General features: G+C 44.5%; 1 protein-coding gene across 1 annotated transcript; it reads right to left on the reverse strand.

Annotated features, from left to right (window-relative positions):
• Positions 1-5437: 5437 nt before the first annotated feature.
• Positions 5438-55033, reverse strand: SLC35D2 (solute carrier family 35 member D2). Its single transcript, XM_075852408.1, has 12 exons — positions 54833-55033; positions 46942-46975; positions 44593-44679; positions 41911-41978; positions 38331-38402; positions 22589-22657; positions 20388-20490; positions 15008-15100; positions 12437-12504; positions 10400-10478; positions 9438-9520; positions 5438-5741 (listed from the first exon to the last, which is right to left on the reverse strand). Exons 1-12 carry the CDS (start codon positions 54949-54951, stop codon positions 5570-5572), a joined length of 1047 nt encoding a protein of 348 aa, XP_075708523.1. The 5' UTR covers positions 54952-55033; the 3' UTR covers positions 5438-5569.
• Between the last annotated feature and the right edge of the window lie 70075 nt (positions 55034-125108).

Consider the following 125108-nt stretch of genomic DNA (forward strand, 5'->3'; position numbering starts at 1 on the left):
ATTTATAGAACTTTTTCATGTTTTACAACTTTTTGCACAATAAAATTCCTTTTGTAAAAAGAATGTATTTTTTTTGTCGCCAAGACGAGCTATAGTTTTTATAGGTACCATTTTTGGATACATGCGACGTTTTGATCACGTTTTGAAATTCTGGTATAGTTTACGTTTTGTTTTTTTACGCTATTCACCGCGTGCAATAAATAATATCATATTTTTATATCTCAGGCCGTTACGGTCGCGGCGATACCAAATATGTATGGTTTATTATTATTTTTTCAATAATAAAGGACTTGATAAGGGAACAGGGTCATTGTGTTTTATTTTATTACTTGAAACTTTTATTATATTTTCAAACTTTTACTTTTTTCACCTTTTTTTTTTACACTTTTTTTCCAAGTCTCACTTGGGGACTTGAAGGTCCAACTGTCTGATATTTTTTTTTCTAATTCATTGCACTACCTACGTAGTGCAATGTATTAGATCTGTCAGTTATTCACAGACAGCAAGCCGGTTAGGCTTCGCCTCCCGGCGGGGCCTAATCGACTTCCGTAATGGCAGAGCAGGAGGCCATTGTGTCTCCTATTGCCATAGCAGCATCAGCAGCCCTGATTGAATGGCAGGACTGGCGATCTGCTAGCAACCGCTAAGATGCAGAGATCGCTTTTGATCGCTGCATCGAAGGGGTTAATGGCGGGATCAGAGCTAGCTCCAGTTCCTGCCATTACAGGTGGATGTCAGCTGTAACATACAGCTGACATCCACCGCTGATGAATCTGGCTCAGCCTCTGAGCCGGCGCCATCTTGCCAGCGGTTACGGAAGCCCAGTGGCGGATTATCATATGGGCGTTTCGGGCGGCCGCCCGGGGCCCGAGGCTCCCAGGGGGCCCATGGCAGCCCGAACCGCACATCATCTCCTAAATCTATTCAGCGCGCTAGCGCTGCTAACTGCCGAAGATGAGGAGGAGCAGGGAATTGGCCGGGAAAGGGGTAGGACACGCCTCCCTGACAAGTGCGGGCCGCCGCCATTGAGTAACAGAACAGCGACGGACGGCTGTTCTGTTACTCCAAAGCAGCAAGAGAAGAGCCGGGTGGGCGGTCACCGGCGCGGAGGTCAGTACAGGCTTATCCTCCTGCCCAACTGGTTCCCGACCGCTGGCTGTAGTTTTACGGCCAGCGGTCAGGGACGGGTCCTTAAAACCCGAGCCATAGACTTTCTACGGCTCGGGTTTTAACTTGCTGCCCGCGCGATCGGGCAGCTGAATGTCGGGTCTCCGGCTGTCAGTGACTGCCGGGGACCCTGAGGAGAAGATAGGAGCAGCTTTCGCTGCTTCTGTCTTCTCCGATGTCTTCTTACACAGCGTTCAATGAACGCTGTGTAAAGGAATAGAGACAGCAGCAGCGGCGCGGTCTCTATTCCTCCCGGTGATCATGTGACTGGTCACATGATCGCCGGGTGCCGTTAGTGACAGACTGTTGCTGGGTCTTACTAGACCCAGCACAGCCCTATTAGTGACAATCGTCACTGTGAGAGGGCTGATTTCCCCTGTAACTGGGGCTGCTGTGCAGCCCCAGTTACAGTGGAAAAACATGGTGTAAAACAAAGAAAAAAAATATATAAAGTTCCCCAAAGGTCTTTTTTGACCTTTGAGGAACAGACCATAGTAATAAAAAATAGTAAAGTGCAAAAAAAATTAAATAATGAATACACATAAAATACCCACCCCAAAAAAAAACGTCCCCCCCACCCGCCAATCATTGTTGTAACGCTAGCGCTGACCCAATTACCCTAATATAGACATGTAATATATTAAAATTTATGGTAGACAATGACAATTACAAATAAAAGGTCTATTTTAGGGTAAAACTAAGTTATTACCAAAAAAAAAATAGCTGAAATGTAAAAAAGCTTATTTTTTTACTATTATTTTCAAACTTTATGAATAAAAATTCTAAAATAGCAAAAAAGGTGTGTATAAAAATCGGTTTTATTTTTTTGTAATAAAAATGTGTGTTTGGGGCAACTTTGTAATTACGTTTTATTAAAAAATATTTTCACTTTTTGAGATAAAGCTGCTTTGTATCCTGTATCCGTCAGGTCAGCAGGACTGACGGGATCAGTGAAACGGGCCCTGCGCTAAATTATCATTTTAAATGTGATAGATTTGAGGTGGATCCTGCGTGTCACTGATCCTGTCAGTCCTGCTGACCTGACGGATACAGGATACAAAGCAGCTGTATCTCAAAAAGTGAAAATATTTTTTAATAAAATCAATCAATCACACTGATACACACACATACATATTATATATATATATATATATATATATATATATATAATTATAATATAAAGTTTTTAAATGTGTACATAACCTTGTGACACTATATACAAGGGGGAGCGCTGTGAGGCACTATATACAAGGGGGAGCGCTGTGAGGCACTATATACAAGAGTGAGCGCTGTAAGGTACTATATACAAGGGGGAGCGCTGTGAGGCACTATATACAAGGGGGAGCGCTGTGAGGCACTATATACAAGGGAGAGCGCTGTGAGGCACTATATACAAGGGGGAGCGCTGTGAGGCACTATATACAAGGGGGAGCGCTGTGAGGCACTATATACAAGGGAGAGCGCTGTGAGGCACTATATACAAGGGGGAGCGCTGTGTGGCACTATATACAAGGGGGAGCGCTGTGAGGCACTATATACAAGAGTGAGCGCTGTGTGGCACTATATACAAGGGGGGCTGTGTAGTGCTATCCACAGTGGTATGTGTGTGGCGCTCTTTATAGGGGGGCTTTTTGGTGCTATTTACAAGAGGGGGAGGGCTGAGTGGCACTCTCTACAGGGGGGCTGTATGGCACTATCTATAGGGGGCTGTGTGTAATGCTCTCTACGAGGGGGATGTGTGATATCTACAGGGGGCTGTGTATGGCGATATCTATGGGGGTGTGTAATATCTACAGGGGCTGTGTGTGGCGCTATGTACAGGGGGCTGTGTGTATGTGGTGTTTTACAGTGTGTGGTATTATTATATTCAGGCGCGCAGTGTTTGGTGCTATTATATTTAGGGGTACACTATGTGGCACCATGATAACTTTATTTTCGTTTATAGGTGTGGAAATGTTGGAAAAGTGAGGAGATGTCTGAGTGGCAAATTCTGCAGAAATGAGTCATGGCCGGGAGAAGTCGTCATGAGCGCTGGACCGGATGGAGAAGAAAAGAGGAAAAAAACTACTAGAATCTGAGACGTCGTCACCTGTCAGTCACTAGATTTATAGAGAATCTGTCACCTTTCCTGACATGTTTATTATAGGAAATCCTTGTATTTCACAAAAAGTCTTTCTGCAGTCCAGGACTGATAGACAATTCCCCTTGTCAGGAGGTTGTGTCCCTGCACAGTGTGATAGTCAGTATGTAGGGACACCGCGCTGTGACAAGGGAAATCGTAACACTGTTAATGCTTGCCCAAAAAGGTAGTGTTAAAAGTTACGGCGCGGCAGGGCGGCGGTGAGGAAGGGGGGCCCAAGTTTGGGTAACAGCCCAGGGCCCATGGTCTACTTAATCCGCCACTGCGGAAGCCCATAAGGTTCCGCCGCCGGGCAGGTCCTGAATGGCTTCCATGCTAGGCAGACCGGGAGGCCAGTATTAGGCCTCCGGTTGCCATTCCAGCCACCGGAACCCCAGCAATTTCATTGCTGGGGTTCCGATGAGCTGCAAACACCTTAAATGCAGCGATCGCGTTTGAGCGCTGCATTTAAGGGGTTAATGGCGGGGATCGAAGCTAATTTCGGTCCCCGCCATTACAGCCGGATTTCAGCGAAAAGATACCGCTGACATCCGGCGATGATGGCGCCGGCTCAGCTTCTGAGCCGGTGCCACGCATTTGGCATATGGATACGGCAAAATGCGGAAGCACTAGCTCTCCATGGCATACCCATAAGTCAAATGTCGGGAAGGGGTTAAAACTTACATCTTCCACAATGCAAATCAAAAGAGCATGCTCTCTACAGACATTGAATCACTGAAAAGATTTGAAGAGGGGAGGTCAAAGCTAAGAAGTAGTCAGTACAATTGCAGCGGTGAATGAAGATGGTCCTAAAATACCTAAAACATGCTGAGAGTAGTAGTTTCCCAACAGTTGGAGAGCTACAGGTTGCAGACCACTGCTCTATATTATAACTGTTAGGTTCATAGGTAAACTGTAAAAAAGATTTCCCATTTCCATTAAAAATCAGATTTAGCATCAAATATGTTTATATTAGAACGAGATGAAAAAATTGAACGTGAAGGTAAGGGACACACGTAAAATGTTATTTAGAACTAAAAAGCACATGTTGGAATGGCGGTTGAAGAATTTGAGTTTTTACGGTTATATTGTCATATGTTCATGGCACTATGCTTTACTCCGCTATTAGTGAAAAACGGATGAATTGCAGTTTGAAGCAGTTCCAGTCGTACTCAACACTACTGTTAATAAGTCACTATAGGGATTGGTATTGGAATTAACTTTTCTCTTTCAGTCCTGGAGGTTTTCCTCAAGCAGCTTACCTCTGCATCGTTCAATATCTTTCTTCTTCATTCCCACATATTTGTTCCATTTATCACGTTTCCACCAATCGCTTCTACATAGATTTACATTTCACTTTTGTCTGACCACTTTCTATATGTATATTATTGCGCACATATCACTATTATGAGGGGCACTGGAGTTCTTTCCAGTGCCCCTCACCCTTTAATTATGCACTAGTTATTTCACGATCTTTCTTTTACATGCCTTTACTGTGCGTTTGTTTCTCTAGTACTCCATTTTTTACAGCAATTCACACTGTTCTACAGTTACTGCCCAGTCATTTCCTTTGTGCAAATATGATGAGAAACCAACCCAATGGAGCTTTTTTCCACAGTTGTAATATTTAAATTTACATGGTTAGATTACTTTACTTTAAGTTTATGATTAGCTTTATAGATATTCTTTGCAAATATTCTACAGAACGACTACTTTAATCCGTGATCAGAGTTTACACGGACCATAAAATACTTACACATCCAATTTAATCCTAGGCTTCTCCGTTCAGCCACATACCCCCTTTTCAGAGGTGGACCCAGACTGTTGAGCCAACAGCTGTGACAGTAAGTTACATGCCAACTTTTGAAATGGGTAACGCATATGAATATATTACATCATTTATAAAAACATTTTTGAATACACAATGGAGTGGCACATTTTTTGGTCTCTGCGCTTTATAGAAGAATAAGCCTCTATAGATTGGATAACTTGGGCATTTTAAGTCTCTGAAATGTCTCCCTTATGATCATTCTTAAAAATAAAAATGAAATAGCATCCTAAATTATAGACATACGCACGATAGCGTTAGAATTGGAGTTGATACTTCACCATGGTGAAAAGGAATGCAGTAGGAAGTCTTCTTCACAACAGTTCAATTTGCCATACATTGTATTTCCTTTAATGAATCCTCACCAAAATCTCTCTCTATTTTAGAGATGTGTTGGATTTTCCATAGGTTTGAACCCTTGAACTTTGCAGACAAGTGTTTCAAATAATATTTTATTAAGCGTTCTGTAAAGTCTTTGTATTCAAAAAGTTTTTTTTTATTTCTGACTCTAAACCACGTGATAAAGCAGTCTTTTGTTCTTCCCAGCTATATGCGCTTGGATGCTTGTCTGCTAATGGTGGCACATCCCATAATGTTACAAAAGAATATGCTGCTCCACCAGCCATGCTGAAATGCAAGAAGAGAAATGAAACCCAAATTAATGATTATTCTTAGGGCTTATTCAGACGAACGTATAATACGTCCGTGCTATGCGCGTGATTTTTACGTGCGTCACACGGACCTATGTTAGTCAATGGGGCCGTTCAGACTGTCAGTGATTTTCACGCAGCGTGTGTCCGCTGCGTAAAACTCATGACATGTCCTATATTTGCCAGTTTTTCGCGCATCATGCACCCATTGAAGTCAATGCGCGCTACAGTAGTCAAAACTATGAATGAAAACAGAAAAGCACCACGTCATAATGATGGCGGCTGTGCGAAAATCACGCAGCCACGCATCATATGCTCATGACACACGGAGCTTTTATAGACCTTTTGCGCGGTGTTTTTTGTGCACGCAAAACGCACACGCTCGTGTGAATCCGGCCTTACATTGTATTTATGTTCAAAATAGACCAGAAGTTGTTGGTGTTATTCACTGTGGACATTATAATGGTTATTCACATTCTAAAGGTCTCCAGCAATGGATAATGTGATGTCACTTTTCTCCATTCTATTTACTCTTTCTAAACAAATGTGTCTTCACTGGAAACAGGAGCTGCAACTTTAAAACCTGAGATGAAAAGCACATATAGCAAATAGGTTTGCGGCAACATCATGGAAAGCAGACATGGGAAATTAGAACATTTATGGTGATAGAGAAGGGAAGCCATACATGACCATGTTATTGTACTTACTGTACTACCTTTATTGACAATTTTTTTCTTCCCTTACCCCTTCTACCCATCCTTTACCTGTTATTTAGCTGTATGTAAAACTCAACGTTTGTACCTTAACCCCTGTGAACTGAGGGTATTTTAACCTTTTGAATGCATTTCTGATGCGGCTGAAGACATCCCTGACCATTTAAGAAACGGAAAAAAAAAACTAAAAAAAAACCACAGCACTGTGCGAACCCATCCATGGTTTTCCATTCAAGAGCCCCCAATCTATATATGACATTTTAATGCAGGTTATAATACTGTGACCACAATTTAGGATGATTTAGTCCAGCCTTGGACAGTTTCCTTGTTGACAGAGATTTCATCAAACCCAATAGTTGCAGAGAGACGGTTGTACTTTAGGGTTCAGGGCCTATACTCAACTAAATATTAGGAAACGGTTGTTAATAGAAGCAGTATATTGGGATATTGTTATTACAAATCTGCTCCAATCCTGATAGGGCTTTTGATCGCGGCCGTCAGATTTTAAGGTTTCTCTGACCAGCCATCCCTTGCTGACTAGAGACTGCTAGGAGCAGTTAACAGACTTTGCAGACCGCCAACTACACGCAGCTTTAACATGGTCTGTCTTTGCTTTACGAGGGCAAGAAGTAATCTGAACTTTGTTTTCCTGTAGCTGCCCAGTGTATTAGAATTAAAACCTTAAAAAAGGAAGAATTTTTCGTAATGCAAACATTTTTGATGGTTGTTAGAAAGCAGTTCCCTAAGATTATATGGTGGCTTTACTTTATAGGAACCCACCACTAAATATTAAGGCATATTTTCAGTAATTTCATATTTAGATTAACCAACCAATACAATGCTCTGAAAGTTACGGTGTTCTAGGACCCTTTTTTTCTCTCTTCTACAAGAGATGTTTCAGCTTCTCCATATACTCATGTTTTCATGATTGCTATTAACCCGGTTGGACAACGTATTTAACCTTGAGGCTCAATGCACATTACATGCGGTTTTGCCATGCGTATTTGCGTGAGGCAAAACCGCAGCATAACACAGTACCAGCATAGTCAATGAGATTGTCGGAAATCTCATGTACACGCTGCAGTGTTTTCCGGGACGGAAATTGACCTGCGGTACATATTTTAAAATCCGCAGGATGTCAATTTATCTTGTATTTCCGGTTGCAAATTGTATCTGCCTAGTTCGAAGGAGAAATCACATCAAAACCCGCAGCATGAGACGTGAGACGAGCATAAAAACTGCACCGAAAGACGCACGATGTGGTCCGGTTTTTACATGCAAATTTCCTGCTTATTGCTGCGGTTTTGGTGCGTATTTTCCTTAGCAAAATACGCAACGTGTGCATGTAGCCTAAAACTCTTTCAGCTTTTTCAGTAATTTGCCACATTCTCTTTGTTTCCTATAATTTTATATTGCCACATTGAATGGTGGGAAAACACCTCTAAGGAAATACCTAATTTTTGCTTAGCATGGGATTTTGGATCACCAAAACACATTTATCACCAATCCACAGGATCTGTGATTGGTGGGGTCCCCAGTAATCAAACAATTACTATGTTTGGTGAGAAAACCACTTTAACAGAATAACCATAGCCATTAGCTGCAATTGCAACCATATATCTTCTTTACACTGAGATCAGTGCTTCACATGGCTATTGAGGAATTATCCCCTTTATTTCTTTGCAGAGTGGCATTCATGTAAGGGAAAATAACCGATATCCAAGACCATCATCAATGCTAACCTCATATTCTCCTGAATATTCCCAAAACCATTAGGAATAAGGTTCTATGGATAAATGCATTAACCAACAACCAGTTATTAAGTTCACAGGGGGTGTTGCTTTTTACATTGGTGATGTAAGTGCACAAATATATTTATGCATCTAAAAAATTGTTTGCAACGGTGGATCAAGCCTTTAATGTTGTAATAAATTAAAAGGGGTATGTATTTAGGTTTTCTTTTTGCAATATTACACTTTGTTTAAAGGTCAGAAAATATTCAGTGTCACATATAAAACAGTAGACATCCGTGCTACATGCACTTGGGGAATATTTAGTCTGGTTCCAAATCAGACAAAACATTTTCCCTACCATTGACACTTGTGGTCAGAAGTGTTGATAGAACAAGAAGAAATTGAGAAGTTCATAAACACTGAAGCCAAAAATTTTGGCCCGGTTGGTGAAGAAAGGCTTTCTGCCCAATGGAATGTGATATTGAACAGCTTACATCTAGGTTCTGCCCTCATTTGGTCCTTTACTAGAGTAAAATCATCGTACAAGCTAATGAGTGAGCTTAAACGGTCAATTCTTTACATATGTTCTTCAGCATCTAGAGCGGCTTATATAGGTTGATCGTAAGCTTCGAGTCTTCTTTATTACATGACATTCTCACCTTATTATGCAATATATACCGGTATTTTCAAGATTTAATGTAAAAACAGAGATATAAGGCATATATTCAATTATGTCATACAAAATTGTGAGATTTTACCATCTGTGCACCTCAAAGAAATAATAACACTACATTTGTATCTCAACACACCAATAGTTAAGGAAAATGTTATTACTGACCTGCCAAGACTTGTGAAGAGTTCCATGTTAGATTTATTTATTTTTTTAAACCAAGATCCAACCATATTGATAAATGTTAAACCCATAGAAGGTTAAAAAATGTAGGAATTGGATTCTTTAAATGCAATCTAGTTTGTTTCTCAGGCCAGGAATGCAGACACCAAATTAAAAGCTCACACTTAAAACTTTGTGCTAGAAATTTTCTGGGTTTTCCTTGAAGAAAAATCTACCCATCACAGTCCACTATTGAAGTTATACTTTACTGAATCTACTATTCATATACTGTACTGATTCTTTAAAAATCAAAGAAAGTGTAGTAATTATAACAATTGTAATTCAGTGCATTATGTACAAAGATTTAGTAATAATAAAACATGCATGGTACTTACCAAATATTTAAGCCTATAAAGTTGAGCCAAGAAAACATATAATCTCCTCCAATAAAAATTCCAATGTAGGCGATAGATACATTCTATAGAAAACAATAACATAAATGTAATAAACTGTGTCAAATAGTCCTTAAAGGGTTTTCCCATTTTAGACATTTTTAGCATATCCCACGTGGTTGCAAGAAAAGGCTGCCGCATCCAGAAGCAGACTATATGTAGAGGGTGGCCGCACGTGTGTTCCGTTCCCTCCATTAAAGTCTAGGGGAGTTACAGAAACAGCTATGTCTAAGAAAATTCCTTTAAAATTGGTTATCTATGACACATTAGAAAGGCTTTACTTATTAACTATTTAACAATGTTAAAGGACAATTCCATCAACTATGGATGTACCAGTGACACAGCGCTATATAAGTGGTGTATATGCCACCAAGCCCTACGCTGTATATCACATGTCTCGCACTCTGATTCTTCCTACTTTAGGGGTCAATATTGTTGTTTATCTAAACTAATTAAAGTAAAAATTTATTATGATGACATCATCAAGGCAGATATTCAGGTCTTATTAACTGGATATGTCCTAAATTTCTGATACAGGGGAGTAGCTATAGGTAGTGAAAATGTAAGAGTCAAACCAGTGCCCAGATGCCTAAAGGGAGCCAAAGGCACATCTGCCATTTAAAAAGACACCAATATTATAAATTACATATTATATTGTGGGGAAGGGTTTTAACTAATTTTGCATTGGGGCCCAGGAGCTTCAAGCTGTGCCTCTAGACTGATCCGTGGGAGTCATACTGTTGGGACCTCCACTAATCCTGAAAACTTTCCAAAAAGAGAAGGCAGATCATGTGTGAACATTCCCTATTATAGAGAGTAAGAGTTACGGAAACAGCTCACTTTAATACAATGTAATAGTTTTCCTTACATCAGGAAATTATAACAAGTACACTATTTAGATTTACCTTGAGGGCGCCAATGACTGTAGTGGTAAGTGCTGAATTATAGTAACTGCAGAGTACTATTGCATAAAGTAGCATAAATCTGCCATGGAGAAAAGGAGTAGAATATGTAAATATTTGGTGGTAGAGAGATGAGCAGCCAATTGATCACACTTACTTACTAAACAAAAACAACATTGCAGTACACAGACATTAGGAGCTACAATCTAACTTAAACAGTTAATATCCAATTCCTAGGGCAGTAAAGATGTAGTCTACCACCTTTAGGAGTGAATCCGGACCTGGTAATTACGGCAACGTAACCACTTGTTGGCCACCCAAAATCTTTAAATGTTAGGACAGTCTTTTTGATTCCGTGGTTGGTTTACATATTGAACACCATTTATTTGTGCAAAAGACTTAGCACATTTATTGCTATCACGTGTATGTGATCTTTCAGCTTCATTTCATTATAAAAATGTAACCAATAACGAAAATTAATTATTTGATTAAGGTCCAAAACATGCAAGTTAATTTTATATAATATTATATAATAGCAACTTTATAAAAAAAAAATTACACTATATAAAATTTGAAGTAGGCGATCAATGGTTGTTACCCACCTGGATGCCATTTGCTATTTAACTGCTGACAAAATGTGGGCCTGTTTATTTAAAGCCATAAAAGGGAATTATTTTTAGCAATGATGACCACGGAGTTACGTTAATAATCATGGCAGTAAGTAAATTTGGCATCAATAGATTGGAAGGACAATTCACAGGGGCGCAAATAGGTGGTCGGGAAAGGGGGGCGCCGCAGAGCAGCCGATTGCTGCGGATAGGCACCCTGTATGTCGGACACCTGCAGCAGCGATCAGCGTTTGGAAGAGCCAGGAGTTCATGCGGCGGCGTTCTGACTGGTGTCTGTGACGGCCTGGGATTGGTCCAGTCACCTGACCTCACTTTAGTGACAGGAGGTCAGACGACTCAGGTCAGGTGACTGGACTAGTCCACTCCCGGACGGTCACCAACCCTAGTCAGAAGGAACTCCGCCGCTGCCTGTGCCGCTTGACCTCCTCGGCTCCTCCGGTGAGCCACGTCAGGCAGAGCGGAGAGTGGTAGCGGTAGGCTACCACTCTCCGCTGTGTTTACAGTGTGTCGCTAAGTACAAGAGGGGGAGTGTGCCGCTATCTACAAGGGGCTGTCTGGTGCGGTTTACAAGGGGGGCTGTGTGGTGAGGTTTACAAGGGGGGCTGTGTGTGGCGCTATCTACAAGGGGGGCTGTGTGTGGCGCTATCTACAAGGGGCGCTGTGTGTGGCGCTATCTACAAGGGGGGGCTGTGTGTGGCGCTATCTACAAGGGGGGGCTGTGTGTGGCGCTATCTACAAGGGGGGGCTGTGTGTGGCGCTATCTACAAGGGGGGGCTGTGTGTGGCACTATCTACAAGGGGGGGGCTGTGTGTGGCGCTATCTACAGGGGGCTGTGTGTGGCGCTATCTACAGGGGGCTGTGTGTGGCGCTATCTACAGGGGGCTGTGTGTGGCGCTATCTACAGGGGGCTGTGTGTGGCGCTATCTACAGGGGGCTGTGTGTGGCGCTATCTACAGGGGGCTGTGTGTGGCGCTATCTACTGGGGGCTGTGTGTGGCGCCATCTACTGGGGGCTGTGTGTGGCACCATCTACTGGGGGCTGTGTGTGGTGCCATCTACAGGGGGCTGTGTGTGGTGCCATCTACAGGGGGCTGTGTGTGTCCTTTTTAATTTATTTTCTTTCAATTTATTTTTATGTTAACTCCCTTATATAACAATTGCTTGCAAAACGTAGAAATGCTTTTATGCTCGAGTTACATTAAAAAAAATTGTGAAAAAAAAATGACACCTCATTGATTGGTAGAGAAAGCAAACGTGGCGAGGGGGAAGGAGATGTCGGGAAATAAGTTGGGGGGGGCGCCCATCTGAATCTTTGCCCCGGGTGCAGGATAACCTAGCTACGCCTCTGACAATAAATACACCTGCACATCAAGTATATTTCTCAATTATTTCAACAAGTTCTGCCTACTTACCCCATCATGCAGGCAAGAAGAAATTGTAAAGCAAAATAAAAATTTGTCCATTTGCTAAAACGTATAGCCTAAAAGGAGATAAAGTTTATGCATATATTATGTCCATATACTTCATTTAATAACAGCAGCATATGTCTAGAATTTGGTATTTTCACCATCAAATAAACCTAAAAGAGCAAGGGTCAATTAACATAGCACTAAACTGCTTTAAAGGCTGTGTGCTTTTTTTTTAATCCTTTTTTAATGCCGGTCCTATTGCTATAGGAACTCTCCATAGGAATTTTACAGAAACCTTGTTTAGAATTAAACACAGCATTAGACTGGGGTTGCTTGGTCCTAACCGTCATCTATAGAGAGCATGTGCATGAACGCTTTGTATTTCATCATAGCCTTTGCTGTGATCATTGCAGAACATGTCAGTAAGGCCGGATTCACACGAGCGTGTGCGTATTGCGCGCGCAAAAACCGCGGCATTTTGCGCGCGCAAAAGGTACATAACAGCTCCGTGTGTCAGCAGCATATGATGCGTGGCTGCGTGATTTTCGCTCAGCCGCCATCATTATGTCACTCTGTTTGTATGTTTGTAAACAGAAAAGCACGTGGTGCTTTTCTGTTTTCATTCATAGTTTTTACTGCTCTTGCGCGAATCACGCGCGTCACACGGAAGTGCTTCCGTGTGCTGCGCGTGATTTTCACGCACCCATTGACTTCAATGGGTGCGTGATGCATGAGAAATGCAGAAATATAGTACATGTCGTGAGTTTTACGCAGCGGACAACCGCTGCGTGAAACTCACGGACAGTCTGCACGGCACCATAGACTAACATAGGTCCGTGTGACACGCGTGAAAATCACGCGCGTTGCACGGACGTATTACACGTTCATCTAAATAGGCCCTAAGGGTCTAAGGCTATGTTCACACATCACGTAATTGTTGTGGCATTCTGGTTGCAGAATCCGTACCGATATTCCGCAAAAGAGTACAGTAGAATGTAACCACACCCCCAACAACAAAAAAAAATACATGGTTTTCATATCCAGTATTTTACAGCGATTTATTGCAATTAAAAAATGAACACTTTGGGCGGGGCTGTACGACATCTCTGTTGCTGTGGTGCGGTTTGAGGCTCAGAGCCAAGGGGGCTTGGCCTTTGAGGAGGGGTGCTGTTGGGCTTCTGGGTTACACCCCCTGCAGGTGATGCCCTGCGGCGGAGGTGATTTCCATATGGACCTGCACTAAGGTAAAGCATATGGAAGCACTTCAAAGAGATGGTCGTGAAGTGGTAAGTGGACTTAAAGCTTTAAAAAAATGTGTACTATGAAATTTTTTACAATTATGCTTGTGAATACAGAACCAGCAAGTTAAGAGTTTTAACATACCCTATACACTTACAGCGTAAAAAATCTGTAGCGGAATCTAGGCATGCTGTAACATCCGCAGCATGCCGATCTGTGGTGGAAATGATGCAGATTTTAATTGTGGAATTCATTGCTATGTAAAGAGTGAAATGCGTGGCTATATACGCTATGAAGTCTGCATGTAACACATGCAGATTTCATTGAGGATTTTGGTGCGGATTTTTAGGCCGTTGCCACGGTGTAATTTTTAATCATGTGTGTGAACCTAGCCTTAATATCGGATTTGCGAATTAACCCAAAATAAATACTCAAGTGATCCGTTCTAAATGGGGTTGCCTTCTGCTGGACCTTTGGGGCATTGTTGTATAAGGGTCCCATTATTGTGTTAGAGCCTGGGTCTCTGGTACTTTGGTGTGACAGTCCAAGTTGAAATACACATATGTTGTTACAGGCTTGAATAGGATGATATTAATATTCAGTGGTGGTTGTCACCATCTAACAAGTTCTACACATTTTTTTCATGAACTTAGATGTGACCGATAATAGCTGGATAGCAGAGACATGCAGGACCAGCATTCACCTAAGCCGTCAGTCCTGCAGACCTGACGGATTCGACTTTGACCGCAAGATATCGTTTCTATGTATACAAATATTAGAAAAACAATAAAAAGTTGTTCAAAAGAAAATAAGTCATTGATTTATTTTTAAAAAATTGCCTTTAAAAGTGTACATACCCTATAACTGTGTGATGTTATCAATAAATAGCTGTTTAACATTAAAGCACATAATTTATAAATAAGCAGAACTGGCCGAATGAGGTCGGTGCCTTTAAGAAGCTCTGTGGAAAAGAGTTCCCTGTCCTCAGATTAGGGCTGCAATCACACGTGGTAGATTTTGTTGCTGAAATTTCTTCGACTGAAAGTCCGTTCTATTCATATGAATGAGGTTATTTCTACAACAGGTGCATGGTTTTCTGAAACTTCCATTCAGATAAACTGCAACAAAATCTGCCGCTTGTGACTGAACCCTTCTAGTTCATGCAGTAGAAGTTGGTAAAATACCATGCTAAAAATACGCTTTTCCATACGGTCAAGAAATGGTATTAAGTAAATCATGCGGCTTGCCATTCTGCATAAGTTTGCTTATCTATGCATTTACATATTTACTATACATGAAAATATTTGTATCCATAATAAAAAAAAATAGACTTACCTTTTCAAATTCCCCAGTCCAGATGGTGAAAAGCAATGTAGGTAAAATCATGAAAGCAGCATTATAAAAAAGGACACCATATTTACCCAATTCCTGGAAAATGAAACAAGAAAATGCAAATTTTAGCAGCAGAAGAAAAAAAGGTTTCTGTATTTTCAAAATGAAGACATATACAGTGAACAGCTCTTTGTTCTGTCCACCTCATCCCAAATGCAGTAAATGTATCTGAATATGCTGATAATTTAGACCTGTTTTCCAAACTAATTGCTCATGATCCACATATTACTATCTAGCCAAACATGTGGCTCACTTTATGCGGGTAGTGGAATATTACATTGCATACCAATAATACAAGAGAAGTGAGACCAATACAGAAACTTGGCAACAGGGCTACTGAAAGATACAATACAAAGTATAACTGAATTTAGCACCACCACATTATCACGGTTTTCTTTCTTTCCTTTTTTTTCCTGCTCCCTTATCTCTTATCACATATCGAAGCAACAGCAACATGGAGAACATTACACCGCAGTAATGAGCAGTGTAGCTGTGAATCCAGCCCTGGGGTGAGACATAATACTTACCAGAGGCTGAAGCATCTGTGTGTCTCTCTGCCTCTATCTAAGGCCTCATTCACACGACAGGGTCCGAGTGTTGGCCGATAAAATCGGCCGTTTTGGGCCGTTTTTCCCGGCCGGTTTGCATCCGTTTTGCATCCGTTCCGATTTCGTTCCGGGCCGTTTTTAACAGCCGATTTTGACCCGTTTTGCATCCGTTTTTTTCCCTGTCCGTTTTAAAATCTGATGAATTTCATTTAACTTTATTGACACACAGCCCCCTGTTGGTAATGCCACCCAGCCCCCTATAGGTAATGCCACCCTGCCCCCTGTAGGTAATGCCACCCTGCCCCTTGTAGGTAATGCCACCCTGCCCCTTGTAGGTAATGCCACCGAGCTCCCTGTTGGTAATGCCACCCTGCCCCTTGTAGGTAATGCCACCCTGCCCCTTGTAGGTAATGCCACCGATCTCCCTGTTGGTAATGCCACCCTGCCCCTTGTGGGTAATGCCACCCTGCCCCTTGTGGGTAATGCCATGCCACCCAGCCCCCTGTAGGTGATGCCACCAAGTCCCCTGTAGGTGATGCCACACAGCCCCCTGTTGGTTGCACCCATCCCCCCCTCCCTACATTCCAGGAGAAGTCACTGACTTCAATGTCCATATATGGACAGTGTAGTCACTGACTTCTCCTGGAGAGGAATTCCCTGCCACAGGTCGGGAATTCCGCTTCAGAAGTGAGTGACGTCACTGTGTCCATATATGGACAGTGTAGTCACTCACTTCTCCTGTAGCGGAATCCCCGGCCATAGAGTCGGAGATTCCACCTCAGAAGTGAGTGACAACGCTGTGTCCATATATGGACAGTGTAGTCACTCACTTCTGTAGCGGAATCCCCAATCCCCGGCCGGAAAACCGGAAACCAGCCGGAATGTTGACGAACGGAAAGCATTAGCAATGTTTCCATCACCATTGAGATCAATGGTGACTGAAACGGAAGCTGTGCTGTCACTTTCACTTTCCGTTGCGGGGTTCACCCGACGGAACCCTCTGACGGAACCCCGGAACGGAAATGAACGGTGATGTGAACAGGCCCTAAGCTGTAATTTCTGAGTGAGTGATCCGTTAAGCGGGAGACGGGTAAGAAGCTTGATAAGTTAAGAAAGGCATTTTTCGCTGATCAGATATATTACAAATTTGCTTGTACTATTGACAAAGTTTGTTGAAAATTTTGTGACCATTTGCATTTCTTGTGGGAGATGCATCTAAAAGCTATACTGGGAGGTATAATTACCACTTCTACATCACAGCTCCGTCTTTTCACGTCCTAATAGAAAGTGCCACTTTCCATTAGGACGTGAATAAGGGTCCGCTAGTTACCCCAGGGACAGCCGTTCCGGGTTTCCCACGCACTCTCACAAGCTCACTCCACACTGCAAGTACAGACACAGTGGCGGGGAGTGAGAGTACCTGAGTGACTTGGTTAACTCTTTAGATGCAGCAGGCAAAAGTGACCGTGGCATCTAAAGAGTTTGACAGAGGAAGGGGGCTTCCTCTGTCAGCATATCAGCACAACTCGATCAGAGTTCCGATGGGCTTCGATGGCAGGTCTGCCTAAGGCATCTGCCGAATAGGCCATGCTATGCATAATGGTTTGGATTACTATGTATAAGGGTATGTTCACACGCAAACGCAAAATACGTCTGAAAATACGGAGCCGTTTTCAGGCGAAAACAGCCCCAGATCTTCAGACGTTTTTTTAACAACTCACGTTTTTTACGGCCATTTTTGGAGCTGTTTTTCCATGGAGTCAATGAAAAACGCCTCCAAAAATGTCCCAAGAAGTGTCCTGCACTTCTTTTGACGAGCCGTCATTTTACGCACCGTATTTTGACAGCGACGCGTAAAATAAAGGCTCATGGGAACAGAACATCGTAATTCCCATTGAAAGCAATGGGCAGATGTTTGTAGGCGTATTACGGGCGTTTTTTTCAGGCGTAATTCGAGGCGTAAAACGCCCAAATTACGTCTGAAAACACTGCGTGTGAACATACCCTAACAAAGCATTATGTAAGTGATCAAAAGATCGCAGCTTCTAGTCTGCTAGGGGGAAGAAACAAACAAAAAAAATTATTTCGTTCAATAAAATTTTAAAATGAATAAGCCCATAGAAAAAAGGTGAATAAAAAAAACAAATAGACATATGGTACCGTTGCAATTGTAACAACCCGCAGAAAAAAAAGATTACATTATTTAAACTTCATTGTGAAAAAAATAAAATGGAATTGCTTAAAACATTGGTGGAAAAAAGCTACAACTTGCAAAAAACATGTCCTTATATGGTTACGTCGACTGAAGAAGAATAGGAAAAAAAAAAAAAAAAAAAAAGGTATTGGTGTCGTGAAGTGGTGCCCCAAAAAAACATGATTTTATTCAGCAAAAGTACTAAAACAAAAAAATACAAATACCAAAAAATAAAGACTATAAAAAAAATCGCTGTAATCGTACCGACTCATAGAATGAAGCAAACATGTTCTTTAAACAGAAAGCGTAAAAATAAATAAATAATAATAATTTAAAAAAAACACCCAAAAAAAACTATGGTGAAATTGCAATTTTTTACCCCCAGAACAAGTTAATAAACATCAATTACATTTTTTTTAAAAAGAAGGAAAAGATGCGCAATTCAGACACAGTGATATGTGGGGTCGGCTATAGGATTGCCCATGGGGTGCTCATCGACAAGTACAGCCCGTTGAATATTGGGATTAAAAAGAAAAAAAAATAGAAGAGGCACTCACCGGTGATGACAAAAACATCTTTATTTCATGATAACGGTCTGTTTGATGTGGAGCAAGCCTACAGCAGTTTCGCGCTGCCGTCCGCAAAACCACATGTAATACGCATCGCGTGCATTGACCCTAAATGGGTTTTCCAGTTAAAAGAAATTTATGGCTTATCCACAAGACAGGCCATCAACATCTGATCGGTGCGGGTCCGACTCTCGGCACCTCCGCCGATCAGCAGTGTTGAAGGGGCTGCAGTGCTCATGAGGATAGGCCATCAATTTCATATAGCTGTAAAACCTCTTTAAGGGGTTAAAGGGCTGATCAGCATATATGTTTTAGAGTGTGTAAATAAATGATTACATCTGTTTGCATAAAAATTAAAAGCAGAAATTGGATTTTAAACACTTATGTCCTTGGCTGGCAGCTATATTAATTTCTATTAAAACCCTAGCTGGTTACTTCCTCCTCACCGATGTCACCATTAAAAGTTACAGTTCCCAGTATTCCTTGTTTTTTTTTTTTTTATTTAAAAAAAAAAACAAAAAAACGTAGAGACTATAAAAAAAAAAAAAAGTGTTTGCGATAATCTGTCTGATCACTCCATCATTCTACAGGCATAGATTCAATCAAACATGTCTCTGGGAGGTAGATTCCTTATAGGGATTTTCCCACTAAGCACATTTATCACCTATTCTAGGGGTAGTGATCGTGGGGGTCCTAGTGTCAAGGATCATTACCATGTATATTGTTTGCAAAAATATTATCCTCACATATATGTATGTATATATCAGTATATTACACAAAGAACTGGAATCTAATAAAATGGAGAATGTATCAGGGGCACGCCTATGGAGACACCACCCCTGGAATCCAAGAGGAGTGTACAGAAGAACTTACAGCTGAGGAGTCAATGGGGCTTAAGCACGTCCCACCTTCCTACAGAGAAGATTTTTGTGTTTCTTTGTTCAAATAAAGTTAGTTCACTTCCTACTTGACTGAGGGAAAGATGTCTACCAACATGTCTGTGTGGGGTACTTTTTTCCATACATGCATTCAGTTTTCAATTTACAGAGGTGGCTATTCGATGTGAAATAACAGGGAAAAAAGGAAGTTTTACCCTGTCACTAGTAGCCTTTCCCCAGTGATCATACTTTTATCACCTATCCTGTAGATAGGTGATAATTGTACTTAGTGGGAAAAACCCTTTAACGGATTGACTGCCAGGGTGAACTGAGAGATTGAGGGGAGGATACTCTCGGTGACCTATAAAAGCTAGTAAGATTTTAAATTTGTAGCGGTCAGACAGCTACTTTCTGTCTCATACAATGAAGGCAGGAAAAGTGGAGCACAAACAGCGGAGGATTTAGACGTTTTCATTCTTGTCTGGAAGTACTCCTTTGATTTGGTATGGCTAAAATGTGGTTCTTGAGTTTTAAAGTTGGGGAATTCTGTATTAAAAACACACACATGAAATTCAGTAACATAATAAAATATTAGAAAATACTTATTTGGTTAAGTGTGTGAATGTTCTATGAAGTTTTAAGGCCTTTTCACATCAGCGGAGGAGTCCGTTCATCGGTTCCGTTCCACCTGTCGGAGGAACCGATGAAAGGAAAGCCAAACGGAAGCCACAGCTTTCATTTGCATTACCATTGATTTCAATGGTAATGTTTCTGTTGCAATTGGTTTCCGTTTGTTTCTGTTCCGTAATGTTTCCATTTTTTTTTCGTGGAAACAATAGCGTAGTCGACTGTTCTAGTCTTTTCTTTATACCTTTTCCTTCCTTTTGGCTCCACTTCTGGCTTTGGCTTAAAAAACTGAACCAAAAACTGCATGTGTGATCCTGGCCTCAGACAAGTCTATGGTCTTTTAAAAATAGGAACTTAGACAATCTCCGACAGTCATTCAAAATATAGAGGTGAGTATTGTAAACGCCTGCACATTATCATGTAGAACTGAATCAATTTGAAAAAAGTTAAAATATAGGATGGATGCGGTCTTAGACAAATTAGTTAACTTTCATTAGTAAGAATTACCTTGGGATTAAGTTTTTCTTTAGTATAAACCCCAAAGGCAGCAGTGAATACGTCATTCAACAACACAATGGTGTATCCTTCCAAATTAAAAGAAAGATCGAAACTGAAATACAAATACCCATATTAAACAGTGGATTGATAATTCTACAATCAGTTTGTATTAGATACAGCATTAAAATACTACAAGAGGAAATCTGGGGACTATGTAGCGCACTACTGACCAACTAACAATACTTTCATAAATCCGTCACAATTGGTGTGACTTGAAAACCATGTCGCCTTCTACAGACACACGAGAAATGCCATTTGTGCCTGTGGTAAATTATGAAGGGGCACCTCTCCTATTATAAACATTTTTACCACATTTATGCCATGAAATCAAGTAGGTAAACCCCAACTGCTTTATAGTGAAGTCCAATAGTAAGAAAGCACTTCAGATAAATTCTAATGTCAATTTTTAGTAAATAAAAATAAATTTAAAAATGTTGCTAGATACAAGTCCATAGTTTACCGTTCAGGTCACATTCAGACATGACGGAACTGCTGCAGTTTTTTGGTGAGGATTCTGCACCAAAAATCTGTGGCAGTTTACATTACAAGATATGTGGATGGGGTTATTTTTGTGTACAGGCCATTTATATACTTATACAAGTTAATAATGAAACACTAAGGGTATGTTCACACAGAGTTTTTTGCAGGCAGAACATTTTTTTATTTTGATCTGCCTGCACGCTGTTTGCCGCATTTTTCCCGGCATTTTTCACCCGAGCGCCAATGGGCAAAAACACCGCGAGATACGCTTTATCTGCCTCCCATTGATGTCAATGGGAGGTCAGAGACGTAAACGCCCGAAGATAGGGCATGTCGCTTCTTTTTCCCGCGAGACGGTTTTTCCGCTCGCAGAAAAAAACGCCTCCGCCTCTCATTGAAATCAATGGGAGGCATTTTTGGCAGTCTTTTGGCTCATTTTCCGACGTGGTTTCCGTGTCAAAAAACTCTGTGTAAACTGACTCTTAGTCGCCTCTTTTCAAGAGTAATGTAATTCTTTTAATCTTTCCTCATAACTTAAATTCTCCATGCCCCTTATTAGCTTCGTTGCTCTTCTTTGTATTTTTTCCAACTCCAGGGCATCCTTTCTATGAACTGGAGCCCAAAACTGAACTGCATATTCTAGATGACTCTCCCAGTGTATCTCCCCCTAGGACATATGATGCATGCAGATTATTAGTACCAAGATGCAAAACTTTACATTTATCCTCATTAAATTTAATTTGCCAAGTGGATGCCCAAACACTTAGTTTGTTCAAATCAGCTTGGGATTTATGAATATCCACCATAGACGGAACATTACTACATAGCTTGGGGTCACCTGCAAAAATAGAAACCGTGCTATTAATCCAATAACAAACGATACTTTCTAAACCTATAGTTCTTAATTTACCCATTAGATGTCTATGAGGGACAGTGTCAGATGCCTTTGCAAAGTCCAAAAACTATATGTCCACAGTGGATCTGCTATCCAGGCTTCTACTCACCTCTTCTTTATGTGAAAATGCCATGGATTTCTACTGTGGATTTAACCCATTGGAATCCACAGGGTGAAATCCATGGCAAATTCGCAGCAAACCTGCATATATCTCGTGGCAGTTTTGCTGTGGATTCGCTGTTGATTTGCGTTGAAATCTGCAGCAGAAAAGATCCACTATATACAGACTTTGTTGCAGATCGGGCAGGGATTACTGGAGAGAATAGCGCAGCATGCTGCACTATTGTGTCCGGTAAAGTCACGGACACCACGTCAGAAAGCCGACTGAACCCATTGAAGTCAATGGGTTCCGTCGGCGGTGTCCGTTGTACAACGGAACCATTGCCGCCCGTTATTCCCTTGTTCTGCTTCTCTGATGAAGCAGAATGGAATGTCACATTGCAGGTGTGAACATAGCCTTACAGTTTATTTTGAATATTTTTCGCATGCAGTCAAATTTGGTTGATTTAAATGAGGGAATTTCACAGAAGTTTCAAGACTATGGTAAAAAAAACAACAAGAATGTTAAATAAATCAATTACATGAAAACTGAACAACAAAAACCATTACAGTGAAAGAACTATGAAAGAGCCATGAGTAATTGTACAAATAAAACAAATACTTAGCAGCTGTTTAGAAGACAGAAATCTTTAAAATTAGAATGACTAAATATTACCTGGCTGCTATAAAAGCCCCAATTACAATCGCTAATATGCTCAGTGCAACAGGTAATGAATATCGTTTCCTGTGAAGAAAAAAATGTACATAAGAATTTGCAAGCAGCCTAACATTAATATGTACAGTATACTAAATGGGGATAGATAGATAGATAGATGATTTTTTTGCACTAGATTTCCCCTGCAGCTGCTGTAAACTGTTAGTTATAAAACTACAACCAGGCAGAACAATAATTCTACTCTATGAACAGCAGATGTCACTGTTGTCCTGTATAGCAATTTACCAGTGGTCAGTAAATTTTTCTCAGAGATTATCAGTAGATGGAAAGAATGAGAAGCTGCTTCAAAGAGACTGTATTATAGAATATTTTGCAATGAACCATAGTATTGCGAAGGGTTTTCCAAATTGCAACCTGCTCTATGGACCTTTGGTGTTTCTCCGCTTATCTAGGGGGTTTAGTATGAACAGGTCAAAGACTTTACCATTCCCCCAAAAACTGGTTTGTCCAGCCAGTGTCCTTACAGCTGTGCGGTAGTGGAGCAAGTAAACCGGTGACGTCACTCGGTGGTTGCTTTGGTTGCACACCAACATGTATCAGAGTGCACCTGCTCCTTCTTCTAGACAAACTTAACCCCTTCAGGACGCAGCTTGTTTTTGCCTTGTGGCACAGCCGTTTTTTTTTAAATCGGACATGTGTCAATTTATGTGGTAATAACTTGGGAATGCTTTTACCTATCCAAGCGATTCTGAGATTGTTTTCTCGTGACATATTGTACTTTATGATAGTGGAAAAATTTGGACGATAAATTCTATATTTATTCGTGAAAAACAGCAAAATGTAGAGAGAATTTGCAAAAATTATGATTTTTCTAAATTTAAATGTATCTGCTTGTAAAACAGATAGTAATACCACACACAATATTTACTAGTTAACATTTCCCATATGTCTACTTTATGTTTGCATCGTTTTTTGAACATCCTTTTATTTTTCTAGGACGTTACAACGCTTAGAACTTTAGCAGCAATTTCTCACATTTTCAAGAAAATGTCAAAAGGCTATTTTTACAGGGACCAGTTCAGTTCTGAAGTGGTTTTGAGGGCCTTATATATTAGAAACCCCCAATCACCCAATTTTAAAAACTGCACCCCTCAAAGTATACAAAACAGCATTCAGAAAGTTTCTTAACCCTTTTGGCGTTTCACAGGAAATAAAAGCAAAGTAGAGGTGAAATGTACAATTTTTTTATTTTTTTTTGCCGAAATTCATTTTTAATAAAAGAAATTCTGTAACACGAAAAGTTTAACCAGAGAAACGCAACTCAATATTTATTGCCCAGGTCCTGCAGTTTTTAGGAATATCCCACATGTGAACCTAGTGTGCTAATGGACCGAAACACCGGCCCCAGAAGCAAAGGAGCACCTAGAGGATTTTGGAGCCTGCTTATTTTTAGATTATATTTTAGGCACCATGTCGAGTTTGAAGAGGTCTTGTGGTGCCAAAACAGTGGAAACTCGCCAAAAGTGACCCCATTTTGGAAACTAGACCCCTCTAAGAATTTATCTAGGGGTATAGTTAGCACTTTGACACCACAGGTATTTTGCTATATTTATTGAAGTTAGGCCTCATGCACACGACCGTATTTTTTCCCACCCGTAAATACTGGCGTAAATACGGGTCCGGTGTCACACGTATTCGACCCGTTTTGCACCAGTATTTACGAACCCGTGCCCGTAAATATGGGTCCGGTGTCACCCGTATTCCACCCGTATTTACGGGCACGTTTTTGGCGGCAAAATAGCACTGCACTAATCGGCAGCCCCTTCTCTCTATCAGTGCAGGATAGAGCGAAGGGACAGCCCTTTCTGTAATAAAAGTTAAAGAAATTCATACTTACCGGCCGTTGTCTTGGTGACGCGTCCCTCTCTTCACATCTAGCCCGACATCCCTGGATGACGCGGCTGTACATGTGACCGCTGCAGCCTGTGATTGACCTGTGATTGGCTGCAGCGGTCACATGGCCTTAAACGTCATCCAGGACGTCGGGCCGGATGTCGAGAGGGATGCGTCACCAAGGCAACGGCCGGGAGACCGGACTGGAGGAAGCAGGAAGTTCTCGGTAAGTATGAACGTCTTTTATTTTTATTTTTTACAGGTTTATTCTGATCGGTAGTCACTGTCCAGGGTGCTGAAAGAGTTACTGCCGATCAGTTAACTCTTTCAGCTCCCTGGACAGTGACTATTTACTGACGTCGCTTAGCAACACTGCCGTAATGACGGGTGCACACATGTAGCCACCCGTCATTACGAGAGCTCCATAGACTTCTATGGACTGTCCGTGCCGTTATTACGGCCTGAAATAGGACATGTTCTATCTTTTTCAACGGCACGGGCACCTTCCCGTGAGAAAACGGGAAGGCACCCGTCGCCAATAGAAGTCTATGAGCCCGTTATTACGGATCGTAATTACGACCCGTAATAACGGGAGTTTTTACGGTCGTGTGCATGAGGCCTTAGTCTGTGAAAATTAAAATCTACTTTTTTTCTGAAAAAACATAGAAATTTGTAATATTTACAAGGAATAAAGAAGAAAATGCACCCCAACATTTGTAAAGCATCTTCTTCCGATTACGGAAATACCCCATATGTGGTAATAAACTGCTGTTTGGCCTCACAGCAGTGCTCAGAAGGGAGGGAGCGCCATTTGGATTTTGGAGCGCAGATTTTTGCTGGAATGGTTTTCAGTCCCTGGAGGGAACAAAACAGTGGAAACACCCCAAAAGTTACCCAATTTGGAAACTACACCCCTCAAGGAATTTTTTTCTAGGGGTATAGTGAGCATTTATACCACACAGGTTTTTTGCCGAATTTAGTAGAATTAGGCCGTGAAAATTAATATAAACATTTTTGTCCATTAAAATGTTACATTTTTTCATTTTCACAAGGGATAAAGGAGAAAGTCACCCTAAATTTGTAACTCAATCTCTCCCGAGTACGACAATACCCCACATGTGGTAATAATTTATTTTTTTAATAGAAATTAATTAACCTTTGCAGGACTAATCTTTTTGCTTTTCCATTTTAGTTTTTCACTCCACGCCTTCCAAACGCCATAACTTTTTTATTTTTCCGTCAATAGAGCGGTGTGAGGGCTTATTTTTTTTTGCGGGAAGAGTTGTAGTTTCTCTTGACACCATTTAAAGTACCATAAAATGTACTGGGAAACTGAAAATAAAATTCTTTGTGGGGTGAAATTGGGAAAAAACTGATTCCTCCATTGCTTTTTGGGTTTCATTTTTACCACTTTCACTGTGCGGTAAAAACAACAACTTAACTTTATTCTGCGGGTCAATACAATTACAGTGATACCAAATGTACACTACCGTTCAAAAGTTTGGGGTCACCCAGACAATTTTGTGTTTTCCATGAAAACTCACACTTATATTTATCAAATGAGTTGCAAAATGACTAGAAAATATAGTCAAGACATTGACAATGTTAGAAATAATGATTTTTATTTGAAATAAGAATTTTCTCCTTCAAACTTTGCTTTAGTCAAAGAATGCTCCATTTGCAGCAATTACAGCATTGCAGATCTTTGGCATTCTAGCTGTTAATTTGCTGAGGTAATCGGGAGAAATTTCACCCCATGCTTCCAGAAGCCCCTCCCACAAGTTGGATTGGCTTGATGGGCACTTCTTGCGTACCATACGGTCAAGCTGCTCCCACAACAGCTCTATGGGGTTGAGATCTGGTGACTGTGCTGGCCACTCCATTGCAGATAGAATACCAGCTGCCTGCTTCTTCCCTAAATAGTTCTTGCATAATTTGGAGGTGTGCTTTGGGTCATTGTCCTGTTGTAGGATGAAATTGGCTCTAATCAAGCGCTGTCCACAGGGTATGGCATGGCGTTGCAAAATGGAGTGATAGCCTTCCTTATTCAAAATCCCTTTTACCTTGTACAAATCTCCCACTTTACCAGCACCAAAGCAACCCCAGACCATCACATTACCTCCACCATGCTTGACAGATGGCGTCAGGCACTCTTCCAGCATCTTTTCAGTTGTTCTGCGTCTCACAAATGTTCTTCTCTGTGATCCAAACACCTCAAACTTCGATTCGTCTGTCCATAACACTTTTTTCCAATCTTCCTCTGTCCAATGTCAGTGTGCTTTTGCCCATATTAATCTTTTCCTTTTATTAGCCAGTCTCAGATATGGCTTTTTCTTTGCCACTCTGCCCTGAAGGCCAGCATCTCGGAGTCACCTCTTCACGGTAGATGTTGACACTGGCATTTTGCGTGTACTATTTAATGAAGCTGCCAGTTTAGGACCTGTGAAGCGTCTATTTCTCAAACTGGAGACTCTAATGTACTTGTCTTGTTGCTCAGTTGTGCAGCGGGGCCTCCCACTTCTCTTTCTTCTCTGGTTAGAGCCTGTTGGTGCTGTCCTCTGATGGGAGTAGTACACACCGTTGTAGGAAATCTTCAGTTTCTTGGCAATTTCTCGCATGGAATAGCCTTCATTTCTAAGAACAAGAATAGACTGTCGAGTTTCACATGAAAGCTTTCTTTTTCTAGCCATTTTGAGAGTTTAATCGAACCCACAAATGTAATGCTCCAGATTCTCAACTAGCTCAAAGGAAGGTCAGTTTTATAGCTCCTCTAAACAGCAAAACTGTTTACAGTGGTGCTAACATAATTGCACAAGGGTTTTCAAGTGTTTTCTAATCATCCATTAGCCTTCTAACACAGTTAGCAAACACAATGTTCCATTAGAACACTGGAGTGATGGTTGCTGGATATGGGCCTCTATACACCTATGTAGATATTGCATTAAAAAACAGATATTTGCAGCTAGAATAGTCATTTAGCACATTAACAATGTATAGAGTGTATTTTTGATTCATTTAATGTTATCTTCATTGAAAAAAAACTGTGCTTTTCTTTCAAAAATAAGGAAATTTCTAAGTGACCCTAAACTTTTGAACGGTAGTGTATATATTTTTTTTATATATTTTACTACTTTTACAAAGAAAAAACTATTTAAAAAAAAAATTGTTTTGTATCAACACATTCTGAGAGCCCTAACATTTTTATTTTTTGGTAGATTGTGCGGTGGGAGGGCTTATTTTTGATGGGACGAGTTGTAGTTTTTATTGGTACCATTTTTTGGTACATACAACTTTTTGATCACTTTTTATTACATTTTATTTAGAGCTTTGGTGACCAAAAAACTGTGATTTTGGCGTTTTAAATTCTTTATTTCTTACGGCGTTCATAAGGCGCTATAAATGACAATTTTACTTTATTCTGCGGGTCGGTACGATTACGGCGATACCATATGTATATAGATTTTTTATGTTTTTCAGCGTTTGCACAATATTTTTCTGTCACCATATTCTGAGAGCCGTAATTTTTTTTTTTTCAGTCAAAAAAGCGGTGCAAGGGCTTGTTTTTTGCGGGACAGGTTGTCGTTTTTATTGGTACTATTTTGGGGTACATGCGACTTTTTGATCACTTTTTATTCTATATTTTGGGAGGGGTGGTGACCAAAAAAAGTGATTCTGGCATAGTTTTTAGTTCGTTTTTTTTGCGGCGTTCCCCGTGCGGTAAAAATAACATTATAGTTTTATAGATTGGGTCGTTACGAACGCGGTGATACCAAATATGTGTACTGTTTTTTAACGGTTTCATTTTTTTCCTATAATAAGAGACTGATTATAGGAAAAAAAAAAAATTTTTTTTAACTTTTTACACTTTTTTTTTACCTGTAGCTCTGATCGCTGCTAGAATGCATTACACCAGCTAGGTAGTGTAATGTATTCCAACGGTCAGTATGATGTCACAGTTACTCTGACAGTTAGTCTATGAGAACCAGCTAGAGGCTCGTCCTCATAGGCTTCCATACATGGTAGACCCGGAGCCCATTGTCTGGCCCTCGGGTGCCAACACAAGCATCAGCAGCCCCCACAATTGCATGGGGGCTGCTGATGTGCTACAAACCCCCTAAATGCGGATATCGCAATTGAGCTCCGCATTTAACGGGTTAATTGCCAATATCAGTGACAATGAGCGCCGCTGATCGGCAACAGTGGAGTGTCAGCTGTCAGGGACAGATGGCGTCCCGGTTCCCGAATCACACTGTCACAGACACTGTCGCCGACAGTGTGCATCGCGAACAGCAGTGTCGTCCTGTGACTCTGACAGGAAGTCTATCAGGAGGCTGGTCCCGATAGGCTTCCGTACATGGCAGACACAGAGGCCATTACTTGGCCTCCGGTCACCATGCTAGCCATCTGCAAACCTCACGATTTCATTTTGAGGTCTGCCGATGTGCTAGAAACCCCTAAAATGCGGCGATTGCAATCGATCACCGCATTTAAGGGGTTAATTGCCTAAATAAGCCGCTGATCGGCAACAGTGGCGTGTCAGCTGTCAGGGACAGCTGGCCTCCCGGTTCCCGGTGCACACTATCGCCGATAATGTGCACTGGGAACTGCGCATTAACTGTACGTGCCCGTGCGCTAAGACACTGGCCACCCGGACGTACAGTTGCGTCGTGGTGCGCCTAGGGGTTAAGCACCCACTGCTTGTTATTTATACACACTGTTATAGGAGTTTCATATACAATGTCATCTTCTAAATATATCTGGGCAGGAAGGTCAAGGTTTGACCGAACCGTCGCACTGAGACTGGAATAATAAAAAACCACCATGGCAAATTACTCCTTGGGGTGCATAGTACGTCTTTTTTTTACCCCCTAAGTCATCACCCCTATAAGCTCAGTTTTATTGCCCCGGCTCATCTTAATGATGTATCACCTCATGTACTAATTGTCTTTGTGTAACATCTTATATGTTGTGCTTTTTTTTAAGTCATTCATTTGTAAACTTGCCTGAAGAAAGAGCCTGTGTGCTCTGAAAGCCGCATATAGAACTTTTATGGTTAGCCAATAAAAGGTAGCAGAACTACTATACTTTTGCCTTTTTTGATACAAAAGTATTTAACATTGCATATAATTTCTGATGTAAAATTATTCTTATTTAAATGTATTCATTTAATTTCTTTTGCAGCACTGTACAGAAGTTGTCATCACTCACGGTCTCACAATCTAAATTCCCAATCTTGATATTTTTGGAGTGTGGGAGAACATGAAAACTCCACCATGCTGACCATACAAATGTATATCTGGAATATAAATAAATTATAATCCAAGTTTATCTCATACAAGAAATAAATAGTTTTGGATACAATAGCTGTAACTTTTTGATTATTATTTTTCAGACTTATAGAATATATACTTATGTAACGACAGATGACCTTTGACCTGCTCACGTTCAGTCTTTTTCCCCAGTTTTTTGCCGAGTATAAAAGCTTGCATCTTTTCCACACTTCATTATCCTTGTGATACTGCCTGAGGAAGGAGCCGGTACGGCTCAGAAACGCGTCGCCTGCAATTTGAATCATCTGGCGTTCGTTTTTGGCTATGCAAACTCCATAATTTAACCAAAGACTCTGCCAAAAGGGGAACAGTGCTGAAAAAACGACTGCTTTTCTGATTGGTGCACCTTTCTATAGGTACTCCGTCACCATACCAGTGCCGAACTACACCGGACAAGCATTTATATCCGGAGAGACCTGCGGCTGAAGTTAATCCTTTTAACTACTTAGTCTTCAGGGATATCGTGCTCCTAGCACGACATCACCAGGTGAGCAAAACCATAACGGATTTATTTTTAAAAACATCCAACGTGGGATAATGCACTATGTTTTGCGCCATTGTGTACCGCTTTTCCCTCTCTAGCTAAACCATACAAGTAATAAGGCAATCTTCTCCATACGCAGTCCTTTTAGTAATTTTTTTCAACACCATTGATTCTTAATCTCTTCATATTAAAGATCAAATACATATTAATCCTAACCAAAGGGATCCCAGATATAATATTAGATAATCAAAGGAAAAAAAGGATGTCACGGTCAAAATGTGTTTTTTTTTACCGCAACTGCAGCAAAAAACAAAAACAAAAAAAATCTTCTCACGACATGTGAACCCAGCCTTAAAGTATCTAATGCAGTGACGCAAGACGTTTCCTCTCTAGATTCTCAATTATATTATCTCCACACTAGACCACCATTTCCAGTCCACATAACCAGGTTGTGAAAGGTCTAGACCAGGGGTCTCAAGAACGTGGCCCGCGGACTGGGGCTGTCATCTGCGGCCCGCGGGACACAGAGCCGCTAGACTCTGGAATTCCCTGACATCGCTGTCCACATATGAACAGCGATGTCTTGGGCTTCCCCAGAACCGGAGTCCCGTGCAGAGTGCTAGTATCGGCTCTGCTCCGGGACTCTGTGGAATTCCCTGACATCGCTGTCCATATATGGACAGTGTGTCAGGGTCTTCCCCAGAGCGGAGTCCCGGGCAGAGCGCTAGTACAGGCTCTGCTCCAGGACTCTGTTGAATTCCCTGACATAGCTGTCCATATACGGACAGTGTGTCAGGGTCTTCCCTAGAGCGGAGTCCCGTGCAGAGTGCTAGTAACGGCTCTGCTCCGGGACTCTGTGGAATTCCCTGACATCGCTGTCCACATATGAACAGCGATGTCTGGGGCTTCCCCAGAGCCGGAGTCCCGTGCAGAGTGCTAGTATCGGCTCTGCTCCGGGACTCTGTGGAATTCCCTGACATAGCTGTCCATATACGGACAGTGTGTCAGGGTCTTCCCTAGAGCGGAGTCGCGAGCAGAGCGCTAGTACAGGCTCTGCTCCGGGACTCTGTGGAATTCCCCAGAGCAGGAGTCCCAGTGATGTCAGGACCACAGCTGGAGTCCCAGGAAGAGCCTACTAGCGCTCTGCCCGGGACTCCAGCTCTGGGGTTGCCCCTAACATCTCTGTCCATATATGGACAGTGATGTCAAGAGCAGAGCTGGAATCCCAGGAAGAGTGCTAGAAGTGGCTCTGCTCTGGGACTCCAGCTCTGGGCAAGCCCCTGACATCACTGTGGCAGCCTCCACAGAAGACTCCGCGGCAGCCTCCACAGAAGACTCCGCGGCAGCCTCCACAGAAGACTCCGCGGCAGCCTCCACAGAAGACTCCGCGGCAGCCTCCACAGAAGACTCCGCGGCAGCCTCCACAGAAGACTCCGCGGCAGCCTCCACAGAGGGCACTGCGGCAGCATCCACAGAGGGCACTGCGGCAGCATCTAAAAAGGGGCTGCCCAATCTTGACATGTGTGTCTGCCAAACGCTGCCAACTGAGCCGCCGGATTGCATTTAGCGACACTTAAACTGGAAAACTGGATTGTTGAAATAAGCACGTGGAGAAATATCTCAAATTTTGTTGTTTTTGGATTTCAGATATCCTATTTCTTTATCCTGCTGTAGAACATACTAATATTGGCCTATTATTTTCTTAAAGGAACACGAAGAAATTAATAATAAAAGTAAGCATGAGATGAACTTGCCCGCAGTGTTTGTCATTCTGCAGGATTTTCTGCAGCACAAGTATTCATTTCCTTCTGATTCCTTCTTAACTAGGTGGCAGACAGCTGAATGGGGAGGGGTGCTTCATTAAGTGGGGCTTGTCATGTATGGTCTCCTGTAGCAGACAGAGCAGTTGGGGGAGGCTCCTTCAGTAGCCAGTTTATTGGAAGGAGGGGAAGGAATGGGTGATCTCATGGGATACATAAGGAAGAATTCTTGATAGTTTTTTCCAAGTTTTCAATGCAATATGAGAAAGAATAGGTTTTAAGGATATAAAGAGGGACAAATTTCAGCTACAGGTAAGGAATGACAAAGAGAATATCAAAGAATCTGCAGTAAACCTTCAAGCAAAGGCTCCATACCCATATTATATGTCTCTTAACAGCTTGTCGGACCAGTTGAACATCATATCCTTTTTCAAAATAGGAACTGTTGAACATTACATAATCTTGAATTAGAAGAATAGACTTAGGGTATTTTCACACGACCTATTTTCAGACGTAATGGAGGCGTTTTACGCCTCGAATTACGCCTGAAAAGACGGCTCTATTACACTTGCAAACATCTGCCCATTGCCTGCAATGGGTTTTACGATGTTCTGTTCCCATGAGCCTTTATTTTACGTGTCGCTGTCAAAATACGGCGCGTAAAATGACAGCTCGTCAAAAGAAGTGCAGGACACTTCTTGGGACGTTTTTGGAGCCGTTTTCTCATAGACTATTGAAAACCGCTCCAAAAACGGCCATAAAAAATGCTGCGAAAACGCAGCGAAAAACGCGAGTTGCTCAAACAACGTCTGAAAATCAGGAGCTGTTTTCCCTTGACAACAGCTCCGTAATTTCAGACGTATTTGTGAACATACCCTTAGAGGAAAAATATTTCAAAATAGTATACGATGATCAATGAGGTGCTAAAGAGGTACAAGATAAAGGCTTCAGCAGGTATGAATAATCTCTTTGATATCCCCTATGTCATTCCTTACAACTGCGAGGTTAAAGGGGTTTTCCACCTTCTGACAACTGATGACCTATCCACCGGATAGGTCATCAGTACATGATCTGTGTGGGTCTGACACCCAAACCCCGCACAGATCTGCTGGTCTGGTGCCTCCGTGCACCAGAAGTACATGCCGGAAGCACTTCGCTCCGGCCACGGAATAGCGGCCGAGCTGCTGTACTGCCCTTATTCAAGTGAATAGGGGTCGGCCTGCAGTTCTGCAGCCCAGCCACTATGCTATGTACGGAGCCACCGGAGCGGCTTATCGGTGCGGGGTCGAGTGGATAGGTCATCACTTGTCAGAAGGTGGACAACCACTATAAAGCTTTTAAGAAAATAACAGAACAACATTGGAATGTTTTATGATGGGTAAAGAAACAAGACATGATACCTGTGGATCTCGGATTTTCTTTTAAAAGTGTAGACTTTTCGCTGTGAAAATGGCACCAACCAAATGGAACCCTAATCAAATGTTGAGACATAGCTTTACTAGGCAGGAGCAAATAAAGGATTTTTAAGGGGGGGGGGTTTCAGGCACCTTGGTGGAAGCAAGTGTCCCTCCCCATCATAATAGGGACTTTCCAGGATTTTATGGTTTACCAAAAACTCTTGGTCGTTTGGGATGGTGAATGGGCTTATTGGAGAAGGTTTGGGGTAGAAAAATGTACCTATAATGTAATTCTATTTAATCTAACCAAACTTCTGCATAGGGGTCATAGCTCTGTTTTGCTGATATAGAATGCCAAATCTCATTAACATACTCACATAGCCATAGTGTCACAGGATAAAATTATCTTTGCCTACAGCCACCACTTGGGGGAGCTCACGGCATAGGGAATTATACAGCCCCATTTAACTCTAAAAAAAAATCTATACAGTGAGCTCTTTCTAGTGGCCACAGAAAGATTTAATTTATCTTGGCTTCTCATGACTGTCTTAAAGCGAAAGGGGGGCAGGGGTGGCACTAGGACACCCACCCTAAGTGCACCCCTGCTATGTGTGGTAATTGTAAATCATGTAATGCAACAGAAGGTCCCAAAAGGATTGAGTAGTTTGCTCACAAAATTAAATTAAATTACAACCCAATTACCTGTAGTACAAATCCGGTCATTTATAAGATAGTGTCCGGTTGGAATAACATTGGAACAATATTTAAAAAAAAAGGGATATCACAAACACCCGTTATCTGGAATATAGGAAACATTATCAGTCTAGAACTGGCACAGCCTGGTTTGTGGACATAGGGCGATAGAGACAGGCGTAGAATTAATATAATTGAGAAGGCTGAGTAATAGAAGGGAAACCCTGTGCATCTAATATTATAGACGTTGATAACAAATGGTTTGTACTCAGAGGTCAACCTGCAATTTTTATCGATCAATCCTAATAAAGGCATCCCCTAGATGATTAGACAAAAAAAAAAAGCTATTTTTTTTAATATACTGAATTTTTAGAGGTTAAGAAAAACTTGGTTTTTAAACAACTTCTAATAGGTATTCAGCTTTGTGGAGATTATTGCTGGATTTCATATATTAGATATATACTAAAAACCGCTGAGTAAATAGTTGAGGAAACACCAAGACAAGCAAACAGGAAGATGAAGCTAAATGTGAACAGTGCTTAGCTTTCGGTTACAGGGACAACGTTAGAGCCTGGAGAGGCAAGAAAACCACTGGACGACAGGTATTGAACATTAACCCCTTCTCTGATGTAGACCCATAGAGATGTTGAAAGTAACCCCTCACCCTAGACCATCAAGCATGTTAGTATTTACCCCTTTAATACCCTAGGGCATTTCCCATCACCCCTCCACCCTAACCAGTGATGCAAAATGATGTCTTGTCAGGAGGCACGGCAATCCTGTGGGCTGCCCTGCTTTATCTGGATGCTGTATGCAATATGACTGTGTGCATGCCAACATTGTATGATCGGGCTAGGGTGGATTATGACACCATTAACGTAAATAACATGACCGACAACCAATTCTAATTTTAAACGTGGGTTGACACGAAGGGTCGGCCACAGCTTTATTAATATTTATTTATTTGCATATCTTATATATATTTTAAAAATTTAGTTTGAAGCCCGATTTTTCATTGTTTTAAAATCAGGGGATTGCACTGACAGGCTCCGCCCCCTATTGATGACGTGGTATAATTGGCTGCAACGTACATCATTCCTTGCCGATTTGCCTAACACAGCAGCACTGCGATGTTGGACACAGCGGGTTTACACAGAGGCAGGACAGTTGTCCTGTCTCGTATAATTGAGGGACTAAAATGCATGGAGAAGCAATGAGCGATTGAGGGACTAATGGCAAAGATGAGGAGCGAGGAAAAATGATGCCAAATGGGCATGAATCAGAAGTCCCCGCCCCTCATCCACCACTTCGTAGTTTAGTCTAGGAGCACTCGCTTAGGACTTTTATTTCCTAAAGGGAATACATTTTTTTTGATCATGTGATCATAGAGTTAAGGATATTTAATGGTGCTTCCAATAACATTGGGTCCGGTGTCACCAGTATTCCACCAGTACTTATGGACCCGTTTTCTCTGCACTAAATCGGCAGCCCCTTCTCTCTATCAGTGCTGGAAAGAGAGAAGGGGCAGCCCTTTCGGGCAGAGTTTCCGCAGCAATTGAAAGTAAAAGTAGTTCATACGTACCGTTGTCTTGGTGACGCGTCCCTCTTGACATCCAATCCGACCTCCCTGGATGACGCGGCAGTCCATGTGACCGCTGCAGCCTGTGATTGGCTGCAGCGGTCACATGGGAAGAAACGTCATCCCGGGAGGCCGGACTGGAGGAAGAAGCAGGTAAGTTAACTTTTAATACACTCTAATTATTATGCGGGTCGTGCTCCCATATAAAGTATGGGAGCACAGTCCGTAAAAAGCAAACACAGAACATGTCCTATCTTTTGCGGAGCCTTTCTACGGCACGGACACCTTCCTGTAAATATACAGGAAGGTGTCCATGGGCAATAGAAGTGAATGGGTCCGTAATTACGGACGAACTCTACGGTCATTTGCATGGGGCCTTACAACACATAATTGGGTATTTAAATAGTGAGCTTTTACCCGATCTATACCATAAGTCAACCTCCTGAGCAACGCCGGGTAGAACAGCTAGTTTACCAATAAACCAATTAACCATAACTATTTGCTTTCCAATATTACCCGTATGCCAGCCCGCCTAAGGAAGGGCATGTGGGTCATACCTTTTACCATTTACCAGACAGTACCGCCAGCTGTGACATAAATGTCTTAAAAAATTTTTTTCATTCCAAACAAACAGATAGTAGGGAGGGTGGGACAAGCAACGGCCAAAAGAGGAAGGTGTCTTCCCGCCCTCCCCTTATAATACCAGAACAGGGAGGATGGGTACGACCGCCCCGGATCACCCCAAAAAACGCTCTGTAGGCGGGTACCCTATAGGCCTTTTCTTATAAACAAGAACATTGAACAGTCCCCCTAGCAAAACGTGGCTCTGTTAATCCCTCAAATGCCCCCCCCCCAGTCATGGGCACAGCGGCTAATAAGCCTGAGTGCCTTCAATTGTCTTGACACACTATAAACCTAGTTTGCAGCTATATGGCAATATGTATCTGGTATCTTCAGCTTCATCACTAGATCGGGCTGTGCCTGCAGAATGTCGGTGATCCAGTGAGATGCATCTCCTGGGTGATAGCCTGGCACATGCGTGGCACTGTGTGGTGGGTGAAAGATTTCTCTCGGGGCTACTATCTGCACATGTGACAAAGGCTGGAAATGCCTCCTTTCCTTTTACATAACAATTTCACTCTTACATGACCAGATATAGCCATGATAATAGAATTTAGGTCCCTATATAAAGCTAGTAAAACCTAATCTTCTTTATGCTTCCTGATGAAGCTGTGATGAAACGCGCGTTGGGGCGCTACAAACTCCTAACTCAGCATTCCCTGGGTAAGAGGTTATTGGTTACTATTCCCATGGTAGGCTCTAGGTATTTTACCTAATAAATGTGTCGAGCTAATTTAGTCAACTCTATTAAGTCGTATTGAGAATACAGATATCCCATGCTATGGGTGCATTACTATTGCCAATAGGGTGCTGCTTTATTTATTATGAATTGCTATATTGTCGGGTGTGAACCGTGACCCTTCATTAGTAGTTTGTCGTATTTTGCTAGATGGATATAATAAAATATAGTATTTTTTATGAGACAATATGCTCTGAGTTTTCTTGAGGTTAATTAGATTATTGGGAGCGGTTTCAGCGATAGTTAATGATAGGCGTCACTGCTGTTGAATCTTAAATGGTTTGTTCATTTTTATCTGGTACTGCGCTGGATCTTAAAGCTTACAGGAAACAGTGCACCACTCTAGCTACACAGCTTAGGGTGAATTCACACGCAGCAGATTGTGTTGTAGAAATTTCTGAAATGTAGTAGAATTCCATCATCACACCCAACCGGATTCGCCCATTCCAGCTCGCTCAGGGGTATAATCCTGGTGTCTTCTTTTACTACATCATGTGAGATGACATGCTTTCTGTCAAGATTGTAATTTTAACTATGAAAGTGCAGAAATAACCTGTTACACAGATTCCACACAGTCGTCTCTTTGTCTGACCCCCCCCCCCTTACAATTCCTCCTGCGCTGCAAAGACCAGGTCTGATGACGTCTTTTGCTGATGTGCGTCCACTTCCCAGAAGCCTACTACGGTCAGTTGAGGAAATTTGGCCCGAATGGGGATTCATACTTCGGCTAGCTGAGAGGAGAGCGAGTGTTTGCTAGTGAACGCCAAACCAGGAGGCTATACAAGTGTGGAAGGACTCGACTTAAACATCAAGCGGTGGCGCGGTGAGCTACAAACTCTCACATTCCGCTATCTGTGTATTGTTCGATTCAAAAGCGCTTCTAGCTCAAAGACTGCCAGTGTATATATAGAAACTGGTACGCCATTCATATGAAGTACTGGTATTAATTATTTTCATCCATCGCGTTTGTGTCCCTACAAGGGACTATACTGTTAACATTTGAGCCATGCCTCCTCCAACTTACGTGATGATTTTATTTGTATTGTTCTTGGTCACATAAAACAAGCTGCATGTATGAATTTGTTTCAGATTTAACAGATTTGTGTTCGTCCTACAATTGTACTGCATTACTAGTATCGGCTTCTGCTATTTCTCCTAACAAACCTCCAATGTATGCTTGTATCCCCAGCTTCATATAACCCCATTACTGGAGAGAATGTTTCTAACAAACAAAAAACATACTTACTTTAAAATGACCATTTCAAGGATGAGTGTAAACAAAATTGAAAATTTACGAAGAACGGTAAACATCGGCAAACTGCAAAGACAATAAAAATATAGAAAGAAGTTTGTTAATTTTCTGTGCAAATTATATATTCACAGCTACTGATGAAGTTCCTTATACCCCAAATAATATATCTCGGTGTTCCCCATGCTCAAATATCTTAAAGGCTATGTAAACCTTTGATAGGGATTTTTTTTTTTTAATAAACCGGTCAGTCAGTGTATTTGGTGTAACTTTATAATTAGTTTTTATTAAAAATCCCTTTTACTTTTTGAGATACAGCTGCTCTTTATTCTATATACAGAGCAGCTGTATCGTGCGCTAAATCCTGTTCCCGTCAGGTCCCCGGGACGTACTGGTTCAGTGAAAGCGGCCCCTGTGTGTTCATAACTTAGATGTAATAGATTAAAGGTGGGTCCTGCGTGTCAGAGACACATGCAGGACCCGATGGCACTGAACCTGTTAGGGCCGCGGGACTGATGGATTCAAGCCACAGCGAAAGACACTGCTGCTCTGTATACAGAATACAGAGAAGCTGTATCTGGCCCTGTTCACATCTGTAATTTTGAGGCATATTTTGATCTGCCTGCACGCCGTTTGTTGCGTTTTGTGGCGTTTTTTCGCCAGCGGCCACTGAACGCCACAAGCAAAAACACTTTCTCTGCCTCCCATTGATGTCAAGGAGGTCAGAGACATAAATGGCCAAAGATAGGGCATGTCGCTTGTTTTTCCCGTGAGACGGTTTTTCCGCTCGCGGGAAAAAACGCCTCCGCCTCCCATTGATATCAATTGGAGGCATTTTCGGACGTTTTTTGGCGCTTTTTTTCCGATGCGGTGTGAACAGGGCCTAAAAGCAAAATAAAATTTTAATAAAAAGTTTTTACAAAAGTTACACAAAAACACACTGACTGACCTGTTATATATATATATATATATATATATATATATAGATATAAATGGACTTTCAAAGATTTACATAGCCTTTAAACATATTTTCAGTAGACTTTCAAACCTGGACAAATGTGGAGTGTTTACCCAACTTCAAAGTAAATGTTTAGTCAGTACTTCATTTGTTAACACCCTCTTTAAGTGGCATTTATTAATAAACCTGGTTTTTCATTCAAATACCTATTTCTGTGAATCTAATGCATGAAGCTTGTCAGCAAAAGGGAATAATACACCTATATTCCGGGGCAGTGCCAAGGAACGTATATTTTCCAACCACTAGAATTCTCTGACCCAACATATAAAAGGCAGCAGTTCTGGTTATATAATAATTTTAGGTATAAGCTTGTAATATCAGTGGTATATCTTAAGATCACTTACACTTTTAGCCATTTTCTGCAGGTGTTGGTTAAATGGCTATGACGTCTTATCTTTTATGCTGTTAAAGTTGTTTTGTGTCTTTTTCACAACTTTTCAAAAAGGGTCAGAAAGAAAAGATGTAACACTGTCAGGGTATGTTCGCACGCTTAAGAAAAAACGTCTGAAAATACGGAGCTTTCAGAAGTTTTTTGAGCAACTCGCGTTTTTCGCTGCGTTTTTTCCGGCCGTTTTTAGAGCGGTTTTCAATAGAGTCTATGAAAAACAGCTCCAAAAACGTCACAGGAAGTGTCCTTCACTTCTTTTGACGAGCCGTCATTTTACGCGCCGTCTTTTAACAGTGACACGTAAAATTACACCTCGTGGGAACAGAACATCATAAAACCCATTGAAAGCAATGGGCAGATTTTTGTAGGCGTATTAGGGACTTTTTTCAGGCGTAATTCGAGGCGTAAAATGCCCGAATTACGTCTGAAAACACTGCGTGTGAACATACCCTTAACAGCTGTCATAGCAGAGCCAGATAGGCGGGGTTTACACGTCGCCATCAAAATGCATTTTTTGCCAAAAACTGCAGCAAAACTGCACTTGTTTTGCAGGGGAAACAAACACATTTTGCCCATGACGTGTGAACCCACCCTTCTAGGGTAAGATGGGCTGAGAAGTGATAATTGTCACAATCAGAACTGTGTGGTGTGGGTCACATGACAGCTGTTGCAGTGATCTGATCGCTAGGACCAATAGAGATATTGACATACAACATATGTTTTTAAAGGGGTATTGCAAGATTTTCAATTGATGACCTATGCTTAAGAAAGCCAAAGTATGATCGGTGGGCGCTGCAGTCCCTCCACCACAGTACTCCGCACAGCGACATCCATACAAGTGTGGCTGTGCCTGGCACTGCAGCTCAGCCCATTCAACTTAACAAGGTTTCGCGGGGCGGAGCTGTAATACCAAGCACAAACACACTCGTATGGACATCGCTGTGTAAAGGTACTGCGGCGATAAAGAAATCAGACTCTCACCAATCATACATTGATGGCATAGCCCAAGAACGGGCCTTCAATTGAAAATCCCAGGAAACCCCTTTAGTGCTGCCTTCTTTACTGCCAGCTAGGCACACAAACTGTAGTTGTACAATTCTCAGAGCAGTCGCTATTTTGGAGCTCTGTAAATGTACGCCCTCCAGAATAAATCCTCTTAACAACCACCCATACCTGCGGCAGTTAAGGGGCTTCATATGGCACCCTACAGGTGTTATAGCATTTTCTCTCCTCTCCATACAAACACTGTTACATGTGTTGCAGCAGTCACTTTACTAGAATACAGATGGAGGAGAGAACTAAAACCAAATCACACACATAGGAAAAAAGGCTAAGCTCACATCACGTTTTCACTGTACGTCTGGTGTGCACACTTTGACATGAAAAAACAGTGTGAAAACGTCTACCACAGCGCGTACATTGGTTTCTATGGTCAGGACGGACGCCCTAATGGTGTAGTTTGTGCATACGTTTTGTGTACTTACATTCTATTCTTTTTTTACCCCCATGTCCTGAAAAGCGTAGTCTACTACGCTTTTTAGTACTTTTCCAAAACGTATACCCCACGTATAAGTTTTCTTTGTATTGAAGTCAATGGCGACATATGGCCGACCTATGCAATCTTAAACCCTACTTTTGCATACATAAAACGTATACGTTTTTGTCACCATCTATGGGAAATCTTGACTTTTCCTTTTTGTTCTTGAGCTAAATCAAACTTTGTAAAGTATACGTTTTTAGACGTAAGAACGGACACAAATCTATAAAAACGTATACAACATATACTACGAAAAAAGTGTATGTTATAAACGCATACGTTTTTGTAACTTTAAAAACATATATGTGTGGTCGAATACCACAAACGTGTGCACAAAACGGGATGTGAGCTTAGCCTAAGCCCACAGGACTGGATTTCAGGCTTTATATTTTCTTTTATATATTTTTTTTTTTTACAGTCAGCTATATTCCCTAGGCATTGTAATCATGTCCATTGGGAGGGGCAGATTTCTGAGGCCCCCAAAAGGCCTGGCAAACATCACTGAATGTAGTTGAGATATCTATTGTGTGTGCATTGTTCCGGTTATGACGTGTTCCTATTTCACACGTACATGACTTTACACAGATGGAATCTCAATTCAGCTAGGTGAAAAGATCAAAAACTGTTTCCTTACCTTAGCTTCTGTGTACTTGATAATCCTGTTAAATGATTACCAATGTATAATAAGGGTAAAGGAAATAACTGCAAACAGAAAGAAGTGAGATTAAGTTTAAAAATTGCTTCTGGTTTCCTTGTACGTTTGTGCCCAGTCAGCACTGTATCCAATGAAACGGAGGTTGGCTATATACTGTGCAATATTTCACAGACTATTTTCTATTAGTGTTACATGAAATTTGCTGTATTTTTCTATAGTTTGTGAAAAGAAAAGATTTCGGCTACATAATCATTGATGGAAAATGTCTCCCACGAGAGAGCAGACGGATCCTACAGCAGTCAATACATTGTGCGATATTTTGCCCATTTGCATGGATGAGGCAATGAGCTTTTTTATTTATCAACCAGTTTTTCCCCTTTTCACATAGTAAGGGTAAGGCCACACGGAGCTGCCCTGACACTGTCGCAACGCGGCCAACAACTGCGCCGGCACCATGTAGTGGCCTCACGTTAATGCGGGTAAACCGTCCCATTATCTGCAAAATCGTGCGGCCATGAATTAATACACCCTTTATGGCCGCAAGATTTTCCAGGTTACAACAAGTTACCCCTATTCATTCTCTATGGCAGCGCCGGAAAAAGCCAAACACTGCACTCGGAATTCTCCGGCACTCCCATAGAGAATGAATGGAGAGGCAGTGCGCATGAGCATGTAACCAGAATACCCCTTAACAAGGTAATTGACATCCGTGCCTACATCGTGCCAGCGCAGTTGTTGGGTGCGTTGCGACCGTTTTCAGGGACACTCCGTGTGGCCTTACCCTGAGGGCATGACCACACGTAGCGGAATTGCTCTGGAATTCCGCTGTGGACAGTCCGCAGCGGAAATCCGCAGCGTACATGTTTCTCCATTGCCTTCCACAGCTTTTTAGTTGTGTTCGTTTACACGTTGCGGACAATTCCGCTGCGTAGCATAGGCTGCGGCGCGGAATTTGGTGTCCGCAGCATACAATGGTTGTTGCGGACGTGTAGTGGACTTGTTGCGGACTGATTGCGGAATTTCTCCATTGAGTTCAATGGAGAGTCAAAATTCCGCAATGAAGTCCGCAGATGTTATGTGTGCTGCGGAGCGTATTGGTTTTACTAACATGACATTTCTTCATTCTGGCTGGACCTATGTATTTCTAGGTCTACAGCCAAACTGAGGAAGTCAATGGGGCTCCCGTAATTACGGGTGACTACGTGTATGCACCCATAATTACGGGTGACTACGTGTGTGCACCCATAATTACGGGTGACTACGTGTGTGCACCCATAATTACGGGAGCGTTGCTAGGCGACGTCAGTAAATAGTCACTGTCCAGGGTGCTGAAAGAGTTAAGCGATCGACAGTAACTGTTTCTGCACCCTGGACAGTGACCTCCGATCACAATATACATCAACCTGTAAAAAAAAAATAGAAGTTCCTACTTACCGAGAACTCCCTGCTTCTTCCTCCAGTGCGGCCTCCCAGGATGACGTTTCAGTCCAAGTGACGGTTGCAGCCAATCACAGGCGAATCACAGGCTGCAGCGGTCACATGGACTGCCGCGTCATCCAGGGAGGTTGGGCTGGATGGCGAAAGAGGGACGCGTCACCAAGACAACGGCCGGGTAAGTATGAATTTCTTTTTTCTTTTACTAGGGAAAGGGCTGTCCCTTCTCTCTATCCTGCACTGATAGAGAGAAGGGAAGCCCTCTTCCCCCTCATTACGCAACAGCTAGTCCGCATCAATTTAAGGCCCATTTTAGGCAGAGCCGCAACAGAATCTGCAACGCAGATTCTGTGCGGCATTGATGCGGACAGTGGCGGAAGAAATCCGCCACGTCTGGGCATGCCCTAAGTGCTACACCTCAGCTGCGGCAGCAGTTCTGTCAGTACAACAGCGTTTGTGAATGAGGAGAGGTCATCCAGAGTATGACAGTAGAAAGAAAGGAGTTAAAATTCCAATATTGAGTTTGTCAGACATTGATTTTGGGTGAGGGGGCCTTTTTGTTCACATTCTCTCAGACACGATTGAGCTATAGTAGATATCGCTAGCTTAACTGCAGTAAAATACCACCTAAAGCCTTGTGCACATAGCAAAGCCAGGTGGCACCAAGAGGCCATATGCTGTTTTCCACCATTTTTTTTCATTTATATACGTAACAATTGAGAGAAAAAAACAGAGGTACAGTACATAGACTATGGGCGGCGTATTACGGATACATAAAATAGATCTGTAATATGTGTATACGGCTTTAGGAGTGTTTATTTGTCCTTATTCCAGAACCACACTATGGCAACTATGGTGCTGTAAATTTGGTTCAGTAGAACTGTAGGGGGGGGGGGGTCTGGTGTTATTTCATGGACACTTCTTCGATTCTTGTCCTTTGTAAATATACCATAGTGATGTCACCTGAAAGGTTTTAGAAATGCAGAATATTTCACAATTCTTTAAAAAACATTTATAATATTAGTTCGCACACAAAACCAGTGGATTAATTCCCACACCAAACCAGTCGTTCAGAGAATAAGTAAGATGTGAAGTCTTGTGACGTGTATGCATGTAAGTCCCTTTAAGACTGAGGTTCAAAAGTCACCAGATGCCTAGTAGCAAATTGTCAATTCTATCATACTATATTTGATATATTTTCCTGTATCAGAAATAGTAAATACTCACCTTTCTTGGGATCTCTCTGTCAAAATCTGGGAATGTGATTATTCCTTTCACCTTTCCGATGTACAACACAAGAATGGTGAATCCCATCTAATAAAGCAGAGACATCATTTTAGTAACTAGTAAACAGATAATGCTCAACATGTAGAAAAATAGACTGCACGGCACTCACCACTTGCACAAGGATTTTTGAGTGCCAAGCAGTCTATTTTTCTACATGTTGAATATTTGCTTATACCTGTCTTTCATATGCACTGAGCATCGCCATACAAAGGCTATCGAACCAAAAGTCCCTGCAAGCATATGAGCCTGTGGCGCCGCAATTAAAAGGTAGTGCCAACCATTCTTTTCCCCTACATGTTGCACATAAACAGATAATGCGTCTGCTACAAACTGAAAGATTTTTGAATTAATGAAACAAAAAAAATACTTAGGGCTAGTTTACACAACTGCACCGGAGATACCTTTTGTCTTATTTTACCAAAACAGTAACTGCTGATACTAGTAGGAGGAAATTAGAAACCCTTTCCTTTGGGATTTCCAAAAATATGGACCTGAAATACTCATGTGGATGTTCATCAAATTTACTCTTAAGGCTACGGTATAGAATTTACAATTTTGTAGTATCACTACTCTAGCTACTACCAAGAGATGCCATGTTTTTAGTATAAAGAGATCTGTTCATTTGTTAAACTGGCCAAACACATTAGATGTATGTCAGCCGAACCTGCCGTTTTCAGCGGGATCGGCCGATCATCTATTGTGTACGGTGGTGTCCAGATGTCGGGGTAGAGAAGGGCCAGGAATGTTGAATTTCAACATGCCCGATCCTTTTGTTCATTATTAGATAAGTCGCTGCCATAAGGAGTCTAGCAGCGGCTTTCTCTCTGATCCAAGTCAAGCGCGCACGTGTATGGGGGAGTCGGGAGGAATAGTTGTCGGCTGAGCAAGCGTTCAGCCGACAGCTATCTAAAATGTATGCCTAGCCTTATGGTAACTCCAGCAGATCTCAAAGCAAGCACTTCACACTATTATAAAGTAAAATAGAGAGTGCTTCTTTGAATATTGAAGCAACAAGGAGTTAATTCATAACATTTTGTAAGGCCGCATTCTGAAGGTCATAATATTGGCACATTTTGGTGTCTGTGTAACAGCCGCAATACCCACACTACATTTTACAAAGAACACGGACGGGATAAAAAACGCCAAAGAAGCGTTTCTATAATAAAACTCAATTTGTGTTGAGAATATTTTCCTATATACGAACAGCAAACATTTGGTGTAGAAACGTAGCTAAAAATGCAGTGAAATGGGGACACAGGTCGGATATGCTGTGTAAAAATTGACATGCTGCGGATTTAAATTCTGCACCGCAGGTCAATTTGGTAATGTTTTGCGGTTTGTTTTTTTCGCAACGTGGCCATTCAATTTTCAAAATCTCATCCACTTTGCCGCTACTGTAAATGCTGCGGAATATTCGCACAGATTTCAGTTGCAGAAATTCTGCAGCGTTTATGCTACGTGGAAACCCGGCCTAAGGAAAAGCAGTTTCTCATACAGGGTCATGGTAGCCAGAGCTTGTGGATTTGCAGTGTGGAATCTGCACGGCAAATCTGCAGCGTGTGAATTTACCCTTAAAAAAGCTGATGTTCTTACATGCACTTTTAAACACCAGACAAAAACCCTGTGTGAATGAGATCTAAGGTATGTTTTTGATATGGTTTTTTGAGCCAAAGCCAGGAGTGGATATAGAAGAGGTGTAAATAAAAAACTAAAACATCTCCTCTTTTTTGTAGCCACTGCTGGCTTTGGCTCAGCATCAAAACTGAATGTGGGAATCTAGCATAAACCAACCAAGCCCCCCTCAATTGCACCTGCCATGGATCACTGACAATATAACTGAAAAATGCAGCAAACAGATGTATGTGTATCCAGCCAGTACCGACACACGTAGCGCATTTGTTGCAGATTTTCTCACATTTTCACAGCATTTACACAGTAAAATCCAAACATGTTGTGTGGATTTTGCTGCAGATTTTAACCCTTCTACATTGAAAAGGGTGAAATCTGCATTAAAAATACAAAACAAAATGAGCATGCTGCGGATTTGAAAATCTGCAGCATGCGTAGATTTCCATGTGGAGAATGCTCAGCAGCACGTGGGTGAGATTTTTAAAATCTTATCCACTTGCCTGCAACAGTCTTCTCGCAGCAAATGTTCTGCCCGCAAATCCGGATGGAAAATTTTCAATTAATTTTGCTACATGTCCACACATTTGTGATCCTGACACCACTGGGTTTTGTTTTTTGCACTCTTTGTACGGTCAGATTTAGTTTCATTTGTAGACCTACCTGGCCAACTCCAAGAAATGCTGAAGACGGAAACCTTAAAAAAAGAAAAAAATTTAAAGTTTTTAATGGAGAATACACTATTGAATGTCAATTTTATTGTAGTAGTTATGTCAAACTGTTCCAGAAATATTTTCTAGAACTGTAATAAATGCAAAAAAAAATTTGGCAGAACATCTACCAAAACCTCAAGTATTTGCATGCTGCTGCATTACCACGCTTGTGTGCATGCATTACAATTGACTTTAGCAGATATTCTTAAAGGGATTTACCCTCTAAACACATATCACCTACCCACGTACTATTTCATAAAAAGTGGTCTGTGGCACCCCCACCAACTAGTAAAATCAAACGCATCCTCACCCAGGTCGTTTGTGTGAGGAGGATTGAAGAGGAGTGCTGTCACTCCATACAAAATGTATGGGAGTAAGGCCCCATGCAATTACGGACCCGCCCGTTTCTATTGGCCGCGGACACCTTTCCGTATCGCTACGGATAGGTGTCCGTAGAACTGTGCCGGGAATTATGGAGCATATCCTACTTTTTGTTTTTTACGGGCCGTGCTCCCATGATTTGTATGGGAGAACAGCCCCGACAATGTGGCCCGCGGCCGGCCGTGCCTGGAATCGCGGGCCGTGTTTACGCCATGGCCGTGTGCATGAGGCCTAAGGCCACTTTCACATGGCAGTATTGTGATCAGTATTTTACTTCAGGATTTGTAAACCAAAACCAGTAGTGGAACCTACACAGAGAAAACTTTAATTAGATAAAACTATAAACTATAAAAGACACCTGACATTTTGTCTTGAAATTCTGAAGCAAAACAAACAAGTGTGAATGAGACCTTACCGAAACATAACAGCACTGCACTTGGGTGTTTCCGTAACTCCGATAAATATCGTATATCACGGACCGAACACGCTTAAGGAAAAAAAAAAACTATCTTGTAGCTAGGTAAAAGATGTGTTTGGTGGGAAAACCCCTTTAACCCCTTCCAGTGAATGGCGTAAAAAAATAAAAATAAAGTGCTTTTACTGTGCAAAAGTAGTAAAGCATAAAGAAATATTCTATATGATCTAAATCTGCTATTGCCGCAATTGTATAGACCCATAAATAAAAGTTATGTTATTTATACCGCATGCTGAATACCATAAAAGCAAAACAATGGCAGAATTGCTGTTTTTCTCCATCCCTCCCAAAAAGGTTAATAAGGGTATGTTCACATGGCTTATTTTAGAACGCCTCCAAACATCTGCCCATTGATTTCAATGAGAAATACGGAGTTCTGTTCCAATGGGCTGTTTTTTTATGCAGCCGTTTTGAAAAACAGGCGTGTAAAAAACGGCCACAAAAAAGAAGCGCATGTCACTTCTTGAGACGTTTTTGGAGCCGTTTTTCATTAACCGCTCCAAAAAAAGCCGTAAAAAACGCAGCGAAAAATGCGAGTGGCTTAAAAGAAGTTTTTGAGTTTGCGTGCACATACCCTAAAAGTTATTCAATGCATTATATCTACCAAAAATTGTGCCATTTAGAAATACAACTAGGCCTGCAAACAAAAGCCCTCATACAACTATGTTGACAGAAAAATGTAAAAAAGTTATAACTTTCCAAAAGCGGAAATGAAAAAAAAAAAAAACTTTGCGTCCTTAAGGCCCAAACTAGGCTGCGTTTATTATGGATTAATGTGGCACAAAGGCACACAGGTTATTACCGCTTTTTTAGGCCTTGTGGATCCCAAAAAAAGGAACTTTATAAAGAAAAAACTTTTTGGGGATCCAAACCATTTTTGTCTTAAAAAGTCCACACAAAGTTTCAGGCCGTGTACATATGGCTTATTTTCAGGCATATTTCGGAGAGCAAAACGGTCATATTAAACTCCGAAATACACCTGCAAACAGCTTCCCATTGATTTAAATGGGGAATATGCTGTGTAATTCACAAATGTTTACACTGTGGAGTTAAAAACGTGACATTTAACTTGAAGTGTTGTGCAAGCTGATTTTTCCTATTGTCACCTCAAAAAAATGCCTCAAAATACACTTCGAAAACACATGCAAAAATTAAAAAAAGCTTTGAAAATCAGCTCCAAAATTGCCTGGGTTTCAGCCTGTACTTATGCCATGTGCACTTAGCCTCATTGTGTGTACTGTATTGTAGAATTTACTGAAAGGTCAATCGGTGTTCACAAGCAACCAGATCTAGATTACTTGAAACTTGGTATACTTGCTAAACAAGTGAGCGGTAGATAGCGTGATTATTGTCCAATGCTCATCACAAACACGACTTAATGTTTTCCAAAAACAGCTGCAAATTGAACTGCCTTGGCAGTCATCTTTTAAAGGCACTATGAGGGTACGAACACACACCGCGTAAGCACTGCGGATTTTCCACAACGGATTAATTGCGGAAAATATTTCGCGTAATACCGTAGCACCACTGTGGGTGAGATTTCAACAAATCTCAACCCCACACAGCGGAAAAATGGCGATGAAAAAAACCGCACATAAATTGACCTGCAGTGCTGTTTCCTCAACCGCAGCATGTCAATTAACGCTGCGGAATCGCAGATCTTCTGTTGCGCCGCAAAAATCGCAAGTAAGAAAAAAATAAATAAAGTTATACTTACCCAGAGTTCCCTGCTTCTTCTCCAGTCTGGCCTCCTGGGATGACGTTTCTTCCCATGTGACTGCTGCAGCAGACACATGGCCTTCAACATCATCCCAGGAGGCCGGACTACGCGCAGAAAAGAGGGAGGGTGTGAGTATGAATGTTTTTTGTTGTTTTTTTCCTGGCGCTGCATTACGCAGAGGAAATTCAGCCGGAAAAGCGCACCACAATGTGGTGCGTTTTTTTGGATGGCATTCTCTGCTGTGTTCAGGGCGGAAACGCTGCGAAGCTTGATGCAGCGTACCCGCCCAGAACACGCCGTGTGTGTTCCTACCCTAAGGGTGCATTTAGGTCGCCTTCACACAGGGTTTTTGTCCGGTTTTTATGGATCAGTTGCTAAACAAGTGTAGAAAGCAAAAAGTAAAAGAAATAAGTGCTTGCAGAAGAGAAAAAACGGATGACACATGGAAATCACAGACACAAGACGGACATTTATATGCATGAAAATTTGTCAATTTTTGTGTGGACAGAAATCGGACAATAATTCACTGTATTAAACGATACATATAATTGTGCTCCCACAATATAAGAAAGTTAGTAGATTCACTGAAGTGATATATGAGTAAAATATATCTTTATTTTATAACTCTCTAAAAACAGGGGTACACTCACCACTGTGAAAAGCCCCACCGTGTGTATTAAAAATGTATTAAACAATAACTACCAAGTCCTGATTCAGTTGTGAACACTCTATGACTCAGTATATTGTAAAGATATCAATCCGGAATCAGCATTTAAACATGGGCATAACAGTAGTTTTGACCCTAAAACACACTAGAGTCCGCGATAACCGCACCGGAAACACCTAATGCTAAGGTATACAACAATGCCACTGTTCCCTATGCTAAAATTCCTTATTACACCCGACAGAAATCGGACACCCTCATGTCAATAAGGCCTTAAAGCGTACTTAACTTTTCAGATGACTTTCCAGAATTACCTGCAAATGTGTGTACATGAGGAATAACACTATTTCTGACCATTATATGACTTGCACGTGACATTATTTAGCAGTTTTCCCTCTGCAGGCTGTATTTCTAATTCTCAGTTGTCACTGGGCTACTGGGGGGAGCCTAACGGCTATCATGTCTTCTATACACTGCACACATAGAAGAGGAGAATTCCGCTCTCCTATTACTATCTATCGCATATATAGAAGCTGCAGCAGTATGCAGAACATTATACAGCAGTAACGAGCAGTGGAGCTGAGAATCCAGCACTGGGGTGACATAGAAAGCTTACCATTACATCTATGTGTTTCTCTCTGCGCCTGCTCCCCCCCTGCTCACTCCTTCATAGACTTACATGCAGCATGTCTTTTTGAGTCACACTCTTTGCACCCCCTTCCCTCTCCATAGACATATAGTAGGCAGTGAAGGGACTGACAAACACCCACCTTCTACAGCCGTCAATTCTGCTCTGTAACCAGAGACAAACAATGCTTGACAGCAGATTACAGGAAGAGAGACCCCTAGTGGCAGTAACTTCACAACTGCACACGATGCGTATTACGTGTGGTTTTTCCGCACGTATTTGCGTGCGGCAAATCTGCGGGGTAATACAGTACCAGAAAAGTAAATGAGATTTCAGGAAATCTCATGTACATGCTGCGGTTATTTTCGGCACGTAAATTTGACCTGCGGTGCGTATTTTAGAATATGCAGCATGTCAATTTATCTTGCGTTTCCACTTGCGAATTGTATCTGCCCCGTTGTAAGAAAAAACGCACCAAAACCCGCAGCACGAAAACGCACTGATTTATGCATCAAACTGTAAAAGCCCGCGACAAAAAAAACGCACAATTAGGTGGGGTTTTTACCTGAAAAACCTGCGACAAATAGCAAATGATCTTTGCGGCAAAAAAAGCTGTGATTCTGTCGCAAAAATCAAAAACAAAAAAAATACTTTTAGGAGTTCAAAATTAGTAAAAAGGTTTATACTTGCCAACCAGGCGTTGCCATAGCAACGCTTCCTCCTGTTCTCCGTCCAGGTCAGCCTGCTGGGATGACGTTTCATCCTATGTGACCGCTGCAGCCAATCACAGGTCACAGGCCGCAGCATCATCTCAGGAGGCCGGACTGCACGGACAACAAAGGGACGCTTCGCTATGACAACGGAGAACAGTATAAATACTTTTTCAACGGAACGACAATTTGGTGCGTTTTTTCGGACGGAATTCCCTGCAAGTTCCGGGGCGGATACGCTGTGTACTTTTACGCGGCATATCCGGCCTGTATGAACATGGCCTAACAGTGAGTAAATTACAGAGTTGTTTAATGTCAGGTATGCTATTAGATCAGAATAAGTTGTTTGCTTAAATGGACACTTATTTTTCGGAGTTTGCACGCAAAGACAACTTGTCCACATGCACTGTTAGGCCTCATGCACACGACCGTAAAAACTCCCGTTATTACGGGTCGTAAATACGACCCGTAATAACGGGCTCATAGACTTTTATTGGCCACGGGTACCTTCCAGTTGTCTTACGGGAAGGTGCCCGTGCCGTTGAAAAAGATAGAACATGTCCTATTTCAGGCCGTAATAATAGCACGGGCAGCCCATAGAAGTCTATGGAGCTCCCGTAATGACGGGTGGCTACATGTGTGCACCCGTCATTACGGCAGCGTTGCTAGGCGACGTCAGGGGATAGTCAGTGTCCAGGGTGCTGAAAGAGTTAACTGATCGGCAGTAACTCTTTCAGCACCCTGGACAGTGAATTCCGATCACAATATAGAGCAACCTGTAAAAAAAAAAAAGAAGACGTTCATACTTACCGAGAACTTCCTGCTTCTTCCTCCAGTCCGGTCTCCCGGCCATTGCCTTGGTGACGCGTCCCTCTCGACATCCGGCCCGACATCCCTGGATGACGTTTCAGCCCATGTGACCGCTGCAGCCAATCACAGGCCAATCACATGCTGCAGCGGTCACATGGATTGCCGCGTCATCCAGGGATGTCGGGCCGGATGTCAAGAGAGGGACGCGTCACAAAGGCAAAGGCCGGGTAAGTATGAATTTCTTTTACCTCGGAAAGGCTGCCCCTTCTCTCTATCCTGCACTGATAGAGAGAAGGGGCTGCCGATTAGTGCAGTGCAATTTTGCATCGAAAACGTGCCCGTAAATACGGGTGGAATACTGGTGACACCGGAACCGTATTTGCGGTCTTTTTTTTCGCGACCGTTTTGAAAAATGATTGCGTAAAAAAACGCTTGCGAAAAAGTGCATGTCACTTCTTGAGAAGTTTTTGTAGCCGTTTTTCATAGACTCTATAGAGAAATAGCTCTAAAAACGGCCGTTAAAAACGCTGCGAAAAACGCGACTTTGAATAAAAAACGTCTGGAAATCAGGAGCTGTTTTCCCTTCAAAACCGCTCCGTATTTTGAGACTTTTTAATTTTGTGTGTGAGCATACCCTAAGGGCTTATGTCATAGAGGGGAGTCCTGAGCTCAGGACCTTCCCATTATTAGCCAGTGTGAAGAGTAGCTTGTGCTCTGGTGAACTGGACCCGGCCATGTATTACACAATCGCTGGTTTATTTGAATGGGCACCATGTAATACTACAGTCCCCCTGCAGGTGAAATGTGTGGCTGGACTCACAACAATTAGGGCTTGTTCACATCAGCATTGGGCCATTGAGCCAAACAGAATCCATAGTAATGCATCCGTTGCAGTTGCTTTCTGTTTGTTTCCATTCCATAAAGTTTCAGGGTTTTTTCACGGAAACAATAACATAGTGGACTGCCGATGAACGGAAGCCCAACGCTGATGTGAACAGCCCCTTAGCAGATTGTCCGTCTGGCTTCATTTGAAAATAATCGGAACATTTGTCTTAGGCCTCATGCACACGAGCGTAGCCAAGTGCATGGCCGTGATTTTCAGGCCGGACGGCCGCGGAGTGTCACCCGCGAGCCACCCGCAAATCGTGTGCCGTACACATGGCCGCGTCCATTATTTTCTATGAGCCTGGACTGCAGAACACGACCGTAATAAGACATGTCCGTTCTTTCTGCGGTCCTGGCTCCTGGGCCATGCACGGGCCGTGAAAACCACGGTCGTGTGCTTGGGCCCATAGAAATAGAATCTCACGCAGATTTTCGGAGGAATTGCGGCCGCAAAAGCACGTTCGTGTGTATGGGGCCTTAGATAAACATTTACACACAGATTTATTTTGACAAGATGGGACAATTTTACAGGAATTTTTTAATTGTAGCGAAATAAAGCCCTGCTATTCTTTACAGTGTGGTTTTCTGACCCAACTACTGGTCACATAATACAGTTAGGGTATGTTCACACGACAACGCAAAATACGTCTGAAATTACTGAGCGGTTTTCAGGCGAAAACAGTTCCTGAATTTCAGAAGTTTTTGCATGTACTCGCGTTTTTCGCGGCGTCTTTTACAGACGTAATTGGAGCTGTTCTTCATTGGAGTCAATGAAAAACGGCTCCAAAAACGTCCCAAGAAGTGTCCTGCAGTTCTTTGACACGGGCGTAATTTTACGTGACATCTTTTGACAGCGACGCGTAAAATGACACCTCGTCTGAACAGAACATCGTAAGACCCATTGCAAACAATGGGCAGATGTTTGCAGACGTATTGGAGCCGTCTTTTCAGGCGTAATTCGAGGCATACCTTAGGGTATGTTTACACGGCTTATTTTCGGCCATTTTCCGGGCCGTAAAATCGGAAGCAGAACGCCTACAAACATCTGCCCATTGATTTCAATGGGTAAAACAGCGTTCTGTTACGACGGGGCATTTTTTTGCAAAACGCCCGCGTTAAAAAACGGCCGCGAAAAAGAAGTGAATGTCACTTCTTGAGCCGTTTTTCATTGACTCCATAGAAAAACAGCTCCAAAAACGGCCGTAAGAAACACAGCGAAAAATGCTAGTTAATTTTAAAAAAAAGTCTGAAAATCAGGAGCTGTTCCCCCTTGAAAACAGCTCCGTATTTTCAGACGTTTTTTGCTAAGCGTGTGAACATAGCCTCATAGAAACAACAGTGATCAGATCCTTTTCAGAGGAGTTGGAGCTGGCTATTTTGCCCATTGATACTCAAAAATATTATTACATTAGAAATTTTCATTCTGTGTGTAAGCTCAGCCTAACTTAAGCCACTTTAACAGATTGATAATACAACCACTTATTGCTCTCCGATTAATGGTGTACTCGCAGCCCCCCACAATTACACCATGTTATTACCTCCATGACCCTGTAATATTCTCTTCCTACCTGTAGCTGGTGAGCACAGTCTTGTTAACCAGGACTATCAGGAATGAGCTCACTCCATAGAAGACAGCTGAGAAAATCCGTGCTCTACGGGAGGACACAGCTTCTGTTTTGGGATACATGTTGTTCTGGGTGAAGGTCCAGCTGGCCTAGGACTCTGCCTGCCTTATAGTTCTGGCAAAGCCATCACGGCTATGTAGAGTGTCAGAGAGAGTACACACTAGTCACCTGGCCCCACCTTCAAAGGACAGGTTGTAGGTATTCTACAGGGCGGGGGGAGTGAGTCACAAGCTGGGAGGAAGAAGAGTGATATATGTTCTCACACAGCATTGTAGTACATATCGCGACACACAACGTAGTAATGTGCAGTTTGCTACCTTGGAATGTTATAGTGCGATTATTGGGCTGGAACAGATTAGGTGGGGATAGATCCCAGAAAGGAGAATAAAGGTTTATTTACATGAGTCGTTTTGCAGTGGTTTTCAATGTGATTTCGTAATTGCAGCAAAACTGTGTTGTTTTTTTACAAAAATTTACTGTGATTACAAAAATTGCTGCAAAAAAAGGACTTGTGTAAATACACCCTTAGGTCAAATGAACATGATGCGTATTACATGCGGATTATCGTGCGGCAAAAACGCAGCATAATACAGTACCTCCAAAGTAAATGAGATTTCAAGAAATCTCATCTACACGTTGCTGATTTTTTTCTGTACGTAAATTGACGTTGGGTGGGATTTTAAAATTTGCAGAATGTCAATTTATCTTGCATTTCCACTTGCGAATTGTATCTGACTAGTTTTAAAAAATATGCTAAATCCACAGCATAAAAACGCACCTATTTCCGCATCAAAATGCAAAAACTTTTAGGTGCGGATTACCTCCATTTACCTGCGGTTTTGATGCAGATTTTCTGCATCCAACTTTACGTGTGCATGTAGCCATAGGCTGCTTTCACATTGCAGTGTTTTTGTCAGTATTTGAACAGTATTTTGAATCACTATTTGGAAGCCAAAATTAGAAGTGGGTCCAATACATGGAAGAGGTGCAAATCTTTCCAAATACTGATGCAAAATACTGATCAAATACTGACCAAAATACTGCAAATTCCTGCCATTTTAGGCTATGTTCACACGGGGTCTTTTGCCGAGTTTTTTGACGCGGAAACCGCGTCGCAAAACTCGGCAGAAACAGCCCGAGAACGCCTCCCATTGATTTCAATGGGAGGCGTCGGCGTCTTTTTCCCGCGAGCAGTAAAACTGCCTCGCGGGAAAAAGAAGCGACATGCCCTATCTTCGGGCGCTTCCGCCTCCGACCTCCCATTGACTTCAATGGGAGGCAGGAGAAAGCGTGTTTTATGCCCGCGGCGCTCAATGGCCGCGGGCGAAAAACAGCGCGATAATTGCTGTTCACACGGAGTATTTTGGGGGAGGAATATCTGCCTCAAAATTCCGTTTGGAACTTTGAGGCAGATATTCCTCCCCCAAAATACTCCGTGTGAACATAGCCTTAAACTGCTTCAAAAATTGTTTCTAAAAGCACTAGCATTAAATGTAACATGCATTTCTATGGCGCTTTTTGTGGCGTTTTTCATTTTGTGTTATTTTGTACATGCGTTTTCATGGTGTTTTTGAAGTCCTGTAGAGAAGCCTATGGTAAAAACAGCATACCCAGAACATGCTGCGTTTGGAAAACAATGCCACTGACTACAAAATTGCCTCAAAAGCGCCACAAACCAAAACGCAGTTGTGTGTAGTGCATTTGATATTTTACTATAGACTTTGAGATCTGATTCCACTCCAGGAGAAGCTCCTGTCGTTTGTGTCCATTTATGGACAGTGACAGCATTGGCTTCTCCTGGAGTGGAATCCCCCCGGTCACAACGTCTGCAATGCTATGGACGGGGATTCCGCTTCAGGAGTTTCCCCTGATGTCACTGTCCATATATGGACAGAGAAATCAAGTGGAGCGCTCCATGACCTGCCTAAGTAGAGTCGTGTGTTAATGAACCTTCCCTTACCCATCCTATCCCTCCACTCCCACCTTTAGGAAAGACACGTGACACCGAGGTTGGATGTGAAATGGCCACAGCAGCCGTTTATTAATTTCACAGTTTTATAAAAACAATTTAAATCCGAAACATTCGGATAACTAGTTAGGAATCCACCAGAGAATTCCTCCTAATAATTCACATGACCCAACATGGGTCAGAATCGTAAATAACAATTTTAACGTTAACATTAACCCGAGCAGAGGAAGTCCTTGAAGCCCTTTCAGATATTCCTTTTTTAAGAACACACCGAGTTAGCCATCTGCAACCACCAATTACCTCCAGCCGTAAACCAGCTCGGAAGCACCGTTCACCTCTGCAGATGGCTCCAACCACTAGAAGTCCACTTCAAAGGGATAACACCCGATGAACCCCTCAAGTGATATACCGACCACTAGAAGTCCACTTCAAAGGGATAACACCCGATGAAGCCTTCAAGTGATATACCTTCCACCAGAAGACCACTTCAAAGGGATAACACCCGATGAAGTCTTCAACCATGTACCTTTTTTGGGGGACGCATACCCCCGATGCGACCCCCCCACCATTTTGTACTGACTGGCCTCAAGGACTCCCCCCGCCAGCTGCCATGACAACAGAACCTACTCCGGAAAAAAGAAAAAACATGTTAAATAAGCACACAAATAAAACACAACACTCATAGACGGACGTACATAAAGACCCACAGGGGTAACAAATCAAGGGCGGGAGGGTGGGAGCTTGTCTTTTCCTGTGTTACTCCTCCCGCTGCTTCCGGCTCAATGCCGAAAACAGCGGGAAGCTCAGCAACGGCCCCCTGACTCCTCCTTGTCCCTCCTCCAACTCCCTCCAACTCTCCCTCCAACTCTCCCTCACCTATTAACCCTTTCCCTACCAGGGCGGTCATGGAGGCTTCCCCTTAAGCCCTGCAGGCTGCGTCCAGCCTCTTCTTGACCTGCCTAAGTAGAGTCGTGTGTTAATGAACCTTCCCTTACCCATCCTATCCCTCCACCCCCACCTTTAGGAAAGACACGTGACACCGAGGTTGGATGTGAAATGGCCACAGCAGCCGTTTATTAATTTCACAGTTTTATAAAAACAATTTAAATCCGAAACATTCGGATAACTAGTTAGGAATCCACCAGAGAATTCCTCCTAATAATTCACATGACCCAACATGGGTCAGAATCGTAAATAACAATTTTAACGTTAACATTAACCCGAGCAGAGGAAGTCCTTGAAGCCCTTTCAGATATTCCTTTTTTAAGAACACACCGAGTTAGCCATCTGCAACCACCAATTACCTCCAGCCGTAAACCAGCTCGGAAGCACCGTTCACCTCTGCAGATGGCTCCAACCACTAGAAGTCCACTTCAAAGGGATAACACCCGATGAAGCCCTCAAGTGATATACCGACCACTAGAAGTCCACTTCAAAGGGATAACACCCGATGAAGCCTTCAAGTGATATACCTTCCACCAGAAGACCACTTCAAAGGGATAACACCCGATGAAGTCTTCAACCATGTACCTTTTTTGGGGGACGCATACCCCCGATGCGACCCCCCCACCATTTTGTACTGACTGGCCTCAAGGACTCCCCCCGCCACAGCGAAACAGGCCTTGACCACCTTAAGCCTGTGAGTTCCGCCACACCACCACCGCCCTTTCTATTCCTTCTGCTATCGCCAAGCTCCAAAGATCAATGCCAACCTCGGTCAGATGAACCCCATCACTCCTCCAGAAGTTCCCCACTCCTGACTCCAAATCCCTGTGCCGCACGCAAATGCCCCCGTTTTTTGCTACAAAACGGGACACCGCCCGATTAACTTTAATGCGAGCCTTATTGACTCTCTCCACTGACCTAGCCAACCGCCAATGTTTCCTTGGGACTATGTCCGACCACACTATCAGCAACTTGGGATAAGAAACCCACAAACACAACATATCATGTTTGATATCCCGCACCAACTCACGAAAGGGGCGGACTCCTAAGTCATTCCCACCCACGTGCAACACTAAGACCTCCGGAACCCTATCAAGCCGGGCATATGTCTGGAATTCTGCCAACACCCTGCTCCATGACATACCTCTAAATCCCAGCCAATGCACAACCGCATCCTGTCGCGGAATGCGCAACTGGCGACCGTCCGGGCGGACGTCCGCCCTCAAAGCCCCCCAGTGCACGTAAGAATGACCCAGCAACCACACCAAACACGGAGGCGAATCTGAAACGGAAAAAACAATTAGCCACCACCATATAAAACATTTCTTAAGCGTTAACAACAAACCTCATAACAAATGGGGGCGGACATAGGACTTAAATCTGTTGGACTCCCAACGACCGATGCGCCGCACCCCTTCATCATCCAACCCCCAGCGCCCCGCTTCTGTTGCTGCGCCAATCCTGAAGGAATGAGATGAATATGAGCCCGCCGCGACACCAACCGCCGTCAGACATTTTTTAAATACAGCTCCAAACTGAAACCTGGACAAAAACGACCCGTCCACATGACGTAACAAAGGCAAATCTGGAGACCCCGCTTGTGGCTTAAAACCCTGCATGCACTCTACTGGGCACATAACCGACCCCGGGAGGGCGAACAAAACTATCAGCTTACCCTTCCCTAATTGGTCAGTTTTTGACCGACGCAACCATACCTCCAGCCGATCTGCGAATAGGCTCACCTCCCCCGATCTCAGCCCCCCTGCCTGTTTGGTACTTGGCGACACCAACTCACCTATTCTAAATGCCCCAAAGAACGCTAACGAAAAAGCTAACCGAAACAAATCCATTTAGTCTGAAGAACGACAGACCGATGCTAATGAACCGCCCAACGAGCTAAGCAAAGCAAACGACACCGGCCTTCTACTATCCGCCTCCACTCTACCTCGGCGCAACCCCTTCAAAGCCTGTAACACCAGAAATTCCTTAGATACATCCTGAAAGCCTCGCAACTTAAAACCAAACGCCACCGCAGACATGAACCGGTTCACCTTTGCCAATGAAAACCCCGCCTCCCAGGCGTCCCCTAACCAGTACAAAAGTGCCACCAACCTGTCTCTATCCGTATTGACGTCACCCACCTCTCTTACCCACTCCTCCCACTGCCTCCAACAAGCAGAATAAGCACTCCACGTCGTGCGTGTCAAAGACCTTTGTACCAGTTGTTCTACGGGACCGAGACCAGATCCCAAAGATGTTCCGGACAAGCCAAACCGAGACGTTCCGCTCCCGGTGCCAATTGCCGAAACCGGTCCCACTGCGAACGAGAAAGAGCATCAGCGATACAATTCCGTACTCCCGGCACATGCACCGCCACCACCCACGCGTTCAACGACAAACACACCAACACTAAATGTCGCAACAATTGAACTACCGGAGGAGAGGACGCCGTGATGTTATTAATGGCCAGCACCACCCCCATGTTGTCGCAGTAAAAACGAACCTTCTTATCCCTGAGCCTGTCCCCCCAAATGGTCGCCGCCACCACGATGGGGAACAGCTCGAGCAGGGCCAGATTCCGCGTGAGTCCACTGGACACCCAACTAGCCGGCCATTGACCTGCGCACCACGGACCTCCCCCGTAAGCTCCAAAACCGCCCGCCCCAGCCGCATCCGTAAAAATATTCAAATCACTCGTATCCTGCGCTGGGGCCATCCATAGCGAGCGACCATTGTACTGGCCCAAGAAGTCATCCCAAACCTGAAGATCAGCTCGATGCTCCTCCTTGAGCCGCACAAAATGATGCGGCGCACGCACTCCCGCCGTTGCCGCCGCCAACCGTCTACCAAACACCCTCCCCATTGGCATAATCCGGCAGGCGAAATTCAACTTCCCCAGCAGCGACTGAAGCTCCCGCAGCGTCATTTTCCTCAGTCTACAAGCCCGCCGTACCTCCAGCCTCAAAGTACCCAGCTTATCCGCAGGGAGACGACACTCCATTGCCACCGAATCTATTTCAATTCCCAAAAAACAAATCGTCGCTACCGGGCCCTCCGTTTTTTCTGGCGCCAAAGGGATCCCAAAATCCCTCGCCACCTTCTGTAGTGCATAAAGCAAATTACCGCAAACCGGCGAACCCCCCGGGCCAACGCACAAGAAATCATCTAAGTAATGGATCAACGAGTCGACCCCGGCTACTCCCCTCGTTACCCACTCCACGAAGCTACTAAACGCCTCGAAGTATGCACAAGAAAGGGAACACCCCATCGGAAGGCACCGATCCACGTAAAAAGCCCCATCCCAAAAACAACCCAACAGCCGTTGGCTTTCTGGATAAACTGCAAACAACCTGAACGCCGCCTCGATGTCGGTTTTTGATAGCAGCGCGCCTGGACCCGCAGCCCGCACTAAACCCACCGCCTTATCGAATGAGGTATAGACTACGGAGCACAACTCGTGATCAATCCCGTCATTTACCGACGAACCCTTGGGATACGATAAGTGTTGAATCAAACGAAATTTTCCGGGCTCGCGCTTAGGAACAATACCCAACGGGGACACAACTAAATCTTTTACTGGCGAATCAACAAAAGGCCCCGACATGCGACCCAACGAAACTTCTTTTAACAATTTTTCCAACACGACCTTGGCATGCAAGTAAGCCGATTTTAAATTCCTCCGCGTAACCGGAACCTCATAAGGAGGAATAACAAAACCAACACAAAACCCCTCGTAAAGCAACTTAGCCGCCGCCCTATCCGGATACTCATTTAGATAAGGGGCCATCTTTTCCACCCTCACCGGTGACACCCCCTTGACCAGCCGCGGAGGACTGGTTCCCTGACCTCTTTTTTCGCAGACATTTTGCCGCCCCGTGCGATGCACCATTACACTCGGAACACACGTGCTTGAACTTGCACTTGGCCCCGAACTTACACTGGCCTTCATTAAATTGCCAGCAAAAACCCGCCTTTCCCCCGCCGCCTTGTCCAACCTGACTAGACTGGCCTCCTTGGCCGGCGCTCCCGGGAAAGGACTGCCTAACCGGAGCCGTAACCCGTAACCAGAGAGCAATATCCTTCTGGTCCCACCGAATCGCCGGCCGAACCGCTTTCCGCTGACGGAATTGCTCATCGTATCGCAGCCACGCCTGACCCCCATATGCCCTATGAGCCTCCCCAATGGCATCAAAATAACAAAACAACGCCGAACAATTTTCCGGCGCCTTTTCCCCTATCACACTGGCTAATATGGCGAACGCCTGCGACCAATTAACGAACGTCTGCGGGATAAGCCTATACCGCCGCCGTTCCTCCTCGTCCTTTTTACTCTCGTCCCGCTTGCTCTTATCCAAATTAAATTTAGCGAGCGGCAAGAGAGAAAAAATCTCAACATATTCGTCCTTCCAGATCCGCTCACGCACCTCCTGCTTTAAATGCGCCCCCAACGGACCTTCGAAACAAACATACACCTCCCCACGAGCACGATCATCAATACGCACCCGATCGCCATCTTTTTGTGCCTCGGTCTGTATCGACACCGCGACCGCCTCTCTAACCGCCATCACGGGCCGCGCCTGTAACAATCCCACGTCCCTGGGGCCTTCCCAAACTACCGCCGGGGACACTTCCGTGACTACCGGCGCCGCCGCCCTAACTAGGCGCCCGACCAGCTCTCTCAAGCAACCCACTAAGTCTGCCAGACCCGCGCCATCGCGCCCGCCCGCGCCACTACCGGCCACCGATGCGACGCTAGCAGCCCCCCCGCCGACACCCGACATAAAAATCGCTGGATATGACAATGATGGAGTTATACACTCACCGGGCTGCACAGGCGCTGTGTTCCCGTCAGCCGGACCATCCTGACCTCGACGATACGCGTCCAGTTCACCTTCCTCCAGCTCTTCTCTCGCAGACGACTGGCCATCCCACCGACATCTTCGGAACGGAGATGATGAAGCGCTGACCGATGGGCCGGCAACCTGCCGCCCGACCGCTGGAACCCAGACTTCCGACCGGACCTGTTGCCTCGACGTCGCTGCAGATCTAGGCGTCCGTCTTGATGATCCTGAAGAAGCCTGCCCCCTGGCCGGAACATCACCAGGCGGGGCGGCCGTACCTTGTCCTCCAAATCTTCCATCCGATGGGGGAGGGGTGACAGGGAGCCCGGCCTGCGACTCCCTGCTTACCGCCGGACCCCGTCGCGGCTTGGGATTCCTGCCAGGACGCAGGGCCTGGGAAGGGGCGGTCCTCCCAGCTGCCTGGCCTGCAGCGTCCCCGTGATCGGGCTCCCTCTGCGACGCCGTGTCCGCGGGACTGCCTCAGGACTGAGGCGCTCTGGAGGTCGGGACCGCCGGGAGGGACGGGTCGACCCGGCCTGAGTCGCCGTCACCCCCGGCAACGCTCTCTGCCTGCTCCGAGCAGGAGCGGTTGTTGCCGACTCCCTCCCCGCCGCCATAGTAATGCTAGGAAGGGGGCCGGGGGAGGAGAGCCTGTCCCCTGCAACAGACCCCGAACGCCGGGCCTGACGTGGCGAAACGGTCTCTTCCAGCCATCCGGGACCGTGGTGCACAGCAGCGGCACGCAGCCGCTCTAATAATACTGCCTCCGACATGGTGAGTAGCGCGGGCAACGGGGAGCTTGTCTTTTCCTGTGTTACTCCTCCCGCTGCTTCCGGCTCAATGCCGAAAACAGCGGGAAGCTCAGCAACGGCCCCCTGACTCCTCCTTGTCCCTCCTCCAACTCCCTCCAACTCTCCCTCACCTATTAACCCTTTCCCTACCAGGGCGGTCATGGGGGCTTCCCCTTAAGCCCTGCAGGCTGTGTCCAGCCTCTTCTGGAGCGGAATCCCCGGCCACACGGAGGTTCCGCTCCTTCAGGGAGCTACAGTGGTGTTGGTAGATAGCAGAGCAGGGAGATACTTCCCTGCTCTGCTATAGTGCCGTCGCTACTGCTGTAGCAGCTGCAGCTAGCGGCGCCACTGCCCTCATGCCGGGTGTCGCCGCTAGCAGCCGCAATGGCTGCTACAGGGGTAGTGACCGCACTGAGTGAAGAAGCGCCCGAGCGGAAAAGCGACTGCTGCATCAAAGGTCAATTTACGCACATATTCTGAGCGGATTTCCACAGCATATGGATGAAATTTGTTCAAATCTCATACACATAAAAGACAAGCTCTCATATTTGTATGTAAAATCAAAAAACCTCTTTCTACTTCCTTAAAGAGGTTATCCAAGTTTATAACAAAAAATAAAGAAGAGTACCTGTATGTGTCTGATTGCACACCAAGTGATGCCACCATAGCTCAAATGTAGTTATTGTTCATTATCTTACCCAGCTCTGTACAGCATCTCTGTTTTTATTCTGTCAGGGCTCTCTGTGGGCGGGATTACTATGTAAGGGACTACAGTTCCCATGGTTCCTCTCACCTCTCACAGACATTAAAGGCACGCTCCGGCCAAAACGGTACTTTTCCATGTGTACCATTACAGTATTCCATGTGTCAGTCTCTCACCTGTTATTTTTCTTGCTGATTCTATCTCTATAGATCAGACTGGGATGGTTGCTTAGCAGCAGTGTGAATCAGGCTCGGTGACATTCTTTCTCTACTTGAGTCTATGGAGAGCTATGTATCACCTATCACAGGCTTCAGCAGTTCCTGTGCCACACTAGTATTATTACAGGGGATGACAGAAACTTCTATCATCAGATACCACTGATACATAGACAGGTTCCTGTCACGCAGGTATAATGTTTAAGAATATACAGCAGCCTCCCTGTCTGTATACAAATGGTTTCTCAGCTTATTTAGGAGAATATAGAGAGAATGATATAATCAGTGTCCCCCAGCATGCAGAAATGGTATGGTCTTTAGCTGGTCATGTGATGCTGTGCTGAAGCCTCATGGCAAAGCAGAGAGGAAGAGAAAGCTGGGGAAATCTAAGAATCAAGATGGAGGCTTTTTTTAAAGCACAGACAAGGCAGCAGTTCAAAAAGTAAGTACAGTATACATTAAAGAGGTGTAAAGTATGGTATACAGTCAGGTGGGGAATGCAGACATGGAAAGTTGTGTTTTTACTCAAGGTCTTCTTTATTAATATTTACGGCTGCCTGCATGCCTGTTAGGGATCTGCCAGGTACTTCATCTAGCTATACTCCTGGGATTAATCAATCCACACCTGAGGCCAGACCTGTTCGACTGACACCATCTCCCACCAACCAGGGTGGCAGGCTCAGGAGTGGGAGAGCCTATCGCGGCCTGGTCTCTCGGAGTTAGCTCCGCCCCCTGCCCTTTATTACCTGCCCTGTGCTCTCCCTCAGTGCTTGTAATTCTTTTGGATTCCTGGCCCCACTGCTGCTTGCTCCAGCCTGCTTCTTCCGTGCTTCTGCCTTGTTGCAGTTCTGCTTGACCTGCTTTGCTTGCCCTGGCTTGCTTCTGTCTCCGTGCCCGCTCGGGTGTACTCACTTCGTCCTGGTCCTGACTGTTCGTTCGCCGCCCCGTTTCCTCGTGGCGTTCCGTGGCTACTGCCCCTTCCCTTGCGTGTTCCCTGTTTGTCTTCCTGTGCACTTAGCCAGCATAGGGACCGCCGCCCAGTTGTACCTCGTCGCCTAGGGCGGGTCGTTGCAAGTAGGCAGGGACAGGGCGGTGGGTAGATTAGGGCTCACTTTCCCTTCACCTCCTTCCTGCCATTACATAATTACAAGCCCTTACCTAGTCTACCATTTCTCCTACGCTGACGCTATCATGGACCCCCTTGAGACCCTGACCCAGCAGATGCAGGGCCTCTCCCTACAGGTCCAGGCCCTGGCCCAAAGGGTCAATCAGGGTGACGCTGCTTTAGTAGTACCCCTCACCTCACCTCTAGAACCCGACCTCAAGTTACCTGACCGGTTTTCAGGGGACCGTAAGACGTTTCTCTCCTTCCGGGAGAGTTGCAGACTGTATTTCCGCCTAAAGCCCCACTCCTCAGGTTCCGAGAACCAGCGGGTGGGTATCATCATATCCCGACTCCAGGAAGGGCCCCAAGAGTGGGCCTTCTCCTTGGCTCCTGACGCCCCTGAACTTTCCTCTGTTGATCGTTTTTTCTCTGCCCTCGGACTCATTTACGACGAGACTGACAGGACTGCTTTAGCCGAGAGTCAGCTGGTGACCTTACGTCAGGGTAGGAGACCGGTTGAGGAATACTGTTCTGATTTTAGGAAGTGGTGCGTAGCTTCTCAGTGGAACGATCCGGCCCTAAGGTGCCAGTTTAGGTTAGGATTATCTGACGCCCTGAAGGATTTGCTGGTTAGCTACCCCTCGCCTGACTCCCTTGACCAGGTTATGGCCCTAGCAGTACGACTTGACCGACGTCTCAGGGAACGTCAGCTAGAACGCTTCAGTGTGCTCCCCTCTGACTTTTCTGCGATTCCCCCCGAGGTCCCGTCTCCTCGCCCCTCCACGGAGGACTCGGAGGTACCTATGCAACTCGGGGCCTCCATGTCCCCTCGACAACGTAGGGAGTTTCGCAGAATGAATGGTCTCTGCTTCTACGGTGGGGACGACAAGCATCTACTGAACACCTGTCCCAGGCGCAAGAAGCAAGAAGCCGGAAAACTTCCGCGCCTAAGTGATCATCGGGGAGGTCACTTGGGCGCACAGGTATTTCCCGTTAATGTGAAACGCAATAAGATTTTGCTTCCCTTTCAGGTCTCGTTTGCTGGCCGGTCTGCCACGGGCAGTGCTTTCGTGGATTCTGGCTCATCTGCTAATATCATGTCTGTGGAATTTGCTATGTCTCTAAAGATGCCTTGTATTGATTTACCTTATCCTATCCCTGTAGTAGGAATCGACTCAACCCCCCTTGCTAATGGTTATTTTACTCAGCATACTCCTGTTTTTGAACTCCTGGTTGGCTCCATGCATTTGGAGCAGTGCTCTGTACTGGTAATGCAGGGATTATCGTCTGATCTGGTTTTAGGCCTTCCCTGGTTGCAGTTGCATAATCCCACATTTGATTGGAATACTGGGGATCTCACCAAATGGGGTAATGAATGTCTTATGTCATGTCTTTCTGTTAACTCTATTTCTCCCCGGGAGGAGGTAAACACGCTTCCTGAGTTTGTTCAGGACTTCGCCGATGTGTTTTCTAAGGAGGCCTCCGAGGTGTTGCCCCCCCATAGAGATTACGATTGCGCTATCGATTTGGTGCCTGGTGCCAAGCTTCCTAAGGGTAGGATATTTAATCTTTCATGTCCTGAACGTGAAGCGATGAGGGTGTATATCCAAGAATGCCTGGCCAAGGGTTTCATTCGCCCCTCGACTTCTCCTGTAGGTGCTGGCTTCTTCTTCGTGGGGAAGAAGGATGGTGGTCTTAGGCCGTGCATTGATTATCGTAACCTGAATAAGGTCACCGTAAGGAACCAGTACCCACTTCCTTTGATTCCGGATCTTTTTAATCAGGTTCAGGGAGCCCAATGGTTTTCTAAGTTCGATCTACGGGGGGCATATAACCTTATCCGCATCAAAGAGGGGGATGAGTGGAAAACTGCGTTCAACACACCCGAGGGTCATTTCGAATACCTGGTCATGCACTTTGGGTTGTGTAATGCCCCTGCTGTCTTCCAGAATTTTATTAATGAAATCCTGAGAGAGTACCTGGGTAATTTTCTTGTTGTGTACCTTGATGACATACTGGTGTTTTCCAAGGACTGGTCCTCCCACGTGGAGCATGTCAGGAAGGTGCTCCAGGTCCTTCGGGAGAATAATCTGTTTGCTAAGACTGAAAAATGTGTCTTTGGGGTACAGGAGATACCATTTTTAGGGCAAATCCTCACTCCTCATGAATTCCGCATGGACCCTGCCAAGGTTCAAGCTGTGGCGGAATGGGTCCAACCTGCCTCCCTTAAGGCGTTACAGTGTTTTTTAGGGTTCGCCAACTATTACAGGAGATTTATTGCCAACTTCTCGGTCGTCGCTAAGCCTCTTACGGACCTTACCCGCAAGGGTGCCGATGTCCTCCATTGGCCCCCTGAGGCCGTCCAGGCCTTTGAGACTCTCAAGAAGTGCTTTATCTCGGCCCCCGTGCTGATTCAGCCCAACCAAGAGGAGCCATTTATTGTGGAGGTTGACGCTTCCGAGGTGGGAGTGGGGGCCGTCTTGTCCCAGGGTACCAGCTCCCTCACCCATCTCCGCCCCTGTGCTTACTTCTCTAGGAAGTTTTCGCCCACGGAGAGTAACTATGATATTGGCAACCGCGAACTTCTAGCCATTAAATGGGCTTTTGAGGAGTGGCGGCACTTCCTGGAGGGGGCCAGACACCAGGTAACGGTCCTTACGGATCACAAGAATCTGGTTTTCCTAGAATCGGCCCGGAGGCTTAATCCTAGACAAGCTCGGTGGGCACTATTCTTTACCAGATTTAATTTCTTGGTTACCTATAGGGCTGGGTCCAAGAATATTAAGACTGACGCTCTGTCACGTAGTTTCATGGCCAATCCTCCTTCCGAGAAGGATCCCGCTTGTATTTTACCCCCTGGTATAATCGTCTCTGCCACGGATTCTGATTTAGCTTCTGATATCGCGGCTGATCAGGGTGCAGCTCCCGGGAACGTCCCTGGGGACAAACTGTTTGTTCCCCTGCAATACCGGCTGAGGGTACTCAGGGAAAACCATGACTCCGCTCTATCTGGTCATCCTGGCATCTTGGGCACCAAACACCTCATTACCAGAAACTATTGGTGGCCTGGGTTGCCTAAAGATGTTAGGGCTTACGTCGCCGCTTGTGAGGTTTGCGCTAGGTCCAAAACCCCTAGGTCCCGACCTGCGGGCCTACTACGTTCCTTGCCCATTCCCCAGAGACCTTGGACCCATATCTCCATGGATTTTATCACCGATTTGCCTCCATCTCAGGGCAAGTCGGTGGTGTGGGTGGTAGTCGACCGCTTCAGCAAGATGTGCCACTTTGTGCCCCTTAAGAAGCTACCTAACGCCAAGACGTTAGCTTCTTTGTTTGTGAAACACATCCTGCGTCTCCATGGGGCCCCAGTCAATATCGTTTCTGACAGAGGGGTACAATTTGTTTCCTTATTTTGGAGAGCTTTTTGTAAAAAGTTGGAGATTGATCTGTCCTTCTCCTCCGCCTTCCATCCCGAAACTAATGGCCAAACGGAAAGGACCAACCAATCCCTGGAACAATATTTAAGGTGTTTCATCTCTGACTGTCAATTCGATTGGGTCTCATTCCTTCCCCTTGCTGAATTTTCCCTGAATAACCGGGTCAGTAACTCGTCAGGGGTCTCCCCGTTTTTCTGTAATTTCGGGTTTAACCCAAGGTTCTCCTCCGTCTCCCCTGGTTGTTCCAATAATCCTGAGGTAGAGGAGGTTCATCGGGAACTGTGCACTGTCTGGGCCCAGGTTCAGAAGAACCTAGAGGCGTCCCAGAGCGCACAAAAGATTCAGGCGGATAGTAGACGTTCTGCTAACCCCCGGTTTGTCGTCGGGGATTTGGTCTGGTTGTCGTCCAGGAACTTGCGCCTTAAGGTCCCGTCCAGGAAGTTTGCTCCCCGATTTATTGGACCTTATAAGATCATTGAAGTCCTCAACCCTGTATCCTTCCGTCTGGAGCTCCCCCCATCCTTTCGCATACATGACGTCTTCCATGCCTCCCTCCTTAAACGCTGCTCCCCGTCCTGGTCCCCCTCGAGGAAACCTCCTGTTCCCGTTCTCACCCCTGAGGGGGTGGAATTCGAGGTGGCCAAGATTATGGACAGTAGGATGGTCCAGGGCTCCCTCCAGTACCTGGTCCATTGGAGAGGGTACGGGCCGGTGGAGAGGACTTGGGTACCTGCCCGTGATGTTCACGCTGGGGCATTGATCAGGAGGTTCCACCTTCTCTTCCCTACTAAACCGGGTCCCCTTAGTAAGGGTCCGGTGGCCCCTCATAAAAGGGGGAGTACTGTTAGGGATCTGCCAGGTACTTCATCTAGCTATACTCCTGGGATTAATCAATCCACACCTGAGGCCAGACCTGTTCGACTGACACCATCTCCCACCAACCAGGGTGGCAGGCTCAGGAGTGGGAGAGCCTATCGCGGCCTGGTCTCTCGGAGTTAGCTCCGCCCCCTGCCCTTTATTACCTGCCCTGTGCTCTCCCTCAGTGCTTGTAATTCTTTTGGATTCCTGGCCCCACTGCTGCTTGCTCCAGCCTGCTTCTTCCGTGCTTCTGCCTTGCTGCAGTTCTGCTTGACCTGCTTTGCTTGCCCTGGCTTGCTTCTGTCTCCGTGCCCGCTCGGGTGTACTCACTTCGTCCTGGTCCTGACTGTTCGTTCGCCGCCCCGTTTCCTCGTGGCGTTCCGTGGCTACTGCCCCTTCCCTTGCGTGTTCCCTGTTTGTCTTCCTGTGCACTTAGCCAGCGTAGGGACCGCCGCCCAGTTGTACCTCGTCGCCTAGGGCGGGTCGTTGCAAGTAGGCAGGGACAGGGCGGTGGGTAGATTAGGGCTCACTTTCCCTTCACCTCCTTCCTGCCATTACAATGCCATTCTAATACAAAATGTAAGGTAATTGCTTAAGCTGGACATCCATTTTAGATAGCTGTCGGCCAAATGCTTATTCGGCCTACAGCTATTCCTCTCGACACATGAACACTCGGCCGAGCATGCATGCATTTTGAATAGGGAGAAAGAGTAAAACCGCTGCCAGACTTTGGCAGTGGCTCATCTCCTTGCAAACAAAAGGATTGGGTAAGTAGGAATCCATCATGCCAACCCTTCTCACGCTCAACCTCTGCCATCAGGGGAGAAATGGGACATCACCACATACAATCAAAGGTTGGTTGGTACCACCAAAATCGGCTGGTTCGGCCGACATGCAGAGATAAGAGTTATGTGATGTGTGACATCTGGTACACAACAGGGATGGGGAGAGGAGGGAGCAGTGGCGATAAGAGGCATATGATGTGTGACGTCCCATACAACACGGAGGGAGGGGAGATAACCACATATTCAGTGCACTGGAGTTCACACAAGCAGGAAAAACACCAGAAGCATGGTCATGTGACTGCATGTGAAACTGGCTTACAGAGGCATTTCAGCTACAGACAGCACATTAGTAAGTGACTCATCTTACTGCAGTTACACTAATTGCACACATTATTTAAAGATAGGGAAACCCCTTTAAGCTGGAATCACCGTTTTGGTATTCCCATATTACCGGCAAAATCGTGCCGCCATTCACCACCGCATGTAGACATTGTACTACGCGTGTGCTGCAGCTGCCTCATGTGTTCTCACCGTCACATTGTTGTTAATATAACAGCATTCAGCATTAAGACAGCAGCAGAGATCTCCCCTGTGAAAATATGCAGGACATAAGGGGGAATTCAGTCTTAATCCAGAAAATGCTGAAGTAAGAGGGGCCAAATTTATTAAGAGGCAAAACGTCTTAAATTAGGTGCATCTCTGGCCGTCCATGCACCAGAAAGTGAAGTCTACGCCAGCTATGATTTTCTGGCGGAAATTGTAGTAAATTTATCAGGCAGTGATGGCAACACCCCCTCCCGCTAAGCCCTGCTCACTTTTGTTAAAAATTGGTGTAAAAATGAAAAAGTTGCAAAAAACAAGTTTTCACAAAACAGTCGTGGAGTGTTTTCATACTGGAAAACAAGTCTCACACTGGGACTTCTCACTGCTGCCTGAGGAGAGATGATTTCAACTAAAGTCATCTAGTGTTATGGCAGGAAGGAGGTGAAGGGAACAAGTGAGCCCTAATCTACCCACCGCCCTGTCCCTGCCTACTTGCAACGACCCGCCCTAGGCGACGGGGTACAACTTGGCGGCGGTCCCTACGCTGACTAAGTGCAAGGGGATACAAACAGGGAACAAGCAAGGGAAGGGGCAGTAGCCCACGGAACACCGTGAGGAAACGGAGTGGTGAACGAGCCAGTCAGGATCAGGATGTAGTGGAGTATACAAACGCAGAGCACGGAGCAGGAAGCAAGCCAGGGGCAGAGCGAAGCAGGATAAGCGGGAACTGAAGCAAGGCAGAAGCACGGCAGAAGCAGGCTGGAGCAAGGCAGCAGTGGGGCCAGGAATCCAAGAAGAATAACAAGCAATGAGGAAGATAAAACGGCAGGTATAAATGGACAGGGGGCGGAGCTAACTCTGACTGACCAGGCCGCGATAGGCTCTCCCACTCCTGAGCCTGCCACCCTGATTGGTGGGAGCCGGTGTCAGTCTAAGAGGTCTGGCCTCAGGTGTCGACTGATTAATCCTGGGAGTATCCACAGACGTAGTGCCTGGCAGATCCTTTACATCTAGTTTTAAAGCCATGTTCAAACAAAGTGTGTTTTATGTGGAAAAACCCAATGTGGATTTGGCCGAGAATCCGCATCAGATATCCTAGGTTGACACTTTCGCTGTACTTTTGCAGTTTAAACTGCTGTGGATTGTTTAACTGATTCATCTGTATTCGCCCTTTACATTCAGGGCAGACCATCAGAATTTATGGCTTTGCGACCACCCTAGATCTAATATATTCTTATGTTATGCATGGGACTATTGCCGCATAGGTCAATCAGCCCCGGCCAGGATTCAAAGCTGTTTCATTCTTCTGCGTTGCACACATGCAGATAAGGACTGTGTTAAAAAAAATATTTATTATTAATTGAATAAATAAATAAATAAAATCCATAAATTATGTGGCTACGCGTTTCAACACCGGTCTGGTGTCTTCATCAGCTGGCCTGATTAAGACACCAGATCGATGCTGAAATGTGTAGCCATTTAATTTTTGGAATTTATTTATTTATTTATTCAATTAATGATAAATAACTTTGATCTTAACCCCTTAATGACCAGCCTATTTTAGACGTTAATGACCAAGCCGTTTTTCTATAGTCTCATTCAAAGAGCTATAACCTTTTTATTTTTGGGTCGACATAGCTGTATAAGGTCTTGTTTTTTGCGGGACAAGTTGTAATTTTTAATAGCACCATTTTGGGGTACATAGAATTTATTTATTAACTTTTATTAACTTTTTTTTGGGGGGAATAGAAAAACAACAGCAATTTCGCCACACTTTTTTGCGTCCTAAATTTACGCAGTTTACCTTGTGGTATAAATAACACAATAACTTTATTCAGCGGGTTGTTGCGATTGCAACAATACCAAATTTGTATAGTTTTTGTATGTTTTACTACTTTTACACAGTGAAAACACTTTTTTTTCAAAATTATTTGTTTTTGTGTCTCCATATTTGAAGAGCCGTAATTTTTCAAATTTTTCGCCGATGCAATTGTAGGAGGGCTTTTTTTTTGCGGGGCAACTTGTAGTTTTTATCGGTACCATTTTGGAGTAGATGCGACTTTTTGATCACTTTTTATCACATATTTTTTAAGGCTGGATTCAAAGAAAACAGCAATTTTTGCATGTTTTTATATTTAATTTTTTATGACGTTCACCGTGCGGGTTAAATGATGTAATAAGTTTATAGTTGGGGTCGTTACAGACGCGGCGATACCAAATATGTGTAACTTTTTTACATTATTTTGTTTGTTAATAATAGAGCAGTTTGTAAGGGGGAAAAGTCGGTTTTTCATTTTTTTTTACTTTTTTTTTTTTCCACTTCTATTAAACTTTTTTTTTAACTTTTCTACTAGTCCCACTAGGGGACTTCACTATGCGATAATCCAATCGCATTTATAATACACTGCAATACTTTTGTATTGCAGTGTAATATGCCTATCCGTGTAAAACGGTCAGGCATCTGCTAGGTCATGCCTCCGGCATGACCTAGCAGGCATTCACACAGGCAGACCTGGGGGCCTTTATTAGGCCCCCGGCTGCCATCGTAAACACAGATTCTCGGCGATCTTATCGCCGGGTGTCAGTTGGATGAGAGGGAGCTCCCTCCCTCTCTCCAAAACCACTCAGATGTGGTGCACGCTATTGTGCACCGCATCTGCTGGTTTAAACAGGTGAGATCGATACTAATATCGATCTCACCCGGTTGAGCAGGGACGCTCGCAGCCCTCAGCTACCTCTAGTAGCTGAGAGCAGGGAGATTTGACAGTTCCCTGCTCTGTTTACTTATTCCGATGCAGCGACGTAAAAAGTCTATTGCATCGGAATAAGGCCCGTTAGTGACCGACGTAAAAACACTATGGGCCGGTCGCTAACGGGTTCCGCTTTTCTGGAAATCCCCATTTTTCTTTGCTTCCTTGTTGGAGTGTATTCTTGAAATTAAGTGGGTGTGATCAATCACCCACCAGTCGGGGATAGCAGCAGCTGACAACTTACGCACACACTATTGTTGTACCTAGCATGTACAACCAGTCAAGGTGAGCGATTATATTTCTTAAACGCTCACGTATAAACCTGTTGGATTTATGGTACGATGTAGCGCCCTATGTCCCTAATTTTTCTCCTTTAGATATTACTTTATAAAGGTCCGGACCTTGCCGTTATTTTCTTTTAAAAGCCATTATCACAGGCACACAATCCAATAATATAAAAGCGAATACAGACATTTGCTTTTATAGTATAGATTTTTTTTATCTGGAAGTAGCAGGTAGTACACTTTACTACAGCGCGTTCCAAATTATTATGCAAATTTTATTTTTCGCTGATTTTCCTAAATAGTCGATGCAAATGACAGTCAGTATAATCTTCAAGCCATCAACCATTGGAGTATAATGCAAATTTTATTGAACAAATCTCCTAATGAGAACAGATTTTTTTTTAGAAGTAAAAAACTCAAAATGCACTGTTTCAAATTATTATGCACAACAGAGATCAAAACATTTTAAAGTTTGTAAAGAGCACTAAAATGGTAATTTGTTAAATTTGCAGCATCAGGAGGTCATATTTACAGAAATCAAAAGCTCTTTCAATCAAAAAAAACTTAGCAGGCCAAGTTACATGTTAACATAGGACCCCTTTGTCACGAAGCGTGTTAGTGGACGCACTAGGCCGTACCGCCAAAGCGGGGAGGCAGCTGGCCAAACCACAGGAAACCCCAGAGATACAATGTCCCGCGGGTACCTAGATAGTCCAGACGGTGGCCGCAGCTCTGGCACAGATGGAGATGGTTGCAGCAGACAGCACCAAATGTGGCGGATGACACAGGAGCCGCAAGTTGTGCCAGACGTGGCGGATTCCTCCGGACATGGCGGATTCCTCTGGACGTGGCGGATTCCTCTGGACGTGGCAGATTCCTCCGGACATGGTAGATGACAAAGGACGTGGCAGATGACAAAGGACGTGGCAGATTCCTCTGGACGTGGCAGATGACACAGGACGTGGTTGATTCCTCCGGACGTGGCAGAAGACACCGGACGTGGCACGACTTGATACTAAGGCACAGCACGAGAAACAGGAACGGGGAACAAGGCACGGGTAACAACAGGAACGGGAAACACTAAGGGACCATTTGCAAGACAGACTGGGAAAACTAACAACGCTCAGGCAAGGATTAGAAGGCCAGGGGCCGTCTTATAGACCAGGAAATCGTGGCAGTTGATGATGATGACTTCCTCCAAATTGCGCGACACAGCCGAACGGAGCGGAAGTGAGCGCTGGCGTCTCCTAGGAAGGAGATGGGGACCAGCGCTCACAGATCCATGGCTGCGGGCGTCGGGAGGTGAGTAAACCCGACGGCCCGCGGCCATTGACGCTACAGTATCCCCCCTCTTACGCCCCCTCTTCTTGGGGTCAGAGTGAGAGAGGAACTTTTTAATAAGAGCAGGAGCGCTAAGGTTCTCTTCTGGCTCCCAGGACCTCTCCTCAGGACCAAACCCTCTCCAGTCCACCAAATAGAAAGTCCTTCCTCCTACCCTTTTGCAGTCCAGGATCTGCTTTACCTCGAATACATCAGAAGGACCGCTGGGAGCAACTCTGGAACTAGAAGTCTTGCTGTAGCGGTTCAGGACCACTGGTTTCAGGAGGGACACATGGAAGGAGTTAGGGATTCTGAGGGTAGGAGGTAGCCACAGCTTATAGGAGACAGGGTTGATTTGTTGCAGGATCTCGAAAGGACCAAGGAACCTGGGAGCAAACTTGTATGAAGGCACCCTCAAGCGAATGTTCCGAGAGGACAGCCAGATTTTAGTCCCCGGAAGATACTGAGGCGGCTCTCTTCTCCTAGTATCTGCCTTTCGCTTCATGCGATCTACCGCCAGCAAAATAGGGGACCGGGTCTCGGGTCTGTTGCCAGAAATGCAGGAAGTCCCCATATGCAGAGTCAGCAGCGGGTACCTGAGATGAAGTCGACACAGGAAGAGGGACTCTGGGATGTTGACTGTACACGATGTGAAACAGAGTGGAAGTGGTGGACTCACTTGTGTGGTTGTTGTATGAAAACTCGGCCCATGGAAGAAGCTGTACCCAGTTATCGTGCTGAGAAGAGATAATTTTCCATGATCTGGTTGATCCTCTCAACTTGCCCATTGGACTGGGGGTGATAGGCTGAGGAAAATTCCAAACTCACATCCAGGAGTTTACAGAGGGCTCTCCAGAACTTAGAGGTAAACTGAACACCCCGATCTGACACGATGTGTAGAGGCAAGCCACGCAAGCGAAAGATGTGCTGAATGAACAGACTCGCCAGTCGGGGAGCAGAAGGTAGGCCGGTCAGCGGGATAAAATGAGCCATCTTAGAGAACCGGTCCACCACCACCCAGACAGTGTTACATCCTGCTGAGAGGGGAAAGTCTGTGACGAAGTCCATCGCAATGTGCTGCCAGGGGGCATTGGGTACAGGCAGAGGTTGAAGCAGGCCGGCAGGCTTGGGGTGAGTCACTTTGTTAGAGGCACACACCGTGCAAGAAGAGACAAAGTCCAAAACATCTTTAGGTAGCGTGGGCCACCAAAAATGACGAGCAATCAGGTCTCGGGTTTTACGGACACCAGCATGCCCAGCAAGTTGAGAACTATGTCCCCAGCGGAGAATTCTTCTCCTGTCTGCCAACCGAACAAAAGTCCTCCCAGGAGGGATGTCTCTAACCTGCAGAGGATTAGCAGTGACAATGCAGGATGGGTCTATGATGGTCTGAAGGGACTCCAACGTGTCTTCCGTCTCAAACGATCTGGACAGGGCATCGGCCCTCACATTCTTGTCCGCGGGACGGTAGTGGAGCACAAACTGAAGAACAGCGACCACCTGGCTTGACGGGGAATCAGTCGTTGTGCAGACTGAAGGTAAGTAAGGTTCTTGTGGTCGGTGAAGATCAGGATGGGGTGAGCAGCGCCCTCCAGAAGATGTCTCCACTCCTCCAGAGCCAATTTGATGGCCAGCAGCTCCCGATCTCCAATGGAGTAATTGCGCTCAGCAGAAGAAAACAGTCTAGAGTAGTAGCTACATACTACTGCCTTTCCTTTGGAGTTCCTCTGGAACAGAAGTGCACCTGCACCAACAGAGGAAGCGTCCACTTCCAGTGAGAACTGCCGAGATACGTCAGGGTGATGGAGGATCGAGGCTGAAGTGCAGGCTCTCTTGAGGCTAATAAATGCGGACTCTGCCTCTGGAGTCCACACTTTGGCATTCACACCCTTCTTGGTAAGGGTCGAGATGGGAGCCGTCAGAGAAGAGCAGTTAGGAATAAACTGCCGGTAGAAATTGGCGAATCCCAGGAACCACTGTATGGCCCTTAAGCCTTGAGGACGTGGCCACTCTGGGACAGCCTTCACTTTCTCAGGATCCATCCTGAGGCCTTGATCCGAGATGATGTAGCCCAGGAAGGGCATAGAACTCTGCTCAAAGACGCACTTCTCCAACTTGGCGTATAAATGATTCTCCCTCAATCGTAGTAGAACCTGACGGACATGCCTCCGATGAGTCGTCGGATCTGGGGAAAAAATCAAAATATCATCGAGATAAACAACAACACAGACATAGAGTAGATCCCGGAAGATATCGTTAACGAACTCCTGAAACACTGCGGGACCGTTACACAGTCCGAAGGGCATCACTAGGTATTCATAGTGCCCGTCACGGGTGTTAAATGCCGTCTTCCATTTATCACCCCGGCGAATCCGGACTAGATTGAGGATGCTCCAAAGGTTCTTAATAGGGTTGAGGTCAGGGGAACATGGGGGCCACACCATGAGATTCTCTCCTTTTATGCCCATAGCAGCCAATGACACAGAGGTATTCTTTGCAGCATGAGATGGTGCATTGTCATGCATGAAGATAATTTTGCTACAGAAGACACGTGTAAAGGATCTGCCAGGCACAACTTCTGTGTATACGCCCATAGGTAATCAGTCTGCACCTGAGTCTATGTCTCTGAGACTGACTCCATCTTCCACCACTCAGGATGGCAGGCTTAGGAGTGGGAGAGCCTATCGCAGCCTGGCCAGACGGAGCTAGCTCCCGCCCTTTGTCTATTTATAGCTGCCTTTCCTGTTCCTCCTTTGCTTGTGATTCTTCTCGTGTGGTTTCCTGGCCCAGCTACAGCTTCTAACTATTTGATCCTGCTCCATACTGACCCTGGCTTACTGACTACTCTCCTGCTCTGCGTTTGGTACCTCGTACACTCCTGGTTTGACTCGGCTCGTTCACCACTCTTGTTGCTCACGGTGTTGCCGTGGGCAACTGCCCCATTTCCCTTAGCTTTGTGTGCCCTTGTCTGTTTGTCTCGTGCACTTACTGAGCGTAGGGACCGCCGCCTAGTTGTACCCCGTCGCCTAGGGCGGGTCGTTGCAAGTAGGCAGGGACAGAGTGGCGGGTAGATTAGGGCTCACTTGTCCGTTTCCCTACCCCCATCATTACTTAATCACAAGCCCATATACCTAGTCTACCCTGGTCCCTGACACTACTATGGACCCCCTTGAGACCCTGGCCCAGCAAATGCAGGGTCTCTCCCTACAGGTCCAGGCCCTGGCTCAGAGGGTCAACCAGCCTGACGCTACCATGGTAGTGCCCCTCACCTCACCTCTTGAACCCCACCTCAAGTTGCCTGACCGGTTCTCCGGGGACCGGAGGACTTTTCTCTCCTTTCGGGAGAGTTGTAGGCTCTACTTTCGCTTAAAGCCTCACTCCTCAGGTTCTGAGAGCCAGCGGGTGGGTATAATTATGTCCCGGCTCCAGGAAGGGCCCCAAGAGTGGGCCTTCTCCTTGGCTCCTGACGCCCCTGAGCTTTCCTCCGTTGATCGTTTCTTTTCTGCTCTCTGACTCATTTATGACGAGACTGACAGGACTGCCTTTGCCGAGAGTCAGCTGGTGACCTTACGTCAGGGTAAGAGACCTGTTGAGGAGTATTGTTCTGACTTTAGGAAGTGGTGCGTAGCTTCTCGGTGGAATGACCCTGCCTTAAGGTGCCAGTTTAGGTTGGGTCTGTCGAACGCCCTGAAAGACCTGCTAGTTAGCTATCCCTCTTCTGACTCCCTAGACCAGGTTATGGCTTTAGCGGTACGACTTGACCGACGTCTCAGGGAACGACAACTTGAACGTTTTTGTGTTTTCCCCTCTGACTCCCCCATGATGCCTCCCGAGGTCCCGTTGCTTCGCTCTTCCACGGAAGACTCGGAGGTACCTATGCAACTCGGGGCCTCCGTGTCCCCCCGACAACGTAGATAGTTCCGCAGGAAGAATGGTCTCTGCTTCTATTGTGGGGATGACAAGCATCAAGTGAACACCTGTCCTAGGCATAAGAATAAGCAGCCGGAAAAACTTCCGCGCCTAAGTGATCATCGGGGAGGTCACTTGGGCGCACAGGTATTTCCCGTAAATATGAAACGTAATAAAATCTTGCTTCCCTTTCAGGTCTCTTTTGGTGGTAGGTCTGCTACCGGCAGTGCCTTCGTGGATTCAGGGTCTTCTGCTAATATCATGTCTGTGGAATTTGCTATGTCTCTAGCTATGCCTTTGATTGATTTGCCTAAACCTGTCCCGGTAGTGGGTATCGACTCCACTCCTCTTGCTAATGGTTATATTACCTTGTTGGCTCCATGCATTTGGAGCAGTGCTCTGTACTGTTGATGCAGGGATTATCGTCCAATTTGGTTTTAGGCCTTCCCTGGTTGCAGTTGCATAATCCCACGTTTGACTGGAATACTGGGGAGCTTACCAAATGGGGTAATGAATGCTTGACGTCATGTTTTTCTGTTAATTCTATTTCTCCCCCTGAGGAGGTGAACACGCTACCTGAGTTTGTTCAGGACTTCGCTGATGTTTTCTCTAAGGAGGCCTCCGAAGTGTTACCTCCTCATAGAGAATACGATTGCGCTATCGAATTGGTACCAGGAGCTAAGCTCCCTAAGGGTAGGATATTTAATCTTTCTTGTCCCGAACGTGAAGCCATGAGAGAGTATATCCAGGAATGCCTGGCCAAGGGTTACATTCGCCCCTCTACTTCTCCGGTAAGTGCTGGCTTCTTCTTCGTAGGGAAGAAGGATGGTGGCCTTAGGCCATGCATTGACTACAATAACTTGAATAAGGTCATTGTAAGGAACCAGTATCCCCTTCCTTTGATTCCTGATCTCTTTAATCAGGTTCAGGTGGCCCAATGGTTCTCTAAGTTTGATCTACGGGGGCGTATAACCTTATCCGCATCAAAGAGGGGGATGAGTGGAAGACTGCGTTTAACACGCCCGAAGGTCATTTCGAATACCTCGTCATGCCCTTTGGGTTGTGTAATGCTCCTGCGGTCTTCCAAAATTTCATAAATGAGATTTTAAGAGATTACCTGGGGGTATTTCTTGTAGTGTACCTTGATGACATACTGGTGTTTTCCAAGGACTTGTCCTCCCACATTGAGCATGTCAGGAAGGTGCTCCAGGTCCTTAGGGAAAACAAACTGTTTGCGAAAACCGAAAAATGTGTGTTTGGGGTACAGGAGATACCATTTTTGGGTCAAATTCTCACTCCTCATGAATTCCGCATGGACCCCGCCCAGGTCCAGGCTGTGGCGGAATGGGTCCAACCTGCCTCCCTGAAGGCATTACAGTGTTTCTTGGGGTTTGCTAATTATTACAGGAGATTTATTGCTAACTTCTCGGTCATCGCTAAGCCTCTTACGGACCTCACTCGCAAAGGAGCTGATCTCCTCCACTGGCCTCCTGAGGCTGTCCAGGCTTTTGAGGTCCTTAAGAAGTGCTTTATCTCGGCCCCGGTGCTGGTTCAGCCCAACCAAATGGAGCCATTTATTGTGGAAGTTGACGCATCCGAGGTGGGAGTGGGGGCTGTCTTGTCCCAAGGTACCAGGTCCCTCACCCATCTCTGTCCCTGTGCCTACTTCTCCAGGAAGTTTTCGCCCACTGAGAGTAACTATGATATTGGCAACCGCAAACTCTTAGCCATTAAATGGGCATATGAAGAGTGGCGCCACTTCCTGGAGGGGGCTAGGCACCAGGTAACGGTCCTTACCGACCACAAGAATCTGGTTTTCCTAGAATCTGCCCGGAGGCTAAACCCGAGACAAGCTCGATGGGCGCTATTTTTTACCAGATTCAACTTTTTGGTTACCTATAGGGCTGGGTCTAAAAATAATAAGGCCGATGCACTGTCGCGTAGCTTCATGGCCAGCCCTCCTTCGGAGGAAGATCCTGCTTGTATTTTGCCTCCTGGTATAATCATTTCTTCTATTGATTCTGATTTAGTCTCTGAAATTGCGGCTGATCAAGGTTCAGCTCCCGGGAACCTTCCTGAGGACAAGCTGTTTGTTCCCCTGCAATTCCGGTTAAGGGTACTTAGGGAAAATCATGACTCCGCACTATCTGGTCATCCAGGCGTCCTGGGTACCAAACACCTCATTGCCAGAAACTATTGGTGGCCTGGGTTGCCTAAAGACGTTAAGGCCTACGTCGCCACTTGTGAGGTTTGTGCTAGGTCCAAGACTCCCAGGTCCCGACCAGCGGGCTTACTACGTTCTTTGCCAATTCCCCAGAGACCTTGGACCCATATCTCCATGGATTTTATCACCGATTTTCCTCCATCTCAAGGCAAGTCGGTGGTGTGGGTTGTAGTAGACCGCTTCAGTAAGATGTGCCACTTTGTGCCCCTCAAGAAACTACCCAATGCCAAGACGTTAGCTACCTTGTTTGTCAAACACATCCTGCGTCTCCATGGGGTCCCTGTCAATATGATTGGGTGTCATTCATTCCCCTCGCCGAATTTTCCCTTAATAACCGGGTCAGTAACTCGTCAGGGGTCTCCCCCTTTTTCTGTAATTTTGGGTTTAATCCACGGTTCTCCTCCGTTTCACCTGGTAGTTCCAACAATCCCGAGGTAGAGGTCGTTCATCGGGAACTGTGCACAGTCTGGGCCCAGGTTCAGAAGAACCTAGAGGCGTCCCAGAGCGTACAAAAAACTCAGGCTGATAGAAGACGTTCTGCTAACCCCTTGTTTATGGTCGGGGCTCTGGTGTGGTTATCGTCTAGGAACTTGCGCCTTAAGGTCACGTCCAAGAAGTTTGCTCCCCGGTTTATTGGGCCGTATAAGGTCATTGAAGTCCTCAATCCTGTCTCCTTCAGACTGGAGTTGCCCCCATCTTTTCGAATACACTACGTGTTTCATGCCTCCCTCCTTAAACGCTGCTCCCCGTCCTTGGCTCCCTCGAGGAAACCTCCTGTTCCCGTTCTCACCCCTGAGGGGGTGGAATTCGAGGTGGCCAAGATTGTGGACAGCAAAATGGTCCAAGGCTCCCTCCAGTACCTGGTCCATTGGAGAGGATACGGGCCTGAGGAGAGGACTTGGGTACCCGCCCGGGATGTTCACGCTGGGGTATTGGTCAGGAAGTTCCACCTTCGTTTCCCCAATAAACCAGGTCCACTTAGAAAGGGTCCGGTGGCCCCTCATAAAAGGGGGGGTACTGTAAAGGATCTGCCAGGCACAACTTCTGTGTATACGCCCATAGGTAATCAGTCTGCACCTGAGTTTATGTCTCTGAGACTGACTCCATCTTCCACCACTCAGGATGGCAGGCTTAGGAGTGGGAGAGCCTATCGCAGCCTGGCCAGACGGAGCTAGCTCCCGCCCTTTGTCTATTTATACCTGCCTTTCCTGTTCCTTCTTTGCTTGTGATTCTTCTCGTGTGGTTTCCTGGCCCAGCTACAGCTTCTAACTATTTGATCCTGCTCCATACTGACCCTGGCTTACTGACTACTCTCCTGCTCTGCGTTTGGTACCTCGTACACTCCTGGTTTGACTCGGCTCATTCACCACTCTTGTTGCTCACGGTGTTGCCGTGGGCAACTGCCCCATTTCCCTTAGCTTTGTGTACCCTTGTCTGTTTGTCTCGTGCACTTACTGAGCGTAGGGACCGCCGCCCAGTTGTACCTAGTCGCCTAGGGCGGGTCGTTGCAAGTAGGCAGGGACAGAGTGGCGGGTAGATTAGGGCTCACTTGTCCGTTTCCCTACCCCCATCATTACAGCACGGTTCTTCTTTTTGTACCACGGTCAGTCATAAACTCTACGTACTTTGCAGAGGTCATTTTCACACCGTCAGGGACCCTAAAGGGGCCTAACAGCTCTCTCCCCATGATTCCAGTCCAAAACATGACTCTGCCACCTCCTTGCTGACGTCGCAGACTTGTTGGAACATGGTGGCCATTCACCAACCATCCACTACTCCATCCATCTGGACCATCCAGGGTTGCACGGTACTCATCAGTAAACAACACGGTTTGAAAATTAGTCTTCATGTATTTCTGAGCCCACTGCAACCGTTTCTGCTTGTGAGCATTGTTGAGCTTGTGAGCATTGTTTAGGGGTGGCCGAATAATAGCTTTATGCGCACTCTGGAGGATGATACACCTTGAGGTTCGCGAGACTTCAGAGGCACCAGCGGCTTCAAATACCTGTTTGCTGCTTTGCAATGGCATTTTAGCAGCTGCTCTCCTAATCCTCTTAATTTGTCTGCCAGAAACCTTCCTCATTATGCCTTTATCTGAACGAACCCATCTGTGCTCTGAATCAGCCACAAATCTTTTCACAGTACGATGATTACGCCTAAGTTTTCTTGAAATATCCAATGTTTTCATACCTTGTCCAAGGTATTGCACTATTTCACGCTTTTCGGCAGCACAGAGATCCTTTTTCTTTCCCATATTGCTTGAAACCTGTGGCCAGCTTAATAATGTGGAACGTCCTTCTTAAGTAGTTTTCCTTTGATTGGGCACACCTGGCAAACTAATCGTCACAGGTGTCTGAGATTGATTACAATGATCCAAAGAGCCCTAAGACACAAAACCATCCATGAGTTTAATTGAAAAACTAATAATTAAATGTTTATGACACTAAAATCCAATGTGCATAATAATTTAGAACACGGTGTAGATAATCCTAGATGGGAAGGTACAGTGGAGTGGTTGCCCATACAAACCAATCAGATTACCACTTTCATTTTCAAAGGGGCCTAGGGAAGATGAGAGCTGGAATCTGATTGGTTGCTATAGGAAACTTCCTCACTTTTCTTTTACATCAATTTAGATAAATTAACCCCCATTGCATCTTATGCTTTTTGGGCACATATTAAAGTTTTCAGTCATAAATCTTGAAGGGGAGCCAGTTGATCTTCCTGACTTCAGTCGGATCTTTTGGACCCACTAATAAGTCTTAAAAAACAAAACCAGGTTCAGTGAAAGCTTAAAGAGGCTCTGTCACCAGATTTTGCAACCCCTATCTGCTATTGCAGCAGATAGGCGCTGCAATGTAGATTACAGTAACGTTTTTATTTTTAAAAAACAAGCATTTTTGGCCAAGTTATGACCATTTTTGTAGTTATGCAAATGAGGCTTGCAAAAGTCCAAGTGGGTGTGTTTAAAAGTAAAACTCCAAGTGGGCCTGTATTATGTGCGTACATCGGGGCGTTTTTAATACTTTTACTAGCTGGGCGTTCTGATGAGAAGTATCATCCACTTCTCTTCAGAACGCCAAGCTTCTGGCAGTGCAGATCTGTGACGTCACTCACAGGTCCTGCATCGTGTCGGACACATCGGCACCAGAGGCTACAGTTGATTCTGCAGCAGCATCAGCGTTTGCAGGTAAGTAGCTACATCGACTTACCTGCTAACGCCAATGCTGCTGCAGAATCATCTGTAGCCTCTGGTGCCGATGTGTCCTCGCTCGTCTGACACGATGCAGGACCTGTGAGTGACGTCACAGCGTGATCTGGCAGAAGCTGGGCGTTCTGAAGAGAAGCTAGTAAAAGTATTAAAAACGCCCCGATGTACGAACATAATACACGCCCACTTGGACTTTTACTTTTAAACACACCCACTTGGACTTTTGCAACCCTCATTTGCATAACTACAAAAATGGTCATAACTTGGCCAAAAATGCTCGTTTTTTAAAAATAAAAACGTTACTGTAATCTACATTGCAGCGCCTATCTGCTGCAATAGCAGATAGGGGTTGCAAAATCTGGTGACAGAGCCTCTTTAATACCGCTCTGGCCGTGAGATTTTCATTTCACATTTCTAAACTCTGTTGTACTTGGCTTCTAAGCCAGCCACTTGTAAAGGATTTGCCAGACACAGCTTCTGTGTCGACGCCCGTGGTTAATCAGCCTGCATCTGTTGCTAGGTCTGCTAGAGTGACTCGCTCTGCTACCACTCAGGCTGGTAGGCTGAGGAGTGGGAGAACCTATCACAGCCTGGCCAGACGGTCCTAGCTCCCGCCCTTGGTCTACTAATACCTTCATTTGCTGCTTGTCCTTTGCCTGTGATTCTCTTGTTTCCTAGCTCTGCTGTTCCTGCTATTACCATTGGCCTCTGCTTCATATGGACCCTGGCTTTACTGACTACTCTCCTGCTCTGCGTTTGGTACCCCGTACACTCCTGGTTTGACTCGGCTCGTTCACTACTCTTGTTGCTCACGGTGTTGCAGTGGGCAACTGCCCCATTTCCCTTAGCTTCCGTGTACCCTTGTCTGTTTGTCTGTCGTCCACATATTGCGCGTAGGGACCGTCACCCAGTTGTACGCCGTCGCCTAGGACGGGCCGTACAAGTAGGCAGGGACTGAGTGATGGATAGACTAGGGCTCACCTGTCTGTCTCCCTACCCCGACATTACATAATCATAGGCCCTATACCTTTTCTACCCTGGTCCCTGACACTACTATGGACCCCCTTGAGGCCGTGGCTCAGCAAATGCAGGGTCTCTCCCTACAGGTCCAAGACCTGGCTCAGAGGTCCAACCAGCGTGATGCGACCCAGGTGGTGCTCTCCACCTCACCTCTTGAACCCCACCTCAAGTTCCTTGACCAGTTCTCAGGGGACTGGAAGACTTTTTTCTCCTTTTGGGAGAGTTGTTGGCTCTATTTCCGTTTAAAGCCCCACTCCTCAGGTTCTGAGAGCCAGCGAGTGGGTATACTTATGTACCGGCTCCAGGACGGCCCCCAGGAATGGGCCTTCTCCTTGGCTCCTGACGCCCCTGAACTTTCTTCCGTTAACCTTTTTTCTTTCTGCTTTCGGGCTCATCTATGACGAGACTGACAAGACTGCCTTTGCCGAGAGCCAGCTGGTGACCTTACGCCAGGGTAAGAGACCCATTGAAGAGTACTGTTCTGACTTTAGGAAGTGGTGTGTAGCTTTTCGGTGGAATGACCCTACCTTGAGATGCCAGTTTAGAGTGGGTCTGTCGAACGCCCTGAAAGACCTGTTGGTTAGTTATCCCTCTTCTGACTCTCTAGATCAGGTTATGGCTTTAGCGGTACGTCTTGATCGACGTCTCAGGGAACGACTTGAACGTTTTTGTGCCTTCTCCTCTGGCTCCCCTATGTTGGCTCCCGAGGTTCCGTTGCTTCGTTCTTCCTCAGAAAACTCAGATGAACCAATGCAACTCGGGGCCTCCGTGTCTCCCCAACAACGTAGATGGTTCTGCAGGAAAAATGGTCTCTTCTTCTACTGTGGGGATGACAAGCATCAAGTGAACGACTGTCCTAGGCGTAAGAATAAGCAGCCGGAAAACTTCCGCGCCTAAGTGACCATCGGGGAGGTCGCTTGGGCGCACAGGTATTTCCCGTAAATATGAAACCTAATAAGGTCTTGCTTCCGTTTCAGGTCTCGTTTGATGGTAGGTCTGCCACCGGCAGTGCCTTCGTGGATTCAGGGTCTTCTGCTAATATTATGTCTGTGGAGTTTGCTATGCCTCTAGCTATGCCATTGATTGATTTGCCTAAACCTGTCCCGGTAGTGGGTATCGACTCCACTCCACTTGCTAATGGTTATTTTACGCAGCATACCCCTGTTTTTGAACTCATTGTTGGCTCCATTCATTTGGAGCAGTGTTCTGTGTTAGTGATGCAGGGATTATAGTCCGATTTGGTTTTAGGCCTTCCTTGGTTGCAGATGCATAATCCCACGTTTAACTGGAATACTGGGGATCTTACTAAATGGGGTAATGAATGCATGACGTCCTGTTTTTCCATTAATTTGGTTTCTCTCGCTGGGGAGGTGAACACTCTACCTGAGTTTATTCAGGACTTCGCTGATGTTTTTCATAAAAAAGCCTCTGAAGAGTTACCTCCTCATAGAGAGTACGATTGCGCAATCGATTTGGTACCAGGAGCTAAACTCCCTAAAGGTAGGATATTTAATCTCTCTTGTCCCGAACGTGAAGCCATGAGAGAATATATCCAGGAAAGCCTGGCCAAGGGTTACAATCGCCCCTCTACTTCTCCGGTAGGTGCTGGCATCTTTTTCGTAGGGAAGAAGGATGGTGGTCTGAGGCCGTGCATCAATTACCGAAACTTGAATAAGGTCACTGTAAGGAACCAATATCCCCTTCCTCTGATTCCTGATCTCTTCAATCAGGTTCAGGGGGCTCAATGGATCTCTAAGTTTGATCTTCGGGGGGCTTATAACCTTATCCGAATCAGAGAAGGGGATGAGTGGAAGACTGCGTTTAACACGCCCGAAGGTCATTTCGAATACCTCGTCATTTCCTTTGGGTTGTGTAATGCTCCCGCGGTCTTTCAGAATTTCATAAATTCGATTTTAAGAGACTACCTGGGGGTATTTCTTGTAGTGTACCTTGATGATATACTTGTGTTTTCCAAGGACTGGTCCTCCCACATTGAGCATGTCAGGAAGGTGCTCCAGGCCCTTCGGGAAAACAAACTCTTTGCTAATACCGAAAAATGTGTGTTTGGGGTGCAGGAGATACCATTTTTGGGTCAAATCCTCACTCCTAACGAATACCGCATGGACCCTGCCAAGGTTCAGGCTGTGGCTGAATGGGTCCAACCTGCCTCCCTGAAGGCGTTACAGTGCTTCCTGGGGTTTTCTAATTCTTACAGGAGATTTATTGCTAACTTCTCGGTCATCGCTAAACCTCTTACGGACCTTACTCGCAAGGGTGCTGATCTCCTCCACTGGCCTCCGGAGGCGGTCCAGGCTTTTGAGATCCTTAAGATGTGCTTTGTCTCAGCCCCAGTGCTGATTCAGCCTAACCAGAAGGAGCCATTCATCGTGGAGGTTGACGCCTCCGAGGTGGGAGTGGGTGCTGTCTTGTCCCAGGGTACTAGGTCTCTCACCCATCTCCGTCCCTGTGCCTACTTCTCCAGGAAGTTCTCCCCCAATGAGAGTAACTATGACGTTGGCAGCCGCGAACTCTTAGCCATTAAATGGGCATTTGAAGAGTGGTGCCACTTCCTGGAGGGGGCTAGGCACCAGGTAATGGTCCTTACCGACCACAAGAATCTGGTTTTCCTAGAATCTGCCCGGATGCTAAACCCGAGACAAGCTCGATGGGCGTTGTTTTTTACAAGATTCAACTTTGTGGTCACCTACAGGGCTGGGTCTAAAAATATTAAAGCTGATGCACTGTCGCGTAGCTTCATGGCCAGCCCTCCTCCGGAGGAGGATTCTGCTGGTGTTTTGCCCCCAGGTATAATCATATCCTCTGTTGATTCTGACTTAGTCTCCGAAATTGCGGCTGATCAAGGTTCAGCTCCCGAGAATCTTCCTGAGAACAAGCTGTTTGTTCCCCTGCAATTCTGGCTAAGGGTACTCAGGGAGAATCATGACTCTGCACTATCTGGCCATCCAGGCATCCTGGGTACCAAGCACCTCATTTCTAGAACCTATTGGTGGCCTGGGTTGCTTAAAGATGTTAAGGCCTACATCGCCGCTTGTGAAATTTGTGCCAGGTACAAGACTCCCAGATCCCGACCAGCGGGCTTACTATGTTCTTTGCCCATTCCCGAGAGACCTTGGACCCATATCTCCATGGATTTTATCACCGATCTGCCTCTATCCTAAGGCAAGTCAGTGGAGTGGGTTGTAGTAGACCATTTCAGTAAGATGTGCCACTTTGTGCCCCTCAAGAAACTACCCAATGCCAATACGTTAGCTACCTTGTTTGTCAAACACATCCTGCGCCTCCATAGGGTTCCTGTCAATATTGTTTCTGACAGAGGGGTACAATTTGTTTCATTGTTTTGAAGAGTTTTCTGTAAGAAGCTGGAGATTGATCTGTCCTTCTCCTCGGCCTTCCATCCTGAAACTAATGGCCAAACTGAGAGGACTAATCAGTCTCTAGAACAATATTTAAGGTGTTTTATCTCTGACTGTCAAGATAATTGGGACTCCTTCATTCCCCTCGCCGAATTTTACCGAATTCTACTAGCCCCTTGTTTGTGGTCGGGGATCCGGTGTGGCTGTCTTCAAAAAATTTGCGCCTTAAAGTTCCGTCCAAACACTTTGCTCAGTGAGGTACTTAACCCTGTCTCCTTCCGGCTGGAGTTACCCCCGTCTTTTCAAATACACAACGTGTTCCATGCCTCCCTCCTGAAACGCTGCTCCCTGACCTTGGCTACCTTGAGGAAACCTCCGGGCCATGTTCTCACCCCAGAAGGGGTAGAATTTGAGGTGGCCAAGATTGTGGACAGCAGGATGGTCTAAGGCTCCCACCAGTACCTGGTCCATTGGAGAGGAAACGGGCCTGAGGAGAGGACTTGGGTACCCACCCGGGATGTTCACGCCGGGTTATTGCTTAGGAAGTTTCATCTTCAGTTCCCCAACAAGCCAGGTCCACCTAGGAAGGGTCCAGTAGCCCCTCATGAAAGGGGGGTACTGTAAAGCATTTGCCAGACACAGCTTCTGTGTCGACGCCCATGGTTAATTAGCCTGCATCTGTTCCTAGGTCTGCTAGAGTTCTCGTTCTGCTACCACTCAAGCTGGTAGGCTGAGGAGTGGGAGAACTTATCACAGCCTGGCCAGACAGTCCTAGCTCCCGCCCTTGGTCTACTTATACCTTCATTTGCTGCTTGTCCTTTGCCTGTGATTCTCTTGTTTCCTGGCTCTGCTGTTCCTGCTATTACCATTGACCTCTGCTTCATATTGACCCTGGCTTTACTGACTCCTCTCCTGCTCTGCGTTTGGTACCACGCACACTCCTGGTTTGACTCGGCTCGTTCACTACTCTTGTTGCTCACGGTGTTGCCGTGGGCAACTGCCCCATTTCCCTTAGCTTCTGTGCACCCTTGTCTGTTTGTCTGTCGTGCACATATTGAGCATAGGGACCGTCGCCCAGTTGTACGCCGTCGCCTAGGATGGACCGTGCAAGTAGGCAGGGACTGAGTGGCGGGTAGATTAGGGCACACCTGTCTGTCTCCCTACCCCGACATTACACCACTACTCTACAATACTAAATCTTAGATGGCATCTAAGGGGTTAAACGGGCAGAATCAATGTGACGTTGGGTACGTGAACCCACTGGGCCATACCACCTTAACGGTATGGCTGCTGGCCAACAGGACACAGGTCACAATTTATAGTTTGTATAGGTGTACCTGTGGTAGCTCAGACAGTAGCAAGACAGGCTCGGCTGGGACTAGGCAGCAGGCAGGCACCAGGCAGGCACCAGGCATGGTGTAGCAGAACAGGCGTGGTACTCAGCGCAGCACGACTCCAACTCAATACGGCACTTGGACCAGGATAGCATGGGATACAGGTTACAGGTAGCAGGAACAGGAAACACTGGGAACTGGAAAACACTTAGGAGATCATTTGAAATTATATACTAGGGTAACGACAACAAAGCTCAGGCAATGCATGGAGGGGCAGAGATGTTCTTATAGTCCAGGGTGATCTGCAATCAGCTCAATCTCACACATGTGTGCGCTCTGGTTCCTTAGACTGAGCTTGCGAGTGCACCCTAGTGGTGGCTGCGGAACAGGACGGCCGCATGTGTAGACATCTCTAAAGAGAAGGACGTCGACAGGATGGGAGGAGTTCGTGGTTAGCAACCACGGACGGTACAGTATCCCCCCTCTTGCGCCCCCTCCTCTTGGGACCAGAACGAGAGAGAAAATTCTTAATGAGGGTAGAAGGATTGAGATTCTCCTCTGGCTCCCAAGACCTCTCTTCTGGAGCAAACCCAATCCAATCTACTAAATAAAAGGTTCCTCCTCTTACTTTTTTGGTGTCCAGGATATCCTTAACCTCAAAAGTATCTGATGAACCGCTGGGAGCCACTGCAGGACTAGAAATCTTGGAGTAGCGGTCCAAGACCACAGGTTTCAGAAGGGAGACATGGACGGAGTTGGGTAACTTGAGGGTAGGAGGCAGCCGAAGCTTGTAGGAAACAGGGTTAATTTGTTGCAAAATCTCGAAGGGTCCGAGGAACCTAGGAGCAAACTTGTAGGATGGCACCCTCTGCCGGATAGTCTTAGAGGACAGCCAGACCTTAGTGCCTGGAAGAAACTGGGGAGGCTCTCGTCTTCTTGTGTCTGCCTTTCTTTTCATGCAGTCGACCGCCAGCAGTATAGAAGATCGAGTCTGCTGCCAGATTTGTAGAAAGTCCCTGAATGTAGAGTCAGCTGCAGGTACCTGGGATGAAGTGGAAACAGGGAGAGGTATTCGTGGGTGTTGGCTGTAGACAATGAAGAATGGGCTGGAGGCGGTGGACTCACTAGTGTGGTTGTTGTAGGAGAACACAGCCCAAGAAAGCAGCTGCACCCAGTCATCATGCTGCCTAAATAAAGATAAAGATAAAGTGTCATAGATAGTTTGCCACAATTTGATTTATTCTCTCAACTTGACCATTGGACTGGGGATGGTAGGCTGAGGAAAAGTCCAACTTCAAACCGAGGAGTCCGCAGAGAGCTCTCCAGGACTTTGAGGTGAACTGAACCCCCGATTTGACACAATATGCAGAGGCAAGCCGTGCAGACAGAAGATGTGTTGGATGAAAAGATTGGCCAGTCGGGAAGCAGAAGGTAGGCCGGTCAGTGGAACAAAATGAGCCATCTTGGAGACCACCCAAACCATATTGCAACCAGCAGAGGGAGGCAGGTCCATGACAAAGTTCATAGCAATATATTGCCAGGGTGGATCGGGCACAGGCAGCGGCTGGAGTAGACCAGCCAGTTTGGAGTGGGCAACTTTATTTGCTGCGCATACCGTGCAGGAGGAGACAAAGTCCGTGATGTCTTTGGGCAGCGTGGGCAACTAGAACTGACGAGCAATCAACTCTGGTCTTACGGGCACCCGTGTGACCTGCCAGTTTGGAACTGTGTCCCCAGTGGAGGATTCTTCTTCTGTCTGCCGGACATACAAAAGTCCTCCCCGGGGGAATGTTTCTAACTTGCAGAGGGTTGACAGGGATGATGCAGGATGGATGAATCATATTCTGTGGAGACTCCATAATATCCTCTGTCTCGAGCGACCTGGACAAGGCATCGGCCCTCACATTCTTGTCAGCCGGACGGTAGTGGAGCTCAAACTGGTACCGGGCAAAGAACAGCGACCACCTGGCCTGACGGGGATTCAGTCGTTGGGCCGTTTGGTGATAGGTGAGGTTCTTGTGGTCCTTGAATATCAAAATGGGATGAACTGCGCCCTCTAATAGAAGTCTCCACTCCTCCAGAGCCAACCTCTCTGGAACAGGAGTGCACTAGCACCGACAGAGGAGGCGTCCACCTCCAATGAGAACTGTCGAGATACATCTGGATAATGGAGGTCGGAGGCTGATGTGAAGGCACTCTTCAGGCCATTAAATGCGGATTCTGCAACAGGAGTCCACACCTTGGCGTTCATGCCTTTCTTGGTGAGGGTAGAGATAGATGTCAGTGAGAAGTTTGGAATGAACTGTCTGTAGAAATTAGCGAATCCCAGGAAGCGCTGTATGGACCTCAAGATTTGAGGGAGTGGTCATTCCAGGACAGCCTTTACCTTCTCAGGATCTATCTTGAGGCCTTGATCCGAGATGATGTAGCCCAGGAAGGGTAGAGCATCTTTCTCAAACACGCACTTCTCTAACTTGGCGTACAGGCAATTCCCCATTAACCGCAGCAAAACTTGACGGACATGTCTCTGATGAGTCATTGGATCTGGAGAAAAAATCAAAATGTCATCTAGATAGACCACAACACAAACATAGAGGAGGTCACGGAAGATGTCATTAACGAACTCTTGGAAGACCGCGGGAGCATTACACAGGCCGAAGGGCATTACTAGATATTCATAGGGTCCGTCATAGGTGTTAAATGCTGTCTTCCATTCGTCACCCTGGCGAATCTAAATTAGGTTGCAAGCCCCATGCATGTCTAGATTCGAAAAAATCTTAGCTCCTCGTATACGATCAAACGGTTCAGAAAACAATGGCAATGGATATCTATTTTTTACCGTGATCTGGTTGAGACCCCGGTAGTCAATGCAGGGATGCAAACCATCCTTTTTCTTGACAAAGAACCATCCTTTTTCTTGACAAAGAAGAGCCCGGCTCCTACCGGGGAGGAAGACTTCCGTATGAAGCACCTCTCCAAGTTCTCTTTAACATAGGCGGACATGGACTGAGTCTCTGGCAAGGAGAGAGGATATACCCTACCACAGGGAAGGGATGCACCAGGAATCAGTTCAATAGGATAGTCATACGCCCGGTATGGGGGCAGCATCTCCGCCTCTTTCTTGCTGAAGACATCCGAGAATGCAGAATAATGACAAGGCAATCCTGATAAGGACTGAGGCAGAGGAGGCTGAGCCGGATGAACCTGTACCAGGCAGCGGTTGAGACACTCAGGACCCCACTGGAGAACCTCTCCAGAATTCCAGTCCAGGACTGGGGCATGTAGTCGGAGCCAGGGCAGGCCCAGCAGCACAGGGTTGGCGGCCTTAGCCAGGACAAAGAACAAGAGAAGTTCGGAATGGAGGGCTCCCACTTGGAGCCTCAGCGGCTTGGTCACAGCTACAACTGGGTCTGGCAGAGGTAGTCCATTCACAGATGCAACCATCAAAGGCCTCTCCAGAGGGGTTGTGGGCAACTGGAGAAGATCCACCAGGTCTCTCCGAATGAAGTTAGCTGCGGATGCAGAGTCCAGATAAGCAGCGACCCGGTGTGTTCTCTCTCCGGACACTATGGTCACGGGAATGGACAATTTAGAAAAAAGACCCTCTTCACCCAGGGTCGACTCTCCAACCAACCCTAGGCTCTGGGGTTTTTGGGGCACAGACGCACAAGATGGCCTCCAAGGCCGCAATACAGACAGAGTCCCGAAGTGCGTCTGCGATGTTTCCACAGGGTAGACAGCTTGAGATAGTCCATCTTCAAAGACTCCTTTGGAGGAAAAGCTGATGAGGACAGCAGGGGTTGCTGCAAAGTAGGAACTGGGCTAGGGAGTCCGGCCTTCCGGCGAGCATATTGGAACCGTTCTCGGATCCTTATATCAATCCGGGCGGCCAGGAGGATGAGGTCATCCAGGGTAGACGGCAGATCTCGGGCGGCAAGCTCGTCCTTAATTTCAGGAGACAGTCCCTGCCAGAATGAAGCCACCAGGGCCTCATTGTTCCACAACAATTCTCCCGCCAGGGTGCGGAAGTGGATGCGTACTCGCCCACAGAAGTGTCTCCCTGGCGTAGGTTCAGCAAGGAGGCGGCTGCAGATGAGACTCGTCCAGGCTCCTCAAACACCATGCGAAATGTCCGTAGGAACCCCAGGAAGTCACGGGTCTCTGGTCCTTGTCTCTCCCAGATAGGCTTAGAAACATGCAAGGGCCCTGCCAGTGAGGAGAGAGACGATCAATCGACAATGCCCTTGCATACAGGCTAAAGTGGATCTGGCACTTGTTCGAAAATCCACAGCAGGTCTTAACGTCTCCATCATAGCGGTGAGATAGCAGCAAAGAAAATCATGGATCAGAGCTGCCAGGAAGTGTAGTCGGAGGATCTGTACTGCCAGGAGGTGTAGTAGTAGGAACGGCAGCTTGCACATCCAGCCGATGTGCAATAATGTTCAATGCCTGGAGGAGTTGGTCCTGTCACTAGCATATCCGCCCGCATCTCTTGTGACATCATCATGGTCTTGGATTGACCAGCGGGTTCCATGGCCTGAGCATACTGTCACGTTGGGTACGTGGACCCACTGGGCGGTACCTCCTTAACGGTATGGCAGCTGGCCAACAGGACACAGGTCACAGTCCATAGTTCATATAGGTGTACCTGTGGTAGCTCAGACAGTAGCAAGACAGGGGACAATGTGTGGCATTTTATACAGGAGACACTGTGTGGCACTATCTACAGGGGGCACCGTGTGGCACTTTCTAGAGGGGGCGCTGTGTGGCACTTTAAATGGCATGTGTGGTGCTTTATTTGAATGGGCACAGCATGTGTGTATATCGTTTTATTTGCATGGACACAGCGTGTGTAGCACTTTATTTTGTGATACAGTTGTATTCAATGTAAATTTCCATTAATATAAAAATCACACTAGCTGCACAAAGGGGTGGCAAAGACGGGACAGTTTTTCTGCGAGGGCAAGGGGAACAGTGTTAGTAAGGCATTGCTTTTAAAATACCTGCCTGGCTGTCCGTTTGAGATGATTCTGTAGAAGCGGGAACATGTTAGCAAGACAGCATATTTAGGCCCCAGCGTACTTCCACATTCGTATTAGCACCTTTTAGATGGGGCTGATACGTCTGCACATCAAACTGCAAATCCGCTGCAGAAATCTGAGATAAAGCCCCCACTGTATATAGCCCTATACAGCTCCCACTGTTTATAGTGCCACACAGCCCGCCTCCCTTGTATATAGTGCCACACAGCCTCCCCTTATTAGAAAGTGCAGCACAGCCCCCCCCTTAGTAGAAAGTGCCACACACCGACCCCTTTAGATAGAGCCACAGCCCTCCCCCTTGTAAATAGTGCCATACAGTTCCCCCTTGTAAATAGTGCCATACAGTTCCCCCTTGTGTATAGTGCCACACAGCTCCCCCTTGTGTATAGTGCCACACAACTCCCCCTTGTGTATAGTGCAACACAGCTCCCCCTTTGTGTATAGTGCCACACAGCCCCCCACCGCCTTCTGTACAAGTCAATGGCGCATCCGAGAAAGTTGTATCAGCCAGGGAGATGTCACTCAAACATGGAAAGTTTGGTTTGGAGGCAGGATTATGTGACTCTTCAGGATAGCGGCACCGCCCCGTGACCCTCTAATGAGTAATTAGCATATAGTGTGTGTCGTTTTAAAAGTGGATTTTAAGAATTTTGCTGCATCTGAAAAAAACATACAAGGGAATGTTTGGAAATATTGTCAGGTCATGTATTACCACATGGTGGTGGTTCAAGGGGTTAAAGCTACCTGACAGATTCCCATTAAATATACAATGAATTGAGAACAATTCCATCTGCCCTGCAATTTTGTTATTATAAATATATCCTATATAACTACAGATCCAGAACCAAGATCTGACATATATACAGTACCACAACCAAGCTCAGTACATAAATACAGCACTAGAACCAAGCTCTGATATATATACAGCACTAGAAACAAGCTAAATACATAAATACAGTACCACAACCAAGATTAGTACATAAATACAGCACTAGAACCAAGCTCTGATATATATACAGCACTAGAAACAAGCTAAGTACATAAATACAGTACCACAACCAAGATTAGTACATAAATACAGCACTAGAACCAAACTAAGTACATATATACAGCACTAGAACCAAGCTCAGTACATAAATACAGCACTAGAACCAAGCTCTGACACATATACAGCACCAGAACAAAGCTCAGTACATATATACAGCACTAGAACCAAGGCCATACATATATACAGCACCAGAACAAACCTCAGTACATAAATACAGCACCAGAACCAACCTCAGTACATAAATACATCCCCAGAACCAAGCTCAGTACATATATACAGCACCAGAACAAAACTCATTACATATGTACACAGCACCAAAACCAATCTCATACGTATATATACAGCATCAGAACCAAGCTCAGTACTTACATACAGAATCAGAACCAAGATCAGTACATATATACAGCACCAGAACAAATACAGCTCAATTTAGTGCCACCCCTGCCATATAGGTTTGTACGGCATAAAACTACAGCTCCCAGCATGGCCCGAACAATGGTAAGAATATGCTCACCACCCATCATAATCATACCACCCATCATCTCACTGCAGATCACACAGTGACTACAATACTGATTAGAGGCAGAATAAACATTCACATTAAGTGACTCACCGGTGACGTGTCAGATTCTAGTTCTTTTCTTCTCCCTCCGATCCAGACCTCTATGATGGATTTCAACTGGCCATGACCCATTTCTGCAGTTTTCCACGCAGCTGTCTTCAGCTTCTCACTTTTAAAACATTTCTGCACCTATAAACAAAGTTAAAATTCTCAACACCTCTTGCACCTCTAACTATAATAGCGCCATACACGGTGTCCCCGATTATAATAGTGACAGTGTATGGTACATATAGCTTCCCCTATAGGTAGTGCCCCACGTATAGCCCACCTCTGTAGACAGTGCCCTACATATAGCCACCCTGTTGCTAGTGCCCCACAGGTAACCCATCCCTGTATATAGTGTCCCACATATAGCCCACCCCTATAGAAAGTGCCCTAAAAAATAGCTCCCCTGTAGATAGTAGCCCACATATAGACCCCCTGTATAAAGTGGCCCACATCCCCACATATAGACCCACCCTGTAGATTGTGCCCCACATCCCCACATACAGACCACCCCTGTAGCTAGTACCCCACATCCCCACATATAGACCCCCCCTGTATATAGTGGCCCACATATACAGTGAAGGAAATAAGTATTTGATCCCTTGCTGATTTTGTAAGTTTGCCCACTGTCAAAGACATGAACAGTCTAGAATTTTTAGGCTAGGTTAATTTTACCAGTGAGAGATAGATTATATTTTGAAAAAAAAAACAGAAGATCACATAGTCAAAATTATATATATTTATTTGCATTGTGCATAGAGAAATAAGTATTTGATCCCCTACCAACCATTAAGAGTTCAGCCTCCTCCAGACCAGTTACACGCTCCAACTCAACTTGGTGCCTGCATTAAAGACAGCTGTCTTAAATGGTCACCTGTATAAAAGACTCCTGTCCACAGACTCAATTAATCAGTCTGACTCTAACCTCTACAACATGGGCAAGACCAAAGAGCTTTCTAAGGATGTCAGGGACAAGATCATAGACCTGCACAAGGCTGGAATGGGCTACAAAACCATAAGTAAGATGCTGGGTGAGAAAGAGAAAACTGCTGGTGCAATAGTAAGAAAATGGAAGACATACAAAATGACTGTCAATCGACATCGATCTGGGGCTCCATGCAAAATCTCACTTCGTGGAGTATCCTTGGTCCTGAGGAAGGTGAGAGCTCAGCCGAAAACTACACGGTGGGAACTTATTAATGATCTCAAGACAGCTGGGACCACAGTCACCAAGAAAACCATTGGTAACACATTACGCCGTAATGGATTAAAATCCTGCAGTGCCCGCAAGGTCCCCCTGCTCAAGAAGGCACATGTACAGGCCCGTCTGAAGTTTGCAAATAAACATCTGGATGATTCTGAGAGTGATTGGGAGAAGGTGCTGTGGTCAGATGAGACTAAAATTGAGCTCTTTGGCATTAACTCAACTCGTCGTGTTTGGAGGAAGAGAAATGCTGCCTATGACCCAAAGAACACCGTCCCCACTGTCAAGCATGGAGGTGGAAACATTATGTTTTGGGGGTGTTTCTCTGCTAAGGGCACAGGACTACTTCACTGCATCAATGGGAGAATGGATGGAGCCATGTACCGTCAAATCCTGAGTGACAACCTCCTTCTGTAATGTCCGTGGCTGCGGGCTGTCAGCTCCAGCCTCCCGCTGACAGCCGCAGCCACGAGTCGGCAAGCGCTGGCCCCAGCCTCCTCCTCAGGAGACGCCAGCGCTTGCATCCACTCACCTCCGCCGGAGCCCGCTCTTAAAGGGGCAGCGCGCGCACCGGACATCTTGAACGACCTTTGACCGGTGAGTACCCTGGGCTATAAGAGGGGTCCAGCCCCCTAGTTCGATGCCTGAGCATTGTTAGTTTTCCCAGTCTGTCTTGCAAATGGTCCCTTAGTGTTTCCCGTTCCTGTTGTTACCCGTACCTTGTTCCCCGTTCCTGTTTCCCGTGCTTTGCCTTAGTATCTAGTCGTGCCACGTCCTGTGTCATCTGCCACGTCCGGAGGAATCCGCTACTTTCTGTGTCATCTGCCACGTCCGGAGGAATCTGCCACGTCCTGTGTCATCTGCCACGTCCGGAGGAATCCGCCACGTCCTGTGTCATCTGCCACGTCCGGAGGAATCCGCCACGTCCGGAGGAATCCACCACGTCCTGTGTTATCTGCCACATCCGGAGGAATCCGCCACGTCAGGCGCAACTTGCGGCTCCTGTGTCATCCGCCACGTTTGGCGCCATCTGCTGCACCCATCTCATCCGTGCCAGAGCTGCGGCCACCATCTGGACTATTCAGGTACCCTTGTGCGGGACATTGTATTTCTGGGGTGTCCTGTTGTTTGGCCAGCTGCCTCCCCGCTGCGGCGGTACGGCCTAGTGGGTCCACTAACCCGCTTCGTGACACCTTCCCTCCACCAGGACATTAAAAATGGCTCGTGGCTGGGTCTTCCAGCACGACAATGACCCGAAACATACAGCCAAAGCAACAAAGGAGTGGCTCAAAAAGAAGCACATTAAGGTCATGGAGTGGCCTAGCCAGTCTCCAGACTTTAATCCCATCGAAAACTTATGGAGGGAGCTGAAGATCCGAGTTGCCAAGCGACAGCCTCAAAATCGTAATGATTTACAGATGATCTGCAAAGAGGAGTGGGCCAAAATTCCATCTAACATGTGTGCAAACCTCATAATCAACTGCAAAAAACGTCTGACTACTGTGCTTGCCAACAAGGGTTTTGCTCCCAAGTATTAAGTCTTGTTTTCCAAAGGGATCAAATACTTATTTCTCTGTGCACAATGCAAATAAATATATATAATTTTGACAATGTGATTTTCTGTTTTTTTTTTAAATATAATCTATCTCTCACTGGTAAAATTAACCTAGCCTAAAAATTATAGACTGTTCATGTCTTTGACAGTGGGCAAACTTACAAAATCAGCAAGGGATCAAATACTTATTTCCTTCACTGTAGATGACCCCCCTGTAGATAGAGCCCCCACTATAGATAATGCCATTAACAGTTTTATGAGAAAAAACCCCGAAACATACTTACATGATCCCGTTCCTGGCGATGCAGATCTGCTCTCTTCTGAGCGGGTCTGCAGTAGCTGAACGAGCGTCCTCCAATGACACTGATTGGCGGGGCAGAATGACTTGCCCCGTCAATCAGCGCCTTTCAAGCATGGAAGCGTCATTGTAAAGCGCTGAATGGTCGGACACGGAACATGCCCGGCTATTCAGCACCAATGCATGTATTTGGCTGTCGCTAGCACCGGGGCTTCTCCCCCCCCCCCCGGTGCTAGCGACGCCTACAGGCATGAGAGGGGCCTGTGTCGCCTGGCCCATACTTGTTGGAGGCTCGGCGGCGATGGCCCCATAGTAATGGCGCTACTGCTGTAGCAGCCACAACGGCTGCTAGCGGCGCCACCGAGTATATGGGGGGGGCGTGTCGGCTGGCGGCATGGGCCCCCTCAAGCCCCGGGCCCTGTAGCACCCGCTACGGCTGCTACCACAGTAGTTACGCCACTGCCTTTATTAATCTGTACACAACCTTAAGGTACCGTCTTTTTTCTCTATGAAAAAGAAGCCACCTCCAGCAGGGGATGAGGATTTGCGAATAAACCCCCTTTCCAAGTTTTCCTTGATAAAATGCGACATTGCTTCAGTCTAAGGAAGAGAAAAAGTATATACCCTACCTTGGGGTAGTGTGGAATTGGGTAGCAATTCTAAGGCACAATTGTAAGGTCTATGTGGAGTTAGAGTGTCAGCTTGGCGTTTACAAAAGACATCTGCAAAGCTGGTATAAGGACAAGACTTAGGGGGTCGAATGTCAGGTAAACAATGCTGGGGGAAAGTTTCTCCCCATCGGATTATCTAACCAGAAGTCCAGTCAATAACAGGAGAATGGGAGAATGCTGTTGTAACCACAGGAGATCCAGGAGAAGAGGACTGAGGGAATTCTGCAATATGTAGAGAGAAATTTGTTCACGATCGAGTGCTCATACTTGAATGAAGATGGGTTCTGTAACCTGACGAATGAACTCGGGCAGTAATTCGCCATCCATGGATGCTATAGAAAGGGGCTTGCCAACTGAAGCAGAGGAATATTCTATTGAGAGATCTGAGAAAATTCCTGGCAGAGTCCATCACATACATGTGTATAAATAGGGGGCAAAGCCCAGACAATCAGTGTCACAAATCAACACTCAATAATTAGAAAATGTTAAAATACACGAACATTATAAATATAAAGTGACCAGTGAAACTAATTTCATATTGTGAACATGAGTTATAACATTATGCAAATATACAAACAAACGATGCAGCATGGATAACATATACAATTATTGTTTATCGTTAATTGAACAAACAGTGCAGTTAATTAAAAATGAGATCAGCTGGCACTCACCGATCAATAAAGAAGAAAAGTAATCTTAAGACTCATGTGTAACGCACTCTGTCTTCTATCGGCATCCAAGTCTGCGTTCAAGACACCGTACTGCGCATGCCCGCAAGTAGCGCATCACGCAGGCTACTCTCTTATGGATAAGAGAGTAGAGATATTGTGTGCGTTTTTATATTGCATTCATCACTTGTTTTCCACTCATGCTGGTCACACTCACAAGCATATGTGGATAACAGGTATAGAATTGTATACCAACATTTGCATATGGATGTATTTATATTTATATGACTTTTAAACATATTATATGCATAGAAGTGGACATTTTATGCTTTTATATATAGGGGTATTGATATCTATCTAATGTATACAAAACATATATTAACTTAACCGATCACACACATCTTTTTATAGATAGTGTTGTTCTTCACATTGTATTGATTTATTGTTACATTGTTATTTATGGACCTTGCACTTACTCATGTACGCACACTTTTTGAATATACCTGCTACTCAGTAAAAATGTCTATGTTGGCGTGTCTGCATATATGTATTTGCTTGTAATGATGGTGATGTATGCATCAACGATGCGTAGCGTTGTATTAGTATAATCGCCTTGGGGTGGTACTCATTCATCCATTCATCTTGCTGTTTTTCCCTTTTCTTTTTATTTATTTATTCATTTAAAATACATCATCATGCATGCTCTACTGGGGTCTATTACTGTTCTCCGTTCGTAGTACCAAATTGTGCAGGGAAAGTTTAGGGACAGACACCTCGTCGATCTACGGGCATCCTCTCTGCACCTCGTTCTGCTTAACTTCAGCGCGCCCCTGGTGGCGGCAGCACACACTGCTGACACTCCCTACACGGGTCTTTCTTGTGTTGTGCACTTGCGCGACACCGCGGCCCGGCCCTCGGCATCCTGGCTCGGACTCTGATGTCGGACATGTGCTTTTTGCACTAACTGCTTCCGGGTCCGTGATCCGGAAGTTGACAGGCCGGCCCGCGCTTCCGCGCTCACAGCTGATTTTTACAGCTGATCTTGACATGTTCGTTCTTCAACTTGGTGATTGGTGGGGAGCAACTTTAAAAGGCTGGAGAGTGGGTTATGACACCACCCGCAGACGAAGGCTTCCGGGCTGAAACGCGCGTCGGGGTGGACGCCAGTCACATTAACCGGGAGATGGGTAAGAGTTTTTCTTACACACTGTGATGTGTATATATGTCTTGTTATTCTCTGTAACTGTGCAGGGACTGTTGTCCTAGATATATTAAGAAGAGAAACGACCAAGTGTACACATCTTTGATGCATCAATCTCCCAGCACTTTGTATTTATACACAGTGGCTGTTTGCATATCACCTCTGTATCATGTATTGTTACTTGACATAGGTGTGCTCAGCCTGTTCACATAGTGCTGCTCTGTGACACATGTTCTGGTTGTCCATTTTTCCTTTGTGGTTATCATCTCTATGTTTTAACATATGTGTTTATTTTAATTTGATCAATAAACTTTCATTGTTTTAAATTTACCTTTTCGTGTGTCAGACTCCAAGTTATAGGTTATGTTGCATTTTCAGCGGGTTCACCGTTACCACCATGCTTACTATGGGCCTGTGGCCCGGTTCCCGATAGAGCCCGTACATCACTGTGAAGGGCTATTTACCAGTGATCTTCTAGGGAACTGTTTGGTGTCCTCCATTTAGGTATAGTATTATAAATATAAAGTGACCAGTGAAACAAATTTCATATTGTGAACATGAGTTATAACATTATGCAAATATACAAACAAACGATGCAGCATGGATAACATATAAAATTATTGTTTATCGTTAATTGAACAAACAGTGCAGTTAATTAAAAATGAGATCAGCTGGCACTCACCGATCAATAAAGAAGAAAAGTAATCATAAGACTCATGTGTAACGCACTCTGTCTTCTATCGGCATCCAAGTCTGCGTTCAAGACACCGTACTGCGCATGCCCGCAAGTAGCGCACAACGCAGGCTACTCTCTTATGGATAATGAAAGATGTGGTCTGTGCCGAGATATCGATTGCCATTGATGTTGTACCTGAGATGATATTGCCATATGACGTTGTTTGCGTATTATTATGCGGACGGACCGTTTTCTCTCTTGTTTGGACAATTTTATGGATCTTATGGTTCCTTTTTGAGATATTCATTTAGAAATCCCCTCTATACATTGAGGAAAGTTTGCAATCTAGATATATATTTACCTTGTAGAGATTGTGGTGTTCCCTCTTTGGAGATGGCGCCTTGGTATCAAGTGGGGGATGGCATTCATGCACCAGTGACTGAATCTCACGAAACATCCTTGGGTTTTGCTGTTCCATGTTGCCTTGACGATAATTGATCAGATGCTCATTGTTGATCCAATCGATGTGCTACCTGCGGGCATGCGCAGTACGATTTCTTGAACGTCGACAGAAGAAAGTGTGCGTTACATATGAGTTTTCTGATTACTTTTCTTCTTTATTGATCGGTGAGTGCCAGCTGATCTAGTTTTTAATTAACTGCACTGTGTTTGTTCAATTAACGATAAACAATAATTTTTATATGTTATCCATGCTGCAACGTTTGTTTGTATATTTGCATTATGTTATAACTCATGTTCACAATATGAAATTTGTTTCACTGGTCACTTTATATTTATAATGTTCATGTATTTTAACATTTTCAAATTATTATGTGTTGATTTGTGACACTGATTGTCTGGGCTTTGCCCCCTATATATACACGTGTGTGTTTAAACACACTTAACTTGAAAAAGCCTTCATAGAGAGGGTGAAACGTTGTAGTGGATGGTGGATGAGTAAACCCAAGTTTTTTTGAGTGCTGCTTCGTTCTCTCTTTTTTGGATATATGTATATTATATATGTCAGCGGTTATTATAAGTGGCTATTGTACTGAGTTTACATGTCACATTTGCAGTTTTTATTTTTTGTTCTTTTTTCATGTGATTTCAACTTTTTACTGTTTTTAACAACAATCTTATTAATTTTATATTTCAAACCAGAAATATTTTTGAGTTTAAAAAATCCTCAAGGCCCCTTGCCATCCATGAGGGCTGTCCATAATCCCTGAAGCTTGAAATACAAACGTGAAATCACTATATTTAAGGTAAAAATTATTTTATTTATTTTTAAATATATATATATAGATGCTAAGTGATTATGACTTGTATGCTAACTAAACTTCTGTAATTGCTGACATGTCATTTTGACATGTCTGAAGTTTTGATCGGTTGGGGTCTGAGCACTGAGACCCCTACCGATTGCTACAAAGCAGAGTCTGAAGCTCTCGGGTCAGCCACTTGTTTTTTGATTGTCTTTTCTTGGAAAGCCAATGTAACTTTTTATGGAATCAATGTAAAGTCTATGTGCACGTACAGCGTTACATCAGCTTTGCCAGAAAAGACGATCATAAATCAAGCTGCACTGCGCTGAACCGAACGCTTCTGACGCTTCGTTTTAGCGCTCGGTGGGGGTCTCGGACGCCCAAAGAAACAAAACTTCTGACATTTCAATACCTCTATCACGATTAATGAAATATTGTTTTTGCCACGACCCCTATTTGCATGCTACGCCATTGAATATATATATATTCCCTAAGCGTGCTTTATACTACTATATATATAATGTACCCCCTGACACTCCAACCACAAACAACATAATGGTTTTTCTAGTCATTTTAATTTTATTTTTCAAAAATCTTTTACATTTTCTAACTATTAATTATTTTCTTAAATAGATGTCTTCAAGTGGTGTTTCAAGCCCTCCACACTCCAAACTATGTATAGTTGTAAGTATAGTTCTTGAGTGTTTAAGATAACAAATATAAAAATGTTTCCTAAGTTTTGTTAATTTTTTTTGTAAAGGAACATTCATCCTCCTCCTCTAATGAGGAAAATTCAAAACTTTTTAAATGTAATTTTTTGGTTAAAGTATTAATAATTATTCTATATTTAGTTTTCAGTCAGTTTTTCCGCCTTTGGCCGAAAATCCACAAGAGGGGCGCACTCCAACCGAAGCACAAAGTATAATAATATTTCATAAAATGAAATAATAAATATTTTTTATTGAATCTATGAAAAATTAGTTTACAGGAACCACCCGAACCTAGAGTGTGCGAGTCCGGTTCTCCCAGGAGCGCCTCAGTGCAGCGTCGAGGAGTACGCGGTGGTCGCAGATTGTGAGTTCTATCCATAATTTGTCAAATTATTAATATTATTTTTTTTAATTTTATCAGCATTCAGCCGTAAGAATTCAAGACCTTTCAATGTCTAAACGTCTTTCCAGCTTTATTGCTTCGTTAATCACACACTTTTGTACCCTAGACCAAAAGATATCTAGCCCTTATATTTATTATCCCTCTAGGGTCATGTTTTTTTTTTTTTTAAGCCTTTTAAAAAAAATAAAAAAAATGTAACCATGTATAATGTTATAAAGGAACCAAAGTCATGCATGATATATTCGCATATGTCGCATATATAATATCTTTAATTTGTATTATAATACAATTTTTTTTTCTTTTTCCAGGGTCCCACATGCTCCATCAGGGAAGATGAGAAGGAGGACGAGGATTACCCCATCCATATTTTTAATGACCTCCTCATCCAACTGATGGAGGCTCGTCCGCAACTGTGGGACCAGTCTGATCGACTGCATGCAGACCACCATGCAACCCAGAACCTCTGGGAGGAGGTATACTCCACAATTGACCGATCGTGGGAGGACCTGACCACCACACAAAAGAGGACGTGCTGTAAGTATGAACTATTGAGAATGTTCTCTGTATTCAGGTCAAATTTCATATTTTTCTTAAACAATATATACACAGTCCATCCTATTTTTAAGGCATCCACCCCTTCAAAAATATTCATCAAAAGTGGTCGTGTAGGTTCGGGGATGTACTGATGAATTGTTAACTGCAGCTCTACTCCTATTCAGTGTACTCCATCAAGGCCGCTGTAAAGTGTACGGAGTCATCTTCTTTCAGCACCAACCCCTGCATTGCTTGTGCCGGACAATTATAGTTTTAATTATTTTGTGGATAGGTCATATACATATATTATACAGGCCCAAATGTTGACTACCCCTATTATGATAAAATAAAAATGCCTAAACTTCATCTGTTGGTTTTGTTAATTTTTTATTGTTTTTTAATTTCTTTTCTTTTTGTTTTAATTACAGCTAAAAAAAATCCAAACAAGGTGGAGGTCACTCCGTGACCACTTCATGAAGAACTTGGCGAAAGCAAGAATGGCACCAAGTGGATCTGCGGCATCCAAGAGTATGCCATACACTTACGAGAAGATGCTTCAGTTCCTGAGGCGCTCAGCCAAACTAAGAATGTAAGTACCAATTTTTTTTATCAAATGTTTTTTTTACATTTCTTTCAAATATTTATAAATACTATAATACTGCCTCTTTTATACAAGAATATAAGGTATATAATACTAACGCTATATACCATAATATAACTACTACAATACTGCCCTCTATGTACAAGAATATAACTACTATAATACCGCTCCTATATACAAGAATATAACTACTATAATACTGCCCCTATGTACAAGAATATAACTACTATAATAATGCCCCTATATACAAGAATATAACTGCTATAAAACTGCCCCTATGTACAACAATATAAGTACTATTATACTGCTTCTTATGTACAAGAATATTGGGAGGATTGAAACACTGTAAAAACGAGGAGGTTCCCCGATGCCCTTGCTCCAAAAAGAGCTAAAAACCGCATCTGACATCTGAACGGGTAGGGGGGCATTGACGCCATTTTTTCCCTTCATGCAAGGAGTTATGTGGGAAGATAACCTTATTTTTTTATTAGTGGAGCTTGTCCATATTTTTCCAAATATTTTTTTATATATGGAATATAGTAAAAGTTCAATTTTAAAAACTCCGGTTCTATCTCACATATTTTTTCTGCAAATAATACGGAGGACTATTTAAAAATAAAGTCTAGGTGGAGGACTACAAACTCAACCCCCATTGTTTATTATGTACAATAATATAACTACTATAATACTGCCCCTATGTACAAGAATATAACTTCTATAATACTGCTCCTATGTACAAGAATATAACTACTTTAAAACTGCCTCCTATGTACAAGAATATAACTTCTATAATGCTGCTCCTATGTACAAGAATATTACTACGATAATACTGCCCCCTATGTACAAGAATATAACTACTATAATAATTCTACTATAGACAAGAATATAAATACGATAATATTGCTCACTATGTCCAAAAATATAACTGCTATAATACTGACACTCACTATTTTAAAAAATAGTTTAAATTAACTATGCTGCTCAATATGTGAAATAAAATCCTATTAGACCGAATCAAGTCACCGTTATTATTTTGTTTTAAAATTGTGACTATACCTTTTATTTATATATATATATATATATATATACACTACCGTTCAAAAGTTTGGGGTCACCCAGACAATTTTTTGTTTTCCATGAAAACTCACACTTATATTTATCAAATGAGTTGCAAAATGACTAGAAAATATAGTCAAGACATTGACAAGGTTGGAAATAATGATTTTTATTTGAAATAATAATTTTCTCCTTCAAACTTTGCTTTCGTCAAAGAATGCTCCATTTGCAGCAATTACAGCATTGCCGACCTTTGGCATTCTAGCTGTTAATTTGCTGAGGTAATCCGGAGAAATTTCACCCCATGCTTCCAGAAGCCCCTCCCACAAGTTGGATGGGCTTGATGGGCACTTCTTGCGTACCATACGGTCAAGCTGCTCCCACAACAGCTTTATGGGGTTGAGATCTGGTGACTGCGCTGGCCACTCCATTACAGTTAGAATACCAGCTGTCTGCTTCTTCCCTAAATAGTTCTTGCATAATTTGGAGGTGTGCTTTGGGTCATTGTCCTGTTGTAGGATGAAATTGGCTCCAATCAAGCGCTGTCCACAGGGTATGGCATGGCGTTGCAAAATGGAGTGATAGCCTTCCTTATTCAAAATCCCTTTTACCTTGTACAAATCTCCCACTTTACCAGCACCAAAGCAACCCCAGACCATCACATTACCTCCACCATGCTTGACAGATGGCGTCAGGCACTCTTCCGGCATCTTTTCAGTTGTTCTGCGTCTCACAAATGTTCTTCTGTGTGATCCAAACACCTCAAACTTCGATTCGTCTGTCCTTAACACTTTTTTCCAATCTTCCTCTGTCCAATGTCTGTGTGCTTTTGCCCATATTAATATTTTCCTTTTATTAGCCAGTCTCAGATATGGCTCTTTCTTTGCCACTCTGCCCTGAAGGCCAGCATCCCGGAGTTGCCGCTTCACTGTAGAAGTTGACACTGGCGTTTTGCGGGTACTATTTAATGAAGCTGCCTGTTGAGGACCTGTGAGGCAGGGCCTCCCACTTCTCTTTCTACTCTGGTTAGAGCCTGTGTGTGCTGCCCTCTGAAGGGAGTAGTACACACCGTTGTAGGAAATCTTCAGTTTCTTGGCAATTTCTCGCATTAAATAGCCTTCATTTCTAAGAACAAGAATAGACTGTCGAGTTTCACATGAAAGCTCTCTTTTTCTAGCCATTTTGAGAGTTTAATCGAACCCACAAATGTAATGCTCCAGATTCTCAACTAGCTCAAAGGAAGGTCAGTTTTATAGCTCCTCTAAACAGCAAAACTGTTTACAGCGGTGCTAACAAGGGTTTTCAAGTGTTTTCTAATCATCCATTAGCCTTCTAACACAGTTAGCAAGCACAATGTACTATTAGAACACTGGAGTGATGGTTGCTGGAAATGTGCCTCTATACACCTATGTAGATATTGCATTAAAAACCAGACGTTTGCAGCTAGAATAGTCATTTAGCACATTAACAATGTATAGAGTGTATTTCTGATTAATTTAATGTTATCTTCATTGAAAAAAACTGTGCTTTTCTTTCAAAAATAAGGAAATTTCTAAGTGACCCTAAACTTTTGAACGGTAGTGTATATATATATATATTTTGTCATTATTTTTTTTCAGGACAACATCAAGCATTCGGGAGACAGAATTCCCTCAAGAAGCGGTCATTCTAGAAAACACTTCTGCCGGCCCCTCTATCCCTCCAATGTCTATGCAGGATACTGCGGCTCCCCTACCAGAAGCCTCTTCTTTTTAACAGCAAGATCATCTATTACAACAAAGTTCGATAATCTGTTAAGGAGGGAGGGACCTGGTAGGAGACTTCCAAGTGAATGAGAGAATCTCGGAAGGTACACACGTGATGCCTTGCTGAGATTAGATGAGCAGATGACTCGTTTAAGGGAAGACTTTCATTTTCTGGTTCGTCGCTTAGATGCGGCGGGAGCGACGAATCTCTCTTCAACTAATCATCAGTCCTTGGATGGAGTAAATTATGCCTGAACAGACATTTGAGTGCCGGATGGCAGTCAGTCAAACTGCCTGTGATATCCTACCCCGCCCCCATCCCAGACTTATCCCACATTCCTGTCCTATCCACCATCCCAGTCCCATCCCTCCTCTCATTCCCATCCCTTCTCTCATTCCTGAGCCCACTCACAAACCTTTACAACCTCATATGCAATTCCACCTACTCACTCTGAAACTACACCTTCTCACTCCTTTTCCTCTGCTCGTTATTCCTCTCCTCCTCCTCTTTTTCCTCTACCTACCTCTTTCACCACACCTTCTACACCTCATACTGAACAATTTCCTTTATTTTCAGATTCATGCTCTCTTGTCACACCTCACCGAACTCCTCCTGTAGGATTTTCAAGGCAGCGAGTGTTACGCCTGTGGGGTATGTGAATCCACTAGGCCGCCCCGCCGTAGCAGAGTAGCAGCTGGCCAAACTACAGTCAACAACAGTCTCTGGTGTAAGAGTATCTGGGAGGATGTTCAGGTGGATACTCGGAGTAGCAAACACATGGCACAGGTTATACCAGACGGGGCAGATGACTCCAGACGGGTAGATGACTCCATCCGGGGCAGATGACAACACGACTCCAACACTAGATGCAGCTCAGGAACAAGCAAAGTTACGGGATACAGGTAGTAGTATACGGGAACACTGGGAGCAGGATAACAACTAAGGGACCATTTGCAAGACTAACATGGGAATACAACAATGCTCAGGCAAAGAGTGGAAGGATAGAGCCCTTTATATAGTCCAGGAAGTAAGGGGATTGGTTAGGGAACATTTTGGTTGGTGAGCTGGCCCTTTAAGGCCGGGGACGAGCAATCGCACGCGCACCAGAGAAGCAGGAGTAAGCAGCCGCGTGAGTTGGCATCTCCTAGGAGGGAGACGCCGACAAGCTCCTAGTGTCCCGCGATTGCGGCTGCCGGTAAGTACGGCGAGCCGGCGGTCAGCGACTGCGGACACTTTTCAGAGTGCCATGATGGAACTATCGTCAGAAGATAGGAGTCAGCAGAGACATGCGTCTTCCTCCCCACAGCTGCAATATAGGCAGTTGCCTTAATTGTTATAGGCGATTGCCTTTTTTGTATATAAAAATTCTTAGTTTGAAGTGATTTTGTTGTTTTGTGATAACAAATTTAAATAAGACAAAGTCTTTATCATTTTAGATATAAGGATTAATTCAGCACACTTGGCTAACCTGACTGTCCTGTCTCAGTGCAGCAGGCAAAGAGAAAAAGGTTTAGTATCAGTATGATCTGTTGGTGTAGGCCGGTATTGTCTCTTTTGTCATCTGTGCTGAGACAGGTCAGTCAGGTTTGTCAAGTGAGCTGATTGTCAGCACACATGGCAAACCTGACTGTCCTGTTTCAGTGCAGCATTCAAAGAGACAAAGATTTAGGATCAGTATGATCTCTTGCTGACAGTTATTAATTTGAAAAATCCAAAGACAAAAAAAATATTAATGATTCATTGCACTAGTTCACAATATGACTGGAACATTTCTGCACAGTATTAGCTCTATATAATTTTTGCTACAATGAAAAATTATGCTAAAAATACATAAAAAATAATATATTATTAAAATATTTAAAAGAAATGATGTTGATTAAATTAGATGGAGCTCATCTAGTACATAAATTGAGAAAGAAATACACAAGACATTTTATTTTTAAAAAAGAAAAGGGATATCAAATCATGCGTTCTCGCCAGTCAATTCATCCTGCGGTTGAGATAAAATATTCAGTAAAATATTACCGCATCTAGTTGACAGCCACAGTTGATCAAGGACTAGATTGATCGATGCTCCACAAATCAGAGTCCATTGATTGTGGGTCAACCAAAAGTGGCTCAGTGAAAAGAACAAAGTTATGGAGGATGACACATGCCTTAAACACATCATCAACCACATCCGGTTTTAATAGAATGGGTCTAGTCCAGGGGTGGGCAAACTTTTTGACTCGCGGGCCACAATGGGTTCTAAAATTTGACAGAGGGGCCGGGCCAGGAGCATTTGGAGGGAGTGTTTGGGCCGGATATACTAAAGCATTAAATGTAGTGTGTGCAAACCTCATAGCACAGTAAGAACACTACAACCCAATTTATTAACTGTCTTTCAAATGTGAAAAATAGCCCTTATCAGTTAATAAATTTGTCTCAAGGAATATGCAAGATATGGCATTTACATACTATTTCGCAGATACTGGGAGGAGGAAATGTAAATAGATTAAAATAACATACGCACTGTGATTTATCAAGAAAAAGTTCTGTTGACTCTGTAAATTAGCTGCCAACCTCTGAGCAGTAGCCGCCCGTTCTTGTGTTGACTGCTTGCTAGCATAGTTTGCATGCTTCGTGGCAAAGTGACGGCTGATATTGTACTCTTTGAAAACCGAAGGGCTTAATGGTGACGTGAAACGAAGTGAAAATTAAAGTGAAATAAAGAGAAATACGCGCAACATTAACCCCTTAATGACCGGGCCATTTTGCACGTTAATGACCAAGGATTATTTTTTGTTTTTCCACGGTCGCACTCCAAGAGTCGTAACTCTTTTTTTATTCCGTCGACATAGCCGTATAAGGGCTTGTTTTTTTTTTATTCCGTCGACATAGCCGTATAAGGGCTTGTTTTTTGCGGGACGAGTTGTATTTTGTAATTGTACCATTTTTAGATGCTTATAACATATTGATTAACTTTTATTAACTTTATTTTAGGAGAGAATTGAAAATAAGCAGCTATTCCAGCATTAATTTTCACGTTATAAATTTACGCCGTTTACTATGCAGCGTAAATAACATCTTAACTTTATTCTATGGGTCGGCACGATTACAGGGATACCAAATGTGTAAAGGTTTTATGTTTTTTCTACGTTTGCACAATAAAAACCCTTTTAGAAAAAAATTACTTGTCTTTGCATCGCCGCGTTCCAAGAGGCGTAATTTTTTTATTTTTCCGTCGATGTGGCCGTACGTGGGATTGATTTTTACGGGACAATGTGTAGTTTTCATTAGTACTATTTTGGGGTACATAGGACTTATAGATGAACTTTTATTTTATTTTTTATGGGGGGAATGGGAGAAAAGAGAGCATTTTGCCGTTGTTTTTTGCGTTTTCTTTGGACGCCGTTCATCCGGCGGTTTAATTAATGTGTTCATTTTATTGGTCAAGTTGTTACGATCGCGGGGATACCATATATGTGTATGTGTGATTTGTTTTGACCGTTTTATTAAATAAAACCACTTTTTGGGGCAAAAAAGTAGTTTTATTTGACTTTGACTGTAATTTTTTTTATTTTTTTTTTCACAAACTTTATTTAACGGTTTTACTTTTTTTTTTTTTGTCCCACCAGGGGACTTCACTATGCAATGTGCCGATCGCATATATAATGCTTTGGTATACTTCGTATACCAAAGCATTATTGCCTGTCAGTGTAAAACTGACAGGCAACCTGTTAGGTCATGCCTCTGGCATCGCCTAACAGGCAGATGCTGAAGACAGACCTGGGGGTCTTTGTTAGACCCCCGGCTGTCATGGAAACCCGACGGCGACCCGCGATTTGTTTGCGGGGGCGCCGATCGGGAGACAGAGGGAGTTCCCCCCTCTGTCAAACACATTAAATGCCGCTGTCACTGTTGACAGCGGCATTTAATGGGTTAAACTGCCGGAATCGGCGCGTGCTTCGATTCCGGCAGTTGCAGCAGGAGCCAGGCTGTGTATAACAGCCGTGCTCCTGCCGCTGATCGCGTGGGTAAACTGTCAGTACCCGCACGATCACAGGACGGATATATCCGTCCTCCTGCGCGAACTAGCAGCTGCTGAGGACGGATATATCTTGGACAAGTTCGGCGGGCCGGATTAAAAAGCCTAACGGGCCGTATGTGGCCCGCGGGCCGTAGTTTGCCCATGTCTGGTCTAGTCAATATCCTTCATTTCCGAGTCAGTATTATAAATGCACGTTCCATCAGTCGTCTTGCTCTTGTAAGTCTATAGTTGTAAATCTTTTTCTTGTAGTTGAGTGCACGGCTGGCGTATGGTTTAACCCCTCGGAGACACAGCCAGTTTTGGCCTTTTTTCAAATCTGACATGTGTCACTTTATGTGGTAGTAACTTTGGAATGCTTTTACTTATCCAAGCAATTCTGAGATTGTTTTCTCGTGACATATTGTACTTTATGTTAGTGAAAAAATTGGATCGATAAATTCAATATTTATTTATGAGAAAATGTGGAAAAATTTGCAATTTTCTAAATTTAAATGTATCTGCTTGTAAGACAGATAGTAATAGCACAGAAAATAGTTACTAGTTTACATTTCCCATATGTCTACTTTATGTTTGCATTGTTTTTTTCCCTTCATCTCCCTATGGCATAACCCACTGTTCTCTCCAGGTGCAGACAATTATAAGGCCTTTAAATGGTGGTGGTCTCATGGTATACTCAGGGTTCATCACCTTCTCTCACCCACTCACTCTCGGATTCTCTCGTTCTGTGATCTTCAGACCTCTAAGTGGGTCCCCAGTGGTGAGTTGTTTAGATATCTGCAGCTCAAGAACTGGATTAATTATCTCCTCAGCAACAAAGCTGCATTTGATTCTTATTCTCAGTTCGAGAGAATCTGTGAAATCTGTCCAACTTCTAGAGGTGTAATATCCATACTATATAAATGGCTCCTCAGTAATCCAACCCCTACTCCTCATACATATGTTGACCGATGGCACCGGGACTTGGGGACAACGATTGAACCAGCAGATTGGCGTAATATTTGGAGTACAGTTTCACACTGCTCCATTAACATGATTATTTTGGAGTCTGCCTATAAAGTCATGATGCGGTGGTACTTAGTCCCTAGCCGAATTGCATGCGCATTTCCTACTTATTCTGCCTCCTGCTTCCGTGGTTGCTCCTTACCCGGTGACTTGCTCCACATATGGTGGTCCTGTCCTAAGCTTACTAGATTCTGGAGCAGAGACTTTGGCCTTGCTCAGAGTTTGTTTGGTATAATTCTCCATAAAGATCCCAAGTTAGCTCTCCTTCACCTCAAACCCCCTGAGCTTACGCACGCACAATTCAGGTTGTTTTCCTACATTCTTTTGGCTGCCAAAATGACTATTGCTCACTCCAGGAAAAAACGCTCTGTTACTTTTGCCGATGTCAAATCCAGAATGGATCAAATATTTGTTAATGAAAAGCTTACGAGCATTGTACTTGACAAGATTACTAGGTAATCCCTCACACAACTTTCTTGATGTAAAAATAAAAAAGTTGTGGCTCTTAGAATATGGCGACACCAAAATGAAATATATATTTTTAAAACCGTGATTTTATTGTGCAAACACCGTAAAACATAAAAAACCTATATACATATGGTATCGCCGTAATCGCATCGACCTGCAGAATAAATTAAATATGTCATTTATAGTGCACGGTGAACGCCGTGAAAAAAAAATTTGAATAAAAAGACCAGAATAGAAGTTTCGTTTTCACGGCCTAATTACACTAAATTCAGCAAAAAAACTATGGGATCAAAATGCTCACTATACCCCTAGATAAATTCTTTTTAGGGCTGTAGTTTCCCAAATGGGGTCACTTCTGGGGGATGTCCACTGATTTGGTCCCGCAGGGGCTTTGCAAATGCGACATGACACCCAAAAACCAATCCAGCAAACTTGAGCTCCAAAAGCCAAATGGCGCGCCTTCCCTTCTGCGCTCTGCCGTGTGTCCAAACAGAGGTTTATTACCACATATGGGGTATTGCCGTAATCAGGAGAAATTGCTTTACGAATCTTGGGGTGCTTTATCTTCTTTATTCCTTGTAAAAATTGATCATTTCTAAGTTTTATTGGAAAAAAATTTAGATTTTCATTTTTACGGACGAATTCCACTAAATTCAACAAAAAACCTGTGGGGTTAAAATGCTCTATACCCCTTGATAAATTCCTTGAGGGGTCTAGTTTGCCAAATGGTGTCTTTTTGGGGGTGTTTCCACTATTTTGGCCCTACAAACCTGACATGGTGCCTAAAATATATTCTAATAAAAGGGAGGCCCCAAAATCCTCTAGGTGCTCCTTTGCTTGTGAGGCCTGTGCTTCAGTCCACTAGGAGAAAAAATAAGAAAAATTAATAAATTTGGACCTACAAAACGGCACTGCAAGACTGAAATGAGGATGATCGAGTTAATAAGAAAATCATTTATTACAATGTTACACCTTAAATACAATAAATATAATTGGATGAAGCTGGAAAAAACCGCCAAATCTGTACAGGTCAAAGATCAGTGGTGACATCATTCACCGGTAATAGAGACAGAAAGTAAATGAAACCGCTGTTTAAAGTGTTCACATGGAACACAGCAAAAACCACATGAATGTGGTAAATACATGCATGAGATATATTAAAAAAAGATAAAAATAGGATTAAAAGTATTATGTGCGTTAATTCCAAAAAGGATATCTTTATATGTATATATAGTAATAAATAAATAAATATTACTCACAGATTGGCGTGAAGTATAAAGAATTAATCCAGACTTCCACTTCTGGCGCTGGCGATGCAGGACGCGTGTGACTGAGCTCCGGCTCCCGACCGGCCTGAAAGCCTGCAATAGTCGCTCCGGCGGCGAACATCGTGTCACAGACACCGCGGCCCCATACACAGGGACGTCTCCAGCACTGCCTGCATGGAGCGATACCTCCTCCGTAGTGCACAGAAACCAGCCTTGGAAGACACGGAGCCAGCCATTGAGAAGGGAGGTAAGATGGTGGTGCTTCCCGCCACCTCTCCCCCACTGTACTTGCAGGAGGATGATCTGCAACAACCACAATCCCCATCTGTATTTTGTGCAGAGCTTATGCCTGCCCCTGTACCTGTTGATTATGTGGCCCTGGCACATGAAGTAGCTAAAAGGATAGCTCCTGACCTGCAAAAAGCGCTAGAAGACACGGTACAAACTTCCCTTAAACGCATGCATGCGGAGCTGGCACAAATCACCTCCAGAACAGGTGAATTAGAACAGCATATAACGTTGTTAGAGGATGAAAATGAGCGCTTGCAAACTACGCTAAAAGCGGTTTTGTCTACTATTACTCAGTTGGTGGACAAGGTGGAGGATCTGGAAAATCGATCCAGGATGAGTAATTTAAGAATTGTGGGGCTGAAAGAGTCGGTTGTTCCTTCTGATTTACAACGTCTATGTGAGTGGGCCTTGCCGGAAGCCCTAGGGTTACAACATCCGTGCTGGGTGGAAAGGTCGCACAGGGTGGGGCCGGACCCGAGAAATCACCCGCCATCTGATACCAATAGACCACCACGTCCCAGACAAGTCATACTGAAGTTACTTGATTATAACGACAAAGTGGCACTCATGAAGGCGTACCGTCGTCGATCCAGAACCTTGGAGATTAAGGGTATGAGGGTTCTGCTTTTTGAGGACTATTCCATGGAGGTTGCGAAACGTCGCCAATCTTTTAGCAAGATTTGTACTGCCTTATTCCAGGCTAAACAACGCTTTACTCTACAATATCCCACCACCCGACTGGTGTTTCAACGGACAAACCAAGGCATTTACCTCAGCGAGTGGAGCAGAGGAGGCACTCGCGGAATTGTGTAGGGGGCGCCCTCATCACGCCACGCAGCATAGTCCGGAACACAGTCCACCTCGCATTGCAAGCAATACCAGACGGAGCCGATCTGAACTGAGTCGGACCTGGTTGGAGGCTTTCCTTTCCACACCTGGCAATACCCGTAGAGAAGGGTCAAGGAGAAGAGCGGACTCTCCTAAACCACAGAGACGGCCGAGAGACCGAACCCGGTCTCCGTCTCCGGATTGAAGGATTTACAATGCCATTTCATCCTACTGGATAGCTTTTGCGAACGCTGTAGGCCAGTTAGCCGTTAGTTCATTTGGTCGACTTTTCTCTTCCTCTCTATAGTACATGATTGTAAGGGTGTTCCAGGCTTACCTTGCAAAGTGTGGTGGTGGATTGGCGGGGCAATTTTTCGATTTTCTAATTTTATAATGTCTGCTTTATGAAACAATGTCTTATCTTTACTGTACGGGCCAATTGTTCGAGATATATATATATATATACAGTGAAGGAAATAAGTATTTGATCCCTTGCTGATTTTGTAGGTTTGCCCACTGTCAAAGACATGAACAGTCTAGAATTTTTAGGCTAGGTTAATTTTACCAGTGAGAGATAGATTATATTTTTTAAAAAAACCAGAAAATCACATTGTCACAATTATATATATTTATTTGCATTGTGCACAGAGAAATAAGTATTTGATCCCTTTGGCAAACAAGATTTAATACTAGGTGGCAAAACCCTTGTTGGCAAGCACAGCAGTCAGACATTTTTTGTAGTTGATGATGAGGTTTGCACACATGTTAGATGGAATTTTGGCCCACTCCTCTTTGCAGATCATCTGTAAATCATTAAGATTTCGAGGCTGTCGCTTGGCAACTCGGATCTTCAGCTCCCTCCATAAGTTTTCGATGGGATTAAGGTCTGGAGACTGGCTAGGCCACTCCATGACCTTAATGTGCTTCTTTTTGAGCCACTCCTTTGTTGCCTTGGCTGTATGTTTCGGGTCATTGTCGTGCTGGAAGACCCAGCCACGAGCCATTTTTAATGTCCTGGTGGAGGGAAGGAGGTTGTCACTCAGGATTTGACGGTACATCGCTCCATCCATTTTCCCATTGATGCGGTGAAGTAGTCCTGTGCCCTTAGCAGAGAAACACCCCCAAAACATAATGTTTCCACCTCCATGCTTGACAGTGGGGACGGTGTTCTTTGGGTCATAGGCAGCATTTCTCTTCCTCCAAACACGGCGAGTTGAGTTAATGCCAAAGAGCTCAATTTTAGTCTCATCTGACCACAGCACCTTCTCCCAATCACTCTAAGAATCATCCAGATGTTCATTTGCAAACTTCAGACGGGCCTGTACATGTGCCTTCTTGAGCAGGGGGACCTTGCGGGCACTGCAGGATTTTAATCCATTACGGCGTAATGTGTTACCAATGGTTTTCTTGGTGACTGTGGTCCCAGCTGCCTTGAGATCATTAACAAGTTCCCCCCGTGTAGTTTTCGGCTAAGCTCTCACCTTCCTCAGGATCAAAGATACCCCACGAGGTGAGATTTTGCATGGAGCCCCAGATCGATGTCGATTGACAGTCATTTTGTATGTCTTCCATTTTCTTACTATTGCACCAACAGTTGTCTCCTTCTCACCCAGCGTCTTACTTATGGTTTTGTAGCCCATTCCAGCCTTGTGCAGGTCTATGATCTTGTCCCTGACATCCTTAGAAAGCTCTTTGGTCTTGCCCATGTTGTAGAGGTTAGAGTCAGACTGATTAATTGAGTCTGTGGACAGGAGTCTTTTATAAAGGTGACCATTTAAGACAGCTGTCTTTAATGCAGGCACCAAGTTGATTTGGAGCGTGTAACTTGTCTGGAGGAGGCTGAACTCTTAATGTTTGGTAGGGGATCAAATACTTATTTCTCTGTGCACAATGCAAATAAATATATATAATTTTGACTATGTGATTTTCTGTTTTTTGTTTTATATAATCTATCTCTCACTGGTAAAATTAACCTAGCCTAAAAATTCTAGACTGTTCATGTCTTTGACAGTGGGCAAACTTACAAAATCAGCATGGGATCGTATACTTATTTCCTTCACTGTATATATATATATATATATATATATATATATACACACACACACACACACGCACACACACACACAGTGTTCGCAGTGTGCTGTCGCCATTTCTTTTTCTGCTGTATATTTGCAGTCACAGGTGTTCTTGCACCTGCATACACGTTTTGTATCATTTTGTTGGAATGTGCTTTTCATATTTTTGTTGTGTTTATGTGATGCATATATGTGGGGTTAGTGACTGCCTCCATTTTTGTTCTTGCACTCCTCCCATTCTGCCCTGGCTGATTTTAATTAGCTTAGTGCTGGTTCCTACCATCCCCAGATATATATGTAGGCTTAGTCCCAGTTCTGGGTGTATGTGCAGAGTAGGTCCCCACCTTACAGAGGTCGCATTGCTGTGGCAGGTGGGCAAACACTTTTTGATCAAAATGTGCACTAAGAACCTCCCTATTTGTAGGTAGATTTAGCAGTAATGCATATTTATTTATATTTAGTGGCTTAGGTGGCATTAGTGTTCGCAGTGTGCTGTCGCCATTTCTTTTTCTGCTATATATATATATATATATATATATATATATATCTTGTTCTACAGGTCAGGGAGGGAGGGGGAGGGAGAGATAGGTTCTGCACGCCAGAAAAAAGTGAAGTCCATTACGCCACTGGGTACTAGGGATCTGTATACCCTTAGCACGGGCGTTTTTTTTTTTCTTTTTCTCTTTTTCAAAGTCTATTGATTTTGCTTATGTTTTTGTTTTTTATGTCTGGTTTTGGTTATGTATTTAATGTTCATGCATGGCTTTTCTGTAAAGGTGGATCCAAATTCCCGACCCAATCATGGCTCTCTTGCAGCTTAGATCACTATATGCATAGTCCAATTACATGAAAATAGTCTCATGGAAAGTAAAAGGGCTTAGATCCCCACATAAAAGGACCAAACTCATGAGACACTTGAAAAGATTCCGACCGGATGTAGTCCTTTTACAGGAGACTCACCTTACTGAACCAGAATTTAAATATTTACAAAAATGTTGGGTGGGCCAGGTTTTTGGTTCAGCTGCTAGAGACGGAAAGGCGGGAGTCAATACTGATTCACAAAAATTTTGCCTATACTGTAGTGTCCCAGGAGTGTGACGATGAGGGCCGTTGGATCCATCTAGTAGTGGAACAATCAGTATTTACAATTTTTATGGCCCTAATGCTGCCAATGCCAGATTTTATCATAAGTTTGAAATTCGACTCCAACAGGACCATACCAGGTTTTTAGTGCTAGGGGGAGACCTCAAAATTGCAGCAGCGCCTAGTGATGATAGGAGCTCAATAGCAACTTCACAACAGCATAGGGATGTGATCCTGCCAGAATTTTTAGGACACACTGCCCTCATAGACGCCTGGAGATGCCTACACCCTGATGCTAGGGAATTCACACATTATTCACATGCCCATCAATCATGGTCCCGTATTGATTACCTCCTGGTGAGTGATACATTGTCCCGACGGCTAGGATACGCTACAATTGAGGATTTAGTTATCTCTGATCACTCCCCGATTACAATTACCCTTACTGACATTGTCGCTAAGAAAACGGATTTCAAATGGAGATTCCCCTCCTTTCTGGTGAAGGACGAGGGATTCTTACAGAAGCTAAGGGGCTGGTGGATAGAATTTGGTGGGGATAATGAAGCGCAACGTTCGGACCCATAGTTATATTGGCTTACAGCAAAAGCGGTGGTTCGAGGGAAGATCATGCAATTCATTTGTACTCTTAAGCGTAAGACTAATGAAGGGTATAGGACGGCGAGTGATTGTTTGAGGTGTGCATATACTGCGTTTTTACAAACCCTGACCAAGGCTCTGGGAAATAAATGGAGAGAAGCCAAAATGCAATATGATTAGTGGTTTGACAAAAGAGAGAATATTTATCGGTCACAATTTGACGCTGATCTCTTTAGGTTTGTCAATAAAGCGGGCAAGCTGCTGGCGCGCTTGGCACGAGGTAGATACACACCGTCACACATATTAACCCTTAAAGATAAGAATGAAGTTTCTACTTCAGATCCCAAAACAATTAATACCATTTTACTTACATACTATCAAGCTCAAGATGATCAGTTTCCCTAGACATCTATACCCGTTTCAAACACTCCCACTGTTGCTTAAACATGTTGATGTTTCCAAACTAAATTCCGCATTTACAAAATTTATTTGGGCAGGCAAGAGGCCTCGCATTGCACTCACTAAACTGATACTAGGTAAAAATGATGGGGGAATAAAGTTTCCTAACGTAAGGGGTTATAATGTGATATGTCTCTTTCGCCATGTAGTAGATTGGCTTCATGAATCTAGCCATTATTCCAATTTAGACCTGGAATGGAGTGAATGCCTCACCCTGGAATTTGAAAGCCTTATTGCATTGTAAAGTTGCTTCACTTCCGTATCGTCTCAAAACCTCCATTATCTTGAGGGATACAGTCCTAGCTTGGAAAGCAGTTCGTAAACTCTTTGGCCTGCCTCACTTAATGTCTAAACATATGCCTTTATGGGGTCATCCGGAATTTTTGCCAGGAGTAGAGAGAGGTGGTATTTTTACCTCTCGGGAGGCAGAAGGGGTCACATGCGCAGGTGATCTTATATATGTAGACGACCAGAGATGGCTTAACGCGTCTGAAATTATGGCCAAACTAAGGTCCTCAGAGGGTAATTTTCTCCAAGTGCGATCATTTCGTACATCTAGGTTAAGGGATTTATCTAAAGAAGCCACCACACACACTGGATGAGGTCATAGGTCCAACGTCTCATAGGGTGACTATTTCGGTATTGTATAGAGCGTTAACGACTGCTTTCTACGCATATGTCCCAGATCTATGTTCAAAGATTGGGAAAGGTGGACTCAAGATCCGGACATAGGAGAGACCATATTGGATGGTTGGGAGACGATACGGAATGTCATATTGAATGAGAGATGGAGGGAAACCTACTTTAAGCTAATGCATTCAGCAATATATGGCTTTGATATCTTACCTTCTCCGTCATTCCCAGATCGTATCACTGCCTGCCCCAAATGTAATACCCCATTGACGAATCTTTTGCATGGAGTTGGGCTCATACTAAACGATACTGGCTGATGGTGCACACATATATCTTAGATCATTGGAAGGCGAATCTTCCTATGACACCTCATTCACTGTTACACCAGGTGAGACCACCAGAGGAGGATGGTAGTCGGGAGACGAGATCTCCTCCCTCCCTGGTACACACAATTTTAATGGTGGCCTTGAGGAGTCTTCTTTCTAAATGGCTGGACACTGACACACCGGGTATTGACATGATCGCGTTACACTTGAACAGGTTATTCGGTTTGGAACGTGTAGAGACGGAAAGATTTGGGAGCGGAGAAACTATTTAATAAGTGGCGAATCTTTATTGAATCACAATGTACAGCTGTTGAGATAGCGGAGATTGTTACGCCATTTAGACACTCCGCCTGGTACCATAAGGAACTTCTGAAAGGCAATCTGGGGGGGGGGGGGGTTGCACCTCATATCTTGATAGGAGGTTGTTGTGGGGGGATCATTAGCTCTGATTAATTCTATGCTGTTTAATTGTATTTGCCAAAGTCGTGATCAGAGGTAGGGGGAAATACTGGTTTTCTTTTATTATGCGAAGCTGGTTATAATGCCATGATTTTTTCTGTTCTTTATTTTGTAATTTAATGTTGCTCAGCTATGAAGCACATTATATGTGATCTTTTTGCCTATTAACAACAAAACTTGAAAAATTGTTAATAAAAATGTTTAAAAAAATAAAAATAAAAAAAAAAAGAATTAATCCAGGAGGAGGAATAGGTGGAGAATGAACTAAATAAATAAAGAGAAAATAACTAAAAACCTGTTTAATAGACAAATGCATCGGTGATCGCAAAGAAGCGTCCCCGGAGTCAAGGCAACGGCCAACTACAGTGGCTGAAGGGAGAAGGACTCAGAGATAGCAGGACTGCGGGATTAGGTAAATTAGAGGGGTAATTCTATGGAATAGAAAATAAGAAAGGAGGTTTCTACTAGTTCCATTCCCAACCATGCCATTCATATACTACCTCCCTAAAATACACAAATCCTCCACAAATCCTCCCGGCCGCCCTATTATCTCAGGGATTGGATCCCTTACAAGTAACTTATCCCACTTCATCGATTTGCACTTACAGCCTTTTGTACTAAATTTATCTTCTTACCTCAAGGACTCTACACAATTAATTAGAGACTTGTGGGATTTACAAACAAATCACATCACAACCACTGTGAATTTCCTAACAGCTGACGTAACAGCCCTCTGTACTAATATTCCTCATGATAAAGGTGTGGAGGCCATAAAATGATTTCTGACCCCTGACCCACTTATACCTCCAGCACAGGTGACATTTCTAATTAACTGCATTCATTTTATTTTAAGGCACAATTAATTTTTCTTTAATAATAATTTCTACAACCAATTACGAGGATGTGCTATGGGCTCCAGGTTTGCACCAGCCTATGCAAACCTTTACATGGGGAAGTTTGATGAGCATATTTTAGGGGACCACCCTCATATAAACAATATTTTGATGTACAGACGTTTTATAGACTATCTTTTCTTCATATGGGATGGCAGTGAAACAGAAGCCACCTCTTTTATTGAATCTATAAATACCAACAATTTTGGATTATCCTTAACATACATTTTCAGTAACAAAAATTGACTTTCTTGACCTCTTGTATTAGTTACACAGTTAGTACGGCTGAAAAAAGACACATGTCCATCAAGTTCAACCAAGGGCCGGGAAAAGGGAAGGGAAAAATTTCTACGCACAGGAGCTAATACTTTTTTGTTCTAGGGTATTATCTAAGCCTTTTTTAAAGCCATCTACTGTCCCTGCTGTGACCAGCTCCTGCGGTAGGCTATTCCATAGATTCACAGTTCTCACAGTAAAGAAGGCTTGTCGCCTCTGCAGGTTGAACCTTTTTTTCTCAAGACGGAGGGAGTGCCCCCTTGTTTTTTGAGGGGGTTTTACATGGAACAGGATTTCACCATATTTTTTGTATGTGCCATTAATATATTTATATAAATTAATCATGTCCCCCCTTAGTGGTCTTTTTTCAAGGCTAAATAGGTTCAGTTCTTTTAATCTTTCCTCATAACTTAGATTCTCCATGCCCCTTATTAGCTTCGTTGCTCTTCTTCCTATTTTTACCAACTCCAGGGCATCCTTTCTAAGAGCTGGAGCCCAGAACTGAACTGCATATTCTAGATGAGGCCTCACTAATGCTTTGTAAAGTGGTAATATTACATCCCTGTCCCGTGAGTCCATGCCTCTTTTAATACACGACAATATCCTGCTCGCCTTTGAAGCAGCTGATTGA

The sequence above is a fragment of the Rhinoderma darwinii genome, chromosome 1 (assembly GCF_050947455.1).
Source record: "Rhinoderma darwinii isolate aRhiDar2 chromosome 1, aRhiDar2.hap1, whole genome shotgun sequence".
In the NCBI taxonomy this organism is placed as follows: Eukaryota; Metazoa; Chordata; class Amphibia; order Anura; family Rhinodermatidae; genus Rhinoderma; species Rhinoderma darwinii.

Excerpts from the sequence above, each read along its gene's own strand:
- SLC35D2 (XM_075852408.1), bottom strand. The coding sequence starts at position 54,951 with ATGTATCCCAAAACAGAAGCTGTGTCCTCCCGTAGAGCACGGATTTTC. Across the intron at positions 20,491-22,588 it reads GGGGCTTTTATAGCAGCCAG|TTTCGATCTTTCTTTTAATT; the intron begins GTAATATTTAGT and ends TTTGTATTTCAG. Across the intron at positions 12,505-15,007 it reads GGACTGGGGAATTTGAAAAG|GCTATACGTTTTAGCAAATG; the intron begins GTAAGTCTATTT and ends ATCTCCTTTTAG.